General features: G+C 39.5%; 1 long non-coding RNA gene and 1 other non-coding gene across 2 annotated transcripts; one reads left to right on the plus strand and one right to left on the minus strand.

The window, feature by feature from the left end:
- Positions 1–9,791: 9,791 nt before the first annotated feature.
- Positions 9,792–9,896, plus strand: LOC114678600 (small nucleolar RNA U13). The gene has a single exon (XR_003730033.2). It is a non-coding gene; the product is annotated as a small nucleolar RNA U13 (small nucleolar RNA).
- A 26,057-nt stretch (positions 9,897–35,953) lies between these two features.
- Positions 35,954–74,713, minus strand: LOC144340914 (uncharacterized). The gene is made up of 6 exons (XR_013417460.1): positions 74,567–74,713; positions 73,464–73,593; positions 73,147–73,269; positions 65,889–66,031; positions 37,566–37,713; positions 35,954–36,298 (listed from the first exon to the last, which is right to left on the minus strand). It is a non-coding gene; the product is annotated as an uncharacterized LOC144340914 (long non-coding RNA).
- Positions 74,714–144,179: the final 69,466 nt, after the last annotated feature.

Raw genomic sequence — 144,179 nt, forward strand, 5'->3', positions numbered from 1 at the left:
ATGGCTTAATTAATACAGTTCAGCCCTTGTTTTCTCCAGTGAAGATTCAATGTTCTTCATTGTTTATCTTTGGGCATAATTTTAATGAAATGGAGCGCAGTCTTTCACTATGGTTAAGGGTTGCAATGAGCATAATTCTGCCCCCAAAATTCACACAGTGCAAGCAGCTGGGTACTACTTTTAAAGTCATCAAAAATATGGAGAATAAAATACTTAAAACCATCTATTTTGTTGATTCAAGCTTATTCAACCTTTTGCTAGTGGGAGCTTTTACTGTACACTTGAGTTGCTCTCTTGATAGTATTTGCCTCCAGTGAAATCCTGTTTGGGAACTCATATTCTTTTTTATGCTGAGATCCAAACTGTTTTGAACAGGGCTGGCTTCATTAAAATGATTTCCTACTGTCACACAGTGACCTAAATGACAATTGACTTTTGCCTTCCATTAACAGAATGCATTCAAATTTCATTTTCATGTATGAATGCAATTCATGCTTCACATCATGTTATTTTAAACAATACCACAATGTAGATTCATGAATAGTGCTTTAAAATCTGTTTCCAATGTTGGTATCTTTTAAAGAATAAACTATAAGAAGTTCTATGCCCTTATACATTCTAATTCTCTGAAAATGCATTGCAGCATTTAAAGGTCATTAGCCTTATACACTCTTAGTGCACCATAAGCTTCTGTTGGAATGTGTTATATAATCAGAAACAAAGAGTTTCTCCCTCTCTCCTGCTGCCAGGCATTATACAACACAAAAGCAAAAGAGTCTCACTCGCATAAAAATGTCTTTCAATGCTGATTAAATAGCAGTAAATTCTTAAAATTGTTTCCTTTGGTTGTTATACATTTTGATTTATCCTATCTCCTACAGTAATTAATAGTAACAAACCACTCATATTAGCCAGATGGATGACTCTAAGATTAGTCTGAAGTTTTACCTCAATTATGGAAAAAAAAGATGAATTTGAGAAATAAATAAGAAAAAAAATCCTTCTCTTAGGTTCTTGGGTTCCCCCCCCCCTTTTTTTAGTTCAGATTTTATTCTTTTGCAGTTTTAGAACAGAATATGTTACTGCTGCTCAACTCTTGATGAATACAAAAAGCCCACAATGGGTGTTTATTTGATCTAACACATGATTAATGTGGTGAATTGCATGTAGTCCCAACCTTTTAAATCTCTGTGAAGAATTACATTTCTGTCCACAGGCATGTCACCATTAAAAAATGAGCCACCTAATAAAAGAACACACAGTATATTAATATGTAATTTCCTTCCCAGTATGAATGCTAATTACTGACAGTGCAGACCTTATGCTTGGTCCTTGATATGGATAGACTTTCGAGCTATCTTTGTTGGTGTCATCAGTCTTACTACTCCATTCACCCACATTTTCATTTTAAAGACTCCTGAAGATAAGCAGGGGGGCTATTTAGTGGTTTTCTAGACCTAATGTGATTTAGTTTACAAACCTGTAAGGCAGGGAGGGGTAAGTATTTTCTCACTTACTTCTAGAAATTAATTTGGTTTGCATGACAAGAAATGTCATTATGTTAAATAATTCCCCTCTTGAAAATACTTTCTCTGTTGCTTTCTGGCAGTCTCATTAACCTGTAAAGATAATTCAGTTGCCTAACATTTTTTTTTTTCTTGTTAGCTTCCAATTGAGCATTAGTAAATGTGAGGTTTCTACAAAGTATAGGAGCTTCAAATGTTCATCTCAATTGTTGCTTCTTGGTTTAGGTTTCTCATGCGGTTTTCTTAATGCCAGGGTCTGGTAGGAGGGACTAATTGTCACATACAGCCTTCATTGTGTGACCCAACCATATAGCTCCCTTTCTTCTTCAAGCCCTTATATTTACTCCACTATCAGTATCCCACAAATTATTATATCTCACTAGGAAGAGCTTTTAATAATGTATTAATCCTTAAAATCAAACTCTTGACCACTTATTAGTCCTTCAAACTATTTGATATCAAAAATATATCTAAAGCTCTTTGAGGAGACTTTTTTTAAAAATTGTGTTAAATTCATCTTTACTCCCTCACTGCATAGCATAGTGTCTGAGATTTATAGTAAGCTCTAGTTATCTTAGCCATCATCTTGCCCAGCACTGAACTTTATTCAGAAATGCTTATGATCAAGTACATGACAATCAGTTTGATGACTGCTCAAATTAAACCAGTTGTCCATTGGAAGTGGCTTAAAAATCTAACTTTGTACTACTTTGATTAACATATGCCTCTGAGGGCAGAGAGTGCAGCTGACCTCATCCGTTTCTAAGATTGAGAAAAGTGACACCTTGTCTTTTAATAACTAAAATTTTAATTTAATGGGATCAGAGTTCAGCAAATGTTATCAGAAATTTTTTATGGGTCAGAAAAAGAAGAAAACCCATTACAAGGATGCCTACAATTTAAAGCAATACCATTGAAGAATACAAACACACAACATGATGTCTGGAAGCTGAAAAGCCATCTACCATGCCTAGTGTAAGGACATTCAGTGACAATAGTTGATAAACGATAATACGCTGGGAGTGGAAGAAAAGTGGTCTGTAAACTAAGAAACCTGCCTGTGAGTAACTTTACCTTCAAAGTAGACAAGTAAAAAATCAAGCCACTGAAAATGTCCATAGCAAGAGATATTAACAGGCATGTATTAGTCGAAGTTGTTTTCTGTTTCTTTAGCCCCACTCAAACTCCTCCCAGGTCCCCAGGCGGCCACCCTCAGGATACAGGACAGTGTCGGACATACAATGGACATGCAGGTAAAGATTTGTTGTTGAAATGTACTTGTGCTTAGGTAACTACACTTGCACTTTTCATCTGTTAGCTTAGATGATGCGCAAATTGCAGCCCTAAAAATACTCAAGGCTACTAGCCTTAGAATAAACTGTGATAGGAAAGTACATAAATGTAGATATAACCTATCAGAAGTTGAGAGGCTCGTTTCAGGACTGGTTATTTACGTGTTTCTGTTTTTGTTTTAATATTCTCAGGCAGTAGTTCAACTTCCAAGGGAACTCTTAGCCTCCAAGCTTTCCTGCTGTCTATGTTCTTGCTTTTCCTGTGAGAATTTCTCTGGGCCTCTGCGAGCTCTTGGAACATAATTGAGATTCCTCCCAGATTTATTTCCACTGTATCCTGTAATAACCCCTTCTCCCCTCCCATTCTTGGAAGTTACCTTGGAAGAAGATTCTTTTCCTTGAAACCCAAAGTTTATCATCAACATGCATAGAGAAAGCTTTATGTTTTTAAGTCAGACATTCTAAAAAGTAAGATAGTGGCCCGGGGCGGTGGTTCATGCCTGTAATCCTAGCACTTTGGGAGGCCCAGGAGGGCAGATTGCCTGAGCTCAGGAGTTCGAGACCAGCTGGGCAACACGGTGAAACCCCGTCTCTACTAAAATACAGAAAATTAGCCAGTCATGGCAGCAGGCGCCTGTAGTCCCAGCCACTCAGGAGGCTGAGGCAGGCGGGGAGGTGGAAGTTGCAGTGAGCAGAGATTGCGCCGTTGCACTCCAGCCTGGTAACAGGGCGAGACTCCTTACCAAAAAAAAAAAAAAAAAAAAAAAAAAAGATAGTGTTTGATATTAATCATTAGTGTTCAGACTTCTTTTATACAGTGTGAACATCTTTTGATAAACATTACCAGCTGAAAATATTTGATTCTTAAACTTCAATAGTTTACCAAGTAACAAACAGCTACTGCTGATCCATCTTAGAATATTGTCACATGTACATAACATAATAAAATCCTCCCCAAAATTATCTGCTTGCTATAATGTCCCAGTAATTAATCTTGTAAACTTTCCCTAAACAACATGCTTTAGAGAACCAAATCACCCTGCACTATCCAACGTCACCCTAGTTTAACCCCCAAGTGGTCCAAACCCCTTATTTCTCTTGCTTTGAACTCACACAACAAAGGAATGTTTTATAAAGTAATGTCTATTGATTTCTAACACTGATGCATGAAATCAAGAGAAAATGGGAGAAAAGGGGCCAATTTTGGAAAGAAAATGGAGAGAAAAATGCATCTGAGCCAGAAATGGACATTTTGTAGTGGCTGGTTCCATTTCATCATTTTGTCATTTTGTCTCTTCTCTTCAACACCAGGCTTTACATATTTTCTTACAATTTTTACAAAGCATGCATGGTTGCCTTCACATCCATAAAGAAAATATTCTACCTATAAGGATGGCCAAGTGGTCTCCAAAGACCCACACAGGCTTGTTTGTGTTTATTCTTTCAGCAGTAAAAGAGATAATGTAAAACGTCAGTGGTCCATTGGTCTTCTAATGCTACTCTTATTTTTCTAAGTGTGTGCCTGAAACATTTGTCTTTACCACGGCTTGGGCATAGAGTTGAAGCGTGTGCCTTCTGTAATAGCTTTTTCATTTAATTATTTTATTTGCTGATTGACTGCTTCACGCCTAGTAGTTGTGGTCTAAAAGTGTTTCTAGTTTGTTTACTTATTTATTTATTTATTTATTTATTTTTCCTTGCTAAATCTAAATGTTTGTATAGCTTGACCTGTTTTGAGGTGAAATTCTAGTAATTCTTAAAAATTGCATCTATTCCACATATATGAGTGTATATGTAAAATCAGATACATATAAGTGTATACATGTACATGCTATGGTTTGGCTCTGTTCCCACCCAAAATCTCATCTTGAATAATAATCCCCAAATGCCCATACATCAAGGAAGAGAGCAGGTGGAGGTAATTGAATCATGAGGGCAGTTACCCCCATGCTGTTTTCATGATAGTGAGTGATTTCTCACGAGATCTGATGGTTTTATAAGTATTTGGTAGTTTCTTCTGCACTCATTTTCTTTGCTGCCACCCTGTGTCTTCTGCCATGATTGTTAGCTTCCTGAGGCCTCCCCAGCCATGCAGAGCTGTGAGTCACTCAAACTTCTTTTCTTTTTTTTTTTTTTAATTTTCTTTTTTTTTTTTATACTTTAAGTTCTAGGGTACATGTGCATAACGTGCAGGTTTGTTACATATGTATACTTGTGCCATGTTGGTGTGCTGCACCCATCAACTCGTCAGCACCCATCGACTTGTCATTTACATCAGGTATAACTCCCAATGCAATCCCTCCCCCCCGCCCCCTCCCTGTCATAGGCCCCGGTGTGTGATGTTCCCCTTCCCGAGTCCAAGTGATCTCATTGTTCAATTCCCACCTATGAGTGAGAACATGCGGTATATGGTTTTCTGTTCTTGCGATAGTTTGCTGAGAATGATGGTTTCCAGCTGCATCTATGTCCCTACAAAGGACACAAACTCATCCTTTTTTATGGCTGCACAGTATTCCATGGTGTATACGTGCCACATTTTCTTAATCCAGTCTGTCACTGATGGACATTTGGGTTGATTCCAAGTCTTTGCTATTGTGAATAGTGCCACAATAAACATACGTGTGCATGTGTCTTCATAGCAGCATGATTTATAATCCTTTCGGTATATACCCAGTAATGGGATGGCTGGGTCATATGGTACTTCTAGTTCTAGATCCTTGAGGAATCACCATACTGTTTTCCATAATGGTTAAACTAGTTTACAGTCCCACCAACAGTGTAAAAGTGTTCCTATTTCTCCACATCCTCTCCAGCACCTGTTGTTTCCTGACTTTTTAATGATCGCCATTCTAACTGGTGTGAGATGGTATCTCATTGTGGTTTTGATTTGCATTTCTCTGATGGCCAGTGATGACAAGCATTTTTTCATGTGTCTGTTGGCTGTATGAATGTCCTCTTTTGAGAAATGTCTGTTCATATCCTTTGCCCACTTTTTGATGGGGTTGTTTGTTTTTTTCTTGTAAATTTGTTTGAGTTCTTTGTAGGTTCTGGATATTAGCCCTTTGTCAGATGAGTAGATTGCAAAATTTTCTCCCATTCTGTAGGTTGCCTGTTCACTCTGATGGTAGTTTCTTTTGCTGTGCAGAAGCTCTTTAGTTTAATTAGATCCCATTTGTCAATTTTGGCTTTTGTTGCCATTGCTTTTGGTGTTTTAGACATGAAGTCCTTGCCCATGCCTATGTCCTGAATGGTATTACCTAGGTTTTCTTCTAGGGTTTTTTATGGTATTAGGTCTAACATTTAAGTCTCTAATCCATCTTGAATTAATTTTCGTATAAGGAGTAAGGAAAGGATCCAGTTTCAGCTTTCTACTTACGGCTAGCCAATTTTCCCAGCACCATTTATTAAATAGGGAATCCTTTCCCCATTTCTTGTTTTTCTCAGGTTTATCAAAGATCAGATGGCTGTAGATGTGTGGTATTACTTCTGAGGCCTCTGTTCTGTTCCATTGGTCTATATCTCTGTTTTGGTACCAGTACCATGCTGTTTTGGTTACTGTAGCCTTGTAGTACAGTTTGAAGTCAGGTAGCGTGATGCCTCCAGCTTTGTTCTTTTGACTTAGGATTGTCTTGGAGATGCGGGCCCTTTTTTGGTTCCATATGAACTTTAAAGCAGTTTTTTCCAATTCTGTGAAGAAAGTCATTGGTAGCTTGATGGGGATGACATTGAATCTATAAATTACCTTGGGCAGTATGGCCATTTTCACAATATTGATTCTTCCCATCCATGCAAGCCCTGCTTTTTTCTGTTCTCCATTTGCTTGGTAGATCTTCCTCCATCCCTTTATTTTGGGCCTATGTATATCTCTGCATGTGAGATGGGTCTCCTGAATACAGCAGACTGATGGGTCTTGATTCTTTATCCAGTTTGCCAGTCTGTGTCTTTTAATTGGAGCATTTAGTCCATTTACATTTAAGATTAATATTGTTATGTGTGAACTTGATCCTGCCATTATGATATTAACTGGTTATTTTGCTCATTAGTTGATGCAGTTTCTTCCTAGCATAGATGGTCTTTACATTTTGGCATGTTTTTGCAATGGCTGGTACCGGTTGTTTCTTTCCATGTTTAGTCCTTCCTTCAGGGTCTCTTGTAAGGCAGGCCTAGTGGTGACAAAATCTCTAAGCATTTGCTTATCTGAAAAGGATTTTATTTCTCCTTCACTGATGAAACTTAGTTTGGCTGGATATGAAATTCTGGGTTTAAAATTCTTTTCTTTAAGAATGTTGAATATCGGCCCCCACTCTCTTCTGGCTTGTAGAGTTTCTGCCGAGAGATCTGCTGTTAGCCTGATGGGCTTCCCTTTGTGGGTAACCCGACCTTTCTCTCTGGCTGCCCTTAAGATTTTTTCCGTCGTTTCAACTTTGGTGAATCTGGCAACTATGTGTCTTGGAGTTGCTCTTCTCGAGGAGTATCTTTGTGGCGTTCTCTGTATTTCCTGAATTTGAATGTTGGCCTGCCTTACTAGGTTGGGGAAGTTCTCCTGGATGATATCCTGCAGAGTGTTTTCCAACTTGGTTCCATTTTCCCCATCACTTTCAGGCACACCAATCAGATGTAGATTTGGTCTTTTCACATAATTCCATATTTCTTGGAGACTTTGTTCATTTCTTTTTACTCTGTTTTCTCTACACTTCTCTTCTCGCTTCATTCCGTTCATTTGATCTTCAATCGCTGATACTCTTTCTTGCAGTTGATCGAGTAGGTTACTGAAGCTTGTGCATTTGTCACGTATTTCTCGTGTCATGGTTTTCATCTCTGTCCGTTCGTTTATGGCCTTCTCTGCATTAATTATTCTGGTTATCAATTCTTCCACTCTTTTTTCAAGATTTTTAGTTTCTTTGCATTGGGTACGTAATTCCTCCTTTAGCTCTGAGAAGTTTGATGGACTGAAGCCTTCTTCTCTCATCTCGTCAAGGTCATTCTCCATCCAGCTTTGATCCATTGCTGGCGATGAGCTGCGTTCCTTTGGAGGGGGAGATGTGCTCTTATTTTTTGAATTTCCAGCTTTTCTGCCCTGCTTTTTCCCCATCTTTGTGGTTTTATCTGCCTCTGGTCTTGATGATGGTGACGTACTTATGGAGTTTTGGTGTGGGTGTCCTTCCTGTTTGTTAGTTTTCCTTCTAACAGTCAGGACCCTCAGCTGTAGGTCTGTTGGAGATTGCTTGAGGTCCACTCCAGACCCTGTTTGCCTGGGTGTCAGCAGCAGAGGCTGCAGAAGATAGAATACTGCTGGACAGTGAGTACCTGTCTGATTCTTGCTTTGGAAGCTTCCTCTCAGGGGTGTACTCCACCGTGTGAGGTGTGGGGTGTCGGTCTGCCCCTAGTGGAGGATGTCTCCCAGTTAGGCTACTCAGGGGTCAGGGACCCACTTGAGCAGGCAGTCTGTCCGTTCTCAGATCTCAACCTCCATCTTGGGAGATCCACCACTCTCTTCAAAGCTGTCAGACAGAGTCGCTTGCATCTGCAGAGGTTTCTGCTGCTATTGTTGTTGTTGTTGTTGTTGTTGTTGTTGTTGTTGTTGTTTAGCTGTGCCCTGTCCCCAGAGGTGGAGTCTACAGAGACTGGCAGGCCTCCTTGAGCTGCTGTGAGCTCCACCCAGTTCGATCTTCCCAGGGCTTTGTTTACCTACTTAAGCCTCAGCAATGGCGGGTACCCCTCCCCCAGCCTCGCTGCTGCCTTGCGGTTAGATCGAAGACTACTGTGCTAGCAATGAGGAAGGCTCCGTGGGTGTGGGACCCTCCTGGCCAGGTGTGGGATATAATCTCCTGGTGTGCCCATTTGCTTAAAGCGCAGTATTGGGGTGGGAGTTACCAGATTTTCCAGGTGTTGTGTGTCTCAGTTCCCCTGGCTAGGAAAAGGGATTCTCTTCCCCCTTGCACTTCCCAGGTGAGGGGATGCCTCGCCCTGCTTCAGCTCTCTCTGGACGGGCTGCAACAGCTGACCAGCACTGATTGTCCCGCACTCCCCAGTGAGATGAACCCAGCACCTCAGTTGATAATGCAGAAATCACCTGTCTTCTGTGTCGCTCGCGCTGAGAGCTGGAGACTGGAGCTGTTCCTATTCGGCCATCTTGCTCCACCCCATGAAAACTTCTTTTCTTTATAAATTACCCAGTCTCAGCAGTTCCTCACTGCAGTGTGAGAACTAATACATTATATACATGCATGTATATATACACATATATATATGGTTCTACCCATTTGACTTGTTGTCTTGTCTCGAACTCTGCCCATTTTATCGTGGTTCCTACTCACTTTATGTCAAACAATTAAAGTCAAAGTTTTTTAAGGCTTTAGTACATTCTAGTCTTTGTTATTTAGTGGTGTGTTTAACTTATCTACTAGGTTGTGATGATGCTAAACATGGGAGAAGATCCAAACATTCAACTCAAAGTTTCACATGAGAAAACACGGAAAGACCACTGTATTCCTCCAACAAAGAAAATAAGTATGAATTGCCAAAGAGTGATAGACACTGGTAGTTTACTCAAATCCTGGGAAGCATTCCCAGTGACAGAATTATGGATTGCCCTTTCTGGGCCAAATGCTGTAGACATGCCTGAACTGTAAGTGCAGGAGGACCCATTATAGCAACAGTTATCAACTAACCTCTTGTCCATAGACCATGGTCAAATACCTTGTAGTAAGCAGGTGCTCCTGGCTGCAAGTTCTGTCTGGCGACTGAGTGGTCAGAGCACAACCAGTGGCAACTCTCTGGTAGTCATCTGAACATCTTTTAGAGAGTGGAGGACATTCAGATTGCTAGATTCTCTTCGGCTCTCATGTGTTCTCTCTTTCAACGTTTTTCAATGACTCAGCTCAGCTCCTGAATCATCCTTATTCTCTAAAATTAAAAAACATACTGACAGTATTTATGCCATCTAATCTTTCTTAAAAGTATTGGTGGGAAGATTCTTTTGTAATGTGTAAAGTGTAACGATTGGGTTTTTATGCTCATGTGTGAGATGCGCCTCCCTCAAACCATGTTACAGTATAAGCACATTACCCATCTGATATGAAAACATGTAAGTATTGATGGGAAGCTCTCCTTTCAGTGATGTTTATTTCACTGTCCAGAGCCTTAAGTAACCATCCTATTGATAACAATTTAATATTTCAAAGAAAGGGATAAATCTGGGTTGATGTGTTTATTGTTTGTTTTTTGTAGCACTACCTACTTTCTATATCAGTAGCACATTTTTTAACATAGAACACCTATGAAACGAAATTTTTTAGAATAGGAAAAAATTATCTCAGATTTCAAAATGAGACAGAGTTTTTTGCTTCTTTTCAGCAATTGTTTTGTTTCCCTTACAGAGAATTCAGAATAATATCAAGTTCATCTCTTTTATTTGACTGCTAGAAAGCTCAGAGCCAAATTTGCAGCCTACCTCAAGTGAATAATTTATATTTCAGACCGTTTATTATATATACTACCATTTTCTAGGGTTTTATTTTTCTACTTTCTTTTTCTCTTCATTCTGATTTCATTTTTTTTCACTCTTTATCTTATGGTCCTATATACTCACACATTTTAAGGTTTTCATTGTTGCTGTTAATGAGGTAATTATGCACATAGAATAACAAGTGTATACACATGTGCATACACAATAAGTTGCTCAGAGTATAATCAAACTCTTCTTTTAATGTCCCTGTATGATATGATAACACTTGAGTACAGAGTGACACACCAAGGCAAGAACGTGTGATCATATCTGCTGGTAGTGTAATTATGTGAAAGAATATCAGAGGATATAACAAACCTTTCGACAGCACCCAGATCTCACCTGCAGGGATATAAATCACTGCCTGCCCTTAGCTTATCGCTGTTCAACTGGTCACCACAATCCTGAGTAATTTCAGATGTCCCCAAACAATCAGTAGTCCTAATAAAAAGAAAGATTGTAAAGGAGAGAGAAATGAGGAGAGGGTACTGAGACTAGCAAACACAAACACTAGTGGCCCAATAATTGACTTCCTATTGACAAACATCATGACGAGTGAATTATTCACTTCTCTGATATTTCTGTGTTAGGGTTCCCTGAGGTGTATGTTTGTCATGTTTTCTCTTTTAAAAGGGCTAAAAGACTATTTTGTTTTTCTGGTTTTAAGTCTTTTTTTTCCCCCTGCTGGCAATATATGGCGATGCTTTTGAATACACTTTCTTCTTCTTCCCTCAAGTGACAGTGATTAATTCATCTTGCCCTGAAACCATTATTACAACAAATCACCCAGCATCACCAATTCGGGAAGCATATTCCAGTCATCTTCCTAGGGGGTTAATGCAGCTGGAAACAGGTACACTAAATTGAGGTGACTGTCCCTGGAAAACGGTGAAGGACTGAACAGACTCACTGCCATTAGTATCACTTCTCTGACAGTGGTAATTTTTACTTTGATTCTGCATGTCAGCTAGTGTGCCCAGCAACCACATGACAATGAAATAATGAGATGGCAACTTCTCCTCTGTCCAACCCATGGCCCAAGCCCTGTCTCTGGGAATCCTGCCAGGTACTTTTACTTTGCAGCCGCCTGCTTCATGCCAAGGAAGAGCGAGAAGAATTTGTCTTTTCACTACAAGATGCATTGCTTTCTCTTTGCTGCACAAGTTGGGAAGATTCTACTAGGAATAATGCAATATACCATAGGGTGAAACTTAGATGAGGGGGGCTGAATAAATGTTTTCAAGAGTTTCTACCCTAAGGATTTGAATATGTGTTCTGCAGGAGGGAGGAGAAATGATGGGGAGTTGTGTTGATAAGTTAATAACTTAAGGTAGTTTACAGACAGGCAAACATTCTTTCTCCGAGATCTTAACTGACTCCAACACTGTGACACCAAAACTTGCTTAAATAGTGAAAGCAATGTTTCCTTTCTTCTACTAAAAACTGCATCCCATATATTTTTTGCTAAGGTGTATTTAGGATCACATTGCAGCTTCCTGAAGAAAGTAATCTGTCAAGAACTTCAGCCGTCCTTCTGAGAAGGATACAGAGGATCGATGTACACTCTTCCTAAGAGGCAAGTAGGAATTAGGGACAAGTCAGACTGGCCCTGAAATACTCAGAAGAACGTCAGTTCCTGACTTTGAATGCAAGATAATGTTCATCTGTCCTGAGTATTATAATTCCTTGGTCATTGCGGCAACCTTATTGTTTGACTCACTTGGTAATTTTTCCCTTGATTTCCCTTCATTAGATGCCTGTAAAAGCCAAATACTCACGTCTTTGGCCTCACTTGCAGATGGGAGTGATCATTTTATACAATTCTGGCCAACAAAACCCAGGCAAAATGACCAAAAACCTTGAAAGAAAAGTGGCTGAGAGCAAGGGTGGGGACAATTTGGGTGAGGCAAGGTGGGATAAATTGGTTATTTTTCCTGATAAAAGAGCAAATGCTCCTGGCCTGGCTCATTTTCCCCATTTTCCCTTCTTACTGCATCAAATGAAATCTCTATGTATGATACGGTGGCAGCCATCTTGCAATCATGAAGCAACGAGCAAGGGAATTAAAGCCACCACATTAATCATGTTAGAGTGGAAAAAGAGAAAAAAGAAAAAAGAAAAAAAAGAAAAAAAACACTAAGTTTCCACCACTAGGCAGCCAAAAAATGCCAGAACTGTATAATCCTAGACTTTTTGTTATGTTGCAAAAATAAATTCTTATTTGCTTAAGATACCTTTCGTTGGATAAGCTGTTAGCTGTAGCCAAAAACATTCCTAATGAATCCTATAAGCATGGCCAAAGGTTTACACATTTGCAAAACCCAAACTCACTGTGGATGAAATAGTTTGTCAATGCTTATGAAATTCCAGAAAGCTAGAACTTGAGGAGTAAATAATGTTATGCCAAATTCTCATCAGATCAAAGACCTCGAATTAGTAGGAAAAAGCAGAATGTGAACAGCTAGCTCCTTCCAACATTCACCTCTCCCTCAGATGAAGCCTCACCGGTTCCAGAGAGCTGGAGTAGAAAGGCAAAAAATCTTAAAGTATAGCCCACTTAGATGCATAAGTTCTCTGTATCCAGATATCTATGAAGCCACAATGTCTTTCTTGATCTCGAGATTCCAATAAAGACATATTTAAAGTTCTAACTAAAATACATAGTACTTACCCATTCTTGTAGAGACTGTGCATTGTCAGCTATCATGTTATACCATTAGAAATAAGCTCTTGGCTGGAGCTATGTAAAACACTGAAATTTTGTATTTGGTCAAAGGGAAATGGTGCATATGAGAAAGAAAATCTGGCACTTAGCAGAAAGATTCATTGCTGACATTTTCATTTGGTTGTTATGGTGAGAAAATTCACAGTCAGTGGCTGTCAAATCCCAACATACATGAGTTAACATGCTCCAGTAGTTGACAGATGCACTCATTTTTACCTTCATAAAAGAGAATAGAACAGGGTAGGGGGAGCGTGCAGCAATGACCAAATCTAATTCTTCCTGACACTCATGGTTATGAAGTTTGGGGCAAATGTACATGTTAACACCTAAATAAACAAAGACTTCAAAGAATGGGAAAAGGCCATAAAGGGATAAAAGGAATCCTAGAACTACACATTCACCCTTCTTTTCATTCCACTTCAACTTCTGCCTCCACCTTTGCCAAGTCTTATCAGATGAGTGCTATAAGCAACATAATTTATGTAAATAGAATACATTATGCAAATGCTTCCAACTTGCTTGCTACTTAGAAATTTTGTTCTTTTATGTTTAAGAAACATAGCCTTTATCCCCTGGAATAGACAGACTGGTTATGTTTATGTTCTTAAAGCCTTCTGCTACTGTTCTGGGCTTTGAGGAAAAATTATTTTTTATTTTAAAAAATGTTTTGCCTTGCCTCTCATCCTCTTCTGTAAAAATAGCCTCTTTGTTTAATTCGGTGGTTTGTACACAGGCTTAATGATTGCAGTAGTGTAATAGAACCTTGGTAAGAAGGGTAGTACACAAAGGTAAATGCATAGATTATACCTTCTACTCTAAAGGGAATCTGTTGTTTTATTGGATGTGTATGAAACTGAGTAATTCAATTAATTCAGATATCTCTGTGAGCTTTTGTCCCTGCTTTGTTTAAGTTATATTTTCAAATGTGAACTCGACGAAATTCTTGTTTGGAGCCATAAATAGAGAGGCAGAAAAGTATATGCTCTTTGTGTTCATACTCTCTCTATGCCTTAAAATGGCAAGCCAAATTACAATGAAATATAAGACAGCATGTTCCACTCTACACAAGGACATATTTAAAAAGAAAAAGAAAAAAAAGCTCTTTCTGCTAACGTAAACTGCATTTTGTAATTTCTTATTTATATGTGTGCACATATATAAAGTATAATACATAGAAGAGGCAAAAGGCATAATGTCATGAAAAAGAGTATAAGAGATTATGTCTTTGTTTTAATAAATAAACATTGCAATAAGTGAATTATGAATTAAAATTCTCTTCCCACCCTGAAGAAACACATTTTTCAAGTTGACGAGTCATTGTAACAGAACTGCAAGCTTCAAGTCATTTTAAAATAGTGCTGTTTTAATAGAAGAGAACAAAGCATACTAAAACCTCCAATATGACTGATGTTCATTTTGCTACTTGATGACAAACCCAATCCAACCAGCCATGATTTAAGTGCATTCACTTTTGGACTGTCCAAAATAAATCCCCTTTGTTTTCTTTGAGCTAAATATTTTACTAAAACACCTTGCTTCCAGACACTGCTCTGTGTTTTTCCAGTTGCTTATAAATGATATCTGGTGACTTGCTTTAATATTTCATGGGTGTACAAATTAAACTGACACTGTTTCTAGTATTTTTCCTCAAATATTCAGCAAATATTTACTAAGCACCAACTAAGCGGCACACATTGTTCCAGACTCCGGGATTGAAACAATAACCACCAAAGACAAGGTCTCTGCTCTCATGAAACATGTGGTCTGGTGGAAAGAGACAATAAATAAACAAGTGAATGAGATGATTCCAGACAGAGCTAATAACTGAAATATAAAATGAACGATGAGATTGGGTGAGCAGGAGAATATGAGGGTTGAGGGAGCTTGGGTCAGAAACAGCCTCTCTGAGAAAGGGACATGGCACTGAAACATATGTTCTAAAAAGAAGATAGTCACATGAAGATCTTAGGGAAGTGAATTCCAGGCAGAATGGACAATGGACAACTGGAACAAGGGCTTTAAGATAGAAAACAAAAAATAAGAATAAAGAAAATCATGGCTAGAATTCAGAGAATGAGGTGGGGAATAAGAGAAGATAAAATCAGTGAGGATATTTGTAGACAAATCACTCAGATCTGCTTTGGAAAGATGTTTGGGTTTTATCTCTTTTATTTTTATTTTTATTTGAGATGGAGTCTTGCTTTGTTGCCCAGGTTGGAGTGCAGTGGCCCCATCTTGGCTCATACAGTCTCTGCCTCCCGGGTTCCAGCAATTCCCTTGCCTTAACCTCCTCGGTAGCTAGGAGTATAGGCGCACGCCACCACACTCGGTTAATTTTTGTATTTTTTAGTAGAGACAGGGTTTTGCCATGTTGGCCAGGCTGGTCTCGAACTCCTGATCTCAGGTTATCCGCCTTCCTCAGCCTCCCAAAGTGCTGGGATTACAGGTGTGAGCCACAGCGCCCGGCCTGGGTCTTATCTTAACTGGACTGGGAAGCCATTGGAGGATTTTAAGTAAGAAGTGATGTGGCATGAATTACGCTTTGAGCCTGTCACTCTATAAAGAGTAGAGGGTCAGAAAGCAAAGTGCAAGTGTGGAAACAGAGAGAATAATTAGGAGATTCTGTAGTATCGCGGATGAAAAATCATGTTGTCTTGAGCTAATGTTTAAACTGTGGATTAAGAGCCAATATTAATAAAACAAATTATACTTTTGTCCAGCATAAAACTACACATTCTATATTAAGTTTCTTTGCTTTTGACTCAAATTATATCAACTCATAAGATCATTATGGGGGAAATCACTTCATGAATTCATTTTGATAAATATAGTCTTTACAGGCTTATGGTTTGTAAGTGGGGAAATCGCTGTTTACAACAGTGATTTGGGGTGACTAGTTTTGTAATCACTAGACCACTAGCTGCTAAAATTCCTCAGTTAGACATCCCTTACCCACTTTGCTTTCAAGCCAGTTGCAAGCATACCAGAAACTTAGGTCACAATTCAAACCTTATCAGCACTTTACCTTAGAGTTATTAAGTGTATCAGATCCTTTTCTGTGGACTTATTTTTTAAAAAGAGGAAGAAAGAAGAAAAAAGATAAAAACTGGACTTTTGAGGGTAAGACAGGAAATGTCTACCATAGGAAAATGCAAAACAATGGCTGAGCCTGACATTCCAACTATGAAACTCACCTATGATACAACCCCACTCCAGCCCAAAGGACAATTGGGAGAAAGGGGGGAGGTGAGCTCTATGCCAAGGTCAGCCTTTGGGAAAAGATAGGATTTTTACTCACCCAGGAGCCAAAGATAAGATTTGAAAGGCTCACCACTGCCCAGGATCTGGTTCAGCCTCCACAGAGAGGTGCCAGGCTCCTGGCTTTAGGTACTGGTGCTTCTGCAAATGTTCAAGTTAGGTGCCGAAGCAACCAGAATCAGAACAAAGGCTGGGTCTCCAGCACATGGGTCCTCCAAGTGAACCATCCACTTCCATTGACACCAACCATGGTGGCAAGGAAAAACAATCCTGAACAGTCTACTTAGGCTCAGGCACCTTTGGGAGCCTGCTACGTACCTGAGCTTAAAAGAGACAGGAAGAGATTAAGCCTCTGAAACATTATTGCTCTTTAATATCTTGCTGGTAGCATCTTGTTTCTTGCCTTAACTCTTCCGATTTTACACTTAAAAGTGATTGTCTCCACATTTTTCTTCAGTGCACGCTCTAGTTTCCAATTTATATGACATTCTTATTTGTGTATCACGTCATTATGCAGTTCTTTATTCAGCTAATTTGGCTCCTTCTCACCCTTTATTTTTCTTGTATAAAAAGGTTACATTCGCCTTTCTCAGGCTAATTTTCAACTATAATACTGTTCTTCCTTTATGTTGAATTATTAAAACCCTTGCTGGAATTTCCACACAGTGTGAGAAACAGTAACACGGAAAAACAGATGCAGCACACAAATCTAAGGCAGTTTCTACAACACAAAAGAAAAGCATGAAGAAAGGCTCTGGGGGTTGACCCAGTCTGCAACTATTATTTTTAAAGCAAGTAACTGCTGATTGTTTTATTTCTGGATCTTTCTCTCTGAATTTTAAACATGTAGGAGTCTAACCACATGGTGTTAATAGTGGTGAAAAAGAAAAGAGAGAATCACCGTTAATTTCATTACCTGAAATAAACATTACTGTTTCTGAGTGTTATTGTTGTTGCTGTTGTTATTTTGAAAATAATATTGTTAGGAGTGAATTCAACCATTTAGGTTTTCCTGAGGAGGGTGTTTAAACCAGTTTATATGTGAGGTTTCAGAAAATATTTCCTGTAGTGGTGGTAAATTATTTAATCATTAGATGCCAGAATGTGGTAAGGATGACACAAAGAACATTAAGGTAGATGGAATCATCCTTATTCAGTCAGCATCTAGCTTAAATTAAACTAACAAATCAGAAAGTGAAAATTATGGGGAAAGGAAGCCTTACAAACACTGGATAGGGAAAAGTGTATGTCATAGCCATTTCCAGAGGGTCCAAAGTAATACAAAAAGATTTTCCAGGATAGAAATGGTTTGAAAATAAATACCAAAGCAGAAGGGAGAAAGAAAACTTGACAAGTTCACCCAGGATATGTGCACAAAGATATATTATTCATGCATAATGTAAATACTTCATTTTTTCAATAGTTGTACAGTTGTCTGCTTGTCTTTTTTAATAACTGTGTCACATGTCATCTATCTTAGATGGTTAGTTCTTAAAGCAGTGATCTCCAGCCTTTAGAGAACTGAAAATCCCTATTGCTTGTTATGTGACAACTGCTCTACCCCAACCTCTCTACCCCAACCAGAAAAAGTAAGGAGAGGATAAGAACGTTTAAAATTATGTGAACTTTCATTTTATGTAAATTGAAACTATTCCGGTTGAGAGGAATTTTATAATCCCAGCTGGGATAACCAAAGTCTTCCTCCCATCCTCTTCCCACTGCATATTATAAAACTGAGGTTGCAAGCCATTGTCTGAAGGGAAAAGTTGCACCTAATAAAAACTTTCTTTCTGAATTTTAAAGACGAAAAGAGTCTAACCTTCTAATAGTTGTGAAAGAAAACAAAAAGAAAAACAATGCCCTTAATCTCATGTAGTAAAATAACTATAGTTTCTTTTTTTTGTTTGTTTTTGTTCTTACATTATTTTAACATTATGAAATAAATACATTATTTTAAGCTCTTTGTTTTAAACAAATTCAGAAGCGCCTAACGAGTGATAAATGAAAATTTCCATCATTTCTCATCTCTCATTCCCAAACCTTCTACCTTCCCAGAGGCCAGATCTGGAAGCATCTTGGTGCATGTTGTTCTCAGATTTACTCTATGGATTTATACATAGCCATGTGTTTGAATGACGCATATATAGCTTGTACTGTCTTTATAAAAATAGGTCATATCATACATATTATTTAGCAATTTGATTTTTTAAACTTAACAGTATAATTTAGAAATTTTTCCATGCTGGAACATCATTCTTTTGATTGCCTATATAACATTCCATCACACTAAAATTCCAAACTCAATTCAACCACACTCCGATATTTAGGTTATTTCAGCTTTTTGCTCTAAAATCAATACCCTCACAAGCAGTGTGTATGTTGTACATGTGTCTTTGTGCACCTGCTATATTAAACAGATACCCAGAAGTGAAAGCAGTGGGTCAGGGGACACTTGAAATTATGATAAATACTGCCATGTTGCCTCCAAAGCTAATCTCATCTGTATATACTGTTGCTTAAAATTGTGTACCTGACCTTTTTCATAGTTTTGTAATATTGGGCACATAAATAAAAAATACTTCAACCGTTTCTCTGTTGTTAAATTGTAAGTGGATGCTGGTTTTTCACTAATATGAAAAGCAATGCTCTGGTGAAATTCTCTGAGCATATGGGTTTTCAATGTTTTAGGTGATGATTTCTTAGCATAGTGTATCGTTCATGTATACTACTGAATCCCTTTGCAACTTACATGATTTTATTACTTGTATGATCCTATTCACTAAACTTAATATTCGAACCTAAGGAGATGGAATATTTTTTCTATATGTATATTTTCTAGGATTTGTTCTTTTGAACATTAGGTATATAGGGACTTTTGTCAAATTATTAAGAGCATGAACTCTTTAATAAAACTATTGACATCATACAGCAGAATGGAAAACAGTATGGAGATTCCTCAAAAACTTAAAAATAACACTACTATATACTCTAGCAATCCCACTTCTGGATATATACCCACAGGAAATGGAATCAGTAGCTCAAAGAGATACTGACACCTCCATGTTTACTGCAGCATTGTTTACAATAGCCGAAGTAAGGAAACAGTCTATGTGTCCATGGACAGATGACTAGATCAAGAAAATGCCAGATGTACATATTATACACACATATACACACACACACACAAACACACACACACACTGAATATTAGTCAGTCATGAAAAGCAAGAAATCCTGCCATTTGTGGCTACATAGACGAACCTGTAGGACATTATGCTAAGCGAAATAAGCCAGGCACAGAAGAACAAATACTGTATGATCTCACCTCTATGTGAAATCTAAAAAAGTCAAACTTACAGAAACAGAGAGTAGAACAATGGGTTGCCAGGAGCTTAGGGTTGGGGGAAATGGGGAGATTTTGGTCAAAGGACACTAACACAGTTACAAGATGAAGTTCGGGAATCTGATGTACAGTACGGATGGTATGGACATGTATATTAATTTGATTTTGATAATCATTACACAGTGTATACATATATCAAATTATCACATGAATCACCTTGAATATATATAACCTTTATTGTCATTAATATTTTAAAATTAAGAAAAAACTATTAACTGTATACTTTTCTGTATTTTCTGTTTTAAAGAAGTTTCTCTAGGTTCTTTTTATTGTTTTACTTTGGCTATGTCCTTTATAATGGTTACAACACAATTATAAAACAATAATAATAAATAACATTTTGATATATTTACTCTGTGCCAGCTATACTTAACACTTTGCTGATAAAGGAACTAAAGATTTTCTCAACTAAAATCTATAGGTTTGTTTCTTATCGTTTCTTCTCTCACTTTAGAGCATAGAAAGTCAATCTCTTTTTAAAGGTTTTAACAAATTTCTACTTTATTTCCTTCTACCTTTTCTAAGTTTTATTTTCTGTTTCATTGAAATCACTATATGTCTATGGAGTACAGTATGATGTTTTGATACACATATACATTGTATAATGATCAAATTATGGTAACTGGCATATCCATCACTTCAAACATTTGCCATTTTTTTGTGATGAGAATATTCAAAATTCTTTCTTCTAGCTATTTTGTTGTTGTTGATGTTGCTGTTGTTGTTGTTGTTTTTGAGAGGGAGTCTCATTCTGTTGCAAAGGCTGGAGTGCAGTCGTGCAATCTCAACTCACTGCAACCTTCACCTCCTAGGTTCAACCAATCTTCCTGCTTCAGCCTCCCAAGTAGCTAGGATTATAGCTACTATGCTGAACAGTAGAGACCGGGTTTCGCCAAGTTGTCCAGGCTGGTCTTGAACTCCTGACCTCAGGTGATCCGCTAGACTCAGCCTCCTAAAGTGCTGGGATTACAGGCATGAGCCACCTTGCCCAGCCTCTTCTAGCTATTTCGAAGTACACAATATTTATTGTTGCCTATAGTCACCCTACTGTGCAATGGAATACCAGAACTTATTCCTCCTATCTAAGCGTAACTTTCACCCATTGACCAATTTCTCCCCATCCTCTGGTAACTGCTATTCTACTCTCTACTTCTATTAGATCAACTATTTTATATCCCACATAAGAATGAGACCTCTACCTATAAATAGTTGTCTTTCTAAACTGTCTGGATTTATCATAGTATATATTGTCAAACAGCTTTTCAAATCACCAGTCACACAGTGCGCAGTGAGGCCTTCTGTGGTTTGGATAGGGTTTCCATGGCACCCCATCAAGTCCACATTGAAATGTAGTCCCCAGTGTTGGAGGTGGGCCTGGAGAGAGGTGTTTGGGTCATGGGAGTGAATCCCTCATGAATGGCTTGGTGCTGTCCTCCCAGGAATGAGCGAGCTCTCACTGGATCGGTTCTCACAAGAACCAATTATTGAAAAGAATGCAGCACCTCCCTCCCCTCTCTGTCTTCCTTCCTCTCTCACCATGTGATGCTCCCCTTCACCCTACACCATGAATGGAAGATTCCTGAGACCCTCACCAGAAGTAGATGCTGACGCCATGCTTCTTGAACAACCTGCAGATACATGAGCCAAATAAACTATTTTCTTTATAAATTATCCAACCTCAAGTATTCCTTTATCACAACACAAAGGGACTAAGACAAGACCAAAATAAATGCAAAGAAGTGATGGTGATAGAACAAGAGAGGAAGAAGATCATATAGTTGTGTTCACAAGAACTAGAAAGAAGGTAGTAGGATATGAAAAAATAAACGTACCCATAAGCCATAGAAATTTGTCTACACATATAATGTAAATTTTGTTCTTATTACACTTCTATTGCAAAACATTAATATTATTCTATTACTACTTACTATTTTTGAAGCAATGTGCTTAACACATCAATGTACTTTTAAAAAGAATAAGATTGCTCTTCTGAAGAACGGTCTTTCCCTAACCAGTTGTAAGCTCTTTGGGAACATGATCCATGCTTCTACATCTTTTATATCCCCTACATTGCCAAGAACACAACACAAGGCTTGCTGTGAAGCATTTGGTGAACACTGGTCAATAAGTGTAATGCAGCACTTCACTGACTCCTTTCATAAATATTCTAGAATCCATGTGGCAGACACTGCTGTAGGCACTGGGTGGCTTACAGTGTGCACTGTCCACAAAACAGGAGCAGTCTTTGCCCTCATGGAGCCTATATTCTTCAGGGGGAGATTGCATTTTTTCAAACAAATTGTAATTACTAATTATAAGTGCTCTGAAGGAAAAATGCAGGGCCAGGTAGAAGAGATGTCCAAGAAGGCTTTCTTGGAGAAATGACATTTGAAATGAGATCCAAAGTATGAATAGGAGTTAACCAGGTGAAGGGGGAGAGGCAGTGAGCAGGTAGAGGAACAGTTTACACAAACTTGATGCACTCTAGAAGCAAACCTTTCAGGCGATCATCATAGTGCCTCCCTAAGAACATCAGGAAAAGGCCGTGGAGCAGGTGGGAGCAGGGGAGAATAATGAGAATAATTACACAATCCCATAATATCAAAGAAATTAGCTGAAAAGGAAAGAGTTTAATTACTGCTAGTTGTTCCACCCAGCAGACACCAAGTAACTGCCTTGTCTATGTTCTTAAGCTCCAGAGACTACCCCAGCCACTGTCCTTGGAAGCTTTAGCCATTCTGGAATCATAGACCAGTGATTGATTAGGATTCCCTACTGTCTGGTTCCTAAGATGCCTACCAGCAACATAGCCATAAGTAATCCCATGTCTTAAGCTAAACAAAAAAGAGTACTTTCAGACAAAGTTGTAGAGAGATAAAACCTTTTGCCTTATTTTCTCAAACTCTGCTCATCTTGCATTTTCACCTCTATCACCATGACAATATATATGCAAAACAAATAAAGTATTTTTGCTTCTAACATAGGGTAGAGAGGAAGAACAAATCTAAAACAATGTTACCTTCACCCCACAAGGAAGATCTTGTCTCCAGGTGATGCTCATGTCCCTGTCATTTTCTCTAGGCTCTGGGCATGGTGTGACACCTCCCCAGGTGCACTGAAAATGTCAATTGATGAGATCCTGGGAAGTTGGTATCCTTACAGCCCAAGTCCAAGTTTTTTTCCCAATGTCTAATATCGACCAACAAAAGAATGTAATTACTCAACAATTACATACTTATTAGTAGGTGGTGCTCTCTCTCTCTCTCTCTCTCTATGTCTCTCTCTCTCACCTCTCTCTCTCTCTCCTCTCCCTCTCTCTCTGTCTCTCTCTCTCGACAACTTACAGCATTGATGAGGGAGAAAAAAAGGAGAAGATACAGGTCATGGAAGCCTGAAGCCATATCTTTGCTCTATTCAAATATCTGCCTTTTTAGACCTACCCTCAATAGTGACTGGGGTGAAAGGTGACTATTTTCATTGTATTTAAAATGCCAGTTGCTTTGGTTTGTCAAAGTCCGAAATGAAATGATCTTTTGAAAAGAGTTTCTGAGGTATGTAACACTCAGGTTGCATCTCCTGTTTTGAAGATCAAGGCAATTTTCTCGTGCCCTTTTCTCAGCTGTAATAAAAGCCCTATTTTTCAGTGGGAAGATGGATGGAAATTCCTCCTCACAGACGCAGTGCACCATCAGGCAGGCACTCTCTCATTGGAGTGGCATCTTTAGTCCCCAGCGGGTTGTTCAGTGTCAGAGGCTCCAGGCTTGATCAACATCCTACACATTTTCTTGACAGATGGGTATCTTTGGCACCTCAGCTAGTAAACAACAGCACCAGTGCCCATGATTACCTCCTCATCTCTTCTGCCAAGCTATAAGAAAAAGGTTTCTCTTGCCTTTAAAAAACTGTAAACATTGTTCCCTATTTTAAATTTTTTTTGTTATTCTAAAATAGATCCTAAAGATACTATACTCAAGTTTTGGTTCTTTAATGCATTTGCTTTGGTAAACACTATGCAGAAAATATCCACAAAGGACTCAAAATCCATTAAGAAAGAAATAATGTTGCTTCAGATTTGCAGGTTGTTTTGATGATCATTGAGTAGAGTTAGTATTTCTCCCTCCCCAGGCTAGAAAGGAGAGCCAACAGAGACTCTCAGGGATCCCAAGTCAAGTTTCCCACCCAAAGAAGGGCCCATCAGAATTACTGGGGGAAATTTTTCAAACCAGTCATATGCTTCCACAGATGATTGAGATGTACTTCTCTCACCAGCTAAGAACCATGGAGACAGACAGCATGATTTAGTAGTAATAGCCAACATTGTCTAAATAACAGTTGATGCATTCATTACCCATGTGATATCAGACAAGTTAATAACCTTTCTTCACTTCAGTTCCTCATCTGCAAAATGAAGACACTGATACCTTACAGAGTTATTAATTATGGCTAGGCTTGGTGTCCCCATGCAAATCACATCTTGAATTGTAGCTCTCATAATCCCTGTGTGTTGTGGAAGGGATCCAGTGTGTGGTAAATTAATCATGGTGACAGTTACCCTCCGGTGATAGTGAGTGAGTTCTCATGAGATCTGATGGTTTTATGAGGGGCTATTCCCCCTTCTGCCTGGCACTTCTCCTTGCTGCCACCATGTGAAGAAGGACATGTTTGCTTCTCTTTCCACCATGATTGTAAGTTTCCTGAGGCCTCCCCACCCATGCTGAACTGAGTTAATTAAACCTCTTTTCGTTATATTAATAAATTACCCAGTGATATGGTTTGGCTCTGTCCCCACCCAAATCTTACATTGAATTCCCATATGTTGTGAGAGAGACCCAGTGGGAGGTAATTAAATCATGGGGTCAGATCTTTCCCTTGCTGTTCTTGTGATAGTGAATAAGTCTCATGAGATCAGACGGTTTTAAAAAGGGGAGTTTCCTTTCACAGGCTCTCTGTTTCCTGCTGTTATCCATGAAAGATGTGACTTGTTCCTCCTTGCCTTCTGCCAGGATCCTGAGGCCTCCCCAGCCACGTGGAACTGTAAGTTCATTAAACCTCTTTCATTTGTAAGTTGCCCAGTCTCGGGTATGTCTTTGTCAGCAGCATGAAAGCAGACTAATACACCCAGTCTTGGAGATTTCTTCTCAATAGCATGAAAATGGACTAATATCGTTATTATGAGATTTAAATTAGATGAGCACAGTGCTTGGTACATAGTAAGCACTCCACAAATGTCATTTTTCTCTCCACCTATGACAGAAAATAAGAAAGCTTGGGTGTCAGACAAAACTGGCTGCCCATTCTTGTCAGTCTACCGAGTTAACATTGTCATTCTTTTGAAACCATATGTTATTTGACACATCAAATACATCAATTTCTACACATATAAGTCAGATTTATCTCTTTATTTTTAGAAAGCAATGGGTAGTGAAAGGAAAAAGAGAGGGTCAGAGGATGAAGAGACGCGGAAAGACAAAGAGAACCAAATTATCTTGGGCTACTCTGGGCTGGGTGCTTTCCAGATATTTGTATCCACTTAATTGTTCACATTCCTGTTAGAGATAGATAGATATTGTTGTCCCTGGTGTAGAGATGAGGAAGCTGAGACTCACCCAGTTCAGAGTTAGAGCATATTGGAACTCAATGCTCATTTTTCCATATCCTTTATACATTTTCTGCATTACGGTGCATTGCCTTGCTCCTCTTCTCCATTTAATTCTTCCCTTCACTGTTGCTTCTTCTTCTTGTTGTTTGTTTGCTTTCTACCAGCATTCAACTAGTATCAATGATCTGTTTCTCAAAATAACCTGAGAAACCTGTGAATTACTTTTGGTAATAATTCATGTAGGCCTAAAGAACGGCTTCATTAGCGCTCAGTAGATAATGAATATTACAATTCCATTATTACTAATATTGTCACTAAAGACTTAGAGGATTGAAGATATGGAGAGTTAAAGGAAACAAGTTAGTGATGAATTTCACAAGTGTTCTTCCTGCCAACTACTAATAAGGTATATGGAAATCCATCCTTATAAAGTTGTTTCCCTTGAGCAGATTGTTGATGTGATTCAAATATTGAAAATCAATGTTATACATGTCCATACTTTCAAAATATTTGATTCACTAGTTCGTTAGCACATTTAGTACAAGATGCTTGGCAGAATGATTGATCACTTGGAATACACATGAATAAATAAAATTACAGTAAAAAAGCCTTTAGACTTGTTGATAATTTTCCTTTTTTGAATTCTTAAAATATTCTTGTCATAGTCTCTAACAAAAAGTCTACAGCTAACAGTGATCTGGGTTCTGACATGTAACTATCCTTTTGCTCTATGAAGAACTTCAAGAAGCTTCTAGAATAAGGCTGTGATATCAGAGAACAGGTAAAGAAAATTTCAAGGACAGAGAATTTTATGGACACGATTCCCACGTTACAAAGGCACCCAGAAAATTGTAGAAAGCTCAATCGTAGTTCTCTCAACCCAATTCCTTGTTGGGCATGTTATGTAGAGAAGGCACCAACCCAGAGGGATAAATTTCCCCCACTAGGGCTTCTTGAGCACATCCTATTAACCAGAGAATAGGGAAATGCTTGAAAGAATAAAGCCCAATCCCTAAAAGCTATTGGTTCTTCATATTAGCCAGCTCTAAAAATTATCCCATATCAGCACTATAAAGAGGGACATAAGCAATTCAAAATTGCTTCTAGCTAATAAAATATTTCCCCTTGCTCAGTATTCACCTCCCAATTAACGGAATGGATAAAGGAAAAATTTACCATTACAACAAAGCACAACCCCACCTCTTCAGTTCCATCTCCCTGGAGGATGACAAGTGTATTACTAAATGTGTTAATCAACTGGGATGGGAATACTCTGAAAAGTATGGGCACATAACATTGAGGTGCAATATATGAACCACCTCAAAACCATATTCAAACAAAATTATAGTAAAAAAGTGGAATTCCATATTCCAAATCAGTCTATTTAGTCTCTTTATAACCTCATTGGTAATGTTCCCCATCTAAAATGTTCTCCATAGGATTCTTCATGTATGGAATCCTATTCACTCACATCAAAATCCAACTAAAATGTTACTTTCTCTACAAAGTTTTTCTTTACCATCTGCACCATTTCCTTCCCAATAAATGAATCATTTGTAATGATCAATTACTCCTATAAAATTCAATTTGTTATTGATTCACTCAACAAACATTTAGTGTACACTATCATGTATAGTCACTGTGCTAAGGGTGGGAAGTCAAAATATAAACTGTGACAGTCATGATCTCAAAGTTTTGAATTTTAAAAGATTCAAGCAGTTTCTTAATTCTTAATTGTACTATAAATGAGCTGAACAGACTTACAGAGAGATGTACATGTTTGCAGAGCATATTATGTAACTCATAGGTGAGGTATAACTTGGCCTCAAAGTGTGGGGTCTAGGGACTTCATTTAACTTGTAGCCTCCCTCACTTTGCATTTACACTGTAACTTGTTAGTTATGTTTTCATAAGTGATTTCATGTTATCCAACTAGACCGACAGATTTTTGCACACCAAAACATGCCTTTAATTTCTAAAAATTCTCTTAAATATCCTAAACAATATTTGACACACACAGAATACCTGTGTGTGTGTCACAGGTATTAGAATACCAAACTATTGATAATAGATGGATTAGTTGCATATCTAATAACTAGAAGAAATTTTCTAGAATTTTTGAAACAAGAAATTGCAAGCTAAAAGAACTTCAGGCCAGTCTTCAATAGTATTTTGTTTGTTTATTTGCTTGCATAGAGTTTTAAAATCTTTAACCTATGCTCATTATTTCAGATTTGATACACGTCACATAAAAACCTAGATTTATGCACTGACTTGGAAAATCAGACAACTGGGTAGAATTTGTACAAATTCCCTCATAGCAACAAATGACTGGATTTGAGAAGGAGCTATCATCATATTAGGGCTTTCACTGTCCAGGTTCCTAGTGTCGACTGAGATGATTTTACTCATTTGCATTACCTATGAGACCTCTGTATATATTGAGTTTGCAACCTATTCTAAGCATGGAGATCTTAGTAAAGGATTTGTCATCTCCAAATTCCCATGTGCCCCAGTTGAGCAAATAATTTGCATTCTGCATGGCCTGCATTCTTTACTCCACATTTGAAGGCACTATCAAGGACTTAACCATTATTTATGGGAGAATAGAAAATAAGAGGGTGGCCTATAAAGACAAGTGGTGTAAACTGAGGGCACTCATGGCTTAGGAAGAAAAAATTGTTTCTTATTTTATTCTCCAGCTGAGAGCTGTCTACCTATGCTACGTTCTCAAAAAAATTTAAAAAGTAGGGGAAGAAGAAGAAAGAAAAACGTGCTTAATCCAGCCAGCACTGCTATTACAGTGAATGCATGAGTTCATTTTGGGGCTCAAACATTTTGTAGAATTTGCTGGGGTTTCTTGTGGGAGGAAAACAAAGTACATTAACTTAGCCTTTTGTTATTAATAAAAAGAGTATGAATAAATGAGACTCATCCTTGAATCTGCAAAGAGTAATGTCACCCATTAGACTACATTAACAGGAAGATTTTTCTCTAATAAAGTCATAGAAATCTAATTCATCATCATCAACCACAAAACTAATCATCTTGCTGGATACCTGAACAGATAACAAACTGGCAGCTGAGAGATTCAGGAACACACTCATTTTTTCTGGGCTTCAACTTCTTGATCCATCAAACGAAAGGGATTAGATTATGATTTCTGAGATTCCTTTAGCCCTAAAACTTGATGATTTATTCAAGGCACTTCCTGGATGCTAAAGATTTGAAGAAATATAGACAGTTCTCTATTCTTTAGGAGTTTTGTAGAGGAAGAGGGGTTCCTAGAGAAACACAACAAATAGCTTTTCCAGCTGGTTGTACCCAATGCCCAATAAGAGAACAGACAAAAAATACAGAATTTCTGGCAAGATGGCTGAATAGGAACAGCTCTGGTCTGCAACTCCCAGCGAGATCGATGCAGAAAGCAGTTGATTTCTGCATTTCCAACTGAGGTACCCAGTTCATCTCACTGGGACTAGTTGAACAATGGGTGCAGCCCCCAGAGGGCAAGCAGAAGCAGGGTGGGATATCACCTCACCTGGGAAGAACAAGGAGTCAGGGAATTTTCTCCCCTACCCAAGGGAAGCTGTGAGGGACTGAACCTGAGGAACCGTGCACACTCCAGCCCAGATATTCCGCTTGTCCCATGATCTTCGTAACCCACAGTCTAGGAGATTCCCTCTGGTGCCTACCCTACCAGGGCCCTGGGTTTCCACACAAAACTGGGCAGCCATTTGGGCAGACACCAAGCTAGCTGCAAGAGTTTTTTCTTTTCTTTTTTTCTTTTTTTTCTTTTTTTCCATATCCCAGTGGTGCCTGAATCACTAGTGAGACAGAACCGTCCACTCCCTTGGAAAGGGGTGCTGAAGTCAGGGAGCCAAGTGATCTAGCTCAGCAAGACTCATCCCCACAGAGCCCAGCAAACTAAGATCCACTGGCTTGAAATTCTCGCTGCCAGCACAGCAGCAGTCTGAGATCAACCTGGGACACTGGAGCTTGGTGGGGGGAGGGGCGTCCACCATTGCTGAGACTTTAGTAGGCGGTTTTACACTCACAGTGTAAACAAAGCAGCCAGGAAGCTCAAACTTGGCAAAACCCACTGAAGTTCAGCAAGGCTGTTGTGGCCAGACTGCCAGAATTCTCTCTGGGCTGGGCATCTCTGAAAAAAAGGCAGCAGCTCCAGTCAGGGACTTATAGATAAAACTCCCATTTCCCTGGAACGGAGCGCCTGGGGAAGGGGCAGCTGCAGACCCAGCTTCAGCAGACTTAAACGCCCCTGCCTGACCGCTCTGAAGCGAGCAGAGGACCTCCCAGCACACTGTTCGAGCTCTGCTAAGGGTCAAACTGCCTCCTCAAGTGGGTCCCTGCCCCCCATGTATCCTGACTGAGAGACACCTCCCAGTAGGGGCCAACAGACATCTCATACAGGAGGGCTCTGGCTGGCATCTGGCAGGTGTCCCTCTGGGACGAAACTTCCAGAGGAAAGAATAGGCAGCAATCTTTGCTGTCCTGCAGCCTCCACTGGTGATCTCCAGGCAAACAGGTTCTGGAGTGGACCTTCAGCAAACTCCAGCAGCCCTGCAGCAGAGGGGCCTAACTGTTAGCAGGAAAACTAACAAACAGAAAGGAATAGCACGTCCACTCAAAGACCCCATTGGAAGGTCACCAACATCAAAGACCAAAGGTAGGTAAATCCACAAAGATGGGGAGAAACCAGCACAAAAAGGCTGAAAATTCCAAAAACCAGAATGCTTCTCCTCCTCCAAAGGATCACAACTCCTCTCCAGCATGGGAACAAAACTGGATGGAGAATGAGTCTGATGAGTACACTGAGGTGGGCTTCAGAAGGTGGATAATAACATACTCCTCCAAGCTAAAGGAGCATGTTCTAACCCAAGGCAAGGAAGCTAAGAACCTTGAAAAAAGGTTATTCGAATTGCTAACTAGAAAAACCAATGTAGAGAAGAATATAATGACCTGATGGAACTGAAAATCACAGCACGAGAACTTCGTAAAGCATGCACAAGTATCAATAGCTGAATCGATCAAGTGGAAGAAAGGATATCAGTGATTGAAGATCACCTAATGAAATAAAGCAAGATGACAAGGTTAGAGAAAAAAAAAATAAAAAGGAATGAACAAAGCCTCCAAGAAATATGGGACTATGTGAAAAGACCAAACCTACATTTGACTGGTGTACCTGAAAGTGATGGGGAGAATGGAACCAAGTTGGAAAACACTCTTCAGGATATTATCCAGGAGAACTTCCCCAACCTAGCAATATAGGCCAACATTCAAATTCAGGTAATACAGAGAACCCCATAAAGATACTCCTTGAGAAGAACAACCCCAAGACACATAATCATCAGATACACCAAGGTTGAAATGAAGGAAAAAACGTTAAGGGCAGCCAGAGAGAAAGGTCAGGTTACTCCATCAGACTAATAGAAGATCTGTCTGCAGAAGCCCTACAAGCTAGAAGAGAGTGCGGGCCAATATTCAACATTCTTAAAGAAAAGAATTTTCAAACCAGAATTTCATATTCAGCCAAACTAAGCTTCATAAGCGAAGGAGAAATAAAATCCTTTACAGACAAGCAAATGCTGAGAGATTTTGGAACCACTAGGCCTGCCTTACAAGAGCTCCTGAAGGAGGCACTAAACATTGGAAAAGAACAACTGGTACCAGGCACTGCAAATACATACCAAATTGTAAAGAACATCGACACTATCAAGAAACTGAATCAACTAACGGGCAAAACAACCAGCTAGCATCATAATGAAAGGATCAAATTCACACATAACTATATTAACCTTAAATGTAAATGGGCTAAATGCCGCAAACAAATTCAAAGCCTGGCAAAGGACAAGAAATAACTAAGATCAGAGCAGAACTGAAGGCAATAGAGACAAGAAACACCTTCAAAAAATCAATGAATCCAGGAGATAGTTTGTTGAAAAGATCAACAAAATAGGTAGACCGCTAGCCAGACTAACACAGAAGAAAAGAGAGAAGAATCAAATAAAAGCAATAAAAAATGATATAGGGGATATCACCACTGATCCCACAGAAATACAAGCTACCATCAGAGAATACTATAAACACCTCTATGCAAATAAACTAGAAAATCTAGAAGAAATGGATAGGCCGGGCGCGGTGGCTCAAGCCTGTAATCCCAGCACTTTGGGAGGCCGAGACGGGCGGATCACGAGGTCAGGAGATCGAGACCATCCTGGCTGACACGGTGAAACCCCGTCTCTACTTTAAAAATACAAAAAACTAGCCGGGCGTGGTGGCGGGCGCCTGTAGTCCCAGCTGCTCGGGAGGCTGAGGCAGGAGAATGGCGTGAACCCGGGAGGCGGAGCTTGCAGTGAGCTGAGATCCGGCCACTGCACTCCAGCCTGGGCGGCAGAGCGAGGCTCCGTCTCAAAAAAAAAAAAAAAAAAAAAAAAGAAATGGATAAATACCTGGGCACATACACCCTCCCAAGTCTAAACCAGGAAGAAGTCAAATCCCTGAATAAACCAAAAACAAGTTCTGAAATTGAGGCAGTAATTAATAGCCTACCAACCAAAAAAAAAGTCCAGGACCAGATGGATTAACAGCTGAATTCTACCAGAGGTACAAAGAGGAGCTGATACCATTTCTTCTGAAACTATTCCAAACAATAGAAAAAGAGGGAATCCTCCCTAACTCATTTTATGAGACCAGCTTTATCCTGATACCAAAACCTGGCAGAGATACAACAAAAAAGGAAAATTTCAGGCTAGTATCCCTGATGAACATCAATGCGAAAATCCTCAATAAAATACTGGCGAACTGAATCAAGCAGCACATCAATAAGCTTATCCACCACAATCAAGTTGGCTTCATACCTGAGACGCAAAGCTGGTTCAACATATGCAAATCAATAAATTTAATCCATCACATAAACAGAACCAACAACAAAAACCACATGACTATCTCAATAGATGCAGAAAAGGCCTTCGACAAAATTCAACACCCCTTCATGCTAAAAACTCTCAATAAACTAGGTATCTATGGAACGTACCTCAAAATAGTAAGAGCTATTTATGACAAATGCATAGCCAACGTCATACTGAATGGGCAAAAACGGGAAGCATTCCCTTTGAAAATTGGCACAAGACAAAGTTGCCCTCTCTCACCATTCCTATTCAACATAGTGTTGGAAGTTCTGGCCAGGGCAATCAGGCAAGAGAAAGAAATAAAGGCTATTCAAATAGGAGGAGAGGAAGTCAAATTGTTCCTGTTTGCAGATGACATGATTGTATATTTAGAAAACCCCATCGTCTCAGCCCAAAATCTCCTTAAGCTAATAAGCAAATTCAGCAAAGTCTCAGGATACAAAATCAATATGCAAAAATCACAAGCATTCCTATACACCAATAACAGACAAACAGAGAGCAAAATCATGAGTGAACTCCCATTCACAATTGCTACTAAGAGAATAAAATACCTAGAAATACAATTTACAAGGGATATGAAGGATCTCTTCAAGGAGAACTACAAACCACTGTTCAAGGAAATAAGAGAGGACCCAAACAAATGGAAAAATATTCCATGCTCATGGATAGGAACAATCAATATCGTGAAAATGGCCATACTGACCAAAGTAATTTATAGATTCAATGCTATCCCCATCAAGCTATCACTGACTTTGGTCACAGAATTTAAAAAACTACTTTAAACTTCATATGGAACCAAAAACGAGCCTGCATAGCCAAGTCAATCCTAAGCAAAAAAAACAAAGCTGGAGGCATCATGCTACCTGACTTCAAACTATACTATAAGGCCCAGTAACAAAAACGCATGATACTGGTACCAAAACAGATATATAGACCAATGGAACAAACAGAGGCCTCAGAAATAACACCACACATCTACAACAATCTGATCTTTGACAAACCGGAGACAAACAAGCAATGGGGAAAAGATTCTCTATTTAATAAATGGAGTTTGGAAAACTGGCTAGCCATATGCAGAAAACTGAAACTGCACCTCTTCTTTACACCTTTAACAAATGTCAACTCAAGATGGATTAAAGACTTAAACGTAAGACCTAAAGCCATAAAAACTGTAGAAGAAAACCTGGGAAATACCATTCAGTACATGGGTATGTGCAAAGACTTCGTGTCTAAAACACCAAAAGCAACGTAAACAAAAGCGAAAATTGACAAATAAGATCTAATTAAACTAAAGAGCTTCTGCACAGCAAAAGCAACTATCATCAGAATGAACAGGCAACCTACAGAATGGGAGAAAATTTTACAATCTATCCATCTGACAAAGGGCTAATATCCAGAATTTACAAAGAGCTTAAGCAAATTTACAAGAAAAAAATAAACGACCCCATCAAAAAGTGGGTGAAGGATATACACAGACACTTCTCCAGAGAAGACATTTATGTGGCCAACAAACATATGAAAAAAATGCTCATCATCAATGGTCATTAGAGAAATGCAAATCAAAACTGCAATGAGATACCATCTCACACCAGTTAGAATGGCGATCATTAAAACGTCAGGAAACAACAGATGCTGGAGAGGATGTGGAGAAATAGCAACGCTTTCACAGTGTTGGTGGGAGTGTAAATTAGTTCAACCATTGTGGAAGATAGTGTAGCAATTCCTCAAAGATCTAGAACTGGAAATACCATTTGACCCAGCAATCCCATTATTGGGTATATACCTAAAGGATTATAAATCATTCTACTATAAAGACACATGTACATGTATGTTTATTGTGGCACTATTCCCAATAGCAAAGACTTGGAACTAATCCAAAAGTCCATCAATGATAGACTGGATAAAGAAAATGTGGCACATATACACAATGGAATACTATGCAGCCATTAAAAAGGATGAGTTCATGTTCTCTACAGGGACATGGATGAAGCTGGAAACCATCATTCTCAGCAAACTATCACAAGAACAGAAAACTAAACACCTCATGTTCTCACTCATAAGTGGAAGTTGAACAAGGAGAACACATGGACAGGGAGGGGAACATCACACACCAGGGCCTGATGGGGGGTGGGGGACTACGGGAGGGATAGCATTAAGAGAATTACCTAACGTGGGTGACAGGTTGATGGGTGCTGCAAACCACCATGGTACATGTATACCTCTGTAACAAAACCACACGTTCTGCACATGTACCCCAGAACTTAAAGTATAATTTTAAAAACTGTGGTACATATACACCATGAAATACTACTCAGCCATAAAAGGGAATCAAATATTGCAATTTGCGGCAACCTGGATGGAATTGGAGATCATCATTCTTTTTTTTTTTTTTTTTTTTTTTGGAGACGAAGTCTTGCTCTGTCGCCCTGGAGACCATCATTCTAAGTGAATTAACTCAGGAATGGAAGACCAAATATCATATGTTCTCACATGTAAGTGAGAGATAAGTGATGAGGAAGCGAAGGTGTAAGAATCACATAATGGGCCAGGCGTGGTGGCTCACGCCTGTAAACCCAGCACTTTGGTGGGGGCCAAGGTGGGTGGATCACCTGAGGTCAGGAGTTCGAGACTGGCCTGGCCAACATGGTGAAACTCCGTCTCTACTAAAAATACAAAAAGAAATTAGCTGGGCATAGTGGCACATGCCTGTAATCCCAGCTACTTGGGAGGCTGAGGCAAGAGAATTGCTTGAGCCTGGGTGGCAAAAGTTGCTGTGAGCGGAGATCATGCCACTGCACTCCTGCCTGGCTGACAGAGCGAGACTCTGTCTCAAAAAAAAAAAAAAAAAAGACAGAATGATGATATAATGTAGTCTGGGGACTCCGGGAAAAGGGGCAGGAGGTGGGTGAGGGATTAAAAAAAAAAATTTTTTTTCAAATGAAGAGGCAAATTCTGAGAGTGAAGGTCCACCGAGGGAGTGGTACTTAGGATGGGCATTGAAATATGGGTGGATACCTCCCAGCACAAATTAGAAGAGGCTCACAGGCAGCCTTTCCATCAGAGAGAAGCGTGTGTAGATCTGTGACTGCTTCCACAGAAGAGAGAAAGCTTCTTATGAAATCCTGCTTTCTTGTCCGTTCCCTCAAATCCAATTTCCCTACCACTGAGTCTTATAAAACGTAAAAAGATCATCTGACTTTCTTGTTTAACCCTCAATGACGCTTATCTACCAGAAATAGTCTAAACTCCCCAAAACGGCACATCAGAGCATCTGGGATCAGACTGCTGCCGGTCCCCCCAGGCTCATGTCCTGAACCTACTGACTTGTTCTCAAACTCCTACAAGACACAGACACCAAAGCCCCTCAAGGGATCACACATATGTTTACTGAATACATTCAGCATAAATTTACTTGCTGGAGCTGCCCTCACCTCTTCAAATGCCCTCTCTACCCTCTTTGCCTGGTTCATTGCCACCCAGCCCTTAAGGCTCAGCCACTCTCTCTTGCTTTGCAAACTCTTCATTTATTATCCTTGTAACTAATTGCTCAGTGTCTATTTTCTGTACTAGATGGTAAAGAGAGGGAATAGATCTATCCTATTTGCCCGTGTATCTCCAATACTTATTAAAATATCTAGCATATGGCTGCCTCTTAAGAAATATTTGTTCAAAAATGAATGAATGAGTTAGGAAAAAACAAAAGGAACAAGGAGACAGTAGTGCAGGGAGCACACATGGTACCCTGCCGCAGCATTCAAGATAAATGTGACCATCTTACATTAGTATTACCTAGCTTTAACAAGTACATTGGCATAAGGCAACTATAAATATCTTTGGTGATAGCCTGAGACACAGAAGTCAGGCAGGATCAAATGCTGCACAATATCACACAGCGTGCCTGTGCTTCCACAGTATCAGAAATGCAGTGCTTGGACATTTGAACATGAATGCTGTCAGGTTCAAACTTCACTATGAAGTTCAACCATGTTGCTATAGAAAAACAAGATCCACTTTTGATCCTACCATGTAGAATTTGAATTTCCTGTCTGATGTTTTTAGCTATAATGGAAAACAGACTTAGACGAATAACTCATAATTATGGCAAGAGCACTGAAGACGAACTAAGAATTTAGTATTTTGAATGCCAATGCATCTTTTATCCTATCGTAAATTATTGTCAATTCTGCTTTTAAAGGAAAATGAGAGTACATTGCAGGTGATGACCACCTATTGAGAGACTGCAGATGGCATTAAATATTTCAGACTCACTGGCTTAAAATGTTATTCACTTTTGTTTACTCCCTCCCTTGGTGGAATTGGAATACAGGCTTAAAATTCCCTCTAATGCCAAACAGCTGCTACTTTGCTTTGTTTTATTTAAAATTGAATGTAGCTGCCCCAGATGCCCTGCCCATGTGGATCTGCAGAAGATGTCACTGAGCATCACCACCAAGCCCTGAAAAATTATATTATGCCTATATATTAATGAGCCATGGAGTATTTGTGGAGGAAGAGGGAGAAGACAGGGGATTCGCCTGTTTATTATACTACAGCACTAATATATGACTATCAGCACATTAAATTTTTACTCATATGGCTTGGGGTCAAATATTTAGAGGTAAGGCATCTTAGAAATTATCTGGTCAGATCCCCTTTATGATTAGAAAACCCAGCCCAGAGAATTTTAGTGATTTGCCAAAGTCACATATCTTATCTGTGCCAAGGCTTCGCCCTTCTCCCTTGACAATGCACCCAGCATTCAGTATCATGAAAGCACTTTTTTAACATTTGGGCTTTCACTCAGCTGTCACCATCTTAGCACACAATCAATACCTAGTGAACTCCCACTTGCTCTCTCTCCCTTTCTCGAAATCACTTTTTTCCCTCAGCCAGAAATTCTACTTTGATCTTGGTAACTGTTCTTTATATCATCCCAAACAACAGGCAGAAGCAAACTCAATGGTAATTTTCACTCACGTGAGTAATATGGACAGTTCCGTACCAGGCACAAAGGGAAACAATCTCAAAGAACTTGAGAAGTTTTAACATTATGAAGTAGTATCAGCTGAGAAAATGTGGCTATGAAATATATTAACTATTCTTTGAAGCCTCTTTCTGCCTTTCCTCAATCTCAATTTCTTCATGAAACCCAGTAGACATCCTGTTACTGACAAAGGCAGAATGTTTGAATAGATAAAATTTAAAGGCACTCCCTAGTCTACGGTAATAGAATACACATAATAGTTAGGTCAAGCTAACTGTTGGAACAAGAAAATCCCCAAAATACATATTTTGTCTAATATAAAGAGGTTTATTTCTTACTCACCTAATAGTACTGGGCAATGAAGGAGGTAGTAAGCTGTCCTTTGTCTAAGTAGTTATTTGGAGATTACATTGATGGAGATGACAGAGGCTTTTCCATCTTCTATACGTAGCTTTCAAGATGCACCTGAAGTCATGGACACTCAGGCCATCTAGAAGGAAAAAGGGAGCATGGAGAAGCACATAGAAGTTTCAATGAGCCAGGCAAGCAGGATGGTGGAGCATAACATTTTCATTCACAATCCATTGGCTAGAATTCAGTCACATGGCCTCAACTAACTGCAAAGGGATGCTGGGAGGCAAAATCTGGCTGAATTTCCAGGAAAAACAGGACATACCACTGGAGTGGAATAGAATCTATCTTAGCCCCTATGATATACCTAAATTATGTTTTTAAAACTCCCAGGATTCAATAAATAAATAATAGCTTTGATGAAATCTTATTTATGTACTCAAATTCTTCCATGATTAGATGATTAGAAAATCAGAGAGACACATTGCTCCTCTCAATCCAACTAAGGATTTCTAAGATTAAAGATGTAGCTAATGTCGTAATTTAATAAATAATAAATCCAAGCAATAAATCAAGTATTTGCAGAGAGCATTACAACCCATCAAGGCAAATATTGGTTTTGGCTGATTTTTTTTTTCATTAAAACTACACACCCACATATATCCAATCAGATTTTCAATTAAATTTTCTAGGAAGTTCAGCCTTAAAACTAAACATATTCAATTAGTCATTGGAATAATCTTATAGAAACTCCTTAGAAATTTCTACTTACTGAGCATTTTGCTCTTCATCAGACACAGACATATGGGGCATGATACTATTATGTCACCCATATTGCAGTGGGGAAAACAGAAAGTTGAATAATTTGTTCTAGGTAAGTTTCAAACCCAGGCCCATCTAACTCCAAAGTACTATGGTTTCCCCTGTGGTACACTTTTCCCAGTTGGTCCTTTCAAACGTTTAGATAAGTTGCATGTTTTAGTTAAGACTCCATCACAGTATTAGGATATTCTCAATATGAGCTCAAAAAGGTTTGCAGAGACTTAGAGTTAATAGCACTATCAAGACTTGACAGGACAAATCACCTGCCTCCATGTCCATCCACTGCTTACCAACAAGGGGAATTACTACAGCACAGAGAGAATCTTGATGCTATGCCTTTCCAGCCTCTGCTTTGAGAAATGCAGACTAGGAAGCAAGGATCAAGCCTGCTCAGAAACACAAGCCGAGGTATTATCCTAGCAACTCCCTAAAGCAATTGTACAACATTGTTTGCCTAAGCCTTAAGTGCTGATGCCTGGCAATGAACAATGCAAAGTTCAAAGGTTTGCTCATTACCATAATGGGATATAAGCCTTTACTGTTGGCTGTAGAATAATGAAGATAATTCTTGTGGATTGTTCCTTCAATCTGTGTTTATTTAGGTTAAATACGTGTGTTGAGTAGCATTTTTTCTTTTTCTCACTCTCTTTTTAAACATTTTTTTTGAATTTTTTTCTGTGATTAATTTTAAGATAATATTCAACAATAATTAAGATAATATTTAAAATATCTTAAAATTAATTTTAAGATAATTTTAAGATAATTTTCATAAGGGGCAGAAGGTTATGAATTGAGGTCCCCCCACAAGCCAGCACAAAACATCTAATCCTTTACCTTTCCATGGTCAATAAATAGCACATTACATTAGTATTTCTGTATTTGCCAATAATGAGAAACTTGTTAGCCTGACAAAGCCAGATTTAATTAAAACACACACACACAACAAATATGTTCATAATAGTAAAAAACATTGGCAGGAAACAAATGAGAACATATTGGAAAAAACAGAACATTTCTTTACCCTACGTGAGAACTTGAGCTCTAGCAGTGGTAATAAACTCACAAGGCAAAATAAAATAAGGGTTTTCATCAATGCAGTTTTAAGGTTAATTTTTAAAGATAAATTTTCTTACCTCTTCTTGACATGCCCTGATACACTTAGACCTTAAGTCAAAACCCTATAAAGAAATTGATTTTTTAAGTCATTCTTGCCAAATACTCATTCTAGAGGTGCACATTCCAAAAGTGCTAATGCCTCTGGTTTGGGACAACTGACCTAAAGAGAGAAATTGGGGGATTTAATCGCAGTGTTCCTTGTGCCTTGGAATGTTTGGAGCCACTGTCAGCTCATAGGTCCTTCCTGTGCTGACAGCAAGGAGTCTGTTCAGAAACTGTTACCCACAAGTCTACAATGAAATAAGGAATTTGAGCACTAATCTAAAAGACTTCTTCTAATAATTCCCAGAGTTGGGGATTGAAGAATAAAAGGAGCAAAGATACAGTCTGCCTTCCACCTTACTCCTGAAGACTCCTGCAAGATGCTGGGGAACCATTATAGTGGTCACACCTTCCTGAGTACCTTTATCCTAACCTGCCCAGGTTTATCTGATTCAATGGAGATATGAAGAATCTTTGTGTAATGGCCAAGTAACTCTCAAAAGAGGGATGGTCCAGAAGAAACAGTGGTTGTAACTTTCCTTCAGATTCACCTTTGCTTTGTGCCCTGAGGAAGAGGGCTTGCAGTCCCTGACTTACAGGGATATTTACCATCTCTTAGCTACTTTTTCATCTCAAGCATTCCCTCCCTTCATCAAGCTAGGTTGGTGATCTTACTCCCTCCCATGGTGCCATGGTTTGAATGTTTGTTCCCTCCAAAACTCATGTTGAAACTTAATCCCCAATGGAACAGAGTTGGGTGCCGTCTAATAAGTGGTGTTTAGGTTATGAGGACTCCATCCTAATGCATGGATTTAATGTCACTATAAGGAGGGCTTCTAAGAGTGGGTTTGCTCTCTTCTGTTCCTCTGCCAGGTGAGGAAAATCATTCCTTTTCTCCAGAGGATGCAGCATTCAAGGCACCATCTTGAAAGTGGAAACCAAGCCCTCACCAGACACCAAATATGCTGGCACCTGGATCATGTACCTCTCATCCTCCAGAACTGTAAGAAATAAATTTCTATTTTAATGTTTATAAATTATCCAGTCTGTGGTATTCTGTTATAGCAGCACAAAATGAACTAACACACTTGGGAAACTGCACTACCCCCCTGGAAAAAGGAGAATTCTTGGTAGCTTCTCGTGAGGCTTCAACACTAAAGTCCCCAGGCTTTATTGAGGTGTTAATTGAGATGCTCAGTTGCAAACACAGAAAAGGAGGGAGAAGGGAAAAGGTGAAATCTGGTGCCAAGAGCAAAAGCAAAGATATTTCCACAATTCTGTTTCCTCCCCTCTCAGGGAGAACTTTAACTGGCTTTCTCATTACTTTATCTAATAAACAAATACATGCCAAGGTAACCAAGAATTTTTCCCTGAGGATAATCAAATCTAATTGTTTGTGAAGAAAAGGCATTTCTTCTATCAACATGTCTTGAGGTGCTGTCCTTTATGCAACAAGAATCTTGGTATTTCAGGACTAGATGTTTTTGGCCCTTCCCTGAGCCACCATAGTAATTGAGACTAGCTCTTTCTTTGCTATCTAGGAGAGATGTTATCAATTCTAATAAGATCTTTTTTTATTACAAATTTTTCTCACCAGTATCATAAACATGAGGGAGGGTATTTCTTCCTGCCACTAATGCAAAATGCCCTGCTTGATTATGCAGATAAAAACAAAGAAGAAAGAGACTCCAACTTATAAGACATTTGCTCTCTAGTAGTACTATATTGGCTACCTGTTGATTCAAAATAAGTTGCCCCAAAATGTAGTCATATAATACAACAAATATTTATTATAATTGTACAATTTCTGTAGGTCAGGATCTGGCTACATGTTAGCTGACTGCCTCTGTATCAAGGTCTCTCATGAGGTAGCATTCAAGCTGTCAAAAGGCTGAAGTCTCATCTGAAAGCTCAATTAGGGTGAATCTACTTCCTCACTCACTCACCATGATCCTTGCCACATGAACCTCTCTATGTGACAACTTCCTTTCTCCAGAGCAAAAAATCCAAAAGAAAGTAAAAGTGAGTGCTCAATACAGGAGCTACAACATTTTTGTTAGCTAATGTCAGAAGTGACATCCCAAAACCTCTGTCATATACTGTTCTTTAGACTAGATCAATAAATCCAGCCCACATTTAAGGAGAGAGGATTGCAGTAAGTATACTAGGTGTAACAATAGAAGATGGGGATCACTGGGGGATGTCCTTGAGATTACCTACTACAAAGACACAATAAGACATGCAAAAACAACTAAGCAAATTATCTTGCATGATAAATACAAGTTTTAAGGAGGGAGAAATCATTCCTGCTGGAAAAATGAGAGAAGGTTTCAGCCTCATGAGATAGGTTTTAAACTGAGTCTTAATAAATGGGCAGCACTGTGATAAATAGTGGTGATTGGAGGGCGTTTTAAGCTTGGGAAAAGACATGAGCAAAGATAATGAGACAAGAGAATGTAGAATGCTTAGGGAATGACACTTAATTTGATTAACATGTGGGTCTAAGGAAATAAATGGTGGTCTTGATTCGTTCATTCTGTTTTTATAGGTATAAGATGAGCTCCTTGCAATAAAAAGCAACAACATGATGGAAGAAAGTTGAACTCAGAACCCAGTGACATCTGAGCTCAAATTCCAGCTTCTCCACTTAACTACTTTTGTCTCCATAGACAGATTATACAAATTCCCTGACCTTCCTTATCTGAGAAATTGTGAGAGTTCTGCCTTGCAGGGTGGGTGTGAGAATTAAAAGCATGGGACATACCTAGCATAGCCCTTGGCATATAGTGAACATTCATTTGTCACCTCCCTCTTAAAGAAAATAATTATCTTTTATTCTCTGTATCCCTTTTATTATCTCCCACACAATAGTACCTCAATAAACTTTTGTTAAATAAATAAATAGCTCCACTTCTCAGTCAAGTGGTGAGTTTCATCACTATATTGTTCTTCTTTGGGCTTCCATTTCCTGCTAAAATAACAATGCATATTTTATCTACCTGACCAAGAAGGAGTGGGTGTTAATTAGATTAATGAGTGATATTCAAATAAGTGACCTGTATAAATTTGTGCTATCATTTGCTCATGCTGAAAAATGCTAGATAGTAATTTTTTAAATTTAATTTTATTTTAAGTTCCAGGGTACACATGCAGGATGTGCAGGTTTGTTACATAGGTAAATGTGTGTCCTAGTGGTTTGCTGCACCTATCGACCTGTCACCTAAGTATTAAGCCCAGCATGCATTAGCTATTTTTCCTGATGCTCTCCCTCCTCCCACCACCCTCCCAACAGGCCCCAGTGAATGCTGTTCCCCTCCCTGTGTATATGTATTCTCATTGTTCAGCTCCCACTTATGAGTAAGAACATGTGGTGTTTGGTTTTCTGTTCCTGCTTTAGTTTTCTGAGAGTAACAGCTTCCAGCTCCATCCATGTCCCTGCAAAGGACATGATCTCATCCTTTTGTATGGTTGCATAGTATTCCATGATGTATATGTACCACATTTTCTTTAGTAAGAAGTGCCCTTTGCCCTCTGACAGGATTCTGAAACCTCCCAGCCATGTGCAACAGTAAGTCCAATTAAACCTCTTTTTCTTCCCAGTCTCAGGTATGTCTTTATCAGCAGCATGAATACAGACTAATACACATGCTGAGCTTCTTTTCATATGTTTCTTGGATGCATAAATGTCTTCTTTTGAGAAGTGTCTGTTCATTTCCTTTGCCCACTTTTTAATGGAGTTGTTTGCTATTTTCTTGTAAATTTGTTTAAATTCCTCATAGATTCCAGATAGTAGAACTTTGCCAGATAAATGGGTTGCAAAAATGTTCTCCCATTCTGTAGGTTATCTCTTCTACCTGATGATAGTTTCTTTTGCTGTGCAGAAGCTCTTTAGTTTAATTAGATCCCATTTGTCAATTTTTGCTTTCATTGCAATTGCTTTTGATGTCTTGGTCATGAAATTTTTGCCCATGCCTATGTCCTGAATGGTACATGTATCTCCATTTTATTTTTGTCAGGTTTGTCAAAAATTGGGTGGTAGTAGATGTGTAGTCTTATTTCTGTGTTTTCTATTCTGTTCCATTGGTCTATGTGTCTGTTTTTGTACCAGTACCATGCTGTTTTGGTTATTGTAGACTTGTAGTATAGTTTGCAGTCAGATAGTGTGATGCCTCCAGCTTTGTTCTTTTTGCTTAGGATTATCTTGGCTATATGTGCTATTTTTTGGTTCCACGTAAATTTTAAAATAGTTTTTTCTAATTCCGTAAAGAGTGTCAATGGTTTTTTTATGGGAAAAGCATTAAAGCATTACTTTGGGCAGTGTGGCCATTCTCACGATATTGAGTCTTCCTATCATAAGCATGGTATGTTTTCCATTTGTTTGTGTCCTCTCTGATTTCCTCGAACAGTGGTTTGCAGTTCTCCTTGAGAAGGTCCTTCACTCCTCTTGTTAGTTTTATTCCTAGGTATTTTGTTCCCTTTGTAGGAATTGTGAATGGGAGTTCATTAATGATTTGGCTATCTGCTTGTCTGTTTTTGGTGCATAGGCATGCTTATGGTTTTTGCACATTGATTTTGTATCCTGAGACTTTGCTGAAATTGTTTATCAGCTTAAGAAGCTTTGGGGCTGAGGCAATAGATGTAGAATCAGATCATCTGCAAACAAAGTCAATTTGACTTCCACTGTTCCTATTCGAATACTCGTTGTTTCTTTCTCTTGCCTGATTGCCCTGGTCAGAACTTCCAATACTATGTTGAATAGGAGTGGTGAGAGAAGACATCCTTGTCTTGTGCCAGTTTTCAAAGGGAATGCTTTCAGCTTTTGCCTGTTCACTATGATATTGGCTATGGGTTTGTCATAAAAGGCTCTTATTATTTTGAGGCCTGTTCCTTCAATAGGCAGGTAGTAATTAAGTAGATTCCTAGGACAGCTCATTTACTCTTTATGTATATATTAATACTCTCATTCAGTCATCAGGTAGATTACAAAAATAAAAGTAATCCTTCAAGATTTCCCAAATGATATATAAGTCAGCAGTAAGCAAAAAGGAATATCAATAAAGGTAAGGAGAGGTAGCGCACAAATATACAGCCCACAGGATCCCACATTATTAGGAACATTCCAGTTATTGAAATGTCTTGTATTGTACCTAATTTTTATCACTTCTCTGTTCTCTTCCTCTTACATCATTCATTGTTTTTTCTTCCATTTTCAGCCTTTTCTTCCTCTTCTATGTCACTTTGCTTACACATTGTTTTCTTCTTTCTCAAAGCTCCTCCTGATGTGGTTTGGCTCTGTGCCCCACCAAAATCTCATCATGAAGTATACTCCCATAATTCCCACGTGTTGTGGGAGGGACCCATTGGGAGATAATTTGAATCGTGGGAGCAATTCCTCCCATACTGTTCTCGTGGTAGTGGATAAGTCTCACAAGATCAGATGGTTTTATCAGGGGTTTCCACTTTTGCATCTTCCTCATTTTCTCTTGCCACCACCATAAAAGAAGTACCTTTCACCTCCTGCCATGATTCTGAGGCCTCCCCAGCCATGTGGAACTGTAAGTTCAATTAAACCTCCTTTTCTTCCCAGTCTCAGGTATGTCTTTATCAGTACCATGAAAATGGACTAGTACACCTCCCTTTCTCATAAAAACCTATTGCTTCTATTCTGCTTACACTCAGCCTAATATTATCCTTGCTATCAGCAGAAGGGACAAAAAGTGATTATTTTTTCAAATCAATTAAAGACAATAAGGATATTGGCTAACCTATATCTAACATTTACTGCATGGCCAATCCAAGTCAGGTAAATTCTTACCTGATATACTTACTGCCTACTAATAAAAGAATGAAAACTCGCAAAACCTGGGTACTGTCCCAAAATATCCACCAATCTCTTGACTTCTGGGACCACTTTGAATGAGGAATTGTCTGAAACTTTGTCTTGTACCCAGAAAAAGTCCACTTTGTCAAAGTAAACAGGAACTCTGTAAAAATCATCTGAGATGCTGAGAGTTATTTGAAGCAGGAGGCACCATTATTTATAATTATCAAGTTTTTAAAAATTGTCTTGGGTCCTAAGAAAGCAAGACAGTCAGACTATCAATCATGAGAATTTTGCTCTGGCACTACCACCTGAAGAGTGTTTCTGCAAAAGTACTTGGTTACAGATGGAGAAGATGTGATAGGGATTTTGTCTATTCACCAAAATACTTTGTCTTTTTCTGGAACATAGCTAACTAAATTTCTCACCTTCTATTGAAAACATTACTTTTTGGGGGGAAAAAACAGCTTCATTGAGGTATACTTGACATACAAAAATATTTAATTGTACAATTTGATGAGCTTGGACACATGAATATATTCATGAAACCACCACCCCAATCAAGTTAATAGATACATCCATCTCTCCCACATTTTCTTTATGTTCCTTTGTGGTTTGAGTGTTTTTGTTATTTTTTTGTTTGTATTTTGTGTTTTTATATAGCAAGAACACTTAATGTGAGACATATTCTCTCAATAAATGTCAGTCAATAGATAATGGATATGATAATGTGATATACACATATAGTGTCATATTATTCAATCTTTAAAAAGTAAAACCATCCTGCCATTTGTGACAACATAAATAATATTGCATTAAGTGAAATAAACCAGTCAAATATGAGCAAATATAGTTTGATTCCACTTATATGAGGTACCTAAATAATCAAACGCATAAAAGCAAAGAATAGATCTACGGTTACCAGGGGTTGAGATGAGGGAGAAAAGGGGACTTATTGTTCAATTCCTATAAAGTTACAGTTATGCAAGACGACTTAGTTCTTTTTCTGGAACACAGCTAACTAAATTTCCAGTCAAACTTTTCCAGTCAAAACCAGTCTGTGAAAACTGAAATAAGTACCTACTTCTTCACATGCACAGATATCAATGCATAACCACAAGGATCAAGAACAATCAGAGTAGGATGACATCACCAAATGAATGCAATATTTGCTACTGACTGACAATAAAGAAATAAAGATGTATAGACTGCTTAACAAAGAATCAAAATAACTTTATAAGGAAGCTTGATGAACTTCAAGAAAATACAGAGAAACAATTTGATGATGTGAGGAAAACAATAAGTGACTTACATTTTGATGGAGATATTTAAATATTTTTCAAAAAATCAAACTGAAAATATAGAGCTGAAAATACAATGAATGAAATAAACAGTGCAACAGAGAGCATCAACAATAGAACTGATCAGACAGAAGAAAAATCTGTGACCTAAAAGACATTTATTTTAAAATATACAATCTTAGGAGAAAAAAAGAATAAAAAGAAATGAAGAAAGCTTATGAGATTTATGAGTCAGTATCAAAAGAGCAAATTTTTAAGTCATAGGAATTTAAGAAAGGGAAGAAACAAATAAAGGGTTAGACAGCTTATTTATAGAAATAGTAGCAGAAAACTTTTCAAACTTGGAGAAAGAAGTAAATATCCAGGTACAGGTAGGTCAAAAGTCTTTAATTAGATTCAATCAATACACGAAGACATATTGTAATCAAACTGTCAAAAATTAAAGACAAAGAGAGGATACTGAAAGCAGCAAAACAAAAGAAGCAAATAGCTCATAAGAAGTTCTAATACAGCTTGCAGCAAGCTTCTTAGCAGAAACTTTACAGGCCAGGATAAAGTGTGATGATGTATTCAATATTATGAAGGATTTGAAAAAAAACTGGCAACCAAGAACAGTGTACTTATAAGGCTGTTCTTCAGAAATGAAAGACAGATGAAGACTTTCCCAGACAAACAAAAGCTGAGGGAGTTCATTACCAATTGACCTGTCTTGCAAGAAATGCTCAAGAGAGTTCTTCAAGCTGAAAGAAAAGGATACTAATAAGTAATACAAAAAGATCTGAAAGTATAAACTCACTGGTAAAAGTAAACAGTCAATCAAATGCCAAAAAACACCTAAAACTGTAATGGTGGTATGTAAATTCCTTGTATCTTTAGTTTGAAAGTTAAAAAACAAAGCCATAAAAAATAATAATAATACCTACAAGAATTTCTTAAGGGTTATTCAATATAAAAGGATGTAAATTTTGAAAATGTGAGTGGGAAATGGTGTCAAAGTATAGAGCTTTTTTGTGTGTGATCAAAGTTATGTTTGTGTCAGCTTAAAATATCCTATTACATCTATAAGATAGTTCTTGTAACTCTCATGATAACCAAAAGCAAAAGCATAATAGATAGGCAAAAACATTAAAATCAAAGAAACAAAACATACCACTAGAGAATATCACTTAGCCAAAAAATAATACAGTCAAAGAGGAAGAAAGAAGCAAAGATCTACTAAACAATTAGAACACAATTGACGAAATTGTGGTAAGTTCTTACTTATCAAAAATTACTTTGAACATAATGGATTAAAATCTCCAACTAAAACACAGAATAGCTGATGAGTTGAAAAAAAGGACACAATTATATGCTGCTTACAAGAGACAAGAGACTTACCTTCCCCTATAAGAACACATACAAACTGAAAGTGAAGAGATGGAAAAAGATGTTCCATGCATATGAGAACCAAAAGAGAGCAAATGTAGCTATACTTACATGAGATAAAATAAACTTTAAGTCAAAACTGTAAAAAGAAGGTCATTATATAATGATAAGAAGAGTCAATTTGGCAAGAGGATATAACAATTATAAATATATATGCACCTGACATGACATCTGAGTTTCTAAACTCACAATGCAAATATTTATAGATCTAAAGAAAAAATATAGACTGCAATACAATAATAGCAAAAAATTTCAACTCCCCACTTTCAGCAATGTGCAGATCGTCCAGATGGAAAATCCATAAGAAAACGTTGGAATAAATTACATTCTAGATCAAATGGACCTAACATACATACACAGAATATTCCATCCAACATCAGCAGAATATATATTGTTCTCAAGTGCATACAGAACATTCTCCAGGATAGATTATATGTTAAGCCAAAAAAAACCTTAACAAATTTAAGAAGATTGAAATTATATCAAGTATTTTTTCAGAACACAATAATATAAAACTAGAATTAAATAACAGGAGGAACTTCAGAAAATTATCCAATATGTGGAAATTAAACAGCACACCCTCTGAACAACCAATGGGTCAATAAAAAAAATTAAAAGAGAAAAGAAAAAACTTCTTGAGACAAACAAAAATGGAAACACAACGTACCAAAACCTATGAGATACAACAACAATAGTACTAAGCGAAAAGTTTATAGCCATAAATGCCTACATAATAAAGAAGAAAAATCTCAAATAAACAATTTAATGTTGTATTTCAAGGAGCTAGGAAAACAAAAACAAATGAAACCCAAACTTAAGGAGGAAGAAAAATAATAAAGATTAGAATGGAAATAAATAAAATTGAAACTAGAAAAACAATTTTTATTTGTTTTTTTGTTTTTTTTTTTTTTTGAGACGGAGTCTCGCTCTGTCGCCCAGGCTGGAGTGCAGTGGCCGGATCTCAGCTCACTGCAAGCTCCGCCTCCTGGGTTCACGCCATTCTCCTGCCTCAGCCTCCCGAGTAGCTGGGACTACAGGTGCCCGCCACCTCGCCCGGCTAGTTTTTTGTATTTTTTTTAGTAGAGACGGGGTTTCACCATGTTAGCCGGGATGGTCTCGATCTCCTGACCTCGTGATCTGCCCGTCTCGGCCTCCCAAAGTGCTGGGATTACAGGCTTGAGCCACCGCGCCCGGCCTAGAAAAACAATTTTTAAAATCAACAAACCTAAGAATTGTTTTTTAGAAAAGAAACACAATCAACAAACCTTTTAGCTAGGCTGAGAAATAAAGAGAGAAAACTCAAATAAATAAAATCATAAATAAAAAGTAGATATTACAATTGGCACAATAGAAATACAAAGGATCATAAGAGACTATTATGAAAAAGTATATATCAACAAATGAGATAACTTATAAGAAATAGATACATTCTGAAGCACACAAAAAATCAAGACTGAGTTATGAAAAAGTGAAAAACCTTAACACACCAATACCAAGTAAAGCAATTAAATCAGTAATCAAAACTCTCCCATCAAAGAAAAGCCTAGGACCTGGTGGCTTCACTGATGAATTCTATCAAATTTAATGAAGAACGGATACTAATTATTCTCAAACTCTTCCAAAAAACTGAAGAGGAAAAACTATGTCCATGTTTATTTTACAAGAACAGCATAACCCTGATACCAAAGCCAAAGACACTACAAAAAAACTACAGACCAATATCCCTGATGAATATAGCTGCAATAATCCTCAATAAAGTGTTAGCAAACCAAATTTAACATAATATTAAAAATATCATTTACCATCATCAATTGAGATTCATCCCAGGGATGCAAGGATGGTTCAACACATGTAAATCAATAAATGTGATACATTATATTAACAGAATGACGGATAAAACCAAATTAATATCTCAATACCTGCAGAAAAAGCATTTGACAAAATTCTGGTCAGGCACAGTGGCTCACACCTGTAATCCCAGCACTTTGGGGGGCCGAGGCAGGCAGATTACCTGAAGTCAGGAGTTCAAGACCAACCTGGCCAATATGGTGAAACCCCATCTCTGCTAAAAATACAAAATATTAGCTGGGCATGGTAGTGGGCTCCTATAATCCCAGCTACTCAAGAGGCTGAGGCAGAAGAATCACTTGAACCTGAGAGGTGGAGGTTGCAGTGAGCCAAGATCAAGCCACTGCACTCCAGCCTGGTGACAGAGCGAGACTCCGTCTCAAGAAAAAATTTGACAAAATTCAACTTTCTTTCATGATTAAAAATCTCTCAGCAAATTAGGTATAGAAATAATGTACCTCGGCCGGGCGCGGTGGCTCAAGCCTGTAATCCCAGCACTTTGGGAGGCCGAGACGGGCGGATCACGAGGTCAGGAGATCGAGACCATCCTGGCTAACACGGTGAAACCCCGTCTCTACTAAAAAATACAAAAAACTAGCCGGGCGAGGTGGCGGGCGCCTGTAGTCCCAGCTACTCGGGAGGCTGAGGCAGGAGAATGGTCTAAACCCGGGAGGCAGAGCTTGCAGTGAGCTGAGATCCGGCCACTGCACCCCAGCCTGGGTGACAGAGCAAGACTCTGTCTCAAAAAAAAAAAAAAAAAAAAAAAGAAATAATGTACCTCAACAGAATAAAGGTCATATATGACAAACCCACAGCTAATATCATACTCAATGGAGAAGAGTGGGAAGATTTTTCTCTAAGATCTGGAAAAAGACCAAGATGCCCATTCTTGTTACTAGTACCCAAAGTATAGTACTAGAAGTCCTAGCCAATGCAATTAGGCAAGAGGAAAAAATAAAAGCCATCCAAATTGAAAAAGTAAATTGGATGAAATTAAACTATATCTGTTTGTAGATGGCATATTCTTATGTAAAGAAAACCTTAAAGACTTTAGAACTAATAAATAAATTCAGTAAAGTTGCAGGATACAAAATTAACATACAAAAAGCAGTGGCATTTCTATGCATTAATAGCAAGCTATCTGAAAAAGAAATCAAGAAAACAATCCCATTTATAACAGTTAAAAGAATAGTTAGGAATAAAGTTATCCAAGAAGGTGAAAGATCTGTACACTGAAAATTACAAAACATTAATGAAAAAATCGAGGAAGACACAAATAAATGGAAAGATGTCCTGTGTTTGTGGATTGAAAAAAATAGTATTAATATTGTTAATGTTCATTCTACCCAAGCAGGGGGGCAGAGAGTGAGGATGATTAATGCACACAAAAATGTAGTTAGACTAAATAAGATCTAGTATTTGATAGCACAAGAGGGCAACTACAGTCAACAATAATTTATTGCACACTTTAAAATAATTAAGAGTATAATCAGATTGTATGAAACACAAAGAAAGGATAAATGCTTGAGGTTTTGGGTAACCCATTTACCCTGATGTGCTTATTACACATTGTATGCCTGTATCAAACTATCTCATGTATCCTATAAATAATACACCTACTATGTATATACAAAAATTAATAATTAAAGAAGTTTTTAAATTAAAAAAAGTTCGTACTACCCAAAGTGATCTGCAGATTCAATGCAATCCCTATAGAAATACCAATGATGTTAATCACATAAATAGAAAAAACAATCCTAAAATTCCTATGGAAAAACCAAAGATCCAAAATAGCCAAAGCAATCTTGAGAAAAAGAACAAAGCTAGAGACATCACACAATCTGACTTCAAAATACACCATAAACTGTATTAACCAGAAAGCATGGTACTGGCATAAAAACAGATGCGTTGATCAATGGAACCAACAGCCCAGAAATAAATTCATGCATTTATAGCTAATTGATTGTGATTATTCATAAAAGCCAAGATATGGAATCAACCTAAATGTTCATCAATAAATGAACTGATAAAGAAAATGTGATATATATATACATAATGGAATACTATTCAGCCTTTAAAAAGAAGAAAATCTTGTCATTTGCAGCAACATGGATGAATCTGGAGGACATTATGTAAAGTGAAATAGGCTGGACACAGGAAAACAAATATCACACTTGCGTGTGGGAGCTAAAAAAGTTGATCTCATATAAAGAGAGAGTAGACTGGTGGTTACAAGCTGTGGTGGTTATGAGTTGAAGGAGGAATTGAAAATATGTTTTGTCAAAGGATCCAACTTTCAGTTAAGCCGGAAGAGTGTGTTCAAGAGATCTACTGCATAACATGGTGACTGTAGTTAATAATATATTGTAGTCTTGAAAAATGCAAGAGTGGTTATAAAGCATTCTCTCCACAAAAATTACTGTGTGAGATAATGCATGTGTTAATTACCTAGAGTTAGTCATTCTACAATGTATGTATACTTCAAAACATCATGTTGTACATGGTAAATACATACAATTTTATCTGTCAATGTAAAAAAATACTACTACATTTTTTTTAAACTTAAAAAAATAAAAATTGCCATCAGAATCAGCCCTCATTGGACTCACAGTCTACTGGATCTAAACCATGAAATATTTTTGCCTACACTCTGTCCAACTCACCTTTAAGAACTACAATAATTTAACTGCAAATTCCCATCAATCTCTATTGCCTTCCAAAATCATCAGTAGTATCCCCTTCTCTCAGATCTCTTACCCATTCCAGCACTGGTACAGCCCTCTCCGTTGCTGCCCCAGGAAGCTGGTGAGGAAGGCACCTGTGAGAATGAGACTTCTTGGCCTCTACTGGTCATACGCAGCAACTGCCTGAAAAGTATAGCATCCTGGAAGCCCTACAGCCTCCTTACCTCATCCCATTAACCCTTCAGGGTCCTCCACTGCCCCAAAAGAAGACTGATATTTTGCAGAGTATGATAAACTTTGCAGAGTATGGACAGACTCTGGAAACACTGTGACATAATCTTGCTCTTCACAGTTCTGCATCCTTTTCCCATTTTCTCTCTTACATATTTCCCTCCTGTTACTCTTTCTTTTATGTTTAATTACTTCAATTTTTGCATATTTCTGTCTATGTCTTGGGCTTGCTGCTGAAGTTCCTCTCAGCACTGCTTAAAGACACAAATTCAGTTTTATCTATGAGTAGACTGAGCCTAAGGCACATTATTTCAAGCATTCCAGGAAACAAGACACCCAAATTCTACATTCCTCTATTACCAAAATTATTTTCCAAAATGTCCATAATGACTTACAATGCTTTACTTTATTCAGTAAAGATGTATTGAACCTCTACCATGCAACAGGCACAGTTCTAGGCATTGGGGATAGAACAGCAAACAAAACATTAAAATATGGGGCAAATATTTTTATTCCACAATTAGGGCTTCCTTTGAATGCAAATATTGCTGAGAGGTAACACAGATTTACATAAACATTGAATTATTCATGCATATCATCAATTTTTTTGTGAAAGTCATGCATCAGTAGGCAGACAGGGGGAACTATTTAAGGAGCAGCTCTAGCCCTTTTGACTCTCCTGTGGTCAAATCACAAAAGTTATTATGACAACATAATTTTTTAGAAAGAACACGCACATTGCAGCTACAAATACAGGGGTTTAAAGATAACTCCATTTACTTGCAAACTCTGTGACCTAGAGTAAGATAACTAACTTCTCCGAATCTCTGTGTTTTCCTCTGGAGAAATAGAGGAATCAATATCAATTTATCAGGATTATAGAGCAAGATTGCATGTGTAAGCCCCTAGAGCATGATTGTGCCCAGTCAGGCCTCAGTAAACATGAGCTTCCTTGTCATTCCCAAAGCATCCTGGTTTATGGCCAGAGACCAGTGAGCTAGGGTGACTCTAATAACACCTGCACATAATGGCTGAAATTGCTTTAATAAGGGATAGAGACTTTGACTTCACAATTAGAGGTGTTTCCATAATTAACAAAATTGCCACCCCTAGTTTGCGATCTGATTATACCTACTCCTTTTGCATGCCCAGCCTGCCCTGGCAACTCATGAGACCAAACACAGGAGGTGAGGCTCCCTCTGAGCCCTAGAAACTGTTCGGGGTATTGGTCCTTTCTTCAACGAATGAAGGCCAGGCCAAGGAGTGCATGAAGTCGAGCATTGTCAGACCTCACACAATGTAGGGAGGGAGAAAGCAGGCATTAAGGGCAAGAAGACAGACACTTACTTAGTGTTATTTCTCCCCCTTTGATGTCAGTTTGTGTCATTTTATTTACTGCCTCTAGGGAATCAATTAAAACAGTGCTAATTTATGGGTCTTAATGAACAAGGTATTATGCAAACTGTAAGCATGGCAGCCTTCTTGAATTGGAGAACATTCAAAAGCACAATCACCTGATGTGACATTCTCCCTCCCAGATTCCAAAACAGCATAGGAATAAACATTATGAATACAATTGTGTGTGTCTGTGTGTGTGCGCGCACGTGCACGTGTAGGATGCATGCTGCATGTATAACAGTCTACACTTCTTCTCACACCTACTTCTCTCCTCTCTAAGAACCCAGGCAGAATGTTTGCTAAAAAATACAAAGTTCATCTGCATAATACACAGTGGTGTTTTGCTGTACATGTCACTTCTTGGACTAACAGAGAAATGTATCCCTTAATTGTCCACTCATGTAATTGGTACTTTCGAATCCCTGCGATTAGATAGACACCATCCCAGGCTCCAGAAATGTTAAGGTGAAGAAAGTACAGTCTGCTACTTTAGAATCACAGGCAGTTGGAGGGGGAAGACATCTAAATGACTGTAGCGCCTTATTATACCATAGAGGAAAGATGCTCTGGGGAGTGTGGAATGGAGTAGAAGTCAGGACAAGCTTCACTGAATCACTTACAAAGAAAATATCCCCTCCCTCTCCTGTGTTGATCAGCCTGTGGTTCCCCGAGAGCCCTCCCTCCTCAGTCAGCACCGTGAAACTCTGGACTGAATTCCATTTCCTGCCTGGACAGAGAGCCCTGGCAGGATTTGTGCATGAGGACTTTTTGTCAGTGGACTCCTCTGGCCTGAAAAGAGGGAGTAATCCTCGGCTGACATGCTCATGGCCAGTGGACCTGGTCACAGCCAAGTCCCATTCACCAGGATCCAAGCCTCCTGCCTGCCACCCAAACAGTTGGCCATCTGTGGCACTCAGTTGAATTTGAAGCTGAACCTTCCAAGGGCAGGCTAAATCACAGCCACTGCCCAGATAGAAAAACGAAGCCAGCCCTACAGAGCATAACCATTTCATGATTTCAGTTGATTTTCAGCCAAGCATCCTCGTGTTTACCTGTGCTTATCTCACTGCTGTCACTGTCATAATATGTAGCTTGTAAAGCTCATCTTTACTTGCAGAGGCAATGTGGTGCTGGGTGGCTATTAGCCCAGGATCTGAAAACAGATTTCCAGGTTTGAATCCTAGTTCCACCACTTGCTTATTATGTTCCGTAAGAAAAGTCATCCACTGTGTGCTTCAGTTTGCTCATCTATGAAGTGGACATAATAATAGCTCATTCCTGATAGGCTTCAGTGTAAACGGTAGAACAATATGTATTTAGGCAGCAGCAAGGGCAGACACGGCACCCTGGAGTGTTTCCCGTCACAGTCTCAGCCAGCCCTGCCTGCTCTGCTCCTCTTTTCTGGAATTTTAGCTCTCATGGCTTCTGCTTCTCTTCCATCATCATAACTTTCACCTCCATGTTTACATCCAATGTCATCTTCTTTCTTCTCTTCTTTCTTGGTGGCATATGTGAGCTATGATGGGAAAATAAGAGGCATATTCCTCAAAATGTCAGGATTCCAAACCAAGGGACAGATTTGTATTTACAAGGTTAACCTGATGAAACTTAAGCATAGCAGACATGTTCCATGGAAATGTTTGCCAGTGGATAAAGGAGCAGTGGAAAATGCTTTTGAAATTAAAGCTTTGTCCAGCCAGTTCATATATGGGTCATAACTTCCTCTCCTTGCTGTTGGGAGTTTATAATGAAGTATAGTTTAGTACATCTCAGGACAGTTTCCTTGGCATATATGGTAATTTCTCTAGTCCACAACTTACAGTTCTGTTTACTAAGATTCTGGGTCACATCCAACTTGCGAGAACTTTGCATCCATCTCCTTGAACCCGGCCTTGGGGTGCAAAGAGACAAACTCCTGGTCATCTTACTCCTCACTCCTTACTTATCTGTCTCCTGCTCCAAACTATGTGGTGCCAGATGGCAAAACCATGCCTTATGAATATCCATATCCCCAGAACCAAGTCTAGTGCTGGCATGTAGTAGACACACCATCAGTATTTGTTTAATAAATTGATTTGAAGGTAAGGTCTTTGTTCTTGGAAGCATTTCAGTAGTCCCCACAGGCAGATGAGGATGGGCAGTTTTGTTTCTGATGAGGAACCAATAACACAATGTGCATGGTGACTGACGGCACACAAGTCAATGGCACACAGCTAGCAAATCGGGGTGGTCCTGCTGGAAGGGGAGGCTAATAATGCCAATGCTTACTGCCATCTGTTGCATTAAATCCATTTTCCCTCTCAAGACAGAACATCTTGGAGAAACTAAGGCAGCACAACATTCTTATACTTTCTTAAAGGTAAACTTTCCTCTCTGCTCATAGAAAGGGAGTTTGCGGCTGACTATGGGGATAACAGAACATGGTGCTTAGAGACAGGCAGGAGAGCCAAACTTCCTGGGTTCCAAGCTCAGTCCAGCTCTGCCAATCACTAGTTACATGACCAGGAGCAAAGTGTTTAACCTCTCTGTGTCTCAGTTTCTTGATCTTAAAAAACAAGGCTTATAATATTACCTCCCTCAAAGGAGTGTTGAGAGGTGAGAATTGAATAAAGTAACATGAGTACAGCACGTAGGGCATGCTTGGCTTGCGATGTGCTGTGTCGGTGTTTATTTAGTAACAGTATTATCCAAGTATGATGTTGGATGGAAGTCTTGTAGGATGAGAATAAGGGGAAATGCCAAGAGGGAAAACCAACTAATGAAGAATGTTCCTGTATTTCTGGCCACCGTGGGCCAGGCCTGGCTGGGAGCAGTAATTATTGTAATTAAAAGCAAGTTTCAGTGTCTCAGAGACCCAAGTAGGATGGAGCCGCTTGTCATAGGTTTTGCCTTGTGAGAAGGCAACGTTGTAATAGGCCATAAAATTGCTCTAACCTTCCGTTCCTAAGTTGTCACATGCTGCCGGATCGATGCCTCCCTGGCACCTGCTGTTGCTAGTAATTTCGGCGCGCTTTCAGCAGCACCTCTCTGCTGCTGCACCCATGCCAAGAACAGCTCAAGGGACTGATAAAGAGACCTAAGTGCTAGGGCCACACAACCCAGGTTGACAAGAGGGCAGGGGGAGGAGAGACTGGGGGCAGCAGGGAAAGGGAAGTGAGAGCGATGAAAGCAAGGAAGCCAGTGGCTGTGGGAGTGCCCCATCTTGTTTTCATATCCTTCTGACCCCAGAAAGAAAAATGACAGTGGAAAGCTTGCTAATAGCAACAGGACACAGAGCCAATCTTTTCTTTTCTCTACTTTCCAGGAGACCTAGGTGACACCACAGCCTATTTGTGTTCTCTGTGCTCCCTGGTATTTGGCCTACAGGTCTCTGCATTTTCTCTCCAACCTTTTAAAGCATAATAACTGACCAGGCCTTTCTGAAGCATGTGTTGGAGACAAAGAACACAGGAATATGTCATTTTCTATAAAGGCCAGAAAGGGTGTTGTGACCAGCGAAGTGCTAAAATGACATTTGCACTTAGGTGACAAACAAGCCCATTCCATTCCAGGTAAAGACCAGAGCTTTTGCCAGCAACAATAAAACACAAGAAAGTAAAGGCTGCCCTCGTCAGGGTGCTCTGGGAATGACAACTGCTGCTTCGGAAGGCAGCAAGTTGCACTCTGGAGGCAGACCTTGGATGAAAGATCAGGAATGAAAAGCCACATCTGCTTTCAGGTGGACGCTGCCTAAGGTCTTGTCCTTGAGCAATATTCTTCCAGGCACCAGTACATTAGGAAAGAAGCAACGAATCAGGAGAGAGTCTTGTTTAAGCTGCCCCCTCACATTAACAAAGCCTTTGAAATATGACTTTAAATAAACTGAACTTGAGAAACAAGATTTCTAACACTACAAGAATCTGTGAATAGGTGCATTAGACTGTTACAAACTGTTAGCTGAATCCAGTGCATTTTCAGACGAGGGAGACAAGCAGCCATTCTCCACACAGCTAAAGAAGAAAAAATAAAAAAGTGGCAGTTGAGAGGCGTAAGAACACTCCTGGCTCCATCACAAGATTTGCTGCCTGAAATTGGGCAAGGTACTTGCCCGCTGTTGGACTCAATTTCTTCATCCGTAAAATGAGGTGCCTTGGCTAAAGGATGCCTGAGATTCCTTCCAGCCACGACATGCTATGATCCATGACCTTCATTTTGTACTCTCAGCCAGCAGTATAAGTGCTCCAAAAGAAATAAATGGAGCAAAGAAAAGAATAAAATAAAATAAGAATGTCACGCCAGCCCATCCGTTTTCTACAACCTGCGGGCTCACCCCATTTGAGGGTCCTTGGAGTTAGGGTGAAAGGGTCTACAGTCCTGCCTCACACTTCTAATTGCTGGTGTGATTCTCTTTAATTTGACATACTGAAGTCATGGAATCTTTTTGCATTTTCTTACTCAACAGATAACAGAAATGTGATTGTTAGCAGAAGACAAGCTTTTATTTTTTAAGAAAGATCCTCTACTAAAAGGGTTTAAAATCTTACAGCTCAGGGCTTAATCACAAAGTTCCCTAGAAATAAAGCTCTCAGATGAAAGCTTTTTACACACACACACACACAGACACACACACAGACTCCATCTGAAATTCAGTGCTAAAAGCAATCACAATTAAACGTAGAACAAAGAGCCCTTACAATGAGCTGCAGTCAGTGACAAGCCAGCAGAATCTTTGGGGCATTTCTAATTGGGGAGGAGGAAAATCCATAACTGCAATAAGCCACTATCAATGGATAAGCTCATGAGCTACAGAAGGATGATTTAGAAGTTGTCCTTTTGAAGTCTGTTTCCTTACCTGGGCCCCACACAACGCCCTTCTCTCCCTCACACTCATCTCTAATGTGTGTGAAATACTTATTTTTAAAAAGCCAAGTTTTCTTATTTTAATCTGCCAGCCCATAATACGGTTCAGTCGACCCTAAGGCTGTTTTCTTGGCTTTTGCTCTGAGGAGTTGCCAGGAAGGAGAATTACAGCTCCAGACTAGTTCTGCTTTACAAAAAAATTGAGGCAGCGGCTGGGCACAGTGGCTCACGCCTGTAATCCCAGCACTCTGGGAGCTGAGGCGGGTTGATCACCTGAGGTCAGGAGTTTAAGACCAACCTGGCCAACATGGCTAAACCCTGTCTCTACTAAAAGTACAAGTATTAGCCAGGTGTGGTGGTGGGCACCTGTAATCCCAGCTACTCAAGAGGCTAAAGCAGGAGAATCACTTGAACCTGGGAGGCAGAGGTTGCAGTGGGATGACATTGGCCATTGCATTCCAGCCTGGGCAACAAGAGCAAAATCCCATCTTAGGAAAAAAAAAAAAATTGAGGCAGCAACCTGGATTCTGGGCAATTAAGATACCAGGTCAAGTGATTTTTATGAGTCAGATCTGCCAGCTGTGTAAAACCAACATTCTCCTGCCCTTAGAAAGGCAGATGGCAGCAGGAAATATTCGACAGCAGCTTGCTCCTGGGGCCCAGCAGACCTCTCTTGCTTCCCTGCACCGGCCGGCTGCAGGAGGACCACAAGAACGGTCCCACCCAGTTCTGGAGGTGCCTTCACCAAGATGGAGCCCACTGTGAACCACAAGCTGAGCATTGTGCCACTCAGAGTGTCAGCGTGAAGCCTCTCACAACTCTTTCTCAGTTCTTCTCTTTACTCTTCTCTTGGAGACACAACAGAAAAATAAACCCCGAAAGTATAGTAATCAGAAACATTGGGTGTTAGAGTTGCTGTTCTAGCCCCGTCGGTTCTGGATCTAACCAAATAAGGGAACACTTTAGAAGAGGTTTACTCTCTTACAGAGTACATGACACTCAACTCACCCCACACTGAAGCTGGACCCCACATTTCCCTGACTATACTAAAAATTTCACAGTATAAAAAAGATTTTCCTATGTAGTAGGACAAAGCTGTCAGAACCGAAACTGATGCTCTTTCTGTTAGGGAAAAAAAAGGTAGAAGGAGGAAGGAGAGAGAAAGAGGGTGGTTTGTGTGAAGATGAGGTGTTACGTAGTCCAGGAAAATTGGTGTTTGGAGGCACAGAGGTGCTTTGCTGGGGACACACAGGAGGCGGGGCCAGCACGCAGAGGTGGACAGCGACAACGCACAGGGTCTGCAAGAGCAGAGAGTAGGTAAGAATGAACACATCCAGCTCAAGATCATCAGCACCAATGCTCAGGAAGCTTGAAAAAAAAGTCACACATTCAACCTCAAAAGCTAGTTGGTGAAGGATCTGTTCAAATCTATTGACCATTTTTTACCCGGTTGTTTTTTCCTTTTTTTTTTTTTTTTTTTAAGATGGAGTCTCGCTCTATCCCCAGACGAGTGCAGTGGTACAATCTCAGCTCACTGCAACCTCCGCCTCCTGGGTTCAAGTGATTCTCCTGTCTCAGCCTCCCAAGTAGCTGGGACTACGGGTGCCCGCCACCACGCCTGGCTAATTTTTTGTATTTTTAGTATAGACAGGGTTTTACTGTGTTACCCAGATTGGTCTCGATCTCTTAACCTCATGATCCGCCCACCTCGGCCTCCCAAAGTGCTGGGATTACAGGTGTGAGTCACCACTCCCATCCTCTTATTGACTTTTGAGAGTGCTATATGTATTCTACATGTAAGTCCTGGTAAGATATGTATTTCACAAATATATTTTCCCAGTCTGGTTTGTCTTTTCATTTTCTTGACAGTGTCTTTCAAAGGGTCAGAGTTCCTAAGTTTGTGGAAGTCTAATTCACCAATTTTTCTTGTTTAGGGTCCATGCTGCTTACGTCCTATCTACGAATGCTTTGTTTAACCCACCATTACAAACATGTTCTCTTGGGTTTTCTTCTCAAATTTTTACAGTTTTAGGTTTTACCTTTTGGTCTATAAAACATTTTGGGTTAATTTGTTGTATATGGTGTTAGGTATAGGTCTGGGTTCATTCTTTTAGACCAATGTCCAATGCTCTCCACAACACTTGTTGAGAAAACTATCCTTTCTTTATTGAATTACTATGGTACCTTGTAGGAAATCAATTGTCCATGTATGAGTAGACTATTTCTGGACTCTCTTCTGTTCCATTAATCTACATGCCTATTTTTTCACCAGTGCCACAGATGTCTCACCATAGAAAAAATGTGAATGCCAAATAAGCACATGAAAATATGCCCAACATCATTTCTCATTAGGGAAATACAAATTAAATCCACAATGAGATTCCACTATACACCTGTTAGCATGGATAACATAAAAAATGTTGAGGCCAGGCACGGTGGCTCACGCCTATAATCCTAGCACTTTGGGAGTCTGATCACGAGGTCAGAAGATCGAGACCATCCTGGCTAACACAGTGAAACCCCATCTCTACTAAAAATACAAAAAATTAGCCAGGCGTGGTGGTGGGTGCTTGTAGTCCCAGCTACTCAGGAGGCTGAGGCAGAAGAATGGTGTGAACCTGGGAGGCGGAGCTTGCAGTGAGCTGAAATGGCCCACAGCAGTCCAGCATGGGTGACAGAGCAAGACTCTGTCTCAAACAAAAAATGTTGAAAATAAAAAGCAATGGTGAAAATGAGGAACAAGTGGAACTCTTATACATTGCTAGTACAAGTACAAAGTGGTGCAGCCGCTTTCAGAAAGAACTGGAAAGTTCTTATTAAATTAAGCATACCCTTTTTCATATGACTGACTTCTAGGTCATCAAGAGAATTTGACACATATGTACACATAAAAGCCTGTAGGTGAATTTTTAGAGCAACTTTAATCCTAATCACCAGATACTGGAAACAAGCCAAAAGTTTGTCAAATGGCAAGTGAATAAACAAACCCAAGCACATTATGCTGTACAATGGGAAACTACTTAACAATAAAAAGAAACAAAATGATCCATTCCACAACATGAATGAATCCAAAAAGCAGATTATGCCTAGTGGAAGAAACCACAATCAAAAGACTGCATATGGCATGCTTTCATTCATATGACATTAAGGAAAAGGCAAAACTATGCTGACAGGAATCAGTGGCTTCCAGGAGCTGACGGGAGTGGAGGGGATTGACTGTAAAAGAGCATGAGGGGCTTTTTGGATAATGAAAATAGTCTTTGTCCTTACTGTGGTGATCACACAACTCTATATATTTGTCAACATTCTTGGAACTGTACTCCTAAACAAGGAAATTTTATTAGATGTAAATTATACCTCAATAACTCTGACTTTAAAAAAACTGCTAGCTGGCAGACCCTCACAAGATCAGCAATTTGGTGGTGTGGAAGAAGGGGGAGCTCTCCAGCCTCAGGTACCAGCCGCTGAATTAATGTTGTTTTATGTTAATTAAATTTATTAATATAACTCTGCGATAAGAATACCTGTCTTCTAGTTCCAATATTCCCAAAAGTGATGGGAGCAGGGGAGATGTGCCAACCTGGCAATATTCTGTGAAACTAATTACCTCAGGAATTTGTGTAAGAATGAACCAACACAGGTGCTACACTCAAATAACAAATTAAACACACCCGCCCTCAGAGAGATTTTGCAATATACCCGCAAGAGTTTGTTGCTTTTTGTGAACCTCATGCATAAAACAGGGTTTATGGTTATTTTGAGGTTTTGCCACCTCTATCCAATATGGGCATTGGAGGGCGTGTTGGTGACTGCATTTCTCTTTACTGAGTCTGCCTTTGTTTCCTTTGATCCGCCAGCCAGTGGCTGCTGTCCATGGTCCCTGAGTGGCAACTCACAGGTGTCTCCTGGGCAAATTTGATAACGCATAGGAGATCCAGTCAGTCCAAGGCAATGGATCCCATCAAAACAGTCACACAAGCAACACAAACCTGGGGCTACTTATTCTACACTGCAGGCCCCAGAACAAGAATCACAGGCTCTGAATCTTTGCATTTGGCCCCAGTCACAGAGATACCAGCATCTCCCAAGTCCAGGCAGTGTCAGATGAAGTGGGTTGTGCTGGCCTTCTTTCTAAATCCCCCCGGACAAAGAGTTTTTTATTTTGTTTTGTTTTGTTTTCTGAGACGGAGTCTTGCTCTGTTACCGAGGCTGGAGTGCAATGGCATGATCTCAGCTCACTGCAACATCCGCCGCCCGGATTCAAGTGATTGTCTTGCCTCAGCCTCCTGAGTAGCTGGGATTACAGGTGCATGCCATCACGTCCGGCTAATTTTTGTATTTTTAGTAGAGATGAGGTTTCATCATGTTGGTCAGCCTGGTCTCAAACCCCTGACCTCCTGATCCACCCTCCTCAGCCTCCCAAAGTGCTGGTATTACAGGCATGAGACACCACGCCCAGCCAAAGAGTTGTTTTTAAATGACAAGCCATTTGAGTCCCTCTATTCCTCAGCCCCAACCATTCTTTCTAATTTTATTTCCTGACCACCCCTCCCCTACCCCACCTTATACCCATCCTACACTCCAGGTACATCAGACTGTTGGGCTGACTATAAGCCCAAAGGGCACTGATTCATTTATATTCCTTTGTCCATATTTCTTCAGCTCAAATGCCCTTCCTGTGAAAAATCTCCCCCTATGTAAATCATAGTCTTTCTTCAAGGCCCAGCTCAAAGGTCTCCTCTTCTGTGAAGGCCTCCTGACTTCCTCAATCAGAATTATTCTCCATGACTTCTGTTTCCTCAGGGTGCTCCCCTCCATCCCTCATGGCCTCTGGCTCTCAGTGCCTATCAAGGGCCCACACTTAATGGGGCACTGTCAACATTTGTCAAGTTAGACTGTACTCGTCTCTATCACAAGACATCCCTTGCTTAAACACTCCCTTGAATATTTCCAAATAAAATAATGTCTTGTATCTGGCTCTTTTTCAGATTACTATTGTTTCTGTGTGAAAATTTCCACTCTTGTATTGAGGCTATGAACATAGACTCCAAAATAAAAAGCAAAGGAAACTCAATCAATCCAAATATTAAGTCTTATTGAGCAATAAAATAATTGCCTTGTTAAATTCAACTGCTTTTTGAAGAAAGCTATATTCAGTCACATTGATCTAGGTGTAGACATAGACTAATGTTCCCATTAGGTATTCCAAGGCATGTTTTTTCATCTTTAATCCATCACATCAATTTTGAGATTATTTCTTACAGAGTATTTCTATGTTTCCTGGAAAACCAACAGGATATGAAAATGTTAAGAGACTTTTTATCAGAGAAAATGTACTGCCTTTATTTTGTCTATAATCTTGTCTTTCTGTGAACTTCCACCTGCTGGTTAGAGAAAAATAAATTAACTAAATGTCTAACCTGGTTTAACTTTAGCTTGATCCAATAATTTAAACAGCCGCTTTAGGGAATACCCAGTCTCTCTTGAATAAAATGCTCTTTCGAACAGCCTTCCTCTTACCCTGCTTCTCTCACGATGATGGCAGTGAGTGTGGGGCGGGGGGGGAAGGGGGCTTAGGTGTCCCGCAGCTGCAACATCAGACCTGTTGGTTTTTGACTAGGCATCCCCATTAAGAGGAAACCAGAGACCCTCAGTGTGCCAGCTAGATTCTCTTCTTCTCCAACCAACTGCTCTCCCTTCTTAACTATGTGGGCCTATCCCATGATGGTTAGTGTTGGCCCCTCCCAGAATCTCAAAACAAAAACCCATTATCTTCACAGGATATTTTATATGTCTTCCTACTCCCTACCCTCAGGCAAAAAACAGAACAGGAAAAATACACACTGACCACCTCACTTCTTTCTCTCTTCTGTCCTACGTCTTCCCACTCTTTTTTGGAACAGAAAGCTCAACTGAAGCGCTAAACCAGCACCCATCTTTAGCCCCCTCCCCAGCTGACTGTGCCTTTACTAAATGATTCTTTATCCTGTCAATATATAAGCCATGTTGTGATCTTGTGAAAATTCTCTGATGAAAAATATTATTCTTTCAATTCTCTAATTAAAAGCAGCTCTTCCTTTTAAATAAAACTATGCCTGCCTTGTTTTATTTGCCATTGGTTCAGGCTGATGGTAGGCAAACACCTCTGTTGTGTCTCCTGAATATGAATGCATCATGCCACAATGGAATTTCAATGCCTAGTGACAAGCTGTCAATTTTCCTAAGAGAAGCATCAGAGTTATACGGATGCTTTGTCAAAAGGCATTTAGTCAAATGCACATCTGACCTTTCCTCTTCTGTCTATCACAAATTCAACCATAACCATTCCCAGTCTGTGGTTTCCCACATCACCTGGCTTCACCTGAGCTCAATTCTTCTCTGCCTTCACCTTTACCCTCAGCACTATAGTACTTGTAGCGCTAGCTTTTTAAAAATTCCTCTACTATAATTCTTTTTTCTCAAAAAAATGGAAATTTGCTTACACAACTTTGAGACCATCTTCAACATCAATGCATTTTCCAAACTCAGAAGCTCATCTCATCCTTCCCCTCTTTATTCCTCTGTGTCACTTCTCACACCAGCCAGGAAGACCTTCTCCAGGACCATCTGCTCTCCTGGAACCTGGGAGCCCCTTTTATACACAATTTTGCAACTCAAAAAGGGGACTCCCACCTGGCCTCAACTTTCTTAGGTCTTAGTATCAGAACCTCTGGCTACTGCAGTCTCTATTCAAATGCAATTCTTGAAATGAATTCATACTTTTTTCTCTCAGCTTTAAAATTTTTACCTGGCTTGTTCATCTCTGACACGTGCACAGGGACTGCTCCTTGGACTAAAAGTCAAGAAATCTGGAAACCTCTGACTCCAACACAAATAAGCCACGTGACCTTGAAGGTGTCATCTCACTCTTCTGAACCTCAGAAGACTCATCTATAAATTAAGAAGGTTTGAAGTAAGTGATGGCAGAACTCATTTCTACTCTAATACCATTTGTTTCAATAAATTTCTATCCTTTTTAAACACGACTCTTTGTTTTCAATTGAGGCAAACAGTAGTGAGAACTTTCCTCTCCTCTTTGTACACCTGCTGTACCATCAAATTAGGATGAATTAAAAGCAAAGCTTCTAACAATACAGGTTGCTTTCTTTCCTTTCCAAATTTTAATTGGCTCTTTAACAGGTGTGCTTTAACCTGCTCTCCACTCCAACATTTTAAATAATAATATTTTTCATCACATTAGCCAGAGTGTGCCAGCATTATTAAAAATAAAGCAATCACATTTAACAGAGGTAAATGAACACAAGAAGCTACTTTTGTCCAGAGTGTTCAATTATATTAGGGCAGTATGTACATCTATATATCAGCCAAGAACACACATTTTTTCTTAAATCTTTTATTTACTTCCCACACCTATTTCCTAATTTTAACACTGGCCATTCTAGCTCTCAGAATGTGTTTCAAAATTCCTAATTTGCTCATTCATTGCATTGTTTTCTGAAACCTCTTTCAGTCTTTTCAGGTGTTTGGTTTTATTTTTGTCTCATTATTGTTGCTGGTTTTCCTTTGTCTCTGTAATACGCCTACTCTGTGGTCACTTTATTTGGGTTTATTTCAGAGCCTGTCTCTGAAGATTTTGAAATCAAATGAGAAAAGATCCTTCGCATTACTTGTCATTATTTTAAAAGAACTATGTCCATCTGAATAAAATTAAATATTTTATACAAGATAGTGAAAGTATGGAATAATTCTAATTTTCTTACACAGGTACTGCATATATATGTTGATTACTTGTTAATGTGTATCTTCAGGGATGGGAGAAAGGTTAGTATGAAAATGTTTTGCTACCTTCACAGAAGGTCTGCACTCTGGTTGGATCAAACAATTGGTTAATTCAACAAAGTTGCCAAAAAATAGCAATCAATTCAGTGTAAAGAAAATCAATCACAGAGGTAGTTTGGTTGCTTTGTAGACAAAACAGTCAGAAGAGTGATTGAATTTTTCACTTTTCAATGAGTTGTTTTGGCCTTGTGTGGATGCAGCCATTAACTCATTAATCACCCAGAACTCCTCAGTGGCTGAGAGAGGGAAATCATTACCTTCCAAGTATAGATCGCATATTAACAATATGCAAAAGGCCTGCCAGGGTGAATGTGCTCAATGACCCCATTTGAGAAAAATGAGTTTCACAAATATTTTATAGCATATGGAGGTAAACTGTACCTGATTTATCATTTCACTTTCCAATTGTGAAACTCTATGTCTGCTAGTGTAAGTTTGCAGAGAATTCAATATACATAAAATATATTCATTTAATCCTTAAATTAGAGTGAATTTTAATTCATAGAGTACTACAAAAATAATTCTTGCAACATATTGGGCTTCCCCACATTGATTTTATGCAATATCAAAATGGAGGAGTTTTGCACACATCACAATTAGCTCCCACCCGTGCAGTATACATATATGCCATTCTGATAAATATGTATATTTTCCCATATGGTGTTGAATGTTAGCGTCTAATTTACCTCTTAATTTTTAATTAATTTTAAATTACATTCTAAATGAAGCCGACAGGAGTCTAATTTGCATGCTTATTTGCATATCTGTAAACACACTGTTTGCATTGTTTATCTAGTCCCTGTCCCCATGACATACAGAGGTTTTTCTCACCCCGTGTGGCGAATTGAGACTGCCAAAGCATCAAGGTGCCCTCTAAGACTTGCAGACACTATTCTAATCTAGAACAGATGATGCTGGCTCTCTTTTCTCCACAATGGCCACAGAGGATTCTGAAAGGCCAAGGTCAATGATAGCAGTTAAGCCCTCTGCTTTCTCAGAGGAATAGCAGTATCTGTGATTCATCTTTAGAAAATAAAACTATATACTTTTTGAACACTGTGGATTTTTTTAAATGTACAATGCCCTAAATGACTGAAATAATAACACCAAATCAGAAAAACAAAGTCACGTTATATTATCTTCTGGACTGATAGCTTCCTAACCCAGTCAGAAGAAGGCAGCACAGAACAAAGGCATTTTCCTCTGCAACAAGCAATGGATTATTTTCCTTGTCTGAGTAGGCTATCCTCTGGCAGCACTAATGGCAGCTGTGGCCTGTTGGTACCTTGCCTTTTGACAACAACATACCATACGTGCAACTTCAGTCAATCAATATACAAGCCACCTCAAAGACCCTTTGGAGACTGACAAGCAGTTCAGGATTCAAGGAGATTTGATGTATTTTTGTACACGAATCTCACCAGCAGACAGGACTACAGGACTACTTTTCTCCCGAAAAGTACTGTGATTCCCCTCTTTGTTCATAGCTTCAATAAGCAAAGATATTGTGGAAAATGATTTTGTTTTGCTATAAGGCAAGTACTATACTGCGTGTTAATAGGAGTTTGCTGATCCTGTTTGAGGTCATACCTATCCGATTTCTAATTCCAACTTTTCTGTGACCTTGGGCACCTTCCTTAATCTCACCGAAGCTTTACCATCTCTATTATTGACTAAAATCTTAGAAATGATTATCTTTTGAGGTTGTAATAAAGACTAAGCAAAATGGAAATCTCCTGGAACATTTTTCTGTATTTTTCTTTCCTCTCCAGTGGAAATAGATACCAAGTCCCAAGCCTGGCAGATGTTAAATGTGGTATCTCATGGCACATAAAGAGAACAGACTAGACCTGGGGGAATTGTATGCTGCTGTCTTGATCTTTACTCCAATAGTACCACCTGCTTTCTTGTTGTAAAAAACTTCCATGGCTGCCCTATCAAAAGTAGACTTTCCCTTTCAGCTCTTTGTTTTCAAAACCAAGCCAGCCCTCAGTGGACCAAAAGTAATATTAAATGTGTCAAAGTGATGGTGTTTACAGCTGGATTGTCGTCATACAACCAATCAATCAACCACAAGAACAATAACACTTTCCCTACAAAGAGCAGAAAAAATATTCTTCCTTCCAAAATAGCCAGGAAACATGTACATCAAACACTGACTGGTGCACAATTTGTTGTACCTGGTCATTCCGTACACAAGAGCCTACCTGATACCTCTCGGAGGGGATGTAACTCCAAACTCACTCACTCCACTCCACTTTCAAGGATTTGAATCAACCAGCAAGAATGAATGCAGTTATATATAAAAATGTAAATAGGTCAAAGAAATCACAGCAAAGATAAAAGAAAGGTACGTGAGACCAAATGGAAAATCAGCTCACTGAAACATATGCGAAGAGATTGCACGTAGTTATAAAAATAGGAATCTTAATGTGGTTCTGAGTTTCTATGCATCCAAAAAGTATTATTTAATCTATTACAGGAGACACATTCTCCATAAAATAAAATAATACCTGTTTCCCAAGAAAGCAATGCTTCCAGGCACTAAACTCTTAGAGACATGTCTCCTGCTGACACCCATAAAGGGAAATCTATGAGTCTGAAACTATTTACCTACAAACTTATCCCATAACTCTGTGCTTTTTAAATAGATAAAAGACTCAAAATTAATCTTTCGGTCCTCTCTGCTCCTACATGTTTTGCTCTCTATAATGGAAGCTTTACAGAGTGACCTACTTCAGGCAAAGGGTCACATCTTGGCGTACTCTAGAGTTGCTGTGTACAGCTGTGCAGCCTGTGCACTGCATTTAACTAGACTATGGTGAGTGATGCCCCTCTGGGGCTTAGCAATGCAGTTTGCAGCATGCCACATAGTATCTTCCTTGTAGAAAGCATTCAGTCAATATTTGCTTTATTACGTAAACATACCTCTGCAGTAAACACAGGGGTTATGCATGTCTGTCCCTGCCTGGATGTGAATTCTAGCTCTGCCACTTGCCTACTGTGTGACCTTGGAAAAGTTACCTAACCTTTTGGCACATGTATTCCTCATCTATAAAACGAAGATAGTAAAAGTGCACACCTAATAGGATTAAGTACTTTATGTATGTAAAGAGCTCAGAACAGTGCCTGGCACAAAGATTCTGCATTAGTATTATTCCGGTTTATTCTGGTGTAGAAAATATACAGGTGGATTTCTATTTTAGTGTTCTTAATGGGCTATTCAAATAATTGTGCTCCTTCTTAAAAGTACCTTTTAGATAGGAATGTTGCAATGGTACAATGCATTAAGGAAGTCTACAATTCCAAGAGAATACAATAAGGAAGGGGAAGGAGATTAGCCCTTTTGATCACCTATGGTATGCCAGGCACTGAGCAAACACTTCATGTATGTGGTCTTATTCAGTCCTCACAACTATCTGATAAGGTAGAAGTATTATGTGTGCCCTAAAACAAGCTTAACCAGTCTGTGAGTGCAAATTGTGTTACATCCTCAGTAAGCATCCTGCCATCATCAGTTAATACAGAACCCAGCCCTGACAAAATCTCTCCATCTTTGCCTCTGGGTCTCCAAGGCTATCTCCATGCCTCTCAGAGGGGTTGTCACTCCAAACTCACTCACTCCACTCCACTTCCAAAGATTTGAATCAACCAGCAAGAATGAATGCAGTTATATATAAAAATGTAAATAAATCGAAGAAATCACAGCAAAGATAAAAGAAAGGTACATGAGACCAAATGGAAAATCAGCTCACTGAAACATACACCAAGAGATTGCACATGTACAAAGCCCATTGGTCAGATGCCTCTTGCATCTGCCAGATATCACTGTCCCTTCTGCTAGGCATGGATCCTGAAGAGACAGCTGCCAGATCTGCTGGCAGCTTCTGTATCTGCCCAGTATTGCCACCTTTGCTGGGCACTAGACTTTCATTGCATGCTGCCACATAGGCTGGGCATCATCACTGTTGGCAGTCTCCCTTGCATTTCCTCCTGGCCTCTAGTTGCTCTTCAGCTACTGTGCTGCTCCCCCTGCATTTTGCATTATTGAAGTACTAGTAGAGATTGTAGGAGGAAAGTCACTCTCTCCACTTGGGGCACTTGTACCTTTCCAACAGGTCATCAAAACAGGAATGCTTGTGCCTTGGTGTCTCTCATTTCTTAAGAAAACATCAGGACAGGAGCTGTGGCTCACTCTTGTAATCCCAGCACTTCGGGAGGCTGAAGTGGGCAAATCACAAGGTCAGGAGTTTGAGACCAGCCAGGCCAACATGGTGAAACCCCTTCTGTACTAAAAAAATACAAAAATTAGCCAGACATGGTGGCACGTGCCTGTAGTCCCAGCTACTCGGGAGGCTGAGGCAAGAGAACAGCTTGAACTGGGGAGGCAGAGGTTGCAGTGAGCTGAGGTCATGCCACTGCACTCCAGCCTGAGCAACACAGTGAGACTCCATCTCGAAAAAAAGAAAGAAAGAAAAAGAAAAAAAAAAAAAAACATCAATTTGGCCGGGTGCAGTGGCTCATGCCTGTAATCCCAGCACTTTGGGAGGCCAAGGCAAGTGGATCACCTGAGGTCAGGAGTTTGAGATCAGCCTGGCCAACCTTGAGATCAGGTTTCAACAACAGGTGAAACCCTGTCTCTACTAAACAATACAAAAAAAAAAAAATTAGCCAGGCGTGGTGGTGGGCACCTGTAATCCCAGCTACTTGGGAGGCTGAAGCAGAAGAATCGCTTGAACTTGGGAGGCAAAGATTGTAGTGAGCCAAGGTTTCACCATTGCACTCCAGTCTGGGCAATAAGAGAGAAACTCAGTCTCAAAAAATAAACAAATAAATAAATAAATAAATTTGGATTTGTTTTACATTCAATCTTCTCTATATCCAGAACCCAGATGAAACGAGGGCGATGTCAGGGATATATCTGAAGCTTTACACTGCCCAAAACTTCCTTCTGGACCCCAGGGGCTTGCCACTAGACCAGCGTACAAGCTATTGTAGAGTTTGAAAGATTTTTTTGAGAGTGACATAGTTGCTTTACTAATTTTTTAAAAAGAGCTTTTTTCTGATATATCTGTGTCTAGAGTCAAGATAGAAAATATGCGGATATATGCTACATTTATCTAATGTCACTATATCCCATGTTGTAAACATTAATAACAACTTCAGAGTCAGGGGGAAATGTAAGGAGAGTGTGATAGAGACAGAGCCTAGAATAATAGAAAAAGTAACAATTCTGAGACCAAATAGATGTGGGTTTTATCCCAGCTCCATGTACCTTCTAGTCAATTACTTCACCTTAACTTTCTTATTTATAAAATTGAAATGATAATAGCACACTTGGAAATTCAAGAAATAGAGTTATTGTGCATGAAATGCCTGGTGTATAGTATGTGCTCAATAAATGATCATTCTTTTTTTTTCATTATCATCACTTTGTAATTTTCTTTGGATATGGACTTTGGGGGCTCTAAATCATGAAAAGTGACAGGCAGCTGAAAGAACAGCGCTGCTCCATAATTATTTATTGAATGTCTCCTGTATTTAACTTTGCATTAGCTCAGAGGGATACAATGGAGAACAAGAGCAACAAAGCTCCCACTCTTAGAGCCTACATTGTAGGTGAGAAGATATAAAATACATAAACGAGTAATAGTATTATAAATGCCATTAGTACTCTGAAATGAGTGTACAAAACATGCTAGGAATAAATAATGTGCAATCTATGAAGAGTTTTATGGGGAGAAGAGTGAAATGATATAATTTATATTTCTAACAGATCACAGAGACAGTTTGTGGAAAATGGAAAGTTGCAAGTGTGAAAGTGAGCAAGTGAAAGTCATTCTCTGCTGCAGGAGAGTGACATAAGCTGGCCTTGCTTGACTTCAAAATAGTTTTCAGTGCAATCAATTCACCATTTCCGTGTGGAGAAGGTCTGTTGTTCAGACTCATTGGAGGCTAAAAAAGGTTCTTTATGGTGAGAGCTGGTAAGTCAGTGAAACGGCTCCCAACTCGAAGTTGGATCATGGGGTATTGCAGCAGAAGACTCCAAAAGTCACAGATGAAAGAAGGTTGCGCCAAATTTAGAATAAAGAGATTTAGAAGGCTGCTGGTCGGCTTGAGGCACAGATTTCAGATGGCACAGGAGGAGATAGCAAGCAGTGTTGGACAGGTCTTCATGTAAGGAAGGAGCCAGGACCTGCTCTTACCAGAAAGCTGAGCTCTGCCATTTGATTTCTTTTAGTGCCATGTAAGTCTCTCCATCCCCGAGGTAATTTGATACAGTCTGAGAAGGCTCCTGCTCTCTATGAGCTGGGCTTTTGCAAGAGATGCTGCAGAGAGAAAACCTATGTTAGACCTGTGTACATGTTTATGTCTGTGTGTGTATATATACATACATACATATATATGACCATTTTAATTTATTTAATTTATAAATCATTTTGCTATAACACAAATATCTTGCAAAAAATGTTATAGTCTACGAGTTCCTACAAAATCACAAGCAAGAACTAGAGACATGTACTTGACATAATGTGAAATCTTGTGCTCTGTGCTTCTGCAGGAAGAGATGAGGTGATTCTTCAGACGCTGATCAAAATTCCCTGCCTCTCTCAGGGTCGCTGAGCCTCGGAATGGCAGGAGCACTGCGCCATCTGGTGGGCAGATGCACTGCATCAACGTTCATTAGCAGAGGCTTTTTACACACACACACACACACACACACACACACACACACACACACACGCTTTTCAAGGAAGACTCGAGAACAAATCCAGAAGCTGAGCTGACAACTACAAAATACCATCAATTAAAGCTATTCTTTGGTAAGTTTCACAACAGATTAATTTATAAATGAAAAGGATTGAAATGTGGTACCACTGTAAATCTTTAATTTTTCAGTAGGATATATATTATCTGATAGTTAATGGGTGTGTACCCTGTGCCAGGTAGGTGCTAGTCTATGTACTTTACACGTGTTAACATATGTCATCCTCACAGCAATCCTATAAGATTGGTACTATTTCCATCCCATTTTACAGGTGAGGAAACTGAAACAGAGAGGTTCAGTACCTTGCCCAAAACTGCACAAGCTGGTATGTGGCAGAGCAAGAATATAACAATGTTCTTGAGCTCTTAGGCACTAGGCTAGGCTGCTTCTCCGATATACACAATGTAGCACAGTGAGATTGGGTGTCATTAAGACAGAGGTCAGAAAACAGGATTTTGAAAAGCGTGTTCCGAAAGCATAAGATTCTGTTTTCAAATTGCTTCCCCAAGCAAAAGAATACAAAACTCTGAGCTTCCTATAAGGCAGAACCTTTATAGAAAGCAAGTTTTTGAAAACTGCTTTACAAAAAAAAGTACACTTTTTAGAATCACCAAATTTGGAACTAAAGAGCAAGATCCCTTGATGATCATAATTGTGGTAGTTAATTGTATGTGTTGACTTACTGGTACATGAAATTCTCAGATACTTGGTCAAACATTATTCTAAGTGTGTCCATAAGAGGGTTTCTGGATGAAATTAATGTTTGAATTGAGAGGCTGAGTGAAGCAGATTGCATTCCTAAATGTGGCAGGCCTCGTCCAATAGGTCAAAAAACTGAGTAGGACCCAGAGACTCACCCTTGCTTGAGTAAGAACAAGAGGAAACTCCCTCTCCCTGACTGCTTTGAGATGGGACATCAGTCTTTTCCTGCCTTCAGACTCAAACTGAAATATTGACTCTTCTTCGGTCTCCAGCTTGCCAACTGCATATCTTCGGACATTCTATTGGCTCTGTTTCTCTAGAAAATCCTTACTAATGTGATGCTCGTTGTGTCATCATCACATTGCCATCATCATTGTGGTCACCCTCAACATCATCATCATCATCTTCTCTACCTCACACTGAGTGTCCCCCCTTGCAGGTACAGTGTTCAGTGCTCTGAGACTGTGTGTGTAAAAGTGCTTATTTCACAGATGAGTAAACCGAGGCTCAGTGAATTTGGAACATGTACCCAACACCTCACCAACAGTCAGTGGTACAAGTGAGACCATGGTTATGAACAACCCAGGGCATTTTTCTCTATGCCAAGTGGCATCTCCCGCTAGATGGAACAGTCATCAACAACAAACATTTGGAAGGATGATGGCATGTTTTCCATCTTCAGATATCTTATTAACTCTAATTCTCTCCAAAAGTGCTTTCTCATTCCTTTGAAAGCCATTATTTTCCTTCTTTTCCGGGGTGACATGTCATTTTAGCTTGGTTACTTTTGAGGCAATTTAATCTGATTTTGGTAGGAAACAGTTATTCTTCTTACATCTGATCATTCAGCAACTAACAGGCATTTTCCACAACTGCAGATACAAAAGAGACAAGAAAAAGTACAGCTCACCTTACATACCCTGATTCATCTGAGCTGGGCATGATTCAGCTACTCATGATATTGAATTTGGGAAATATGTGTGTCTTCAGACTTTTTCCCCTCTCTGTATGGGACAGGACTGGAAATTCAAGCAACAGAGGGATGAACTTATACACAAGACTGCTGCAGCCTGCATAAAAATGTACAAGTAGACCTGGCTGCCAAGGACAAGAGAGGGTGGGGCATCAGTCCAGCACATGCTCCCATGACAACTTCCAAAGGAAAAATAGATTATAATTATTAGAAACCCAATTGCCCTATTAAAATACATGAAATAACTACATAAATTGTGAAATTGAAGTAATGGGGTTTTTTTTTTTTAAAGAAGTGAAAGATATTTGTATCCAGAAAGAAAATTTAAACCAAGATATATATCTAAGTAAACTGTGCCCTTCCCACCCCTAAGCCCCAAAATGTTAATCAGATGTGTAGTCCCAGAGTCAGGACCTCTTGGCCCATGGTGAGTTCAACTTGGACAGACTCCTTTGAAGAGATAAACTATCTAGGATAAGAAGAGAACTTGCTGGAAATAGCCAGATAAGTAACAGTAGATTGTAGCCTATCTGCCGGGAAGCACACTTTTTCTCCAGCCATTTGCAGGAAGAGCTAGAGAAGTAGGTTGCTATGCCATTACAAGTCATTTTCTCTCCTGAGCTACGCCAGCCCATGCTCCTTTTTCATTCCAATTGCTGCATTTCTAGAGGATCATACTGCCATTTTTCTCTTCTCTGTCTAACACCAATCGCACTTCTGGGCTGTTGCCCCCACTGCTGATGGTGTTAATCTCCATGGGAACCAATGTGACTCAGAGGGTCAATGTGTGCTTGGCAAGTCCTATTACGATCATTGCCAGCATGTTACCAGCAACGGCAGCATAATCCTCAGTGATCATATTTTTGTTTTGTGAATTTTGCCTGTGAGTCATGCAGCTTAAAGGCAACAGCCTCAAAGGAAATCTTAGCTTAGCACTTTGGAGTAAATCCTATCACAGCCACCTTCTATGCAAGCTGCATTCCAGCATCCCCCCTTTCAGAAGTCATGGAGTCCACTATTTGCTCAGGAATTACATTTTCTTGGACTTTTTCTGTATCTCTTACCCTGGTTTGGGATCATGCATTCTGCCCATAGACAGTAGGAACTATCTAATGGGAATAGCAATGCCCATGGAAATAATGGCTTTCGTTTTCAATAAGATATTCTAATTTTTCTATTGTTGTTGTGATGGTAGTGGCAATGGTTTTCATTTAATAACATGAAATCTACCCTGTGGCCTCCTATAGGATGAATCCAATGAAAGAAAGCTGTTTGATCAATCAAAAATTGTCTTACAAAGTTTGAGTTGCTAAAGATAAGCTAGAGATCACTGAATCCAACCTCCCACCTGGTACAGGTTCTAATAAATGCATCCAGCATCTTTTTGATTAGTGGAAAGCAAAGATAGTCTCCCAGTTATTTTCAAGAAGTGTGCCCTCTAATGCTGGATCACAAATTATTAGAGAATCCTTTCTTACAATGAGTAAAAATCTGCCCCCTGTAACTTTGATCCATCTATTAGCATTCTGCTCTCTAAGGAATAAAAAAAAAAAATACTTTCTCTCCTGTACTCCCATTTTATCTCTACTGGGGTCATCTAGTACCCAATCCTTCCTGCCTCATCACATGAGACTCATCACCTGTTTTTCATGTGTCTGTCTCCTTCACCAAATGTAGCTTCTGGAAGACAAAACACATGTCACATTCTTTGAATCATGAGTGCTTATGTTTAATGACACACCTTCAAATACTCCATGCTACTTTGTCTTTCTCCCCTGGTCATTGTATTAGTCTGTTCTCACACTGCTACGAAGAAATGGCCAAGACTGGATAATTTGTAAAGGAAAGCGAAGAAGTGGGCACCTTCTTCACAGGGCAGCAGGACAGAGTGAGTGCAAGCAATGTAAATGCCAGATGTTTATAAAACCATCAGATCTTATGAGACTCACTCACTATCATGAGAACAGTATGGGGGAAACTGCCCTCATGATTTGATTACCTTCATCTGGTCCAGCCCTTGACACAAGGGGATTATGGGGATTACAACCCAAGATGAGATTTTGGGTGGGCACACAGAGCCAAATCATATCATTCCACCACAACCCCTATCAAGTCTCATGTCCTCACATTTCAAAACACAATCATACCTTTCCAATAGTCCCCAAAGTTTTAACTCATTCCAGCATTGACCTAAAAGTCCAAGCCCAAAATCTCTGAGACAAAGCATGTCCCTTCTGCCTATGAGCCTGTAAAATCAAAAGCAAGTTAGTTACTTCCTAGATACAAGGAGGATACAGGCATTGGGTAAATACACCCATTCCAAATGGGAGAGATTGGCCAAAACTAAGGGGCTACAGGCCCCTTGCAAGTCCAAAATCCAATAAGGCAGTCATTAAACCTTAAAGTTCCAGAATGATCTTTTTTGACTCCATGTCTCACATCCAGGTCACGCTGATGCAAGAGGTGAGCTCCCATGACCTTGGGCAGCTCTGCCCCTGTGGCTTTGCAGGGTACAGCCCCTCTCCTGGCTGCTTTTACAGGCTGGCGTTGAATGTCTGTGGCTTCTGCAGGCTCATGCTGCAAGTTGTCAGTGGATCTACCATGCTGAAGTCTAGAGGACAGTGGCCCTCTTCTCACATCACCACTAAGCATTACCCCAGTGGAGACACTGTGTGGGGGCTCCTACACTACATTTCCCTTCTACACTGCTCTAGCAGAGGTTCTCCATGAGAGCTCGGCCCTTGCAGCAAACTTCTGCCTGGACATCCAGGCATTTCCATACATCCTCTGAAATCTAGGCAGAGGTTCCCAAACCTCAATTGTTGACTTCTGTGCACCCACAGGCTCAACACGATGTGGAAGCTGCCAAGGCTTGGGAGTTGCACCCTCTGAAGCAATGGTGTGAGCTGTATCTTGGCCCCTTTTAGCCACAGCTAGAGCTGAAGCAGCTGGGATGCAGGGCATCATGTCCTGAGGCTGCACAGAGCAGAGGGGCCCTTGTTGCAGAAAGTCAGAGACCCCAAATGGAGGGACTGGCTGAAGTCATGGCAGAAGAACATAAATTGTAAAGATTTCATGGACATTTATTAGTTCCCCAAATTATTACTTTTATAATTTCTTACACCTGTCTTTACTGCAGTCTCTGAACATAAACTGTGAAGATTTCAGGGACACTTATCACTTCCCCAATCAATACCCTTGTGATTTCCTCTGCTTGTCTTTACTTTAATCTCTTAATCCCATCATCTTCATAAGCTGAGGAGGATGTATGTTGCCTCAGGACCCTGTGAAGATTGCGTTAACTGCACAAACTGTTTGTAGAGCATGTGTGCTTGAACAATATGAAATCTGGGCACCTTGAAAAAAGAACAGGATAACAGCAATGTTCAGGGAACAAGGGAGATAACCTTAAACTCTGACTGCCGGTGAGCCGGGTGGAACAGAGCCATATTTCTCTTCTTTCAAAAGCAAATAGGAGAAATATCGCTGAATTCTTTTTCTCAGCAAGGAACATCCCTGAGAAAGAGAAAGCACCCCTGAGGGTAGGCCTCTAAAATGGCCTCTTTAGGGGCAGCTGTCTTTTACTATCAAAGACAAAGGGATGTAATAAGCCCCAGTCTCCTGTAGCGCTCCCAGGCTTATTAGGATGAGGAAATTCCCGCCTAATAAATTTTGATCAGACCAGTAGTCTGCTCTTAAACCCTGTCTCCCGATAAGATGTTATCAATGACAATGCGTGCCTGAAACTTCATTAGCAATTTTAATTTCACCCCGTCCTGTAGTCCTGTGATCTTGCCCTGCCTCCATTTGCTTTGTGACATTTTATTACCTTGTGAAGCATGTGATCTCTGTGACCCACACCCTATTCGTACACTCCCTCCCTTTTTGAAAATTGCTAATAAAAATTTGCTGATTTTACAGCTCAGGGGACATCACGGAACCTGCCAACATGTGATGTCTCCCTGGACACTCAGCTTTAAAATTTCTCTCTCTTGTACTCTTTCCCTTTATTTCTCAGACCAGCCAATGCGTAGGGAAATAGAAAAAAAACCCACGTTGGCTATCGGGGGTGGGTTCCCCCAATAGGCCCTGGGCCCAGAAAACCATTTTTTCCTCCTAGGCCTCTGGGCCTGAGACAGGAGGGGCTGCCCCAAGGTCTCTGACATGCCCTGGAGACATTTTCCCTATTGTCTTGGTGATTAACACTCAGTTCCTCATTACTTTTGCAAATTTCTGGAGCGGGCTTGAATTTCTCCCCAGAAAATAGGATTTTCTTTTCTACTGCATCATCGGGCTGCACATTTTCCAAACTTTTATGCTCTGCTTCCTTTTGAATGTTTTGCTGGTTAAAAATTTCTTCCACCAGATACTCTAAGTCATCTCTCTCAAGTTCAAAGTTCCACAAATCTCCAGGGCAAGAATGAAATGCTACCAGTCTCTTTGCTAAAGCAAAGCAAGAGTGACCAACAAATTCCTCTTCTCCATCTGAAACCACCTCAGCCTGGACTTTATTGTCTATATCACTATTAGCATTTTGGTCAAAGCCATTCAAGAAGTCTCTCGGAAATTCCGAACTTTCTCACATTTTTTGAGCCTCCTAAACTGTTGCAGTCTCTGTGTGTTACCCAGTTCCAAAGTTGTTTCCAACTTTCAGGTATCTTTGTGCTGCATCCGACTACCTTGGTACCAATTTACTGTATTAGTTTGTTCTCACACTGCTATGAAGAAATACCTAAGACTGGGTAATTTATAAAGGAAGAAGATTTCACTGACTCACAGTTCTGCATTGCTGGAGAGGCCTCAGGAAACTTACAATCATGGTAGAAAGAAAAGGAGAAGCAGGCACCTTCTTCACAGGGTGGCAGGATGGAGAGAGTTCAAGGAGGAGAAATGCCAGACACTTATAAAACCATCAGATCTCATGAGACTCACTCACTGTCACAAGAACAGCATGAGGGAGACCCCCCATCATGATTCAATTACCTCTACCTGGTCCCACTCTTGACACATGGGGATTATGGAGATTACAACTCAAAACGAGATTTTGGGTGGAGACACAGCCAAACCATATCAGTCATGCTAGTTCAGGCTAAGAATTTCTAATTCCTTCAACTATTTGTCAAATCACCAGGCAGATACTGGCCTCTTTTCACCTCCTTCTCCAACAAGAGCACAAATAAAGTGAAAGAGGCAGATTAAATCATATAATGTCTCTGTGACAAAAACTATACTTTCAAATATCACACTATGTGGTGAGGGTAATGAAGTAGTTCAGAAAGTCTATAAAGGGTGCTCTAGGTCCTTCAAACAGCCTTGAAATTCTACAATAAATGAGATTTTTGCAACCAGAAGAGACTGTAGATCCCACCTCACCCAATCAGTACTAAGGGGAATATGGGGACCTGAGAATCAGAGTGAATTGCCCAAGGTCACAGAGCCAGTTACTGGATGAGCTAAAACTAGCTAAAATTAGCACTTCTTTTTCTCTCTCTCATGTTCTTTACAACACACCACACGAACTCAAAGTGAATATTATGCCCAGGCACTTTATATGCTCCTGAATAGTTAACTGGTGATTTCAAACGTGGAAAGCATGTTCTTATATCTTCAGACCTAAATTTTAGCACTCTCTCTCCCATTGAGAGCATTTTATATGGTACTAAATATTCCAACAAGGTTTTAAGGCTTACAACTACTGTCCCTGGCAATCTTGGTTTTGATCTCAGAAGAAAGAGATGCTAATATAAAATCTTCAGAGTTTTAAAAGACTGATGGAGTCTTTCTTATTCACGTTTATCTTACACAGCACTTAGCACAGTGCCTGGCATATGATAGTCATTTAAAAAATGTTTGCTGACAGATTAATAGTTTTATAATTATTCATTAATAAATTATCCATGACAAAATTTCAAATCAGGCTAAATTTCCCTATCTCTTGGCCTATTTCCTATGTCAAGGCCACATCCTCAATAATCAATTGGTTATTGTTCAAAGAACGTAAACAAATACTAATGTTTATCCAAGCAACACATACTTTGAAACTCAAATATACTAAAAATATACATACAAGACAATTCCAACTTGCAAATAGATGACATTCTGACAGAGCAGATGCACACTAAGAACTAGAACTTGAAAGATACATTCTGGAGGAGAAAAAGTAACAAGAGGAGGAAGAAGAGGAGTAAAAAGAAAGAGAAAAGTGGCTGGTGTAAAATTCCCTTTGTGTTGGTGAAGCACATTGTACAGAAGAACCTGTTTCCGTCTCTGCTTCTCTCTATAGCAGCCTCTATGACCTTGAGATAAATCGATTCCCAGGTCTGTGAAACAAGATCTATTTAAGATATTGTTTATTTAGGAAACATGAGTTCCCCTTCCCCAGGAACACAAATCCCAGCTTCTAAAGTTATAAAGCCACTGTCACGTTAGAAGGAAATTTATTCCACACTCATTGTGATTGAAAGAAAACTTATTATCCCTGAAGAGAGAACTTGTTAGCCTTTCTACCCAATCTTTCTTAGCATTGTGCAATAAAAAAACTTTCTTTTTCAATTCAATCGAAAAAATTAAGTATAAAAGTTGGTTCAAGTGAAAAACTATTAAAATACATACCTTAAATATTTTATTTCAATGTCAAACATGTAAGTGTACATTCATGTGTCCATCTCTGAGATATAATGGAGCAGGCACTATCTAAATTTCCTTAAAGTTTATTTTTGCATAAACCACTCCCAAAATGCCTCCTTTACAATTGGTGGCTTCAATTTTTTTAATATGCAAAACATTAGGACACTTTAAAAGCAATCTGACTGCATAAACTTTCTTAATTTTTATGTTTTTAAGTCAAACTCCAATCTTCGCAAAATATTTTGTTATTTTGCAAATAAATAACTCTTCTTCCACACTCATACTTTACTCATTAAATATATATTATTATAATATTGCAAAATTACAAGTGCAATTGACAAACACAGATTTGGGAACAAACACAACTGATTGTTGGTAAGCATACAGCTCAACTCCTGAAAGTAGGATTTGGGCAAACCACAGAGTCATCTGCCAGCACAAAGTATTCAGTCAAGCATGGGTATCCATCAGTATCCTGTACAGAGGACATTAAGAATATCAGTTCATCTGGTAAACCAGTTTAAAGCGTTCCTACTTTATTTACAACAACAGCGCCACCACGAGTCTTGTGGGACAGTGTTACTGCCCACTCCCCAAACCTCCATTGACTATACTTTGATAAAAACCTCCTGTATTAGTTTCCGAGGACTTTCATAACAATTTATCACAAACTAGGTGTTTAAAACAGCAAATTCTTTTTTTCTCCCACAATTCTGGAGGTCAGAAGTCCAAAATCAAAGTGTCAGGACTATGTTCCCACCGAAGGCTCCAGGAAAGAATCTTCCCCTGCCTCCTTTAACTTCTGGGTTCCCAACCATCGTATCTGCAAATACCCTGTTTCCAAATAAGCTCACATTCTTAGGTTCTTGGTAGACATGAATTTTTGAAAGGCACTATTCAACTGGTCTACCACACTTTGACAAACCCTCACCTCTACATGCTTAAATAGCCTCAAACATGCTATTTCCTCTTCTAGAAAACCCCCTCCCCCATTCTTTGACATGGTAAATTCTCATATGCTTCCTTGCTCATATGCTTTTGGCTGTTCTCCCAGAAGAAGATCCTTGCCTCCTTATTATAATTCACTTTCTTATACTGACCTTGTCTGTTTTTCTTATCTATTTTTACCATCACACCCACTTTTTCAACTATTTATTGAGCACCTGCTAAATGTCCACACTGTTCTAGGGGCTGAAGGTATATTTCATAGTAATGACTAAGACCACATTTCCTGCCTTTTGAAGGATAGAAAGCTTCAAGTCTTTAAAAGGAAGGAGCATAAATTTATTTTTGATTCCTCAAAGCCAGGCATGCTACTAGTCATACAGTAAGCACTCAATACACATTTGTTGAGTTAACAATTTCAGAGGGCAAAGCAAATAATGGGCAAAGTGGGACAGTTGGAGGTCTGAGGATACAGATTTTTGCCTAGAATGAAAACTTTCAAGTAACTCAAGCTATGACCAGGAAATGCACTCCCTCTGTTTTACTAAAAAATGCTCAAACAGAAATCTGTCAATGGAAGATCAGCCTGCATGGTTTCTAAGGCTCCTTTCAACTCTATTTCTTTTCATTTCCTGATAGATTAAATGATGGAGAGAGGACATTTCTCAGTTTTGCCTTTTTTCCTATGCAAATTCAAAAACTTTTATTCAGTACTAACAATGTACTAGGTATAATGCTAAACATTTAATTCCTATTAAGTGTTAACTAAATTCTCACCACACATCACACAAACAGGTAAAATAGTAAAAGAAACCACTGACTGTTCACCAAAGAATACGTCTTCTCTTTTTCCTGAAACACAACTAGATCACATTTCTCAATGTTCCTTGCGTTTAGGGGTTACCATGTGACTGAGTTCTAGCCAATTGAGCACAAACAAAAGTGAAAGGTGCTACTTCCAGGCCTGGCCCATAAAAATCTCCCAGGTGTACTCCTTCACTCTCTTTTTCCTTTCTAGATGCTAAAATGGAGATAACTTACAACACATGCATTCTCTGTGTGGGTAATATGGCTCTCAATAACTGAGCATTGTTGCTTGGGGGAGCAAAAACATCTTTGATATTGCAATGGTATGTGGCCTTTCAAAGCTCATATCTACCTAGTAAAATCTTATTTCTTAGCATTTAATTTCTCTTATTAGGGAGAAGTTAAATTTAATTAATTTAAATTAATTGGATTTAATTAATTTAAATTAATTGGGTTTAATTAATTTAATTTTTCTCCTTAGGGGAGAAATAATGAGAAAATATTTGAGAACTACTACTCTAAAGCAACCCTGAAAACTACATATTAAAGATAGTAAAACCTCTTTCAGCCTGAGTCTCTGAATGACTAACTGGAGAAGAAACGTTTTGGTCACTACCAAGTACTATTAATGAAAAATCTCATTTCTATTGTGTTTGAACCATTATATACTTAAGAGTCTGATATAGCAGTTAACCCACCCTAAGTGTTATAACTATTCTCTTATCCATTTTACACATGGAGAAAACTGAGCTCAGAGAGCGTAATCCTAAGGTCAAGCCTGCTGGTAAATAGTAGAGCAGAGATTTAGAACTTGTCTGATTCAAAAACCTGAGCTATTGATCCTTATGCTCCATTGCTTCTCCAACTGTCAGAAGCTACATGTCTCCATTGTATGAGACCATTTCCAATCTGAATTACTGGAGGATACTGAATGTGATCTCTAGTTTGGGGATTAAAGTTGTACTATTTTTAGTTATACTATTTTTATGCATTCAAACTTGATAAATCCTTCCAAAAATCTTAACTTTAATTCACACTTGCAAAGTTGTGCTGCAGCAAATCTCTTGTAATCAAATGTGCACAGTAATAAACAGTGAAATCAAACGTGTGGAAATAAATTTTTTTTTTTTTTTTTGATAAAGACACAAAAACGAGATGCATCAGGTCTGGGTGAAACCTATAAAAAATTCAAGTAAGTCAAAGGCCCATGGAATTTGGTTTCATAAGCATTCAAAAACATCCAAGTTTCCCCAGCTGAGAATGCAAAGTCAGGATGAAGATTTCATGAGATCTAAGGAATTACGTCATTGCTCTTCAAAGCATCTTACTATGTACGATCATATCATAGACAATGATGGGCTTTGTCCTAAAGTTGCGAATCCACAGTTTTCCCATAGAAATTGCATAGGATGTACCTATGTGGAAACTATTTAACTTGCATTGTCCCCAGAAAAGTATTATCAAAACACATAGATGTCTGAAAGAGCTTTTCATTGTTCTCCATGTAGGTGTATGCACGCTTAATGTAGTGTAAGTCTTAGAGCTGCTGAATAAAAAAAAGAATAACTTTTTAAAATGTTGACTAACAATGTTTACTGTGTTGATAGATGGGAAGAGCATTGCTCAAATCTTTAATTCTCTATACAAGTTTTACTGTGTGCCCTTTTCTGATGATCTTTGGATACACAATTGAACGATGCTCCTTAGAGAATTTCCCCCTTTTTTGCTTCCTTTTATTCCATTGCTACTTAAATAAGTTAATTTACTGCTCTGAGACTTAAATGCATCACATTCCAACCTGAAATACAGGAGATGTGAACAAAAAGTGGAACTATTGAAAGCTAGATAGAGATTATAGGATGTTTTAGGTAAAGATTGAAGGAGGAATTACTTGTTTTTGATTCTTATGTATTTAAAAGGGTGCTACAGCTTTGGAACATATTTCCAGATGCAAAATTAATATTATAGAGAATCATCAGGTTCACGGCTTTTGAATCTAATGCCACCTCTTCTGTATGCTGTGAGTAGCCCTACCTTTTAGCATTTAAGAGATAAAGCTCTATGTTAAATTTTCCAATTATTACCTGTCTGGTACAGTTGCAACAGGACCAGATCAAGTATTTGAGTTTTACTAGGGAAATGTAATTACAGTTTGAAAAAATAGTAGAAAATGCATTCCTATCACATCCTTAGTGGCAGTTTATATGCTAAAAAGAAAAACGCTTAGGGTCGAATTCAAAAGAGCTTTATGCTTCATTTACATTTTTCTGTGCAGTTTACTTGGAAAAGAGCATAATGCATGTTTTTCAAGTAAAATATGCCATTTAGGGATTCATTCAACTTGCTTTCCATTGTCCTCATCGAGGGCCAAGCGTTCTTTTCTGCAGTCCTAAAGGGCACTAGTAAATGGGGTGGGTGGAAAGCCCTCACTATTAACTAAAAGGAATGCCTAAAACCATTGTACAGATTATTTGGAAAATTTACAGCAGTCTCTAGCAGTCAAATCTTGAAAAGCCTGTTGTACATTTACTATGCAGACTGTTTCCCACGCCCTTTGTATAGAATATTGAGCAAATTACCTGACAATATGGATATTTTTGAGGTCTGCTCAGAATTCACAAGATTCTGACCATTTCCCAAGCCATCCATGTCCTTTCTTTAGTTCAGTGTTTCTCAAAACATGGTCTGTGGGCCAGCAAACATCAGAGTCAACTGAAATTCCTGTTAAAAACATGATTTCCTAAGTTCCACAACACTGATCCAAAATTGTTGAGGGTAGAGACCTGGAATTTGAATTTTACAAGCTATGATGATGAGCACCAAATTTAAAACCCCATCCCTGTATTTTGGACTAAGGCAATCAAGAGGGAGTTCACTCTTAGGTAGAGAAAACACACTCTCTTTTAGTAACCAGTGATTTTTTTTTAAACCAAGTTTTCTAGCCCATGTAAGATCAACCTGGAGGAGGACAAAATCACATTTGCAAGAGATGGCTAGTTGGTCTCAAGCACAAAGTTATAACCCTCAACGGTATGATCTACAACATTCGGCCTTTCTGTCTTCTTCCTAACCCCTGTAACTGTTTTCTACAGTTGCTGAAAGAAAACGATGTAACCAAAACGCACTTCTCACAGTGTTCACTGATGCACTGGAAAATGAATATTGCAGACAATCAGCTCATTATTTATTCTACACACTATCAAAACTGGCAGGCCAATTTTCCTCTCCCCCTGAATTCATTGAACATATTCAATGGCTTTGGCATCCTATTAAGATCACTATAGCCCTATATTGGGGAAAATTTGAGGTCAAACATATTTTTTCCAAAAAGGTATCCCCTCTGCCATTACAAAGTAATACTTGTAATACTTTTAGTGGATGAAGGCCGCTGACCTTGACTAGTTTGGCTAAGTTTACTCTGGGTTATCACCAAAACTTAGTATGTCTTTGTCGATTGATAAAAGAAAAATCTCATGTAGTAGAAATCCCTGTGTCACCCACATCTGGTTTTCCTCTCCTTCCTGGCACATATGAAGATTATACTTTCATGCCCAAGTGAGCAGAATTGAGTGATATGTGTCACTCCCAGGGCAAAGCATTTAATTGCTGGAATAAACACCCTAACACAGTCCATCCCTGCGTGATGACCAAGGAGCTGCAGGTTCCCAATGGAGCAATTACAGAGCATTTATTATCCCCAGAAAGTCACTTGGACTTATTCAACTTTGTCATCAAGAAACAAACCTTTCTTCTGTGAAGCTACTGAGATATGGGGGTTGTTTGTCACTACAGCATAACTTATCCAATCATGATTAACATAACAATGCAGTATCACACTTCAATGTATTGACATATATTCAACATATTTTAGCAAACGGAATACCCTAGACCAATACCTGACAGGAAGGTCATGAAGAGCAAACCGCTTCTTCCCAAAGAATGTTTCATCTCAATGTGCTGGGTGGTATCAGCCTCCAGATGGTAATAAAGTGTTTTGAAGCCTTTTCTGAGTCTGAGAAGGCTTTTGGGATCCAATTCAGAAGTGACTATTCTGAAGATCAAATAGGATAATGTATGCCAAAGTGTTCTGTTTAGCACACAGAGCTACACAAATAGGAATTAGGCTCGACAAAAAGCCCAGTTAGATTGTACTTAATTTCACATAAATTTTAAAGTTATTACTCTGCCTTCTTGCTTTCAGTTGGAGGGGCTTTATTTGATATTTTAAAAAGAATAAAATGTGTTGGATTAAAGGACATCCACATCTTATAAAATGAAAGTACATTTCCTATTTTGTCATTACTGTCTACATTTATAGTCATGCCCTTGCTGGAAGTACTATAGGAAGTGCTATGAGAGATAGAAAAGTAGACAACATATTTTTTAAACAGGCCTTCATTTTCATCATCTGTGCAATGCAATTAACAGCTGCTAATCTCTCTCATGTTTCCACCCATAAATACTATGAATAAAAGTGCTATCATTTCTGCTATTATCTTTGAAAAAAATATTTTGGTAACAATAGAATTTGGTTGGTACCTTTAAAATTCAATTTTTATCCTTGTAAAGTTCTTTGAATAAGGTTGTTTTTCTTTTAAGAGCTGGTAGGATTGATTAAGCAATGCTATCTGGATAAGAAAAGGTTAACAAAAATATTAAAATCCTTAACTCACTACTACATGTTTTTAAAAAAGAGAGAGAGACTTTTTTTTTTTTTTTGTCTTTTCTAGGAGAGAGAAACCATGACGCTGTTTTCTCCTATGTCAGTTTGCCCAGAGGGATGCTGTTTCCTGAGCTTAATAAGGGCCCTATTTCTTTTCAGCCCTTACAGTCTATTAATTACTGCGGTGGGTGCTTAGAGATGTCGAAGCAATCATTTGTAAGATGATAAGAGCCCTCATCATTCTGAGATGTGGGTTTTAGCCATCTAAAATTACCCAAATGAAACAGATGTTGCAAATGTGAGTCCTTATTAGAATGTTTTCTTTTCATTCGCCAGCAGAAAGCTGTGTTCCTCACACTCCAGTCTCACATAGCAGGACTGCCTAAGAAACCTCGGGCTGGGTGTGCCATATTCTACAGGACCTGTGGGTGACCAAGGAGTTCTGGTTTGAGTCACTGACACAACACAAAAAGCCAGACCAGAAGCAGCCCACCAAGATCCAAGAACTGGACTGCCAGGTAAGCTCAGTACCCAGCCCCTCCTGCACATTATTCAAAGTAAATTTCATGGTGTCCTTTTGCACCTTGGAGGCTAGAGCTGCACAAAGCTGCTTAATGAGGAACTGGGGGAAACTGGCCCTGTAAGCATGTGGCTAGAACTATACAGTTCATTTTTGTATAGTGGAACATTCTTCTGTTTATGGTGAGTAGATCTTTGTAATCCAAAAGAGAGAAAAAGAAGAAAGTTAAGTGGTGACATATTTTGATAAATGGTAAATGCCATTTCCTTTCCCCCTTTCTCTAATCCTCTGGCACCTAAACTTCATATTCCACAATTAATCCCCTCAATAAATACCAAATACTAACTATATGCTGGGCATTTTTCTGGTCACTGAGGAAACAGCAATGAAATAGACAAAGTTCCAGCTCCCACGGAGCTAACACTCTAGTGAGAGACAGACTTCAAAGAAAGATATATAACACAATATCGGGTATATACATGTTTAGAAGAAAACACAGAGCAGAAAGAACGGACACAGAAATGGCTCTGACTTTCAATAGGTTAGCTAGGAAAAGCCTCACTAAAGAGGTGATCTGAAAGAGACAAAGAAGTGAAGTGAGGGAATGACCCATGGGAAAATCTAGGATGAGAGTTCCAGGCAGAGAGAAAAGCATGTGCACTGCCCTTAAGGTGGAGGCAAGCTTGGTGTATTGGAGGGATGGCGCAGGTGGGAAGGTGACTGGAACTGCAGGATGTGGGGGGAGCTACATGAAATGAAGCCAGAGAGTCTAGTAGACCACTTGAAGGACTTTGGATTTTGTTCTATCTACAGCTATTGATGGGAAACTATTGGAGGATTAGAGCGAGTGAATATACAATCTGATTTTTTAAAGTTCATTCTGGCTGCTATTTGGAGAATAGTATCAGAAGGCAAAGTGGGAGCAAGGAGACTAATTGGGGATGGGAAAAGAAATCCAAGTTCTCTTTTGGATGATGTATGGGATCACACCCCCTGTATACCAACTCAGATCCCCATCACTGCCTATTTCTTTTTCTCTACTTTGGAACCCACCTATGCCAGGCAGTTCCTCCACTTTAGAACTTAGGTAAAATTCAGCACTAAAGGTAATAAAATCTATTTTCCCAAATGGCATGACTGAGGCTGTAGGACAACCCAGAAGTGCCGGGGAAGTTAGCTCTCCATGGGTGAAACTTGATCAATAAGAAATGCACAATGGGAGGGAAATGGACAAATAAAGTTCCCTCCCTTTATCTTTCTTTAAGACTACTCTAAAGGGCAGCTCTTCCTTACAATCCTATAGGAAACCTATGTGCGAAGTAAACAAGCCTGAAGGCCACATGCTGTGTTTCTTCATAGCTTGGTTCACCACTAGGACCAAGCAGAAATGCATCTCATGGCCAGCCCTGCATCTTCCTTGTTTCACTTCCCTTGCATCTTTGCCTCTACAACCTGGACTTGCACATTTAAAATAAAGCAGTAGCATCTTATGCTGGCTTCAAGCTCTACTTTCCAGAGGGCCACCTTAAGATATGCATGTTAAATTGAAAGCACATATTAGACAACTGAAAGAAGATGGGTACACAAGCCAGAATTTCAGGGAAAATATTAAAGCTAGAGATATTCATTTTGGAATTATGTATAAATAATATTTACATATCATTTATCCTGTTCAGTGAGGATCACCAAGGGAGAGTAGACAGAGGGGAGATCTGAGGCTTTATTGAAGGACACTGTGGCACTTAGGGGTAGAAATTAGAAGAAGCCATTAAAGGAGTTTTAGAATGAGATTGAAGGAAAAGGAGGAAAGGGTGGCATCCTGAAAACAAACTGGAAAAGGTGCTTCAAAAGGGGAATGTCAGCAGTTGCTGGTACATGAGAAAAATGAAGAATGAGGACCAATAGTTGGGTTTGGAAACATGGAAGTTGTTGATGACTCAACAAGAGCAGTTCTGCTGAGTGGTGAGGGTAAAAGCTTGATGACAGAGGGTTAAGAGAGATTTGGCAGTAGAGAAAGGGCAGACAACTCCTAAGAGGAATTGTGCTATGAAAGAAAGCAAAGAAATTGGAGAGGTATGTTTGTCTAGGTCTTTCACAAAGCAGATTCGAAGCCTGGATTAAACATGTAAAGATTTTATTACGGGGAAATGCCTATGTAAAAAGAGGTGGGGGAGCTGTTGGACGCTAATGCAAGTCTGAGGCTGAGTGGGCTTAGTGGAGGAGAAAGGAAGACAGGAATGAGTGGAAGCAGGCTAGACTGCCACGCAGTTCATGGAAAGTTTGACAAAGTCATCAGTTCTCGAGCCAGAGTCGGCCAACAAAGGAGTCCTGTGTCTCCCAAGAAGGGCTCTGTCTTAGTATTACCACCTAACTCAGCCACTGGCAGGGAGTAGTCTGCGGAAAGCATTGCCTCAGTACAAAGGGAGAATAGATTCCAAAGCACAGCAGCTGGAGCCCTGGGTGAAGAATGCTCCCTTTAGTAGGATGTTTTCCTTAGCAGGAAGGCCACCACAACATGTTAATGGAAAAAATGAAGGGTCAAGGGAGAATATTTTTACGTAGGATGAAAGATGACACAGCCTGTCTGTGGAATGTTGGGGTGACCTAGAGAGAGGATCATAAATATGAAGCTGTAGAGAGGGCCCATGGCAGATGCAGAGTCTTTAAAAAGGTGAAAGAGGGACAGAATCAGCCACACGAGTGAAGGATTTTACCTTCAACGGGACAGGGGTTCAGGACAGAAAACAAAGTCCACAGTACAGATTCAGTGGATTGGTAAATTACGTGGTGAAAGATTGAAGTTGTCCTTTTCTGTTGCCTTAAACTTTCTCAAGAAAGTAGAAAGCAAAACCATCAACCATGAGTGAGAAGAGTGGAGGAAGTAATGAAAATTTGAAGAGAAAGGAAATGTTGTAAAACAATCACCAGCAACAGTGGGAGAGTAAATCAACTAAAGCAATGTGGTAGAATTGTGAGCTTCACTGTATATGAACAAGAAAACATGAGCGAACTTATTATAATGTAAATAAAATAATCGCAGACACTAACTTACAGGTGGTGAATGACAAAAATCACTGTAGCAAGAGCTTTCAGACTAATTTCCATAGGCTCTAGTGCAGGGCTGCTCAGGCTTGATTTCCCACACCTGTCATGTATAACTACCTATTAATTCCCATGTTTCCCACTTATCCTACTGCCTGGTGGCCTGAATATTTCATGCACCTCACAGATGACAACACAAGGATAGTCCACCTGGCTGGTATCACAGTGGCAGGGAGGGCAGCTGCACTGAAGACTTCTCCCACCACCACTGGATCCAAGGGTGTGTTCTGCCCCCATTCAATTACATCCAAACTCCCTTTGATATATCAGCAAGTTCCTTCGTCGATGTGCTTGAAAGGAGATATTAGCCATATGTGTCTGGAAAGAGTTTGGAAAGTTATTGCTGGTCATTGTTCAGATTAAAGTGAAAATTCTGTGCACAGAATGGAGGTGTGGAGGAAAGACCCAAGCATCAATATTTTTTTCAACTTCCTATTGATACTCACGTGCATCCAAGATAGAGAACCACTGTGCTAAAAGAGTGAAGAAAAGAAAACAATTCAATTCAAGTACGAAAATTGATCTTTTTTTTTTTGTATATACTTGAGGTGGGTCATATAGTAAAATTTCAGTGGATAGAATGAGAAAACGGGGAATTCTAGGGCTAGAGGAAAGGATTAAGATGAAAAAAACACTCCAAGAGCAAAACAAAAATGGTAAACTTAGCAAATGTTACATGGTCCTTGAGGCTAAGATATCAAGTGCAAGAAGGAGGATGATAAAAAGTCAGTGCCCAAGGGTCAGATGAAAAAGGGGAAGTTCAGCCTATCCCAGGCAATGGGAGCCATTGCAACAATTTAAGCATAGAATGACAAAGTTATCAGACCAAGTGAGTTTTCACACACTCACAAAATTAAACACCAATTACAATTGTGATCCTATGAAATCCAGGGAAGTCTTCTTGTCTTGGTCATTTTTTACGTAATAAAAACACATCTTATCTTGTTTTGTTGTCTCACCAATTCAGCAAGTGAAGAGATTTCTAAATAGCTTTTCAGTTTGGATAATTTTCCTAAGGTAATTAATTAAATTGAAGTAACACATTGGGAGTAAATGGGGTCAATAATTCTGTATGCAAAGTGTCAGTGCAACAGACTTTATTAACTCTTGTTAAAATGTGCACTTCTAGCTAGGATACCAACTCACTTAGGTCATTGAGGAAAGAAATTGGAAACATTTCAATTTTAAATATATATTGATTGAATTGTGTCCTGTTTTTCAGCGCTATGGAAGAGCAATCATGGTTTAGTTAATCCAAACTCCTGAAAATATGCAATTTGTATATATACCCTTAGGAATTCATTTTAGTATTTGCATAGAATTTACTTTCCTGCTTATAATTTTTATTCAATTAATATTAAGATCAGTTTACATTTTCCTTGAAGATAAATCACAATGGCAGAGAGAATACAGAGTGTGGCAGCACCCCTATGGCAAATGGAGGTCAATCTTACATTTCCTGTTTGTCCCAGTGAATATTCCCACAAAGTAACTATTTTCCAGGTGGTTAAAATGGGAGCTGGTCACATGTGATGGAATTTGAGAACTGTGTTCTATCTCCACAACCCAGAATAAGAAAGAAAAGAATGAGCTCAAAATTCCTTGCAAAAGATGTAGATCAAAAGAACCAGTAGAATTTTTTTAAATGCAGTTTAATGTGAGTAGATTCCCCCGGAGGACATGTTACATCTCCTCAGAGCTCTGAGTATAATGAAAAAGTAGTTTCATTCTGAGTTCAGTTATTCATGGATGTTATGAAAATAAAAATTCAACTAATGAAGCCTTCCTCTTGTTAATGTCCTGCTGTGTGATGTGTCTAAAAGCATTATTATTTTTTTCTTATTAATGTTTTTAATATTATTAATTAGCCAAGAAACATAGAGTCATGCAAAGACCTGTCTTTAAAATGGACTTGCAATGAGAATGAGCCAGCACCCCACACAGTAGGGAATGGAAATGCACTCAGCAGACACAGTGACAGCTCAGAATTGGGTGAACAGCAATTATGCCCGAAGGAAGAACATCAGCTCCAGTTTTCATGCTTTATTTTAGTCCAGTGGGTTTTTAGGTTGATGCCATCTGACATTGACAGAGCTCTCCTTCCTGCAGCCTCTCATGTTTACCCTCAAGTGTGCTCTGTGTAACTTCCCTTGGGTCTGAATCCAGCCTGATTAGTTGAGACCGGGGCCACTGGACAAGGAGTGTGACTAATTCTGCCTCAACACACACCCAGGATGGCACTTGCACTTCCATATGTGACAAAACATTTGAATCCCCAGAGAAAGAGTGCCAAGGAAAGCAGACCTGTGAAAGCAACTGAGTAAACCATTTTTTTCTCTTTCCCTAGCCCATCCACAGTAGAAACCAGTGATTCTGCGAGGCTTGGAGCCACATCTAACGTTTTCTATTGCTTACATTTCTTGAAAGGCAAATTTAGCCCTCTACTTCTACTTCTCTTTCATTCTCCTCTCCCCAGGTAAGGTAGAGATCAAACAGGTTTCCTTCTTTCTCTCTCCTTTTTTAAACATGAGAAGATGAACCCAACAGGGCTTACAGGTCCATTGAAATCTCCAGCAGCCAACAAAGTCAATAGCATACAAGTCAACTTTGATTTATACAAAGCCAGAGATGTTGCATTGGGGGAAAACAATGCATCTTTTCGAATAAACGCATTTACAAAAATATATACTGACTGATACGTCTTAACCATCTTTACTCATGTCTGTGAAAAATGCACCTGCCAAAAGTGATAGACAAATTTTTTTAAAAATCACATAAGAAGAGGTGCTTTCAGGTCCCGGGAGGATGATATGATTTGGCTCTGTGTCCCCACCCAAAGCTTACCTTAATTGTAATAATCTCCACATGTCAAGGGCAGGACAAGGTGGGAGGTAATCGAATCATGGGGGCGGTTTCCCCCATGCTGTTCTCATGATAGTGAGTGAGTTCTCATGAGATCTGATGGTTTTATAAGCATCTAGCATTTTCCCTGTTGGCACTCATTCTCTCTCCAGCCGCCTTGTGAAGAGGTACCTTCTCCACGATTGTAAGTTTCCTGAAGCCTCCCCAGCCATGGGGAACTGTGAGTCGATTAAACCTCTTTTCTTTTTAAACTACCCGGTCTTGGGTATTTCTTCACAGTGGCATGAGGACAGACTAATACAGAGGGATATGGGACATAGCAACCAAATATCATAATCTGGGCTTTATTACTATTCCCTTGATTAGAAGTTTTCATACTCAAATAAATAAGTGCTTTGTCTTACCTGAATTTTTGTATTTTTGTTAGTTTGAGACCATGTTTCCAAAGCTTTGAATCCTGGAATGTAAATGTATCTTAGAAATTACCAGCCCTTTCATTAGCCCTGATATTTTTTATATATAATAAGCCATCTAAGATGGCTTATTAGTTGTTCTGGATCCCCTGGAACAAAAGAGGATGGAAAATGATGGGAACACCAGGAGGGCATGCATTAAGTGCAGTGGAGCATCAGCTCATAGTGCTCAGGAGACCTAAGAGAACACATTTGCCTACCAGAGATCCTACCTAATGACTCCCAAGGAGTAGTGTACTTACCGCAGGATTTATTTTAGAGGAATCCTACAGCTCAGTGCCTCTCCTGATGGACTCCTGGGAACCCATGGATATGTTTTTAGTCATCTTTAGGTTTCATGATTATTTAGTGTCATGTTTTATTTTAATGATATTTCAAAAATCCGGCTGCAGCCTTACAACGAAGTACCGCCAAGTAGGAATGACCAAAAGTGGTGGCAGGTAACTTTTAATGAGAACTCAGAAGAGTCCCAGGCTATCAGATAATGTCCCATGGAAATAAAAAAAACTTCGCAGGTATAGGGGCCACAGCTGTTATCCAAGGCTAAGGATTGAAGGACAGCATTTCTCTTCTTACTCTTCAATCTCAATATATTATACACTAACATATTTCCTCTTCAAAATATTTTTTCAAGGCCAATAATAATATCTCTTGTATTCTGTAACCAAAAATCAAGGGAAATGTTCATGAATTAATTAGCCTCCATACTGTCTATTAAGACCAGAGCAACAGCCTTCACACTTCTTTCCTGGTTCTTTGTTTTAGCTCCCATTTAAGGTATGCTTTGTCATCTGTATTGACTTCTGGACTGGCATAGCCACATACATACTGTGTCTCAGGAGCTATTGAGAAATCCTTGCTAGTGCCTGAAATGAACTCAGAAGAGCCCCAGGCTATCAGATAATGTCCCAGTAATGCGTACAGGTCATCATTATTCAGAGACTGTGGAATGAAATTCCAGTCAGAGCAAATTCCTTCTGACTTATGAATTTTCTGGGGCTCATTAGGATGAACCAACCTGGGAAGAAATGAGTGGGGAAAAAAAAGCCTCTAATATCCCCCCACCAGGAAAAAAAAAAAAAAAAGAAGTGTAAGCCAGCTGAAAACAGGGAGTTGATTTCCCAGACGATGTTGTGGATTGATTTAGATGCAGCCAACCCAAAGCTCATACAGTCCTGATTAATACCCACTTTATCTCCCTCTGTTGCTCACTTTCACACAGATGAATTAAATAATGCCTACCTGTGCCACCCCAAGTCCTGCAGGAGCACAACCTGATTGCTCAGAAGTAGTCTATTATGGCGAGCGTGGAAAGCAATCATAATAAATTACCACTTTTAACTCTATCCCACATGCATCCCAACACTTCCTCCTCTTCCCACTGTGGCCTCACGGCAGCCCTCGTGCCTCAATAGGCCATTTAAGTAGCATGATATAAACATTCAGGTTGAAAATGAGCCATCTCTCTTCGCAGCTACCGGCAAATCAAACAAAACTTTATTTTATTTGGAGTTGGGGGCAATTAATACCTGACACTTTTCTGACCTTCAACACTGCAGGTAAAATCGCTCTTTGCTGACCCTTCTCATTCCCTTTCTCCCCTCTGCCAACACTTCCTGCATTAGCTGCTGCACATTCCCGCTAGTTATTCCTCTTTAACGAAATCAGTGCTTTGATGCATGTCTCTCTCATTGCTCTCTCTGTCTCTGACTTTCATGAGCCATTCAGAGGAAGCAGAAGCAGAGGCAAGGCTGCTTCCAAGAAAAGAAGACAAAGAAAAGGAGCGATGGCATTGTCCTCTAATCACCAGCTCAATCAGGAATTTGGCAGCATGGAAATGTCATGCATAAAATATGGAGCAAGCACTTTTCAAAGTGGATTATAGGGATTTTTTTCTGATATAAAGCCAGGCAATTTTTCACTGATGTAGCTAAATAAAGTAATTCTTTCTCTGGTCCTTCACTGACGGCTATTTAATATTGTGTTGCGTTATGAGTTGTTTTTCTTCTGCATGGGCTTCTTTCCCCCATATTTACTTAATAGATACACATTCTTGAAATTTTTCCTGTAATATTTTTATACGTTGTCCTGCCATTGTATGAAGGTGACAAAAAATAAATAAGAAAAGGCATCTATTTTCTTTCACCAGCTTTTGTTTTTGTGAACTAATAATGTTGCTATTAAAAATCCCTCTGGATCAAAAGAAGATATGCTGAGCTTCAGATACAGGAAGAATAAAATTTAACTGCAGCTGATAAAATAGTTGAGTGTTGTTATATCTCAGGGAGCTTGTAGTAAATGTGATTAAAATCACTGTGTTGGAGAAACAGACCTTAGATACTATTTAGTCCAACCGACTCTCCTGCACATAAATCTGCTGAGTTATAAGATCACCTTACAGAGGTCTGATATTAAAACAGAATTGGCTCACATCACACAGTGAATCCATCAACAAAGCCCCTTACCACTACCTTCAAAATGTACCCCAGCTTCAAATAATTCCCACCACCTCCCCTGCCACCCCACCCTGCTCCTGCCACCATCCCTTCTCACCTGGATTGTTGCAATAGCTGCCACACTTCCACGCTTTCTCCCAAGAGACTATTCTCCCTATAGTAAACAAAGACATTCTTTAAAATGTGAGTCAGATCATGCCATTTCCCTACTCAAAAATTTCCAGTGTCTTCCCATCACAAAATCCAAAGCCTTTTCCATAAACCTAAATACCCTACATCACCTGGCTGCGGCTGTCTCTCTGATGTCATCAGCTTCCTCTCTTCCCCTGGCTCACATTGCTCTAACCATGCTTTTCCTTAAACACAATGAGCAGGCTCCACACTCAGGGCCTTGACTCAAGCAGCTGCCTTCTAGAGGGTTCTTTCCTCCGGCCACCTCATGGCTCACTCCTTTGTTTCATTCAAATCCTTGCTAAGATGGCACCTGCTCCAGAGAAGACTTTCCTGATCCCCCTGTGTAGTCACCTCACTCACATCTTCCATCTCTATTCTTCCCCTCCCTCACCTCCGTTTTTGTCACAAAGCTAACCGACATCCCATTGTATCTTTTTATATTTGCCTACTTATATATTGACTGTATCCCCTCACTGTTAAGTAAGAGAGCAGTGTCTTTGCCATTTTCATTCAATGTTGTATTCCTGGAAGAGCTGAATCAGGCAGGAAGTCCCAGCCATCAAACCTGCAGCCTAGTTACAACTCTCCATGTATCAAGATCTAGGAAGAAAAAAGTAAAGCATGTCTGTTTCCCTTATATGGTTTATAAATTATCAGATTTATAATATTTGAGGTTTAGTATGAGGCAAGTGAGGATCTAGATTTGGTTACTGTAAAATTTTAAGGGACAAAATAAGGTCTCCTGGGAAGAAGGTCAAACACTCTAGTAGCAAACTCTTTCTCTTTATAAAGTTCCCTTGGAGGAGTGAGGTTGTTTATAAGAAGATGTTAGATATTTGTACTTTTGATAATTACAAAATCTTTGTCAAAGTTCAGGTGGGAGCACTGCTTGACATTCATGTTGAGTAAGTTACAGGAACAATTGCTAAGGCTTTAGAGAGTTTTTAAGTTCAGACAGTTGGCCCTCTGTTTCCATGGGTTTTGTGTCCTGGGGTTTAAACAACCATGGATCAAAACCTGCAAATACAGAGGACCAACAGTATGCATTTTTCACTTGTGGTTGGTTGAATTTGCAAATGCAGAACCCACAGATACAGAGGGAAAACTGTACTCTGCCATAAGGGTCTTGAGCATCTGAAGATTTTGACATCCCCAAAGGGTCCCGGAAACAATCCCCCGTAGATACAAAGGACAGACTATACTCTGGCCAAAAGCACATACTCTGGAGCTACATTGCTTGGACCCAAATCCTGGCTGAGCATTTCCATGCTGTAGTGGTTAATTTCATGTGTTAATTTGACTGGACCACAGACTGCTCAGATATTTGGTCAAATTATATTCTAGATGTGTCTGTGAAGGTGTGTTTGGATGAGATTAACACTGAATCAGTCCATTGCCCTCCCTAGTGGGGGTGGCCTCATCTAATCAGTTGAAGGCATAAATAGAACAGAAATATTGACCCTCCGTAGACTAAAAGGGAACTGCTATTGCCTAATTGCCTTCTAGCTGGAACATCAGTTTTTTCTAGCCTTTGAACTAGAGCTATACCATCAGCTCTCCTGGTTCTCAGGCCTTCAGACTCAGACTAGAGCCATACCATTGGCTTCAGATCTCAGGACTTCTTGGGACTTCTCAGCCTCCATAATTGTGTAAATCATGTAAGTCTCGTTATTGATAATAAATCTTTCTTCCTTTCTTTCTTTCTTTCTCTCTCTCCCTCCCTCCCTCTCTCTTTCTCTCCCTAGCACATAGTAAGCTTTATGTCAAAATTAGCTATTATAATAATTCTCCTAGCCAGGAAATTTTTAAGAACAGTGTTTTTGCATGAACAATTAGCCCTAGGTACAGTTAAGGAAGGAGTATAGCAACTTTTGTCTTATGTAGTTTAATTTACCTTCCTCCAAAACCCTAGGAGATATGATGGAATATGAGTTACCCATTAACAAAACAATTCCTGACATGTTTACCTAAATATCTGCAACAACTGAAATATCCCCAGTATACTTATCTAACCTTTTTTTTTTTTTTTTTTTTTTTTTTTTTTTTTTTGAGAGGGACTCTCACTCTGTCACCAGGCTGCAGTACAGTGTTGTAATCTTGGCTCACTGCAACCTCCGCCTCCCGGGTTCAAGCAACTCTCCTGCCTCTGCCTCCCAAGTAACTGGGACTACAGGCATCTGCCACCACGCACAACTTATTTTTGTATTTTTAGCATAGACGGGGTTTCACCATGTTGGCCAGGATGGTCTTGATCTCTTGACCTCGTGACCCTCCCACCTTGGCCTCCCAAAGTGCTCGTATGTAAACTGAAGGCAAAATATTGGGACTCAAGCTCTAAAAAGTTATTTTTCAACCAACAACTAAGTTTAAGCTTGCTACTCCAAGTCCGCTTTACAGCTAAGGAAGCAGAAAGAAAGGATATTGCCATAACCAAGGCCACACAACATTAAGGGCTGCAAATTCTCTAGCCCATCATTTAATTCACTGAATTCACATAATCAGTGACAAGCCAAATCTGTCTCTTAATGTCCTTGGTGCCTGACACCTTGAAGCCACTGGCATCCTGCTATGGCATGAAGGTGTCCCCCAAAGTTCACGGGTTTGAAATAATCCCCAGTACAAAAGCGTCAAAAGGTGGGACCCTTAAGGGTTAATTAGGCCATACGGGCTCTGCCCTTATGAATGGATTAATGTCATTATCATGAGAGTGAGTTTGTTATAAAAGCGGATTTGGCTCCCTCTTGTTCTCTCTCAGTTGCACACTCTCTTAACCTTCAGCATTCCGCCATAGTATGATGCAGCAAGAAGGCGCCCTCACAAATGTGGCCCCTCAATCTTACATTCAGCCTCCAGACTGTGAGTCAAATAAATTTCTGTTCATTATAAATTACCCAGTCTCAGGTACTCTGTTATAGCAGCACAAAATGGACTAAGACAAATCCCATGTTCTTTCTGAACAAAGATTCATCTCACATTAACTACTTCAGCCTCCCCAGGCCAGTCTGCGACTTATGGTTTAATTAAATCCTGTGGAGTTGCATTTTTGAAGGAGCTATTATCTTTAAGTGATTCTGGTTTATAAGTGTCTAGGAAAAGAGGAGAGAGGGAAAAAAAAAGAAGAGGGAGAGCAAGAGGTGACAGAGATGAGAAAGAAAGGGTACAAATCAAGCATCTTTGATCTAAGTTGATTACTTATGCATTTTGCCAGTGGTAATTGAAAAACACAAGAAGAATGTGAATTACCCACGGAAAGCGTGGGTAGTGTTTAGGAAATACCCTTTCTCCATTACCTCTGTCAGTGGTAGAAGTGCAGTGCTGACACTGCATCATGGTTTTCAAAAGGCAATTTTGGACATCACGTAAAACAGTTCTTCATCCTTACAATTTACATTTAGATGCTGCAGAAGTAAGTTATGGAAGCAAATCTAAGTTGAGTTTACAGTTTCAATCAAAATTTCTCTTTTCTTGTGATGTTTATTATTCATCACATACAATGCCTGTGCAAAAAGAGGAGATTTAAAAGAATAATATTTTTGCATCGCCCAGTTTGCCTTAGGTCTGGTTAAGGCAGGGGTACAGCTTCTTTTACTAATAAAAATTAACTATTCTTTAGCATGCAAAGTGCAATTTTGGATGAACAAATATTTGGGGGGTTCAGGAAGTAGTCAAAGCTGGTATATGGTGCCGTTTTCCAGACATTTTTTATTCCTGCAGTATAGAAACAAGGAAACAGCACCTTTCCATGCAAATAGAATGGCCCCTGGCTTTTCTTTGCAATATTTATGATCAAATTATATTTTTAATGCCTTTAGATCTCTGGAAACAATTGGAACTACATGATTAGCTGACAGTGCTATGTTTTTAGTACACACAATACATCTAGCTGTAATTTTCATTTCAATATTGCATCTAAGGTTGTTAGCTACTTGATCTTTAAATTTCCGCATTTGGTGCAATCTAATTCAACACATAATAATTGCCTGCTATAGACCAGACACTATGTTAGGCACTGTGGGAGCCAAAAATCAGGAGAACACAGTCCCTACCTTTAATGAACTCACAGTTTAATGAGAAGATGGGGCTTGCCAAAGAGAAAAATAAGGTCACAACCTAAAACAAAATGTAGAATAAGATAGTATCATGCCAATGCACACAAGGTGCTATCTGAGGTTGAAATATTTCTCCCTTTGCTCTGTAAAGTCACACTATCAACCTTATACCACCCATTCATCCTCCCTGCAGACCAAGTGGTTACTTCTAATCACCCCTGAAAGATGTAGCCTCTGACTCACTGTCACTTTCTCCACCACTACACTTGGTAATTTCAATGTCTACTCAGAACTCCTTCCAATATCCTGGCCTTTCAATTTTATCACATTCTCAGCTACAATGATCTGATCTTCCACCATACACTCTCCAGCCTCCTTCTTTGCTATATATACACACTGTCATTACAAATGACTGCTCTACTTCCATTGGCTCAGGTTCAAGCATCCCGTTCTCCGAGCTCCATCTGCTATCTTTCTGACTCACTCCATAGTACCTCAACTCCAATAATCCATTGATTGCTGTCCCTCTTCACCCTCACCCAGATTCCAGAGCCCATCATTATTGATCACTGCATTGCACATGGCCTAACCTCCCTTTCCCCCAACCCTAATTCGTCGCAAACCCCGCTCTGAACTGACACCTGAATCACAGACACCCAAGCCACTGGATAGATGAACACGTAATTATGCTGATTGGTTTCATTTCAAATTTATGACTCCAAACTCCAAGCAGGATCCTGCTGCTTCCTGGCATGCATATTATATTTCCCTAATTCATTCTCAGTCTCCCACTCTCCAGAGGAATAATCCATATTTTGTTTTCTCTCCTAAATTTCCAACACCCCTTCTGCTACCCTTCCTCTCAGTTATGACCTAGATCCTTATTCAGTAAGTAAATGGAGGCAGTCAGAAGAGATTTCACATCTTCCCACAGCCAAAAGCCTGCTAGCACCTCTCCTCATATACTCTTTCTTCCATCTTGTTAAAATGGGTGAACTGTTCACACTGCTGTCAGAGGCCAACCCCTCTATTGCACATGGGATCCTTCTGCTCTTTCTCTCCTCTCTCCTACATCATGGAATTTCCCTTCTCTTTAGGATCATGCCCATAAACATAAAAACATATTATGAGATCACCTATCTTATAAGGAAGCCCTCCCACACCTCACAGTCTCCTCCAACAACCATTATTTGCTAACTTTTATGGAAAATCTTAAGAGAAACAACAGTTATTTATACTTGCAGTATCAAATTCCTCTCTGCAAATTATCTCTTGATCTAGACTTTTGTCCCACCATTCCACTGCTACTGTCCTTAGTCTCCATCATAGCAGTGGTCATTTCTCAGTTCCATACAACTTCTTACAGTTGCATATATTTCACGGCTTATTATTTCCTTCTCCTTGAAACATTTTCTTCACTTGACCTCTAGGACAAGGATCAAAATATAAACTAGCAACTTTAGAGTTGATCCATCCAGCTGTAACCTCTTCTCAAGTTCTAGCCTTGTATCTCCAACCTTCAAGCAGACACTACCACTTGGATATCTAACAGGCATCTCAAACTTGACATATACAAAAACTGTGCTTAATTTTTTCCCTCTAATCTGTTTCTTCTACAGTCAACCGTCTCTCAAAAAAAAATCAATCCCATCTGTCCAGTTGCTCATGCCAAAAATTTTGAAATTATCTTTGACCCTCTAGCTCTTTATCCATACTCAGTTCAGCAGCAAATCTTGTTCACACTACCTTTCAAACATAGCTGAATCCAGCCACTTCCTATCACTTCCATGGCCATTGGCTTAATATATCTAAGTCAACATCTTTCATCTGGATTTTGCAACAGCTTTCTAACTAGCTCCCCACATTCACTCTTGCCCCCCTACATTTCTCTCTTCACAGAGCTACCAGAATAATTTTTCTGAATGTTAGTCATTCATGTCATTTCTCTACTCAAGATATTGCTGGAGATTCACATTCTCATTCAGAATGAAAGCCACAGTTCTCTCAAGGTCCACAGAGTCCTCAGAGTCTCTCTGGTGTCCTCTTTTACCACTGGCCTGCTCTGTTCCAGCTGCGACTTCATCCCGGCAATACCCCAAACACATGCCAAGCACAATCTCACTTCAAGACATCTGCCCCTGTTATTTCCTTGGCCTAGGACACTTTTTCCCCAGATATCTAGAAGATTCACTGCCTCTCATAATTCAGTGCCTGTGATGTGCCAGGCATTCCTCTAGACACTAGGCACATAATAGGGAACTCCACTGGAATGTCACTGTGTCCAATTTACCCAAATTTCCTATAAGTCATCCCCTGCCTGCCTTGTCACACTCCATCACTTTACTGTACTTTACTTTCCATCTTAGCACTCACTATCACCTAAAATATTGCATATTTATTTGTTTATGTGAAATGATATTGAGTGCCATAAGGGCAAGGAGTTTATTTTGTTCCCTACTCAGTGCTCAGTGTCTAGAAGAATGTCTGGCACATCATCGGTACTAAGTACGTACGTATTGAATGAACAAGGAAACATCTGCCACTCCTCCTATTCTTCCATTCTTCATATTGTCTTGGCCACCTAATAGCAGTGTGAAGAGAAGTGGGAGTAAGAAATAGCCTTTCCCCATAATTTGTATACATTCCCTTAACTCTGATCCAGTAACATACAACTCTCATTTGCTAATTCAGTCTCCCAACTGGTCTTCTACTCTCAGTCCCCAATGTGTCACTTCTCAGGGAGCCATTTCCCAATCATCCAATCCAAACACTCTCCTTACCCCATCACCTTTTTTTTTTTTTTTTTTTTTTTTTTTTTCCTGAGACAGAGTCTTGCTCTGTCACCCAGGCTGGTGGTGTGATCTCAGCTCACTGAAACTTGCGCATCCCGGTTCAAGTTATTCTCCTGCCTCAGCCTCCCGAGTAGTTGGGATTACAGGTACCCGCCACCACACCTGGCTAATTTTCGTATTTTTAGTAGAGACAGGGTTTCACCGTATTGACCAGGCTCGTGTCGAACCCCAGACTTCATGATCTACCCACCTCAGCCTCCCAAACTGCTGGGATTACAGGCATGAGCCAAAGCGCCCAGTCATCCCCACCAACTTCTAAAGCCCTGTTTGTGTTGTTTTCAGATTCTTTGCCACTCTCTGAAATTAAAGTACACCTACTTTTCCTTACCACTTCTGCCACCACGAGACACACAAACACACAATGGAATGGGAACTCCTCAAGATCAGGGACTTATTCAGAGCTTCATCTGGAAGAATGCCTAGCACAAGGCAGATCCTCAGTGTGTATCCATGGAATGAATAAATTTTCCATTATGAAGCTTTTGGGATCTTTCTAAAACAAATCAGACCATGTAATTTCCCAACCTGAAATGCTCCAGTGATGCCTTATTGTGTTTCCAGATATAATTCCTGCTCCTTAGCAAATTTCTAAGTTCCTTCATGAACTGTCTCTGCTTATTTCTCTGGTTTCACCTTGGACTACCCTCCCCTCATTCTCAAAGGAATTTTCTCCACTAATAGATTTTGTAACTGAGTTTTCCTCTGCCAAAAGTACTTTCCTAATGCAACCCCTCCTTTTGACTGATTACCTCCAATTTGTTCTCAGGCTTTAGGTCAGACGTTGCCTCCTCTAAGCATTAGATGCCCCTTCTGTATAAGGACACTGTACTAGTCACTGGGGTACAACTGAGGACTCTGATAGACATCAGGTGTCTCCATCCATTTTGTGCTGCTCTAATGAAATACCACAAGCTGGGTAATTTATAATGAACAGAAATTTATTTCTCACATTCCTGAAGGCTGGGAAGTCCAAGATCGAGAGATCAGCATCTTGCAAAGTCCTTCTTGTTGCATCATCCCATTGAGAAAAGTGGAATGGCACTAGAGGGCAAGAGACAGAGAGAGAGTGAGAGAGAGAGGGAAAAGGGTGCTGAATTCATCCTTCTGTAAGGTACCCATTCCCAAGATAACAGCATTAATTCATTCATGAATGTGGTGCCCCCATGACCAAAACACCTTTCATTAGGCCCCACCTCCCAACACCAATAAATTGGAGATCAAATTTCTAACACATGAACTTTGGGAGACACATTCAAACCATAGTACCAGCGCTCGGGCTAAACTACGGTGACAAGTATAAACATGACCTAACCCCATATGGGCAGCAGAACTTGATCTAAAATCTAACTCCCAATTCTGGCTGTAAATCATTGTTTATGGGGTTAATTATTACTGTTATAATAATATAACAGTATATTATTACTGTTGTTATTTTTGCTGTGATTCTGTTATTATTGCTACTGTAGTTATGCTGCTTTTATCCAATAGCTTTCATTATTCAGAACTGCCTGAAAATTTAGAAAGAAGTAAGCAAGTTCTTTGAGTAGCCAGGTTATTATCACAAAGCTGACAAACCTGTTATAATATGGCCCCATAGGCTGTCTCTTAGAACCTGGTTATGGTTCAGAGTACCATTATTTAAAACACACTTCTAATAGCCTTGGCTACTTAATTCCCCAACCCATAGATGATAGAATCAACCAATCAACAACTGTTTTACTAAGTGTTTAGTATGCACAGGAAGACATTGTGCAAAATTATGGGAGATACAAAAAAGTTTAAAAGTCCCTGCTCCCATCACCACCACTACCCCCTTTTTTAAAGAGGCACCCCAAATAAGAAGACCAGGTACCACTAGAGGCAAATAGATGAAATGAAACCTGAATGTAGGATATAGGAAAAAATATAAAAATCAGAAATAACAAGTTAAAAGCACGGCAGTTTAGAGCTACTTATTGAAGGGATGAAAAACACTATATGAGTGAAGAACCTCTGATCTAGTACAAAGGGAAGCACCTCAGCTAAAAGCTGAAGGCTGAATTTTTATCTGCATCTCTCTTTGCCTAGCTGTGCAGTCTTCAAAAAGTTACACCAGCTCTCTGGACCTCCTTCTCTTCCTGTCTATTGTGAGGGAGTGGAACCAGACAATCTTCATCAAGTCCCCGTCCCCACTCTAAAGTCCTATGATTCTACGTTCAAAGTTCTGCCCCTGAGCCATCAAGATAAAGCTAAAATATATTCACTATATTCTCATTTAAAAGGCAGGCAGGGAAAAATATCATATACTTTAGAAGGCTTTATATAACACAATGTAATTTTTTTAATTTTGCAACTTAGCAGGATAAGTTTCAGTTACCTGGAAAATCCACTTAGGTGGAACACCTCTATCCCTCATCATGCTAGATAAGTGAGAATTTCACAGTATTATTTAAACAGCCCAGCAGAGGCTGACCAAAATAATGCAAGGCCAAAGAAACAGAGAGAGACCTGCTAAAGATTCTCTTTCCCCTGCAATTTCGGTACAAAAGAGTGGCCAATGCACCCGCCCATAATTCCCAAAGAATACATAGGTGAAGCGTATCCTTCCCCCACGAGGAAGGTAAGTGTTGCAGGGATGTACAGTCAGCTCCTAAAGAAGATGGACAGGAACCATTGCACTCTACCTATCCATGTTCCATCACACTTCATCCCTTTCTGAGCAAAGTAAAGACGCGCTCTGACAAAAACTGGGACTGCCCCTCCTCACAGAGCCTTCCACCAAAAAAGTGGTGTTAGCCAGTGCAGGATGCCCAGCTGCACACTCGTCTAAATGGCTGTTGTTTTAATGTTTTAAAACTTAAACACTTGTTTCCCTTTATATTGGAACATCACATATAAAAACCACTTCTTGCCCCTAAGGTGGCCAATGAATGAGGTGCCAGTTGTACTGGCTGTGACCGGATGGAGGGAAGCTGCCACGCTGAGAGAGCCTGCTCATATCTGCACCCAGTTGCAGCAGGGAAGGGCTGATGCTTCAGCAAGCTCATGCATTCCTTTCTTCATTCATTCATTCCGTAAATAATGCTAAGCTTCTACTATGTGCCAAGCACTGTGTTATACCCAGGAATTTAACTGTGGGAAAATAGCTAGACATATTTGCCCTCATATACTTAACTCTTCATAAAATTAAAACAGTCTTAAGATCTACTGAGGATTAGTAATGGTTAAGAAAAATTGAGGCACAGGGGTTGACCTAGTTGTGGAGACAAGGGGAAACAGAGAGGACTTTTCAAAGAGAGAGCATTTGAGCTGAGAGCTCAGGGTTGAGCTGGCATTAACTTCCAACCCTTTATTTATGGCAGCCAATCAATTATTTGCCATCATGTATCAATGTTTTCCAACCTAGTGTGCACAAACTCACCCACCTAAGTTTACTGGGAAAACACAAAGTCACTAGATTGCTTGGCACCGCTTCCATGCTGTCAGTTTTAGTCAAAATCTTTTAGGGAAAAATGTTTATTCTTTTGAAGCCAACAGAGATTTATTATAGCAGGAAAAAAAGCAATATTTGAGATGTTCTTCATCTTTTTTTAAGGAAAAAAATGTCAAACTTTTAGAAAATTCTAGTCTTCTAGAACTCTGTATTCATTTCTACCTGTCATTAGGGCTACTTCAAAAGAAAAGCATGAGAAGTTACTAGGGTTTCCCACAAATAGAGCCTCAGATCTGATTCTGAATTATTTTTCTCACTAAGCTTTAAGTAATTTGATGGATAAGTGTTCATTTCTAGTAGTAGCAGTGTAGTAGTAGTAATAGTTGCTGTTGTAGTCAGATCAATAGTAGTACTAGTTGTAGTTGTCACAGTCATTATGTTACCAGCAGGGAATCCACACAGGTGTGCAGCCACCTCAATTCTTGCCTTCTCAGAAGAAGGAATTTGACAGAGGGCCATTAGGCAGAAGGAAAGACCGAGGCAAGTTTCAGAACAGGAGTGAAAGTGTATTAAAAAGTTTCAGAGTAGGAACAAAAGGAAGTAAGATATACTTGGAAGACGGCCAAGTAAGAGACTTGAGAGATCAAGTGCACAGTTTGACCTTTTGACTTGGGGTTCTATACGTTGGTGTACTTCCAGGGTCTTGTATTATTGTCCCCTGATCCTTCCCTTGGGATGGGCTGTCCACAAGCACAGTGGCCTGCCAGCACTTGGGAGGGGAGCACGTGCAGTGTGTTTACTGGAGTTGTGCATATGCTCACTTGAGGCATTCTTCCCTTTCCGGTCTAGCATTCTTACAGGAAGGTCATATACCAATTAAACTCCACCGTTTTACCTCTTAATGTATAGGCTTAAACCCACTCACCCAACCCCTGAGATCTTGCTGGGAAGCTGCTGATTACCAGTATCAGGTGTTTCTGTCTGTTGAGAGACTGCCCTTCCCTGGAACTGCCTGTGACCAGTGATTGTTCTAGAGAGAAAGTTAACAACTGCCTGACCATCACCTGGTGGTCACCTGACATTCCTGCTTTGTTTTTTGGGAGGAGGGGGGCCCTCTCCTGCCTGGCTCATGCCTGACTAGCTACCTACTGTAACAATAATAGTAGTAGTAGCTGTTGCTGATGTAGCAATTACAATAGTAGTAGCTGTTGTATTTGCAGTAATAGCAATAGCTAAGAAGTAGTAGTCATTATCATAGCAGTTGTAGTAGTAGCAGTGACAATAGTCATAGTTAAGAGCTGTGTTGGGTCTGAACTCCATACTTACCAGCTGAATTAGACTGAGCAAGTTATTTAAATTCTCTACATCTTTAGAATGCGGTTAATAAAAACATCTAGCTCTTAAGCATTTTTCAAGAAATAAATGAAATATGTATAAGGGAATGTGCTCTCACAAAACAAGCACTCCATAAGTTTAACTATTCTTATTTTCTTTATTATTAGAGTACTAGTAGTGTCACACATTTCTATACCCTACAAGAAGCTGGAGTAATGGAAAAGCACATCAAGGTACGTTTGGGATTGAGGAGCAGTGAGTATCATCTATCTTCATTCTGAATCTAACCCATAATCATCAACACTTTCATTAAAGAAGAAATGTCTATGCATGGTTGCCATCATCACTTTGTTTTAAAGTACTTTGTAATCTCCAATTATGCTCTAAGGAAAGTCAAAATAACCCATGTTTCATTTTTTATGAGAAAGAATTGTGTCAAACCCTAGACAGGGAATGGGGAACTTGGTGTTTTCAAGGAGCTAGACCCAGGCATGATTTTTTTCTATTTATAGTTACCTGTTTCTGACTGCTTTCACCGCTCTGGAGTAGATTACCACAGAATTAATTAGTCCCTGGTTTTCTGCAGTCCATTCTTTTAGAAAAAAGCAAGTCATCCTTAGTTATTTAATTCTCACTGCAGAACCCAAAGTGCTAACATAAGGCATAGAACTGCTATTCCTTATGGTTGTCCATATCCTAACTGTAAGAGCCTTTCCCTCTTCAAAGACCAGTTTGAACCTGTGTTCTGAGGACCCAGGTAGCTGGACACTTAATCTTCTTAGCCCAGAGCACAATGGCTTCTTTGCAGACCTCGTAGGAAGTAATATAAACATTTTGTCCTAAAGGCAAACTTAGTTGGTCTACATGCAAATAATTTAATCCTTTTTTTTTCTTTTTCTTAGCTGCTGAAAGGCAGGCATATTCTCTTTAGAGATTAGTCAGAATGTGATGACTTAATTCACATTTACTTACACGCCTGGCTTAACATACTTGTGGATGTGCTTTTGAACATTCTTCCTAAAAGCAACTGCTGTCATTTTCGCTGAGAAAAGTGCCTATGAGTCTATTCATTATAGCAGGGGTCCAAAGTACTGAAAAATGTGCAGGTGAATGGCTGGGTTTACTGGTTCCAACCACATACAAAGAGGCAGCAACAGAGGTCATTACTGGTGCCAGCTCTGATGGGCAACATGAATCACAGCTCAGTGGCTTGTCGGCATTTTCTTGATGGATGGTGATAAACTTTAGCAGAGTTTGGGATCAGAAGAGGTTATATAGTGCTATATAGTGTTCAGCTATACTAAAGTAACTGTGTCTATAAGTTTGTATAGACACAGAGAACTGTGAATTCAGTATAGTTTGTCTTCCTCTCTTTTTTATTCTTTAATTTTTTTAACTCACATTTTTTGAGCACATACTAGGTGCGAAGCACTTCACATGCAATAATAACAACATCCAACATTCGTTGAGTGCTACTATAAGTCAGATGCTATTCTAAATGGTTTAAATATAGCAACTCATTCATGCTTACCACAGCCCAATGCAGCTGGAATTAATGCTATCCCCATTTACAGACAGAAGGAACCCAGAGGGTTTAAATAACTTGTACAAGATCCCACAGCTAGGAAGTGTCATCTGCACAATTTTGGAAATGCTGTCTGAGAGCAACCATGGGACTGAAGTGAAAATTAGCAGTGAACTAGGGGGATGAGCAAGACTTTCTGGGCTATTACTGTCTCCAAAGTCTTACTGTGACAGAAGCATGTGCTTTATAAACATCATCCAAAACTTAATGGCAGAATAAGAGCTACCATTATCAAGGGTGGGCAGTGAAGTGTTGTTTTGGAACAAGTGAGCCTGACCCTGAAACCTTATCTCATACAAATTTGTGGATAGAGTCCTTTGTTATTCAGAGCATCTGAATTTGAATTCAGAGGATCTGAATTCTAAATCCAATATGTAAGCCTGGACAAGTAACTTACACTTTCTAAGTCTCCATTTTCTCATGAATTAAGAGGGCTATCATGCTAACACTACTGCATGGAATTGTTATTAAGCTCAGGGAGAAACATTATGAGAAAATGTTTTATAAACTGAAGAATGTCATGCAAATGTGTGCTATCACTTGTTTTACATTGAAATGTGCTTATTCTGTGGGAATATTTTCTACACAGATACAGGATTCATTTCTGGCACTTCCTAAGAAAAAGCAGCTTTAATTACTCTTGTGTGTGGCTTCCATTTCACTCTAAGACACCGTAGCTTGATTTTAATGCGAGCTATTGACTCTGTCCTTGACCAGAAACCACTAGCAATTTTCATTTCTGATATTCCAAAGAAATCTTAATCTTGGACAATCCAAACCAGGCCCTGGGCATCTCTGTATCATCAAGATGGCTTGAAAGGACCCATCTATCACAGAAAAGGAAATAAGAGTCCAGTGATTGAGGTAACTATGCTGAAAGCACCTGGCATGTTTAGAAGAAAACCTTTTCTTCTAAACTTCACATGGTTCAAAAACATATAAACATAACAAATCATAAGTATTCAAAATATAAAATTTGATTTAAAATTTGAGATAAGACAAATGATTTTGCAAAGTAACAGAGCACCTAAAAAGCATTTTACAGTATACTACGCAAATCTGAATTTGCCCTTAGGATTATTAGAAAATAGAATAACTCTAGAGCCCAATTCATATTTTTTCCTCAGATCAAAATTATGATATATCTATAGACTTGGAGCACAAAGGTCAAAAATAAAAAGGTTTGAAAGGCCATGGGGAAGAATGGAAAAGTAGATTAAAATATCAGCACTAGCTAATATCTTCTTGGTTCCATTTCTCCATTATTCCATCTATTTTCCTCCCTTAACCAAATGATTCAGAGTGTGAATCCCAGTTCAAAGCTAGTTGGCAAGGCTTTCTCAATCTGAATTTCCTCACCTATAAATTGGGGGCAATAAACCTTCCCCAAAGTTTTATTGAGAGGATGGAATGAGATAACATAAGTAAAAAAATATCTGACGTGGAGTCCTTAATAAATGCTGCCTCCTTTAACCCTCTTTCTGTAATCAATCTCATCTCAATCTCTTCCCATATTTTAGAATATTTGTCTGGTCATCAGACACAGTATTTCCCTGGCAATTTGCATTCTTCATTAGAAGTGGGGTTTTGAGAAGTCAAAGCCCCTCCACAGTTACAGAGCAAAGATCTTTAGCACAAACATTTCAAATGATGCTAATAAAGCCTATTCTCTCTGTCATGGTGAGACTTTGGAGAATTTAGGAATCAGTAATGTCCTATAAGGTCTTGCTTGTCCTCCCGTAGGTTATCTTTCAAAGTGGACTATATTCTAATTTGTCTCAGAAGCCACTTACAGATATAACTTTCACAAAGTTCACCAACACATTTTATTTATACTTCCCAACAGGATCATCCCTTTCTGAAATGAGTTCCATAAATATAGAAATCTCTAGACTAAGAGTAGTGATGATAAATATCTCTAGACTAAGAGTAGTGACAATAAATATAATCAATCTATTCTACTACTGGCAATTTTCACTATTGATTTGGACATAATTAACCCTTGTTTCCCATTTAACTCTTTTATTTGTGTTATTTTGTTATGCTTGTTATTGCTTACTTCTATTTTCTATACATGTGACAATATACATTATCATCAGCCACAAGGCACAAAAATGATTCTGACATTCATATGCTGGAACAGACAAGAAGAGCCAAGAAAAACAACTGATAAGAAGAATAAAAGGGGCTGGAGGGCACGCCCAAGATGGCCGAATAGGAACAGCTCCAGCCTCCAGCTCCCAGCATGAGCAACACAGAAGATGGGTGATTTCTGCATTTTCAACTGAGGTACCAGTTCATCTCACTGGGACATGTTGGACAGTTGGTGCTGGTCCACAGGTGCAGCCCGACCAGCAAGAGCTGAAGCAGGGTAAGGCATCACCTCACCTGGGAAGTGCAAGGGGGAAGGGAATTCCTTTTCCTAGCCAAAGAAAATTGAGACACACAACACCTGGAAAATCGGGTAACTCCCACCCTAATACTGTGCTTTACCAAGGGTCTTAGCAAACAGCACACCAGGAGATTATATCCCAACCTGGCCCAGAGGGTCCCACGCCCATGGAGCCTCCCTCATTGCTAGCACAGCAGTCTGAGATCTAACTGCAAGGCAGTAGTGAAGCTGGGGGAGGGGTGCCCACCATTGCTGAGGCTTAAGTAGGTAAACAATGCCACCTGGAAGCTCGATGGGTGGAGCCCACCACAGCTCAAGGAGGCCAGCCTGCCTCTGTAGCCTCCTCCTCTGGGAACAGCTTAGGGCAGAGCTAAAAAAAAAAGCAGCAGAAACCTCAGCAGAGGTAAATGTCCCTGTCTGACAGCTTTGAAGAGAGCAGTGGATCTCCCAGCACAGAGGTTGGGATCTGAGAACGGACAGACTGCCTGCTCAAGTGGGTCCCTGACCCCTGAGTAGCCTAACTGGGAGACATCCCCCACTAGGTGTAGACTGACACCTCACACCTCACACGGCGGGGTACACCACTGAGACAAAGCTTTCAGAGCAAGAATCAGACAGCAACACTCGCTGTTCAGCAATATTCTATCTTCTGCAGCCTCTGTTGCTGATACCCAGGAAAACAGGGTCTGGAGTGGACCTCAAGCAAACTCCAACAGACCTGCAGCCGAGGGTCCTGACTGTTAAAAGGAAAACTAACAAACAGAAAGGACACCCACACTAAAACCCCATCAGTACGTCACCATCATCAAAGACCAACGGCAGATAAAACCACAAAGATGGGGAAAAAGCAGTGCAGAAAAGCTGGAAATTCAAAAAATCAGAGTGCATCTCCCCATCCAAAGGAGCACAGCTCATCACCAGCAACAGAACAAAACTGGACGGAGAATGACTTTGACAAGTTGAGAGAAAAAGGCTTCAGTCAAACAAACGTCTCAGAGCTAAAGGAGGAACTATATAACCAGCGCAAAGAAACTAAAAACCTTGAAAAAAGAATGGATGAATGGATAACTAGAATAATCAATGCAGAGAAGACCTTAAAAGAACTGATAGAGATGAAAACCATAACACAAGAACTACATGACAAATGTGCAAGCTTCAGTAACTGACTCGATAAACTGGAAGAAAGAGTATCAGCGACTGAAGATCAAATGAATGGAATGAAGCGAGAAGAGAAGTGTAGAGAAAACAGAGTAAAAAGAAATGAACAAAGCCTCCAAGAAATATGGGATTATGTGAAAAGACCAAATCTATGTCTGATTGGTGTGCCTGAAAGTGACGGGGGAAATGGAACCAAGTTGGAAAACACTCTGCAGGATATCATCCAGGAGAACTTCCCCAACCTAGTAAGGCAGGCCAACATTCAAATTCAGAAAATACAGAGAACGTCACAAAGATACTCCTCAAGAAGAGAAACTCCAAGACACATAATTATCAGATTCACCAAAGTTGAAATGAAGGAAAAAATGTTAAGGGCAGCCAGAGAGAAAGGTTGGGTTACCAACAAAGGGAAGCCCATCAGACTAATAGCAGATGTCTCAGCAGAAACTCTCCAAGTTAGAAGAGAGTGGGGGCCAATATTCTACATTCTTAAAGAAAAGAATTTTCAACCCAGAATTTCATATCCAACCAAACTAAGTTTCACAAGTGAATGAGAAATAAAATCATTTACAGACAAGCAAATGCTTAGAGATTTTGTCACCACCAGGCCTGCCCTACAAGAGATCCTGAAGAAAGCACTAAACATGGAAAGGAATACCAGGTACCAGCCATTGCAAAAACATGTCAAAATGTAAAGTCCATCGATGTTAGGAAGAAACTGCATCAACTAGAACTACAAACCGCTGCTCAGTGAAATAAAAGAGGACACAAACAAATGGAAGAATGTACCATGCTCCTGGATAGGAAGAATCAATATTGTGAAAATGGCCATACTGCCCAAGGTAATTTATAGATTCAATGCCATCCCCATTAAGCTACCAATGACTTTCTTCACAGAATTGGAAAAAACTGCTTTAAAGTTCATATGGAACCAAAAAAGAGCCCACATTGCCAAGACAATCCTAAGTCAAAAGAACAAAGCTGGAGGCATCACGCTACCTGACTTCAAACCACACTACAAGGCTACAGTAACCAAAACAGCATGGTGCTGGTACCAAAACAGAGATATAGACCAATGGAACAGAACAGAGTCCTCAGAAATAATACCACACATCTACAGCCATCTGATCTTTGACAAACCTGACAAAAACAAGAAATGGGGAAAGAATTCCCTATTTAATAAATGGTGCTGGGAAAATTGGCTAGCCATAAGTAGAAAGCTGAAACTGGATCCTTTCCTTACTCCTTATACGAAAATCAATTCAAGATGGATTAGAGACTTAAATGTTAGACCTAAAACCATAAAAACCCTAGAAGAAAACCTAGGTAATACCATTCAGGACATATGCATGGGTAAGGACTTCATGTCTACAACACCAAAAGCAACGGCAACAAAAGCCAAAATTGACAAATGAGAATCTAATGAAACTAAAGAGCTTCTGCACAGCAAAAGAAACTACCATCAGAGTGAACAGTCAACCTACAGAATGGGAGAAAACTTTTGCAATCTACTCATCTGACAAAGGGCTAATATCCAGAACCTACAAAGAACTCAATCAAATTTACAAGAAAAAAACAAACAACCCCATCAAAAAGTGGGCAAAGGATATGAACAGACACTTCTCAAAAGAAGACATTGATACAGCCAACAGACACATGAAAAAATGCTCATCACCACTCACCATCAGAGAAATGCAAATGAAAACCACAATGAGATACCATGTCACACCAGTTAGAATGGCAATCATTAAAAAATCAGGAAACAACAGGTGCTGGAGACGATGTGGAGAAATAGGAACACTTTTACACTGTTGGTGGGACTGTAAACTAGTTCAACCATTGTGGAAAACAGTGTGGTGATTCCTCGAGGATCTAGAACTAGAAATACCATTTGACCCAGCCATCCCATTACTGGGGATATACCCAAAGGATTCTAAGTCATGCTGCTATAAAGACACATGCGCACGTATGTTTATTGCAGCACTATTCACAATAGCAAAGACTTGGAATCAACCCAAATGTCCATCAGTGACAGACTGGATTAAGAAAATGTGGCACATATACACCATGGAATACTATGCAGCCATAAAAAAGGATGAGTTTGTGTCCTTTGTAGGGACATGGATGCAGCTGGAAAACATCATTCTTAGCAAACTATCACAAGAACAGAAAACCAAACACCACATGTTCTCACTCATAGGTGGGAATTGAACAATGAGATCACTTGGACACAGGACGGGGAACATCACACACTGGGTCCTATTGTGGAGAGGGGGTAGGGGAAGGGATAGCATTAGGAGATATACCTAATGTAGATGACGAGTTGATAGGTATAGCACCCCAACATGGCACATGTATACATATGTGACAAACCTGCACGTTGTGCACAAGTACCCTAGAACTTAAAGTATAATAATTTTAAAAAGGGGCCAACACTATCAGATATTATAAAAAGCCAAAAAGCACAGAAAACTGGAAATCTCCTTGTGATCTTACTTAACCTTCTGTTCCCCTAGAAAATGAGAGCTTAACATGTTTTCCCCCAGCTTTCTTATGGTATAATTAACAAATAAAAGATGTACATATTAATAGTGTACAATGAGTTTTGATATATCTGGACAGTATAAAACAATTAAATCAAGCGAATTAATACATCCATCACTTCACTTTTTTTTTTTTTTTTTTTTTTTTTTTGCGGTGAGAACATTTAAGGTCCCTTAGCAATTTTCAAGTACACAAACATTATTGTTAACTATAATCACCGGGATGTTCAAGAGATCACCAGAACTGATTTATCCTGTCTAACTGAACCTTTGTACCCTTTGAATAATTTTCTTTACCCCCGTTGCCCTCATCATCACCCCCAGCAATCACCCTTCTACTCTCTGCTCCTTTGAGTTCAACGTTTTTAGAGTCCACACATAAGTGAGATCATGCAGTATTTGTCCTGCTGTAACTGACTTATTTCACTTGGCACAATGTCTTCTAGATTCACCCATGTTGTTACAAATTATAGAATTTCTTTCTCTTTTAAGGCTGAATAGTGTTAACTTTTATTTTAGATTCAGGCACTACATGTGCAGGTTTGTTATGTGGATGTATTATGTGATGCTGAGGTTCGGAATGTGATTGATCCTATCACGAAGATACTGAGTAGAATACCCAATAGTTAGTTTTTCAACCCTTGCCCTCCTCCCTCTCCCCCTCCTCTAGTAGTCCCCAGTGTCTATTGTTGCTATCTTTATGTCCCTGTGAGAACATGCAGTATTTGCTTTTCTCTTCCTGCATTAATTCACTTAGGATAATGGCCTCCAGCTGCATCCATGTTTCCACAAGGGATATGGTTTCATTCTTTTTCATGGCTGCATAGTATTCCATGACAAATATGTACCACATTTTCTTTATCCAGTCCACCAGTGATGGGCACCTATGTTAGTTGCATGATTTTGCTATTGTGAATAGTACTGTGATGTACATATGAGTGCATGTGTCTTTCTAGCAGAATGGTTTATTTTCTTTGGGATATATACTCAGTAATGGGAATGCTAGGTCAAATGGTAGTTATGTTTTCAGTTCTTTGAGAAATTTCCAAACTGCTTTCCACGGCAGTTGAACAAATTTATATTCCCACCAACAATGTATGTGTTCCCTTTTCCCCGCCACTTTGCCAGCATCTGTTGTTTTTTGACTTTTTAATAATAGCTATTCTGACTGGTGTGAGATAGTATCTCATTTTCATTCCAAGCTTTTTAAAGACTAAATAGCATAAATCACATTGTCTTTATCTATTCATCCATTAATAGATACTTAGGTTGATTCCATATCTTGGCTATTGTGAATAATGCTGCAATGAACATGGGAGTGCAGATATATCTTTGACATACTGATTTCAATTTTTTTGGATATATACCCACCAACAGACACCTTCTTGGTCAGAACAACGAAACGAGCAAGTCATTCTGCTAAAGTCCTTTGCTGTGGATTAAATGTTACTGCTGCCCCTTGCAATCACAGAGGGAAGCAACAGAACAGACATAAAAATATTTTCTTTTTTTTTCCATAAGTTATTGGGGCACAGGTGGTGTTTGGTTACATGAGTAAATTTCTTAGTGGTGTTTTGGGAGATTTTGGTGCACCCATCACCCAAGCAGTAAATGCTGCACCATACTTGCAGTCTTTTATCCTTCACCCCTCCCATCCTTGTCCCTAAGACTTCAAAGCCCATTGTATTGTTCTTATACCTTTGCATCCTCATAGCTTAGTTCCTACATATCCGTGAGAACATACAATGTTTGGTTTTCCATTACTGAGTTAATTCACTTAGGATAATAGTCTTCAGTCTCATCCAGGTAACTGCAAATGCTGTTAATTCATTCCTTTTTATGGCTGAGTAGTACTCCATCATATATATATATGTATGTATGTATGTATGTATGTATGTATGTATATATACACACACATATACATATGATGGAATACTACTATATATATATCTATATATAGATAGATAGATAGATATCTCTCACAGTTTCTTTATCCACTCGTTGATTGATGGACATTTTTGGTTGGTTCCATGATTTTGCTATTGCAATTGTACTACTATAAATATGCATGTGCAAGTATATTTTTTGTGTAATGGCTTCTTTTTCTTCCTCTGGGTAGATACCCAGTAGTGAGATTGCTGGATCAAATGGTAGTTCTACTTTTAGTTATTTAAGGCATCTCCACACTATTTTCCATAGTGGCTATACTAGTTTACATTCCCACCAGTAGTGTAGAAGTGTTCCCTGATCAATGCATCCATGCCAACATCTACCGTTTTTTTTATTTTTTTATTACGGCCATTCTTGCAGGAGTAAGGTGGTATAGCTTTGTGGTTTTGATTTGCATTGCCCTGATCATTAGTGATGTTGAGCATTTTTTCATGTGTTTGTTGGTCATTTGCATATCTTCTTTTAAGAATTGTCTGTTCATGTCCTTACCCCACTTTCTGATGGGGTTGTTTTATTCTTGCTGATTTGTTTGACTTCATTGTAGATTCTGGATATTAGTCCTTTGTCAGATGTATAGATTATGAAGATTTTCTCTCACTCTGTGGGTTGAGAACAGACAGAAAAATATTTTCTTATAACAAGTCTACAGAGAGGGACTCTTTATTATTTGATATGAAATACCACTACCCACACCATCAACATACATATTTGGATATATGTTGCAATTATTAATCTAAAGTCAAATTATCTCTGCTAAATATTCTTCTTGTTAAATCTCATCCCACAAAATAAGGACATCTAGGTATTCCAACACAATAGGATTAATTATTGGAATCATCATGAATGCTGCTTGCCACTCATCTCCAGTTCCAGGTAGCATTGCACATGGTAGATTTGCACTTTCTGCTTGACTTAAGCCCTACGACTTGCTCTGGACCTTGAGTGATAGTGGAAGTGATAGGGATTTCTATGCTTAACATTCATTTGTCAGTGTGGTGAGAAATGCTTGGGTACCCTTGTCCCTCAGCATTCGGTAAGCAGCAGCATTCGCGATGACGAAGCTCCATCATGCTGAGTCACTGTGTGACTCTAATGAGTAGAGGCTCTCTGCCAACCCACAGCGATGCCTACCATATTCTCCTTTGAACTCTAAATTTTTAAAACTCCCATACCAGATTGTAAGCTCTTTGAGAACAAGGACTAGATCTATATTTTATACTTTGCATTAAGCATAGCACCTATGGACAGCAGAAGCTCAAAACCATTTGCTGAATAACTAAATTGACAACAAATATCAACCCTATAAAGCAATTAAATATATTTTTATACTCCACAAAAACATATTCCTATCTTATTAAAGTATTATTTCTACTAAGATAATCGTTGAACTTGTCATTCTGTGCAAACCAAGTATTTTCACCTTGAGCAGAAAATATGTAGGTTTTCCAATATAATAGGAACAAAGTAAAAAAGACAAATATTTATCATGTAGGTGAGGAGATTTCACACATTAAGGCAGACACACCGACTCCTTATAATGCAAATTATTTTTCAATGTTAGTGAAGGCCTAAGCCCAATCCATTTACTTGTGATTATGGTAATGTATACCCATTCTGACACAGAGTAAGCTAGGTAACCAAAACGATAATAATAAAAATAATGACTTGGGTGAACACAATTGTTTTTCACATCTATTGTTTTATTTTTCTCTAGTGACTATTAACATTTTGACCAATGATGCCTTTTTATGTTGTGAAATGAAACTTCTAAAGTTGGATGTTGCTATCAAATAAAGATAACATCTTTATTCCTTTGTCTATTTGTGTTTATTGTTTTATAATAATAGATCTACCATCTCCTGGGTTTAAGTCTCTTCTAAGCAGCTGGATCTATTCAATCTATTTCTTGTGTTATCAGCAGAGGATTAGACTAATAAAACTTCAGTTAAGATACACTTTTCCATGTAATTTGTTAACATATTTGATATATTTGATTATCTGTCTCCCCTCCACACAGAGTCACTCCACAGAAATCCTACTATAGCAAGCACAGATGCAGAATCCTTTCATTTACCCAAATATTTTGTAAGAATTCCAGTATAGCTAGTCAACATTTAGAAATAATATCTTCCAAAAAATTCTTGTGCTTTTTTTATATCATTTTAATTACTCATAATACTTTCCATCACTACTATTTTAATATATTTAGTTTATAAAAATTTATATAATGAAATCCAGGCAAAACTATCTTTTAAATCTAAACAATCCCTCAAAATTCTCTTAAATGTTTTTGGTAACGATAATTAAAACAATTGACTGGAAAAATCCTATGCTCAAATTCTCCTTTTTACACGTTTATCTGTGAGCAAACAAATGCTACTACATAATTCACCTTTCCTTCTCTTCCTCTGAGGAAATAGAAACATATTTCCCTTTTTAATGACAGAGTTTTTATTTTAACTTGGATACATAAAATAAGAGTGTGAAGAACCTTTCTTCTCCCTACGTTTTGAAATTTTAATTAAAATGTCTCAGCTGATCTATCTGCTAATGATTATTTGGACAATGATGCAGAGAATCCTTTTTCTCAAAGGAATGAACACCTTTTAAGCCAAGAACAGCTTTGGGTCCAGATGTTACTGTTGTTCGTTCTCACTATTAATCACCAAACATTGCAGTAGGACCCACCATGGATATTATTCAAACAGAGACTCAATTAAATTCAGAGGCAGTCCATTTAATCTTCATCAGCTCAAACAATGGCAACTTCATTTTTCTCAACCAAATGTTGCGTCAGAGAGGAGAAACTTCAGAGATTTTCGTTTCATTCGATATTGTTATAAAGTAACTGGATTTACAGTTTGACTTTGGACAAAGGAGAGCCACAGAATTCTGCTAGAAGGCAGTACAACAGGAAAGGTGAAGCATCCTGGACCAGTAAGCATAAGGTGTAGTAATTTGTGTTAAAAAAGATTCATTTGCTTTCTTAAATGCTGTAATAACGTAAGAAAGAAATAAGATATTCGTTCTGACTCTGCCACGTGAAGATAGATGTAGGGCAGGAAAAGGAGGCAGAAAATTAGAATGAGAGGAGAAAGGGAAACACCTCTAACTCTTACATTGTTTGCTTCATCTAAACCAAGGGGGGAAATGGCTCCTGAGATGGCCCCTGCTAGAAAGCAGCCTGTGGGCGTGATGAATGAGGCACCTACAATTAAGCATAGCATCACACTGCTAGAGATCTTTCTTACTGTGGTCATGACATTGAAATTGACATTTTTTTTAAGGTGAGTAAATACCAAAGGAGTACTAACTAGATGTCTTTACCCATTAGCTTGGATCATGACTGCTTTCTCTAGGGATCTCAACTGGGAAAAATAAAATCTTATTTGGAAACCCTTTCCGAATCATCTCTGCATTAGTCAGGGTTTTACAGAGAATAGAGAAGAGATATATATATATTTCCTATATAGAATGATATTTTCCATCTATCTATATCTCTATATATATATCATATATAGATATTATACATATACATATAGAGAGAGAGAGAGAAAAGCAGAGAGAGAGAGAGATGAAGAGAAATATATACAGCAAGAGAGAGAGATTCTTTTAAAATAAGAAATTGACTCACAGGATGATTGAGGCTAAAAAGTTCCAAGATCTGCAGCCAGCAAGCTGGAGACTCAGGAGAGCCAATCTGTAGTTACCGTCTGAAAGCCAGCAGACTCATGACCCCAAAGGAACCAACTTTTTCCATTCAAATCCAAAGGCAGGAAAAGGCCAATGTTCTAGTTCAAGCAAGTAGGCAGGAGGAGTTCCCTCTTACTCAGGGGAGGGGAGGCCTTCCTGTTCTGGTCGGACCTTTAATTGACTGAATGAGGCCCACCCACATTAGGGAGACAATCTGATTTTCTCAGTCTAACTATTCAAATGTTAGTCTCACAAGCACGCCCTCACAGACACATCAACAATAATGTTTGACCAAATATCTGGGCACTCCATTGCCCAGTCAAGTTAACACATAAATTAACCAATACAATCTCCTAATACCCTGGGCAAGTTCCAGTAGTAGCAAGTCTCCCTACATGAACACCCTGTAGATCATGGGGGAGAAGAGGGGATTTGATGAAACTTTAAGGGTGTTAGTGCTTTCTTTCTAACCCATTCCTAAAGCAACAAGACTCTGGCAAAAGGAGATGAGTGATCCTATTAAATATAAGAGCAATAATAATAATAGAAAACACATATATGAAACTTACCATGTGCCAGGCATTGTGTTAAGTGCATTTTATGAGCTCCATCTATGCTCACAATGACCCTTTAAGGTGGGTGAATAAACTGAGGCACAGAGAGGCTGGGTAATTTACCCAAGGTCACAAAGCTAGAAAGTGATAGAGTCAGAAGTCTCATCCAAACTGTCTGGCTCCAGAAGTCCCACAGACTATTTCTCTTTTTGGTGAGCATTCATTGAATGCTCATGAATTGACGATGAGCAGGATTTCATGCCTGCTTTACAGGCATGAAATCATGGTCCAGTGGGGCAGCAGGATTAACAAAGACTGTGATGCCTATAGAATGAATCACTCACTTTGCCCCAGGGACCAGGAGGACCTCACCATCTGGGGGATTTGTAATGTAGGAAGAATAAAACTTATGGACCATCCAGTCCAACTTCCATCCTTGCGCCTCTCTCCGTTTGGCTGAGCTAACCTCACAGAGCGGGTGACACTAGAGCAGGGCCTTTAAGTTACACCTCCCTGGCCTGGTTGGCCTAACTACTAACTACCACCTGATTTATCCACAATTACTAAGCCCTTTCTGGTCTATTCTTCAACCAGCCTCCAGAGGTATCTTCACAAAACAAAAGCCCAAGTCAGTGGTATACACCACATTCCCCTGATGAAAGCCCTTCCATAGGTTTCCATTGTTCCTGGGATCAAGGTGCTTGAATCCGAGGATAAGCCTCATCTCCCTTCCAAGCTCATCGTACCCACTGCACTCTCCCCTGCTCCATCTGGTCAAGCCACCAGCCCTCTTTCAGTCTTTGTCCTAACCACGCCCCTCTCTGCTGCCTCCATTGCTCATGAGGCTCCCTCTGTCTGGATAATTTGTCCCAGAAGTGTTTCTGATTACAATCACAACTTTTCTGTCCTTTTTTCTCAAGGTAGAGAGTCTATTTGACTTCTGCAGCCATTAGAACCCCCAAGGATCTCAAGCATCTTTTCCTTGGGAGAGACCACTGACCTCTCTAACTAGGTCAGATCCCCTTACCATGAGCCCTCCTGGCATCATAGGTCTCTTCTTTACAGTACCTGTCACAGTTTCAGTCTTACATCTGTGGTAGTTGTGGAGCCCTAATAAGACAGAGTTCCACGTTGGGGAGAACAACTCTTCTGAGAAATGGCTAATGAGAGACAACCTGCTGGCACAACATCCTGTTCCCAAATACCTCCCTCTGCATGTAGCCTCTCCAGGATAATCTTATAAAACTTCCTTCCAGCCCCTGCCTCTTTGCAGACAGCCACTTCTCTGCTATGCTGCCCATTGCACCCTTGCAACGTATCTTCATACCTTCTCTAATACATTTGCCTTTCTTTATCTATGACTGTCCTGATAAATTCTTGGACTGCCTTTGACACCAGCCCCAGTCAGTGGCATCCATGACAGTAGATCAATAAGATCCCAGAGGCCAAGAACAGAATCTCCCTTTGCCACTGTAGTATAATACAAAATAAATTATGTCTTTATTTCCAGTTCTTGGAACAGAGCTCCTAAAACCCTAGGAATCTGCTGAAGGATGAGTGTGTTATGTATGCTAATGAGATGATTCACTGTAGGGGCCCCTAGATAGCTTCAGAATGGGGGCTGGTCCCTAGAAATACCAACTCATGATTAGAGAGTTGGAACTTCCAGGCCCACTCTCTAACTTTCAGGGAAGAGAGAGAACCTGAAGATTCAGCTCAATCACCACTGGCCAGTGATTTAACCAATCATGCCTATTTAGTGAAATCTCCATGGAAACCCCTAAACCACAGGGTTTGGAGAGCCTCTGGTTTGCTAAACAGAGGAGGTGCTGTGTCCTGAGAGGGCACAAAAACTCTCTGTCACCACCTATCCCCTACACCTTGCCCTGTGGGTCTCCTCTATTTCACCATTCCTGAGTTGTATTCTTTATTATATACCAGTAAACATAAGTAAAGCATTTTCCTGAGTTCTGTGTGTCATTCTACAGAATTATCAAAACTGAGAGGGAAGTTGTGGGAATCCTTGGATTTATAGCTGATTAGTCAGAAGTACAGGTGGTTCCTGGGACTTGCAACTAGCATCTAAAGTAGGAACAGTCTTGAGGACCTGAACCCTTACCCTGTGTGGTCCATGCATTTTCTGGAAGTTAGTGTCAGAATCAAATTGAATTGTTGGACACTGAGCTGATGTTAGAAAGTCAGAGCCTTACCACTGTACACCTAGCCCATTGCCTGAAAATAGCAAACAGACAGTAAAAATACGATCTGAATCAATGGATGACAGAGTAGCAATCTTGAAGAAGAAAAAAATATGAACAAAATCACTGAGGCAAGAAAGGGCATAGCATATATAAAGAATCATGAGAAACCAAGACAATCAGTTAGATCTAGAACTAGAATGATGCAGAGATAGGACTAAGAATATTGGTTAGGGCCATATGGTAAAGGACTAGAAATTCCAAGTTAAGGAGTACAGGCTTTCAATTCCACAGGCAATGGGGAGCCATCATGGGGCTTTTGAGCATGAGAAATGGAACCAGAAATGTGATTTAGAACAATGATTTCAGACATGGTTGCACATTGGATTCATCTGGAGAGTTATTAAAAAATGTTGTTGCCAGAGTCCAATCCCAAGGGATTCTGATTTAATTGGTGTTAACCATGATCTGAACATCAAATGTTTTAAGAACTCCCTGGGTGATTCAGATATGAAGCAAAGTTTGAGATCCATCACTTTATAAAAATTATTTGGAATCGGTGTTTTTTATTACATTGGAGAGAGCCACGCTGATGGCAGAGTAAATCGGATAGGAAGCTATCTTAATGCAAGCAGAGTGCATCTAGGGTAGATCTCGTTCACAGAAGGGATGGTCGCTTCTGAAAAAAATGTTGCCAGGGTCAAATGTCAGGCTGAGATGGCAAATTGGACATGAGAAATAAAGAAAACTGGAAAATGATTCCAGCGTTCCCAGCTGGGGCAACAGCACAGGTGGCCCTGGGATAAATTAGCAAATTAACAGTGAAAGGAAACAGGAGAAGAGGAGTAAGAGTGGGAACAAGAGAAAAGAGGAAGCCGAGCCAATCCCTGTCAATGTGGTCTTCACCCTCTTCCTCCACTCTGGATCTGTCAGCATTAAGTCAACATTAGTGCCAAAAGCTCTGCCAGGAACCAGAGAAATTCAACAAATTCAGGCTGCCACAGGAAAACAGGACAGCTATTCCACCATGGATGGCCCTCTCCTGGGACCTCTCTGCCTGAAGAGTCCCAATATAGAATTCTTTCCAGGAGGACTTCAGCTAGTTTCAGCTGTCAATGGTCCCTGCAAAGAAAGAGAGGGGGCGCAATTAAGAAGTGAGGATCCAATCACTGCAAGCCCCATAGATCACAATCTCCACCTTGAATTGTATCCCCAAGCAAATGGGAAGCCAGTGCAGAACCCAGAGCACAGATGCAATGTGCTCACCAGGAGCATGAATGAGCTGTGAGGTTCCCCTTTTTAATTCCTCATCTGATAACAAGCTTCCAGGCCCCTGATCAATATTTCCAGCACACTGCTGTGCACCCCACTGGGCATCCTTTGTTGTCTATTACTCTTTTTAGGGAAATAATTACCCATGCACACACTCATGTAAAAATTATTTATAGTTTATTCTTTCGCTCCCAAAATGAAACAATTAAAGACGTTTTTAAAACAACAACATAAAGGGTTTGTTTCTGCCCTTTACAGTAAAAGCTTGTCAAGAAAATTGCAGTTTTGTAAAAGTAAGGTTTGATCCCCTAGGATCTGTAAGCAGAGGCTGTGAAAGTGAAAAAGACGTGGCAGAGTATAATTCAATATAATGACTTGAGGACAAAATACACTGTCACGTGTCTGAATAACCTTCGAAATGGCCAGCTTTAGCAAAAATGCAGGCCAATCTGCCTCTTCTCTGCCTCGTAGAAACAAGAAAAGCACCAGACCAATCAACAACTCTTTGAGAGCCATAAGCTGAAAAGGGGCTTCTTGACACATTTTCTCTTGAGGATGGGGCATGTCCTATTGTGATGCCACTCTGCTGGCCATAGGGAACTCAGGGACTTTCTCCCCATTTATTAATTACTTACGGTGTCTCTTAGGAGCTTATGGGAGCAATTTTTTGCAGTCCCTTTGCCTGATTCCCTCACTTTCTTTCCACAAAGGATAGCAATGTCCAGCCTGGAGGCACAGAGTGGAGTCTACTCTCTGGTCACCAGTCTTATCCCCTAAATATTCTTCTTGAGGCAAGTTAGAGAACTCTGATGATTCTTTTACTAAGCAGTGGTATTGGATTCAAAGTCTGCTTCTGCTACTTACTAACTCTGACCTTGAGCAAGTATTGAACTTCTCTGTACTTTGGTTTCATCTATAAAGTATGTTAATAATAGTATCTGGCAAAGGAAGGATTAAGACAGGCATGTGCCATTCCTGGCACATAGCAATTGTCCCCAATCTGCTGGGTGCTATCACAATTTTTTTAAGAAGCAGTATAGTTTCATGACTAAGAGCATGAACTCCACAGCCAACCTGCTTGGGTTCAAATCCTTGCTCCACCACTTCTTGGTTATGCGATTTAAGACACATTGCTGAACTTCTCTGTGCCTCTATGTTATTTCACCTAAAAAAGAAGAAGCATAGTATCGATCATCAATGATTATTAAGTTAATTTTACATATACACAAACATAATAATTAAAACAATGCTTAACAAATAGTAAATAATAAATGTGTTAGCCATTTTGTTATTATAATAATTACTCTGGGTTAGGAGGACAACCTACACTAAGCAGTAAAGCAACAGTTCATACAATGAGAAGCTTTGAGTCATCTCTCTGATATGCAGGAAGAGCCGTGAATTTTTACATGATAACTCTTCCCTCCGTATCTCTGAACTTCATTTTCCTCAGCTGTAAAAGGGGATAATAAGATCACATAACTCCTAGTTTGCCATGTTATTTCAAAAATTAGAAATTAGGCTCGTAGAGATTTGTGTCAAGGGACTGAGGCAGATTCCTGCCTATGTCCCATCCTGACCCTATCACCTCTGGAGTCTGGCCAAGGGAAGTATGTACACAAGGGGTTCAGCCAGATACAAAACTAAGTGCCTTTTTATAACAGACTTGGCAGCACAGATACCGCACTATAGAAAAATCTGAAGTGAGTGGTATGCTGAATGCAACCCAAACCATATCACCTAAGAGGGCAGGAGGGGCTCTGTTTTCCTGCATCAAAAGGCTCCCTGCCCTTCTGCCCAAAAAGCCAGGCCCCACTTATCACCTTGCCACCAACATGGGTGCAGTGTAAGGGAAAGTGGGAAAGGGTCAGCAGCGTCTGGGTTCAGGACATGAAGGAAGTTCATTGCATCATCCTATGATATCAAAATGCAGAAACACAACCCACAAACAGAGCATAGTTCCCATTTGTGTTGCCTCCAACCTTGGAGTGAAGCTAATAATGGGAACAGACACAGGGGGCTCTGGATGGATTGCTTCTCCTTTATGGGGCAAGGCCGAAATAAGGAATGAAAAGCGGCAACATTCCCCCTTCATTGAGTTTACCAGATCCTATGGAATATTTGGAACATACTTATACCAAACAATTATTTGTTGTTTACTTAAAATTCCAATTTAACTGAGCCCTTTGTATTTTTGTTTGCTAACTCTGGCAACCCTAGACAAGTAGTATAAGTATATATGCACACACACTTATCTCTTCTTAGGTCATAGACTCGCTACATAAAATATATGTCCTCATAGTTGGAATAGTTTACATTGTCTTCAAAGCAGAATTCATCTTTGAAATTAGTCTGGCATCATCCTTGTTGCTATACTTTTCCAAGACACCAGCTTCAAAGAGTCACTTCAAATCTTGCCTTATTTCATAGCTTTCACTGAATGATTGCACTAATATGTGAATGTCTTGGATTTAGATGATGCAATGCACTTTTGACACTAACTACCAAAAGTTAGATCAGACTTCACAAGTTAGTGCAGTCCTGCACAAGACTGCCATCACTTCACACTTTAGCCACAAGCTCCAGGGTTGCCAGGCCACCCACACTTCTGAGCAACTGGCTACAGACTTGAAGGTTCCCACTATTCCCACAGGTTCAGTGCTACAATGACTCATAGAACTCAGGAAAGTGCTAGACTTAAAAATATACTTTTATTATAAAGGATACGAATCAAGACAAATCAAAAGAAGAGATGCACTGGGCAAGGTCCAGGAGAGTCTGAGATGCTGACGTGTGATTCCTAACCAGAGCCTGGGCATAATTATTGGCCACAAGAATGTACTCAACTTCCAGCCCCTCCTCCCTTTCCCAAGGTCAGGTGGCTCAGCTGATATCACTTGGCCCAAAGCCCGACCCTCTAATCATAGGGTTGGTCTTTCTGGCGTGGCCAGGACCACTGCTGAAACTAGTGGCCCAAGGTTAGTCGCCTCATGAGCATAAGCTCAAGTGTGGTTGTCTGTGGTCCCCACGAATAACAAAGAGATCTCTATCATTTGGAAAATTCCAAGACTTTAAAAACTCCCTCCCAGGAGCCCGGGACAAAGACTAAACAACATTTGTTTGTTTGTTTGTTTATACAACAGATGGGAAGCTTATAAATGACATTTTGAAATGGTTTTCTTTCAACCACCTTCTTGATAAGGCAAGCTCTAAAGGATATTAAACTGAAAACTTTTTCTTTTTTTTTTTTTTTTTTTTTTTTTTTTTTGAGACTGAGTCTGGCTCTGTCGCCCAGGCTGGAGTGCAGTGGCCGGATCTCAGCTCACTGCAAGCTCCGCCTCCCGGGTTTACGCCATTCTCCTGCCTCAGCCTCCTGAGTAGCTGGGACCACAGGCGCCCGCCACCTCGCCCGGCTAGTTTTTTGTATTTTTTAGTAGAGACGGGGTTTCACCGTGTTAGCCAGGATGGTCTCGATCTCCTGACCTTGTGATCCGCCCGTCTCGGCCTCCCAAAGTGCTGGGATTACAGGCTTGAGCCACCGCGCCCGGCTGAAAACTTTTTCTTAACTGTAATCATATTCAACTAAAAAATGTAGACCATCGCAGCATATAGATCTCCACTTTTTAATGTTAATAAGAATCATAACAAATGACAGCAATTTATTGAAAACTTAAAGACACCACTCACTCTACCTCACTGAAATACATACCAACCCAATTCACAGGAAAAAGAACTGAGAGTTAGAGGAACGAAGCATTAACTCATGGGAAGGTCAGCAAACAAAGGCCCATAGGCAAAATCCAGCTCACCATCTGTTTTTGTTTGGCCTAAGAGCTGAGCATGGTTTTTACATTTTTAAGTGATTAAAAAGGATCAAAAATAATATCTGTTGACATGTAAACATGAGGAGAAATTCCAAGCCTATAGATAAAGTGCTATATTTTGAGCGCTGTGTCCCCCCAAAATCCACAGGTTGAAACCTAATCCCAATGTAATGGTGTCAGGAGGTGAGACCCTGAGGAGGTGATTAGTTCATGCAGGCACAGTCCTTACGAATGGGATTAGTGTCCTTATACAAAGAGGCCCCAGAGAGCTAGCTGGTCCTTTCCATCACGTGAGGACACAGCTAGAGGCTCCACTGCACCTGCCAGAGCCTTGTTCTTGGACTTGCCACACTCCAGAGCTGTGAGAAATAAATTACTGTTGTTTTTTCACTACTCCGTTTATGGTATTTTGTAATAGCAGCCCAAACAGATGAAGACATAAAGTTTTATTGGAACACAGTTATGCCCATTTGTTTATGTATAGTCTGTAGCTGCTTTCACACTACAATGGCAGAGTCAAATGATTGCAACAGAGACTATGTGGCCCACAAAGCCAAAATATTTACAGCTGACCCTTTACAGAAAGTTTGCTGACCCCTGGCAGAAGGGCACTTAACCATTAGTGGGATTTAAAGCTGAGTTTCTCTGGCTCCAAAGTGAGTCACAGTAGCAAATCTCTTGATTTTGTGTCTACTGTGTCCTGAACACAGTCAGAGCCATGTTTAAACATCTCATTTTAGCCTCAAAAATTATCAACATTTTTTAGTTAAGAAAACCGAGGTTAGAGACCTTAAGTCACTTACCCAAGGCTACTAAGCTAGCTCTGTGCAGCTCCATGCCCTCATTGCTATTATGCCCACACCTGAACGCCGCTCTACTCCAGAAAAGGACAAACAGCCTCTTATATTTAACATTGTCATTCCACCCACTGACAACTATAGCCCCTAGGTGCTATGGTTTTTCTCTTTCTGGTGTAGGAAGAGCAGGAAAACCTAAACTGAGGCTCTGACCCAGAGAAAGACAGGTCAGTTTCAGTCGGAAAGACTGAATAGCCCGAAGACCGTTCATCCAAATGTTTTTACCTTTTTATTTCACTCTGAGAGCCAGGCTTCAGAAACCTCCAGCTGTCACACATTTGGTGAAAACTCAGAAAAGTAAAACTGATGTGATTGAAGGACTGAAGATGAATATCCCAGGTTCACAACAAAAAAGGCAAGGAAAACGTCTATGAATATTTGAAAGATCGTACATCAAAGGAGAAAGGAAATGAGAAATTTCTTGGTGTTATCCGAGGAAAATTGTACACTGATAAAATGGAGCATCAAGAAGCATAAGCTATTCAGAAGCATAGAGAGTGTGCAGCACACTCAGCCCAAAGCAAGATTTCTCAGCCCCTTCAAGAAGGGACAGGGACCCGCCAAACTGGTCAGCCAGCTCCAGAAAACAGAATGTTCCAGTTGGGCTTTGCTCCTTTTGTGCTGGTACAGTGCAGGTTCTTTCCTTGAAAACTTGATAATGGCAAGAAAGAGATGGATTGAGAATGGCTGCTTCTTACCTTGTGGAGTAAATGAGACCCTCCCTCAGAATTCACAGGAGCAGGTTAGATTGAGGTATGGAAGCATGGAGGCTGCAGAACACACTCTCCACTCACATCAGGTATCTCCGGTCCCCTGCAGGACCACTTTGGGATGAGGAGAGGGGAGTGCAATGGTTGTACCTGAGACAGGAGATAGGACACTTTGATGGAGGAAGAAACTATAAAGGAAGACATAGAAGAGGCATTGATCAGAGCCCATTGGGATTCCTTGGGCAGGTTTTGGGTCCCCATAAAGAGGAAAAAGATGGGCACAAGTAGATCTATGTCAGGAACCTGAGACAGTATGACTGAGATGAGAAGGAAGCTCTATGCCCTGCCTCTGCTAGGACTCAAACTCAGATCTGGTGCCCAAAACCAAAAGCCTTGGGAGTGTGCAGAGATGTCACCCTCCGTGTGAACACCAGTATTCTCATGACATCAGAGAATAGCAAAAATGCTTCGCCAAAGGGTCTGCTGCAACAGGTACGGACAGGTAGAAGGCAGCTTTCAGAGGAAGAAGTTGATGGATATAAGAAGTGGATGTTAGTGACCTCAATCAACTGACTGTGAATCTGGAAAGACTCCCCAAAATAAGGGAGAGGATGCATTTTGGATAAGGGAAGATCTAAAGTCTTACTATTTTTCTCATGAGGTAATATTGAGCTAGTAGATATGGGAGCTATATCTATATCAATTCAACTATAAATATTTTTCAGCATTTTCTGTTAATTTCTATTGCTCATCACTATGCAGTTTAAAAAACCTCTTCCTGAAGTTGAATCCCTGAATAGACCAATAGCAGGCTCTGAAATTGAGGCAATAATTAATAGCCTACCAACCAAAAAAAGTCCAGGACCAGATGGATTCACAGCTGAATTCTACCAGAGGTACAAGGAGGAGCTGGTACCATTCCTTCTGAAACTATTCCAATCAATAGAAAAAGAGGGAATCTTCCCTAACTCATTTTATGAGGCCAACACCATCCTGATACCAAAGCCTGGCAGAGACACAACAAAAAAAGAGAATTTTAGACCAATATCCCTGATGAACATCGATGCAAAAATCCTCAATAAAATACTGGCAAACCGGATTCAGCAACACATCAAAAAGCTTATCCACCATGATCAAGTGGGCTTCATCCCTGGGATGCAAGGCTGGTTCAACATTCGCAAATCAATAAACATAATCCAGCATATAAACAGAACCAAAGACAAGAACCACATGATTATCTCAATAGATGCAGAAAAGGCTTTTGACAAAATTCAACAGCCCTTCATGCTAAAAACGCTCAATAAATTCGGTATTGATGGAACGTACCTCAAAATAATAAGAGCTATTTATGACAAACCCACAGCCAATATCATACTGAATGGGCAAAAACTGGAAAAATTCCCTTTGAAAACTGGCACAAGACAGGGATGCCCTCTCTCACCACTCCTATTCAACATAGTGTTGGAAGTTCTGGCTAGGGCAATTAGGCAAGAGAAAGAAATCAAGGGTATTCAGTTAGGAAAAGAAGAAGTCAAATTGTCCCTGTTTGCAGATGACATGATTGTATATTTAGAAAACCCCATTGTCTCAGCCCAAAATCTCCTTAAGCTGATAAGCAACTTCAGCAAAGAATCAGGATACAAAATTAATGTGCAAAAATCACAAGCATTCTTATACACCAGTAACAGACAAACAGAGAGCCAAATCAGGAATGAACTTCCATTCACAATTGCTTCAAAGAGAATCAAATACCTAGGAATCCAACTTACAAGGGATGCAAAGGACCTCTTCAAGGAGAACTACAAACCACTGCTCAGTGAAATAAAAGAGGACACAAACAAATGGAAGAACATACCATGCTCATGGATAGGAAGAATCAATATCGTGAAAATGACCATACTGCCCAAGGTAATTTATAGATTCAATGCCATCCCCATCAAGCTACCAATGACTTTCTTCACAGAATTGGAAAAAACTGCTTTAAAGTTCATATGGAACCAAAAAAGAGCTCACATTGCCAAGACAATCCTAAGTCAAAAGAACAAAGCTGGAGGCATCACGCTACCTGACTTCAAACTATACTACAAGGCTACAGTAACCAAAACAGCATGGTACTGGTACCAAAACAGAGATATAGACCAATGGAACACAACAGAGTCCTCAGAAATAATACCACACACCTACAGCCATCTGATCTTTGACAAACCTGAGAGAAACAAGAAATGGGGAAAGGATTCCCTATTTAATAAATGGTGCTGGGAAAATTGGCTAGCCATAAGTAGAAAGCTGAAACTGGATCCTTTCCTTACTCCTTATACGAAAATTAATTCAAGATGGATTAGAGACTTAAATGTTAGACCTAATACCATAAAAATCCTAGAGGAAAACCTAGGTAGTACCATTCAGGACATAGGCATGGGCAAAGACTTCATGTCTAAAACACCAAAAGCAACGGCAGCAAAAGCCAAAATTGACAAATGGGATCTCATTAAACTAAAGAGCTTCTGCACAGCAAAAGAAACTACCATCAGAGTGAACAGGCAACCTACAGAATGGGAGAAAATTTTTGCAATCTACTCATCTGACAAAGGGCTAATATCCAGAACCTACAAAGAACTCAATCAAATTTACAAGAAAAAAACAAACAACCCCATCAAAAAGTGGGCAAAGGATATGAACAGTCATTTCTCAAAAGAAGACATTCATACAGCCAACAGACACATGAAAAAATGCTCATCATCACTGGCCATCAGAGAAATGCAAATCAAAACCACAATGAGATACCATCTCACACCAGTTAGAATGGCGATCATTAAAAAGTCAGGAAACAACAGGTGCTGGAGAGGATGTGGAGAAATAGGAACACTTTTACACTGTTGGTGGGATTGTAAACTGGTTCAACCATTATGGAAAACAGTATGGCGATTTCTCAAGGATCTAGAACTAGATGTACCATATGACCCAGCCATCCCATTACTGGGTATATACCCAAAGGATTATAAATTATGCTGCTATAAAGACACATGCACACGTATGTTTATTGCAGCACTATTCACAATAGCAAAGACTTGGAATCAACCCAAATGTCCATCAGTGACAGATTGGATTAAGAAAATGTGGCACATATACACCATGGAATACTATGCAGCCATCAAAAAGGATGAGTTTGTGTCCTTTGTAGGGACATGGATGCAGCTGGAAACCATCATTCTTAGCAAACTATCGCAAGAACAGAAAACCAAACACCGCATGTTCTCACTCATAGGTGGGAACTGAACAATGAGATCACTTGGACTCAGGAAGGGGAACATCACACACTGGGGCCTATCATGGGGAGGGGGGAGGGGGAGGGATTGCATTGGGAGTTATACCTGATGTAAATGACGAGTTGATGGGTGCAGCACACCAACATGGCACAAGTATACATATGTAACAAACCTGCACGTTATGCACATGTACCCTACAACTTAAAGTATAATAATAATAAATAAAATAAAATAAAATAAAATAAAATAAAATAAAATAAAAACCTCTTCCTGGCAGAGGTTGTCAGTAGCTTTTCTCACTTGGTCTTGACTGAGCCTATTGTTCTGCACTCCAAGCTCTTCCACAACCACATGTGTAGGCTGCTTATTGGTATCAGAGCCTTTCTCTCAGTCTCTCTGTCTTCAGTTATTCAGTGTTTCCTTTTTAAGTACAGCAGCTTCATCAACTGAAATTCTCCAACTCTAGACACACTCATTCCCTGATTTGCTTCTGCAGATGTTCTTGCAATAGACTTGGTTCGTCTGTATATTCTCCGCACAGGACAACGGGCCTGCTACCCAGAAAACAGATTTTCTCTTTTTGCATGATGCCTCTTTCTGTCTCTTGCTTAGTGTCTCTCATTCTGTTCCTCATAACTCTAGTGTCCCATGCCACAAAATCAAATATGGATTTTTGGTGAAAAGAAAAAAAGTTTCAGGCTGCCTATTATCTGCAAAAAGATTTCCCATATAGAAAAGTCAGTGACACCTAGAGTCACATTGTCAAATGTCCCATAGCACAAAGTTGCCTGGGATTCAATGATGAGCCAGCTCTTGCCCAATATTTATATCTGACACACATACACTAAATGGTCAAGCCTTTCACAATACAAATTTTGAAATGTTGTGTTTGAAACTGTAGGAAATAGTCTAAAGCAATGTAACAGCTGCATTTGTTAAGCAGATACATTTTCTGGAAGCATTTTTAATTTCATTGCATCTTCACAATAACTCTGCGAAGTGGGCATTACCCTCACTTTATAAAAGAAAAACCAGCAGCACAGAAAGCTTAAGAAACTAGTAATCTCTTCAAGGTCAAATTGAAGGTAGGAGTGCTAGAAATCTAACCTGGGTACCTGCATCCAAAGTCTGGTCGCCTTCCCCATTGCTTCATTGTCCAGCAAGAGAATAACATATTACGTTTATTCACTTTCTAAAATGTATACTGTCCAAGGAAATTTTTCATCTTTTATTATATCAGGGCCATCCTGAAAGTACAAGTGCAGTCGTTTGTATTAAATGAATAATTGAGTGTTAAATATCATAATTTTAATCTGTCAATTTGATAAAGATGAATAGTGTTTGATTTTAGCATGTATATCTTCAGTTACTAATGAAATTTGACTTTTTTTTAGTATTGGCCATTAATTTTATTCTTCAGTAAATTGCCTATTTATGTCCTTTGTTCTTTTTTCTATTGTGATTTGAGAGTTTTCCTTATAGATTTTGAAGATCTCTTTATACAGTAAAACCATTAATCATTTAGCCATCATCTTCGTTGTAAGTACTTTATCCCAATTTATCATTTGCCTTTTAGTTTTGATTAAGGTGATCATTTATATGCAAGCACATAGAATACTTGCACATTTGAATAAGTCTTTAGATTTGCCTTTGCATACAATGTTCCTTTAGCTTAGCACCCAATCATCTCAAGAGTGGTAAGGTGCAAGTGGAATTGTGTTGCATTAACCAAACTTCCATAGATGGCTTTATAAACTAAAATATGAATTTACTAATTTACAATGAGGACTACACCCTAGCAGTAACACAAATACCACACGGGCAATTTGGGATGTAAAAATCACTTTGCCCCATTGTGTTATAGCTTAGAGTCCATATGTATTAGTTCTCATGCTGCTAATAAAGATATACCTGAGACTGGGTAATTTATAAAGAAAAAGAGGTTTCATGGACTCACAGTTCCACATAGCTGGGGAGGCCTCACAATCATGGTGGAAGGCAAAAGGCACATCTTACATGGTGGCAGGCAAGAGAAAATGAGGGCAAAGCAACAGGGAAAACCCCTTATAAAACCATCAGCTCTCACAAGACTTATATATTATCATGAGAACAGTATGGAAGAAACTGCCCTCATGATTCAATTATCTCCCACTGGGTCCCTCCCACAATACATAGGAATTATGCAAGCTAAAATTCTAGATGAGATTTGGGTGGGGACAGAGCCAAAGCATATCACCATATTATATCTGGACCTGTTTCTTTCGCTTTCTAACAGGGAAAGAATCTCAGAAAAGACTCAGAGTGACAGAGGTCAATCACAGCATAACCAGAAATGAGCATTCAAGTCTCTTCGTCACTGTCTTTGGTTAAAAAAAATATAGATAGATAGATAGATAGATAGATAGATAGATAGATAGATAGATAGATATCAGAACGCAGCTCTTTAAATGTATCGAGCATGAAAAAAGAACACAAACATTTTACTTTGCCAAATGTATATATCATTTAAAACTTTAAAAAAGGAGGAAAACAAATGTAAAGTTGTCTAGGAAAGCAGACAACTTTATGATTTGTTTGTCATCTTCTCCCTCTTCATCTTAACATAATATGTAGTATATCCCATGACAGCTCATAAAGTGTACCACTGCCACCAAACCACTAACTTTTATGGAGACAGTAATGAACATAAGACACCTTAGTAGGAGTTATAAAAATGTAGACACTTCTAACATTAAAAAAACACACGGAAGTATTTTGTAAACCAAAAACATTCAAATGCCTTGAGAAATGGGGATGTTTGAAACCAAAACTACTACATAAATATCTGCAGTTTTACCCATATGCTATTTCTCCAGGATTTACAGCTATTCACTGTTTTTAATACTCTGCGCCTGACTTGTTCAAAAATAGTTTGCAAGTGTTTTGAGGAAGTCCCAATTGATTTTAAAGGAGATAGGGGTGAGGGCGATGAAGAAATTTGGACAAGCAAACAGACAAGATTGCCCCCAAACGACAACCATTTGCCAGCTCCTTTTGCTTTGTGTTTTTCTAAGCCTCTGCATGCCCTTGGTCAGACAAGTTTTGCTCACATAAAAGTGAAAACGTTCTCTCCTTTTTCCTCTTCCATATTTTAAGGATTAAGACATTTCAGTCTCCTCTGAGTTCCAGGGCTGTAAAAGCCCCTTGGCATCTCAAATATTAATATGGCTCACAGTGATGTGACTTAAATAGCCTTTTTAAAATCTAATCTATAATACTATGCTTATTTACTGTTCCTTGACAGGTACCAGACCTAATTGAAAAAGAGTTTCTCCAAACATTAAGCATTCTGAACAGTCAAGTAAAGATAAGAAGAAAGTATTAAAGGATTAAGGGCAAACAGAAAATGAAGATGAGGGCAGGAAAAAGAAAATTAAAATAGCAAGGAAGTGAGATTCTGAAAAATGGCATTTGTGAGGGACAAATGAAATTATCCTCAACTCCATGTATCATAGAGTACAATTTCTGCAGTGTTTAAGACAAGCCCTTCAAGTGTTTCTCATTCTGAATGCTGTTAGTTAGCACTTATATTCCTATGCTATTCACCATGTTATTAGCAACTGCTCAAGACGGCCATGTAAAATGGGAGTGCATCATTTTCCTATGGAAAGAACAATGCAGGTGGCTTTGAACCATGCTTTACAGCAAAAAAATTTCAAAAAAATTAAAAGACGGAATTCAGACTACTACAAACGGTACTTACATTTCTATTTCTTACTCCCTTCTCACCATTGATGGAAACATCTTCAGAAAGTACTTATTTCCAAAAGCCTTTTTCCTTCATTTTCAAAATAAAACATATTTTCAAATTTTTGGAAAGGCTTTATAGAGAACCCTGCGACTTCCTCAATTAAAGCATCCGTTCAGCCCAAATGGCAACCATTGCCAGTTGCTGGGCTCTAGACAGCAAAGCATTGCCACTCTTTGAGATTAGCAAGGAAATAGCAGGCATATTGTCAAATGGAATGTTGCACTATTTTGGCCCTCAAAAGGGATGTTAAGAGCATGCTGTTCAAGAAAGAAGACAATCGGCTTTAGTAAGGAACTCACAAACACTGCCCATTTTGGACTGAAATGTGTTCCCCCAAAATTTGTATGTCGAAGCCCTGTTATGGTTTGACTGTATTCCCCAAAATTCATGTGTTAGAAACTTAAATACCCAATGCAACAGTGTTGGCAGGTAGAACCTTCAAGAGGTGATCAAGTCATGAGGGCTCTGCCCTCATGGATAAATTGATGTCATTACCATGGGAGTGGATATTTTGTAAAAGTGAGTTTGGCCCCTCTTGCTCTTTTGTGCGCTCTCTTGCCATGTGATACTTTCTGTCATGTTACAGTGCAGCAAGAAGGCCCTCACCAGATGCAGGCCTCTTGACCTTGAATTTCCCAACCTCCAGAACTATAAGAAATCAATCTTTATTCATTATAAATTACCCAGTCTGTGGGAATCTGTTATAGTGGCACAAAATAGACTAAGATAAGCCCTAACCTCCAATGTGGCTGCATTTGGAGATAGGGTCTTTAAGGAGGTAATTAAGGTTAAATTAAGTCAAAATGGTTGGCCCTAATCCCACAGGACTGGTATCCTTATAAGAAGAAGAAGAGAACCCAGAGATCATTATTTTTCTCTCTCAACACATGGAGAAAAGATCATGTGAGGACACAGCAAGAAGGCACCCATCTATAAGCCTGAAAGAAAGATCTCATCAGAAATCAAATTTCTAGCACCTTAATCTTAGATTTCTAGCCTCCAGAACAATGAGAAAACAAGTTTATCCTGTATAAGCCACCAAGTCTGTTGTATTTTGTTATGACAACCCTAGAAGATTGCCCTAAATGTGAAGAAACTTATCTTTCTTTTTTCAATAGAGAGGTCCAAAGTAGATACCATTACCATTGTATATTTGAGAATATTATCCATTTCCTGAAAAATCAAAGCTTCTCCAGTAGCCTACCTATTAAATACTTATAGGGCATATGTAGCAACTATGAGTATGCCAGTGACTGTCAAAGTGTGGACACTAGACCAACATCAGCATCACCTGAGAATCTGTTAGAAATACAGATTCACAGTCCCCACCTGAGAACTAACTACTGAATCAAAAATCCTGGGGTTGGGGTCCAGCAATCTGTACCTTGACCTGTCCTCCAAGTGATTCTGATGCTCACTAAAGTTGAAGAACCACTGCTGTATGCAATGTTGTTTTTAAATCCCATTTGAGCACAGAAAACATTATTGTGATTTAGGTATAACACACTTGGCCAGAACAAATAATTTCAACTCTACTGTCTTTAATATTATTGCTTTACAGCAATGTTGTCACAATACCTTTTGAGTATCTGATGACAAACCTTGGAGAATCTAGGAAGAAAATGCAAAAATGTAAGCATGCAAAATTTTCCATTGAGTTTCAGGGAAATCCTAAACACACCTGAAACCTGTTCATCTACCCCAGGAAAGAAGCATCTGCTTTATCTTTTTCCAGGCATTTTCATCTGATTTTCATAGTAATCTGCAAAGTCAACAGGATGAGTATTATTATTTATAAAAGAAGATTTTGAAGTTCAGAAACCTAAGGGTCTTGCCCTAAATCTCACAGCTAGTAATAAGCAGAGAGAGCTCCTATCTAGGGCTCTGTTCCTTCTTCAAACTCTTTGCTTTGTATTTCTCTCCTCCTCCTGACTCCTCCCCGATTTAGGATGCTATTGGTAGAAGCTACAGCAATTGGCCTGATTTGGAAAATAAAACAGAAATGTTTTGCTGAGACCAGCTCAGTCATGGAGACCCTAATCCAGCAGCGATAGAGGAATTAAAGACACACACACAGAAATATGGCATGTGGAGTGGAGAATCAGGGGTCTCACAGCCTTCAGAGCTGAGAGCACCACACAGAGATTTACCCACATATTTATTGACAGCAAGCCAGTGATAAGCATTGTTTCTGTAGATTATAGATTTACTAAAAATATTCCTTATGGGAAACAAAGGGATGGGCTGAAATAAAGGGATGGACTCTGGCTAGTTATCTGGGGCAGGAACGTTTCCTTAAGGCACAGATCGCTCATGCTATTGTTTGTGGTACAGAAAACCAAACACCGCATGTTCTCACTCATAGGTGGGAACTGAACAATGAGATCACTTGGACTCGGGAAGGGGAACATCACACACCAGGGCCTATCATGGGGAGGGGGGAGGGGGGAGGGATTGCACTGGGAGTTATACCTGTTGTAAATGACGAGTTGATGGGTGCAGATGAGTTGATGGGTGCAGCACACCAACATGGCACAAGTATACATATGTAACAAGCCTGCAAGTTATGCACATGTACCCTAGAACTTAAAGTATAATAATAATAATAATAATAATAAAGAATGCCTTAAGTGGTTTTCCACCCTGGGTGGTCCAGGTGTTCCTTGCCCTCATTCCGGTAAACCGACAACCTTCCAGCGTGGGCATCATGGCCATCATGAGCATGTCACAGTGCTGCAAAGATTTTTTTATGGTCAGTTTTGGGGCCAGTTTATGGCCAGATTTGGGGACCTGTTCCCAACAGTGTTCTGTTACTTGGGAGTAAAAGCACATTGTTTCCCCTGAAATATAAAGAAGGTGGAAAGCAAGCTTTCAAATACCCCTTGGTAAATGGTTGGGGGATGCACAATATGTCATTCAATGCAGGTTTTCCTGACGCCTCATTTCCTGAAACCTCATGTTTCTAGATAACTAAACCAGTCATGAGTCAAATTCAGCTGATTACAAAGAAATCAATCATGTGGGCTGTCAAAGACTGAAAGTTTCAGTTTTCTACTTATCAATTTGTTATGTTGGCCTAATATAAATCCTTAGTACTGAGGAGTATCTTCAATTCAATTTTATAAACATTTATCTGTCAGCCACTGTGTACAAAGCACTGTAAGCACTAGAGGAGGGTATCAAGAAGTATAAGGTATTGTCTCTGCTCTCAGGAAACACAGAAATAGTTAGTGAAGAGTGAATAAAGATGCCATCTGACTAGATGGGTCTTGATGCATTATCAGCATGACAGCAAGGATTCAGAAAGAACCTAACTTCTTGCCCATGTATTCCTGACTATAATCAAATATTCCATGTTGCCTTGACCCCTGGACATCTCAGCTTGCTGCATCCTAGGACTAGACTTCTGGGCTCCACAAGGAGGATACAGAAGTCTCTGCATCAAAGACGGAAAGCTGCCCCAGCTATTGCAGTCTCTTCACTCAGTCACTATAGGCGTCTCTGTGATCATATGACTTTTCGATAGACCCCCCCAATCTCTGCAATCTAATTAGCCCCTGAATTGTCTGACTGTTTGCCTGTCTCAGACCATCTCTCTAACCTGCTCAGCAACATTCTGTAGTTGTGTTTCTCACTCTTCCTTTCTCTCTTCCCTCCTTCCCACCTTCCCTCCCTCCCTCTCTCTCTCTCTCTTTCTCCTGTACCATCAATTTTTCACTCTCAATCATATCATTCTCATCACCATATGACATACTGTACCGTCTCCCATCTTTAAAAGTTCTCTCTTGACCTCATATGTTCCCTAGAACTACCACCCCATTCTCTGTTTCTCTTAACAGCAAAATTCAAAAAGTTCTAACCATTCTGTCTCCTCTCATTCTCTTTTGAATCTGCCTCCTCAGTCAGGATTTAAACCCTAATGCTCCACAGGAGCCATCTTGTCAAAGCTATCAACTGTTTCCATAATGCAGAATCCAATGGTCACTTCCCAGTTCTCACCTTATTCCACACATCTCCTCTCTGAAACACTTTCTTCACTTAGCTCCAAGTCACCCTCTTTAGTTTCCTTTTACTTCACTGGTTGCTCCTCATCAGTCTCCTTTGCTTGTTCCTTCTTGCCTTTCAAACACTCAGACATTGGCATGCTGCAGCATTCAATCTTTGAACTTCTTGTCTATCAACATTCACGTCCTGGGCGATCTCATCCAGGTGTGTGTCTCTAAATAGCATACATATGCTATTTTCTCCTAAATGTTTATCTCTACACCTTCCCTTCTCCCTTGACTCCCAGCCACTTATTCAACTTCTTACGTAGCATCTCCATTTAGCTATGTCATAACTTTCTCAAGCTTAACATACTCAAAATGAAATTATTGATTTCTAACCCACCGCCACCACCAAACTTACTCCTCCCATTGTCTTTACCTTCTCAGTAAATATCAACTCCATTCTTCCAGGTGCTCAGGCCAAAAGCTTTGCTGTCACCTTCTACTCCTCCCCCTTTCTTATGTACTACTCTTACTAATTTATCAGCAAATTATCTCAGCTTGGCTTTGGAGATTTATCCAAGATCCATCAACTTCTTACCATTTCCACTGTTACCACCTAGTTAAAACTATCTGGATTTTGCATCATTATTGTAAAACTGTCACGTTTATTCCTACAGCCTCCTAATGTATCTCCTAGCTTTCACTCTTGCTGTGTATTCCTAACATTGCTATCAAAG

The sequence above is a fragment of the Macaca mulatta genome, chromosome 5, assembly GCF_049350105.2.
Source record: "Macaca mulatta isolate MMU2019108-1 chromosome 5, T2T-MMU8v2.0, whole genome shotgun sequence".
NCBI classification, from domain to species: domain Eukaryota; kingdom Metazoa; phylum Chordata; class Mammalia; order Primates; family Cercopithecidae; genus Macaca; species Macaca mulatta.